General features: G+C 36.3%; 4 protein-coding genes across 7 annotated transcripts; 3 read left to right on the forward strand and 1 right to left on the reverse strand.

Annotated features, from left to right (window-relative positions):
• Nucleotides 1-20780: 20780 nt before the first annotated feature.
• On the reverse strand, nt 20781-22178 carry LOC131432007 (adipose-secreted signaling protein). 4 transcript variants are annotated; one of them, XM_058598021.1, is made up of 2 exons: nt 21870-22178; nt 20781-21468 (listed from the first exon to the last, which is right to left on the reverse strand). In XM_058598021.1, exon 2 carries the CDS (start codon nt 21443-21445, stop codon nt 20891-20893), a length of 555 nt encoding a protein of 184 aa, XP_058454004.1. In that variant the 5' UTR covers nt 21446-21468; nt 21870-22178; the 3' UTR covers nt 20781-20890. The 4 variants fall into 4 exon arrangements, with proteins under 4 accessions (XP_058454004.1, XP_058454003.1, XP_058454002.1 ...); XM_058598020.1 differs by having other exon boundaries at nt 21647-22178; XM_058598019.1 differs by having other exon boundaries at nt 21842-22177.
• Nucleotides 22179-24973: 2795 nt separating this feature from the next.
• LOC131428102 (girdin) lies at nt 24974-36336 on the forward strand. Its single transcript, XM_058591763.1, has 8 exons — nt 24974-25282; nt 31749-32713; nt 32767-33058; nt 33186-34910; nt 34977-35215; nt 35278-35353; nt 35414-35694; nt 35748-36336. The coding sequence occupies exons 1-8, from the start codon at nt 25232-25234 to the stop codon at nt 36271-36273; spliced, it is 4155 nt and encodes a 1384-aa protein (XP_058447746.1). The 5' UTR covers nt 24974-25231; the 3' UTR covers nt 36274-36336.
• Nucleotides 36337-43311: 6975 nt separating this feature from the next.
• Nucleotides 43312-52282, forward strand: LOC131427837 (mediator of RNA polymerase II transcription subunit 12). The gene is made up of 8 exons (XM_058591379.1): nt 43312-43568; nt 43621-45378; nt 45435-47815; nt 48668-49463; nt 49523-49710; nt 49814-50096; nt 50152-52012; nt 52067-52282. The coding sequence occupies exons 2-8, from the start codon at nt 43630-43632 to the stop codon at nt 52225-52227; spliced, it is 7419 nt and encodes a 2472-aa protein (XP_058447362.1). The 5' UTR covers nt 43312-43568; nt 43621-43629; the 3' UTR covers nt 52228-52282.
• Nucleotides 52283-74421: 22139 nt separating this feature from the next.
• LOC131431192 (uncharacterized) lies at nt 74422-82575 on the forward strand. The gene is made up of 4 exons (XM_058596754.1): nt 74422-74913; nt 81821-81977; nt 82112-82212; nt 82418-82575. Exons 1-4 carry the CDS (start codon nt 74827-74829, stop codon nt 82535-82537), a joined length of 465 nt encoding a protein of 154 aa, XP_058452737.1. The 5' UTR covers nt 74422-74826; the 3' UTR covers nt 82538-82575.
• The last annotated feature ends 20573 nt before the right edge of the window (nt 82576-103148 follow it).

Below are 103148 nucleotides of genomic sequence, written 5' to 3' on the forward strand. Positions count from 1 at the left end.
TTTTCTGATGATGTCAAAATTTTGACACTGCGCAGAACGTTGATCGTACAAAAGGAATACACTAATCAGCCTGCCTATCCCAACAGCATGACTAATGTTCAACACAACGGTACGATGGCAAGAGTTATCGAATACTTCAGTCATAATTCAACACTCAAGTCATTCTATATCCACAATATATTCCGAACACACACTCTTCTATACGTATGTTCAGTTGCCGTTTTTGCGATCCGCTCCCATTCTGTAAATAGAACCATTAAAAAAATATTGAATATTTTACAATAATATTCCTAGTTCATGGTACATGATACTATGTAAGTCTTGTGATGTGACTTCGAATTATTAAACTACGTGTCGGAATGTTGATATAATTCAATGAATGTTTGTCATAATTTGATATTAAAACAATTTCAATTTTTTTTCTAGTTCTATTCCGTTTTCTACAATAGCTTCTGATAACCAGTGTTTGTTTAGCAAATTGAAATGAGTTTTCAAAACCAGATGAGTTTAAAAAAGCATGTAATGTAGCCTTATATTGAACAAAAATATATACTGTAAATTTATTTACGCTAGATTAATATAGTAGATCAACAACAAAGAAGAAGTACTCTCTAATTGCAAAATATGTTTGAAAAACTCAATACAGAGAAAATACAGCAAGTTAGAGCACAAGTTTGATAACTTTAGGAACGGATTGGAATAGTTTACAGTATAATCATACATTTTGAGAGAAAGATATGTGATAATTAAAAATTAACAATTTTAAAGAGTAAATGACATATATTGATCGTGCATTTTTATTGTATAAATGTAAATATATCAATAAATTTAACTTAAAAGTACGAACGTTAGAACATTGCAAGCATTGTAGTTTTAATTAAAAAACCCAACAATTCTACCGTGTCGGTAAAGAGAGAAACATGATCCCGATGGGTTTGGATTAAAATATAATGCGGATTCTGTTAAGGGACGAGTTAAAATTTGTCATTGTCGTTGGGATATTTCTACCTTTCTCATATAGAAAGGTTATGCAATCACTGTGAAAACCGACTTTTGAACCGAGACTCGGAGGACCGAGTGTCATATACCATTCGACTCAGTTCGTCGAGTACGCAAACGGTGTGTGTGTGTGTGTGTGTGTGTGTGTGTGTGTGTGTGTGTGTGTGTGTATGTGTGCATGTGTGTATGTAACGTTTTTTGCACTAACTTTTCTCAAAGATGGCGAAACCGATTTCAACAAACTTTGATTCAAATGAATAGTCTTATGGTTCCACACAAAACTTCTGAATATCTTTTGGATCCGACTTCTGGTTCCGGAATTATAAGGTAAAGTTTCTAAAAAATTTTATACCATCACATAGACGGGTGATACAAAACCTCTCCATTCGATAGTCATTGTCAGTAGACGGCCAAACAAACTGATTTCGGCTATCCTGGATCCCAGTTTACGATTCCGGAGGCCAAAAACTACTCCAATTGGTAGTCGTTATCAGTAAGCGGTCAATTAAACCGATTCCGGTTAATCTTTCAAGAATCGAATAATTATATTTTGAAGAATACCACAGTATTATATATGATAGTATGTTTGATATGAGAAAGGCATCATTACAACACTAGGAGGATTAAAACAGGTTTTGCATTTCTCTATAGAAAGGTATTAGAATTGCTGGAAAAACTAACTTTTGAACGGAGCATCGGGGACCCATAGTGTTATATACCATTCGACTCAGTTCGATGAGATCGGAAAATGTCTGTGTGTGCACTTTTGGAAGATATTTTCACGCGCTTCATTTTCTCAGAGATGGCTGAACCGATATTAACGAACTTATGCTTGTTTAAAAGCTACTGTCGGGCCATTGATCAAATTCTAAGATTAAACGGCTGGGACTTTTGGTTCCGGAGATATGGTGGTATAAGTGTCCTAACCAACAAAACGCGTTGTATTTTTATCCAATTTAATCAGATTTTAGATTTATATGTAAACGGAAAATAAATGTTCGTAGCGAAAGATACATTCAGATTCAAAGATTCCGTATTCGATACTCGTTAGCGTAATTCTGAATAGCCTTCGACTTTGCAGTCGACTTGTAAGTCTACGGGACTATTGCATGGCCAGTGCTGCAATACTACGGATACTAAGAATCCTTTCAAGTCAGGACTGAAACATACAAAACCTGGCTCGTTAAGTTCGTTGTATATTGAACCACCAATGGAATAAAATCCTTGAGTGCAAAATTTGGAGTCGGAATTTGCAAGGCAAAAATCATTTCGAAACATCTTATTTTCAGGTACCGTACAACAATGCAAAAACTGAATGAAAAATTTCGGTTCTTCAAAAAAACATGTTTCCAAGCGTGGAATGCAGGACGGTAACAGATTCGAATGTTTATTTCGTATTATTTAGAAAAAAAAATTTAATTCACCAATAAATCAATCCAATTTTGGAAATGTAGATGTTGCAATCACAGGCCGCACGCAGAAGAAGATGCGGTACCTTGAAATTTCAAACAGCACATCTAGTTTTTATGCGCTTGCTACAATTCTCGTACACATTTTTGGTTTTCTGTTTGAGTAAGCTCTAATGCCCTCACATTTCGATGCACATCGCTGCCGCAATTGTGCGCGCATGAGCATTCGGAAGGCCTGGTGTATTCAATACGAATTTGGTTCCGGTCATGGAATACAATTCGGAACTTCCAGGGCGAACATGCAATCGAAAAAGGAAACTTATTCGTGAATAGCAAAGCGAACTATTGAACTTAATTCGGATCCGACTTCCGCAGTTACAAGTCTAAGAATGTCGAAAATTTTCAACCGTCTAATTGGCTTAGTAGCTTGCGTCCGCATTTAAAAAAAATCAAACGTTTGGAACTATAAATATTGTAACTGAATAGTGGAACATTCTGAGAGCAGAGTTCATTACACATATTTAACAGTTTTCTTTCCGAAAAGAAATTATGTTCTGAACAATGTAAGTGTAATTCTCCGGTGAACGACCACAATTAAGTTTGAAACCGGGAATAAATAAAAGATATAATAAAAATAATAATAATAATAATAATAATAATAATAATAATAATAATAATAATAATAATAATAATAATAATAATAATAATAATGATAATAATAATAATAATAATAATAATAATGTAGCAGTCATTCATCGTTTTAGTTATCCTAGGAGGAACAGAGTATAAGATCAGTATCTGATACGAATTTGTCTTTCATTTATTTAAAGTTCAACAAACTATTTTTTTAAATTGTTTTAGTACTAAATGGCCACATAACCCAGATTTTGGGTAAGTCGGTCAATGTGTCCATACACACACAAGCATACTTATACCTGGGCTGCTTTAACAGAGGGATAGTGGGGGCCAGGCCCGTACCCAGGATTTCGTTTCGGGAGGGGCCCAAAGATAAAAAATAATGTTACTGAAGATTGCTTATGTACTTAATTTTCGGTGTGCCTTTTACGGGTGTTTTAAACAGACACTTTAATCTTTTCCACTGGAACTGTTACTGTATTACATTTCTTTACGTTTACTGTATTGTTATTTCTGTAACACATGTCTGAGATCTTCTAAATAATTACATAGGGTAAGGGCTCCCTATTTCATCTCATTTGTAAGGACGTCGCCTTCAAACCCCGATTTAGCCACTAAAATCACTGTAACTATTTCATATTACTGCTTCATTCGCCTTGCTCCACGTTGAAAATTGATTCACATTTCTTGAAAATTGAGCAAATATTTATAAAACAGCTAAAAACACTAATGATGTTTTCACTACTCTGCTCCTAATTTCATCTCAATGGATTTTTATTCATCCTATCGTTGATCTTTTATTCATCCTATAAATTAGCAATGGCGACAGCAATCAAAACAAAATATTCCACTATTACACTCTCACCCGCATTCGCATGGCTGCCAGATGGCTGATTAAACGCTGCCAGCTGGAAAAATATGGCTTGCAGACATTCTGGTGACCGACTGCCTTACCGCTGCCAGGGGCAATGACTTACGGAGATCTAAAGAACTATCTTTTAACATCATTTTATTAAAGAAAACAGATAGAACAGATATAGACTTTCTATGCAAAGTAATACATATTTTCTATGAAAATACCTGGCATCTCTGTACACAGCCGATGAAATACACACACACTTCACAGCGTTATGTTGGCGTATAGCGGAATGAAACCAGTGCTACTAGATTTGCCACAATGGTTATTTCATTAGTATTTAACACGCTCTTTCTGGTAATATTCGAAGCCAAAACAGTTTTATTTATATATTAATATCAATAATATAATTAAACTAATGTCACGGATACCAAAAACATACTTTTTGGTAATAATTTGAAGAAGAAAATCAATTTATTTTTTGTAACAATATGAGATAACTTGGCAACTTTGCGAAACCAAATGAGATGAAAACAAAGCGCAATCAAGTGAACTAAGTGAAAAACTTTCATCTCATATTTTTAAAGACTTTTATTGTTTGTCGGGTAATTCTTGAAGTTTTAAATCGTTAATTAAACAAGTGGCAAGTGAACATTACTAATTATGAAGTCATCCAGCATTCAATGGTAGTGTAATTGTGCGAAAAAGTGATCATGTTTTGAGACGAATCGATTAGTAGATAATCAGAAACATGACGAACTGTAAATCTTGAGACGAAAATGTGTCCTAAATTGAAAAATGAGTTTATTTTAAATGAAAAAAACGATACACGAAGAACTTAAAACCATTTCTTTCAAAAGGAAAGTGAGGCAACAGCTTTCATAATCATTTTAAAACATTTCACAGTTTGGTTCAGGTAGGTTTTAGAATATTATTCATGTTCAAAGTAATGAGGTGAAGGGATGAGATGGAAATAGGAGCTCAGATGAAATAGGGAGCCGTTGCCCTATCTGTTTTTGGTTTCGGGAGGGGCCAGGGCCACTCGGGCCCCCCCTTTGGGTACGTGACTGATGGGGGCATAGTGCCGCCGGGCCCACAATCTTAGGAGGTCCTTGACGGAACCCACCGAGTAAAACAATAGTAATTGAATTAATAGTTAGTTAGGGCGCACATATCAATCGTTCCCTCGTGCCCATTAATGCGTTAAAAGATCAATGAAGTGAGTCGAATGGTATATAATACATGTCTTTCGAGGCCTTCATTCAAAATTCGGTTTTCAGAGTGACTACATCAGTCTCATTTGAAATACATCATTATTCAGAGATTTTAATTAAATGATTTGCGATTTGGAAATTTCTTCTGAACTTTCCTTCTCAATCCATTCGCGAAACAAAAATTCTTAATGTGCACCACCAGGAGAAAGATACATAAACAACCATCTGTTTAACTACTGTTTTATCTGAGGGCTCCCCCAACCCCCAATGGTTGCGGACCTTGTATTTGTGTAGATGGTACTAAAAGATCTTCCACCTAAACGAAAAAGAGCTCAACTACAAGATCCGGGGAGTACATTAAAACTTTCAATGAGAGCAAGAGGAAAGTCAATTTAAGCCGCAATAAAGCTATATTAATAGACACTGAGTTCCATGAACAAAACTTAAAAACTTTTTTTTCTAGTTTTGTGATATTTATGAAAACAAGAGGTTTATTGAAGATCGGTTCTCAAAGGTAGTAACAAATTAATAACTCAACGTTTTCATATTCTAATTCCTTCAACTGCTAGCAAAACCTATGTGAATGTAAAATGAACAACTAAATTTAAGCTATTTTAAATAAATTTAAGCTATTAGTTGATTGATTCTTATGTGAAAAAGAACAATTGAGAATACTAAATTTGTAACAAAGTTTGGGGTAAACCAAAAAATATAAACATATTGTAAATGTCGCCTATTCAATTTTATGGTCGAAAACTAATCAAAGTGCACCAAACATCTTATTTTGGTTCAGAGTATCATATTCTATAATTTCAACGAAATCGGTGAGGAACGGGTACCAAAGTGTGCGGACAATTGGTGGAGTGACGTGAAATACACTAAATAATACTTGTGAAAAGTAGCTACACGGGCTAAATTCCGATTCTAGAAATGAGCAAAACGAGTCATGATTTGGGGAAAATAATATATTTTCATGTTATGATAATACACCATGATTAAAATTTCTCGGAGCATGATCCATTCGGACTGATTTCGCTGAAATTTAACCGTAAAGCACTTGACATGGTTGGGTATAACTTCAGGCGTGTTTCTGCTACAATGGTAATTTTGCAACATTAATTTCAGGCGTTATGTGTGATTTTTGCAACGATGGTCATTTTTGCAACATAAATTCAGTGAAAAGTACAACGAATTTCTTTTAAAATTAAAATATTCTGTTGTTGAAAAACGACGACGCAAGAGATAACGTGTTTACTTGCGTTCATTGTTTCAGTTTTGATTTTGTGTTTCAGAATTTAAACACTTAAACGAACTGCATGAACGAACACGAGTGAATCAAACCTCTTAAAAAGAAACTCTATGTCGAATTCTTGCAAAAAAATCGTCCTATTTATAATATTTGGGCGCATCAATACAGCTTGTGTTGTTATATCTATGAAACAAATTAATCAAAGTGGTTCAACAAAATATTATTCTGATTTTCGTTAGATGGTGTTCCAAATTCACAATCGAATTAAACGCTAGCTCTCGGAATATTATTCTAGCAACAACGGTCACATCAAATATGTAAGAATACATTCAAACAAAATGAAACATTGATGTTTGTCACATGAAAAGCGTAGCCGTGCTTAGTCTCTTATGATGTCATTTTTCGGTTCATTATCTTTATTTTTATGTTATGTTTAATTCTCTATCAGCCGGTGGGTAAATCAACACGATCAGTAAATGAACATGCTTCAGGACCAAGTAAACATTTTCAGTAGGTCTTGCTTTTCAATGTCTGCTTTTTGCTTTACCATTAATCTATTAATCTGTCGCATCATTTGAGCAAAGGGTTCAAAGTGATATCCGGTTAGAAAATCAGAGTTACGAGCTTTGAAAGAATGCATTCTTCAAGTAACGCATTTTCGAACCATTAATTAATTTTCATGGGAGAAGAGTTATTGCTCATGATTTCAAGATAAATTAAAATGATTGGTTTCATGATTTTCTAATCGTGACAGCAGTAACGGATTTCTTTCCGTGTACGATTCGATCGAAAAATCAAAAGGTCGTTGTTCAGAATAAGGGTGCATAAGACATTTTCGGAGTATTATTAATGAATGGTAGCGTATCTGTTTCTTTAGGAATAAGAAGGAAACACTTAGGATCAATACTTTAGAAATTCAGATATATGAGCCGTTACACAAAACTCAGTGTTTATCTTTTAATATTCGTTAGTTATTAAAATTCATTGCCTTCGCGGACAGTATATATAAATCTAAAACAATTTCTTTATTTCACAATGGTAATGTGTAATGAAACCCTAATGTTTCCTGCAAAGGTAATCCCAACAACGCAATCGTATGTACCGTTTCATTGAGGCAACCGAAATAGTGCGAGCGCACTATGAACCACAGCTCGTCTCCAGAAACAGCTGGTTTATTGCTTCAAGAGACAATGATGATACAGCCGGCTCTCGTGGCGGATGTCATTGAAAAGCAGTACTGCTGGGAAGCCTGGCCAAGACACTTTCAAAAGAAGACGAAATACTGCTCTTTCTTTAATGCAGGACATCAAACTTGGTTCACTATTCTGCGTAGTGTTACCAGATAACCCTCCTAATTTTAATTATACCAAAACATCAACTGGAATTGCAAGTAATAAAAACATTAAAAATCAGAAAAAGGAAAAGGATTCGTATGTATTTTCCATTGAAGATGTTTCAATGGAAGGCGTCAATTAAAAACGCGAGGAAAAGTTTTACGAAAATAAAGCAATAAACGATATACAATATTATTATTGTCTTCAAGATTATGTTAATCTATATATAATATTTGGTAGTTCTAAGGATTTATTTCAACTATCGGTCAATGATTTAAAAACATTTGAAGCATATCACTGGTTGTCAGATGCGGCTTTGGAAATTACATGTGGGATATTGGTGTAATTTCGTCGGCTATAAAACAAACAATGTTCGGTGTTGGTTCCTAATCAAGATAAATCTAGGCAGACTCTCATGCAATAGCGGATTCAAAAGTGTAACGATTGATTGAACTGTTTCATTGTAGGTCATTAGAAATGTTGGTTGCCTTGTTCCACATCAATGGCTCGAACAACCACATGGGGCTGAATCCTTGTAGTTTTTCAATTATTTATGGTTATATCACGCTGTTGGAAATTTAATCACATATTCCTGATCACATTTCCGAAAGCGTGTAGGAAAAATTATGCCATTGGGTTAAGTACATCAAGAGATATTCGCGATAAAGTTCTGCCCATTCCTGTACAGGGTATATTTTGAAAAGGGGCCCCATAGTTAAGTAAGTCGTATTCACGACAAAAATATTGGAATATGTACATAACATAAGAATAAAATCCAAGCTCCAACAACCGTTCAGGAAGGACGTACGGAAGAAAGAAGAAAAATAAAAGAACAAATCGATGAATTACAGAAGCAATTAGATAAGTTGGTGAAAAAAGATGACGCATACAAACAAAAAGTTGATAAACACAACAATGAGCTACAAAATTAATTCCGGGGTACGAAACTATCGTAGGTACAATGATCAAACTATATTTCCCTGTAAATAAAAGAAATTAGTAATCTGATAATTATTTTTTCAAATTTTTCCTAGATAATTCGCATAGGAACGGGGAAAGTTTTTTACATTTTTATGCAGTTTTTTACATAGTGTTAAATATAAAGTTTTTTGAATATCGAATTTGAATATGAGAATCGCGTTGTCAAAAAATCAGTACTGAACTTTTCTGCAGTGCAAAAAGTTATTCTACGACGTTATCCGACCATAGCAACATCATCGCTAGAACCCACCATGTATTCTACGACGTTATCCGACCATACCAACGCCATGTAACACTAAGTTAATTAGAATTGTATTATGTTCTCTGTAGTATTGTGAAAAAATATACCTTCACTACGATGAAGTAGAAAAGATGAGGTTTTATGCCTATTAGAGAAGGAGCTTAATTGACGATCCACTCCAACGGACTTTTCCCTGCTCAAAAAAAAAAAAACTACAAGCTATTTGTTTATCTCTAACACAGTGTAACCGAATTTTCAAATGAGAATATCGAAAAATTCCAAATAATCAACAAATTTCCTTTGAATTACTGAATAAAGCAGTACTTATTGAACTAGAATACGATGAAGGTGAGTACAAGTGATTTCTATTGATACGAAACTTATTAGGGTCATTAACCAAATCCCCAAATGAAAAACATAAATTTAAACACTATGAAACGCTAGAAAAAGTGACAAATTTAAAGTTTTTATTGCACTGCAAAGGAAAGGTTTTTGAGTATTTGTAGACGTGAGTTTGCAAGTAAAAACAAATATTTTGTTTGATAAAAACATTTTCAAGTGTGTGAACCTCAAAATATAATTACTAGCCGCACTTTCTAAGATGATTCAAAAAATTTAGATGAACATTTTCTATTAAAGCCAGAATTATCAGAATTCGTAAAACGACAGAAAAAATTAATGATTTTATTTTTTGTTCAGGTGTTGATAGTTTGGTTCTGTTTGATAATTAAAACGACTTTCTGAAGAAAAACGTTTAAAACAATTTTTTTCTGAAAGTTATTGTAAATTGATATCATTTTCAAATTTTAAATAAAGCCAGCGCATCCTTTAACAAACAAACATATTTGAATGAAACTTTCACAAAACGTAGATTATCGATAGATCGATATACTGAAAGATATTGTATAAAAATCACAAACAATTTTATAAATTTTTTTGTCGTGAATACGACTTACTTTACTATGGGGTGCCTTTTCAAAATTAGCCATATGGAAGAATGGGCAGAACTTAATCGTGAATATCTCGACTTGTATCAATGGCAGCAACATAATTCACTATTTCAACAAAAATATGATCAGGAATTTAGGATAATATTTTGAACAGTGTGAGATAACCACAAACAACTCAAAAATTACGTTTTCTGAAAATTTTAAAACAACACGGAAAACTCTTTACCTTTGCTTGGGTTTTTTGCGCAAGGACGACGATTTTGTGGTAGTCAGGCACATAACATATCTTCAACTGAACGTTATACTATGTTCACACTGGCCAAATATAACATGTTTTAACGATAGTAATATAAAGTTAAAACCGCACTGTTCACACTAAGAAAAATGGTTGTACCTATCTGCGTTGCCAGGTCATTTTTCCAAAAATATGTAGTCGGCGCAAAAATCTATCTATATCATATCGGTATCAATATCTCTTCTACATAAGTAGTAGAAAAGGTGAGCGAAAAAAAGGTCCCACGACAACCTTTTCTCATGTCTATTCAAGCTAAAAACCAAAATCGCTACTTATCTGTATGATTCGTGAATTATCGGTATTTTGGAAGTACATATCTGTATTGCGGTATAGAGGTCAAAAATCTGTATAAATACCGAGAAATCGGTATACCTGGCAACTTTGGTACCAGTTTTCAGCTTTGTTTTATTATGATTACATGGCTACTTTGATGGAAAACTGCTGTTGTTGAACAGCTTGTCAATTGACATAGTCGAAAAGTGAAGGAAAATGCTAGCAGGGTTGTGCTTTACTGACAATTATATCATGTTATTTCGGGAAAACATGTTTTAATGTGACGTTTTTAAATATGAAATAACGCAAAAGTAAAACATGTTATTTCGCTTAAAACATGAAATCGGAGTTATAACATGTTTTAACTCATAGTGTGAACATAGTATTATAAAAGGGGAACCGTGGTCGAAAATCGATCATCATTCGTCATCTAACACTCGATGTGGATAGACGAATAACCTACTACGACTAATTTCTATTTTGTTTTATTTTTTATTCGCAGTTGTCTACCTACCCAAGCTATGGGTAAAAACCGCCATAGATCCGAGAAGGATCCAAAGGATGCTAAGCGTCTGAAGCCAAGTGATGTACAGGTAAACGACCGTTTGCTGAGTAAAAACCAATATGCTGATCTGCCAGTAGATGTCGAAGAGGAACTGCAGAAGAAGGAAAAAATGCCGCCTTTCTACCTGAAGGGCTTCCCACCAACTCTACGCTCGGATTTCAACACACTGATCAGCAAAGGACAACAGGCAACAATCTGCTCCCCCTTCTTTCGTCTTTTCACTATCTCGACGTGAACTAATAAGATCTTTTCGCTGAGCTAAGTAACTTCACTTTCTTATCCCTTGTTCCAACAAGATTTATTTCTCCCTGTTTCACTCCTTCCAGACGATGATCAACGTGCGGGCCACCCGCCGGGTTCTAACTGCCCGGGGGTGTTTCCCGCGGACCCACACGAAAGAATACGAAAAACCATCGATGCGTACCAACGTCACCAGGATAATTCAGCGTACAAGTTCCAACCGACCAGACGCTGCCGATGACTAGTTGGAGACTACATCCTTGGAATCTGATCTCCTCGAAATCACATCACGAAATTGAAGAAATTACTCTAATTTTAAGTGGTAAAATTAATGCCCTCGGCATCTTATAGCTTAACGCAGTGTGCCTTAATATATATTATTGAATAAAAAAAAAAAAAAAAAAAAAAAAACAGGCAACAATCCGTTTATGTACTGAAGGCTACAAAATAACTGTTCCGGCTTTGAACCACTACAAAGGAGTGGAATGTTATCTGAAGCAGACAAAAGCGGAATACTTCACACACGATATTGCCGCCAACAAACCTATGAAGGTTGTACTTCGAGGACTACCCGACATGATGGAAGCCGAACTAAAGCAGGCACTGTCGGAGGCTGGACTAAAGCCTTTGATGGTGTTCAAAATGAAGCGACATAATACGGACAAAAAGTTTAGAGATCAACTGTACCTGATTCATCTGGAGAAGGGCTCCATCACCATGAGTCAACTGAAAACGATTAAATCGTTATTTCACATAATCATCGAATGGCAAAAGTATAAACCGGTACATCGGGATGTCACACAGTGCATGAACTGTTTGAACTACGGCCATGGAGCGAGGAATTGCCACATGAAAAGTCGGTGCGGGAAATGTGCCGAATCACACAATACCAACGATTGCTTACTAGATGACATCGCTGTAAAATGTGTGAACTGTGATGGCGACCATCCATCTACTAGCAAATCGTGTCCCAAACGTGCTGAGTTCACAAAAATTCGACAACAGGCGTCCCGTAAACAATCAACGCGCAAGAATGTTCCACAGAAAGATGAAACTAATTTCCCACGGCTCCCACCGAAGAGGGATATTCCGAATTTGCCGCCACTTCCTCGCAGCAACCCAAAAGATTCAACCGCTGGATCACAAAAAGAATCTTCTTCAAAAATCCCTCCTGGATGGGGCAATAATCAACCACAAGCAAAGGATGACTCTAGTGATTTATTCTCTGCTGAACAACTGATCGTCATTTTTGAAACAATGACAACAAAACTTCGGAACTGCAGAACGCGGTTAGATCAAATCAACGCCTTAGGCAAATTCATCATCGAATATGCAATATAATGAGTTGGTTATAGTAAATTGGAATGCTTGCTCACTCAGGAGCAAAACTGCTGAATTGTCCGACTTTCTTCAAGAGAAGAATGCCGATATTGCTATTTTAACTGAAACTCATCTTAAACCTGATATTTCTATTTTTATTTCCAATTACAGGATTCACAGGCTCGACAGGACAACTACCAGAGGAGGGGGAGTTGCCATTGCCGTTAAACGATCCATTCAGCACAGGCTTCTGTCAGCCTTTAAATTGCAACTCATAGAAGCCATCGGAATTGAGATTACAACGACGATGGGACCCATCATCATCATTGCAGCGTACTGCCCCAAACAAACCAATCTTCGAGATGTTACGTGTGCATCATTGAAGCGAGATCTGGCTATGCTCACTCGACGACAGAACAAATTCATCATTGCTGGGGACCTGAACGCACGGCATGAGCTGTGGGGAAACAGAAGACAGAATCGAAACGGATTCGTACTTGCCGAAGATTACGAAGCTGGACAGTACAACATCCTCGCTCCGGATCAACCAACGCGACTTTCCAGATCGGGAGTTCATTCCATTTTGGATATATTTATCAGCAACATCGCCGTAGACAGCTCTCCGGTTGTCTTCAACGAGCTATCTTCCGACCACTTTCCAGTAATATTGACGTTGGGATCTTCACCAGAAACAGTGCCTATTCAACCTCGGAGGAACTATTATCGCACCGATTGGGTCCAATTTCAACAAATCGCCGACCAACTTATTAATATCGATCTGTCACTTGATTCCGCGATGGAAATCGATGCGGCCCTATCTTCCTTCCAGCATTCAATCACAGTCGCTCGTGATAGGACGGTTCCAGTACAACATATGCCGAGTTCCTCTCTTAAATTGACAGTGTCACAAAGAAACTCATCCGAATTCGAAATATCTACCGGAGGCAGTATCAACGAACTGGCATCCTAGATAGGAAGACTTCTTATAACAACTTAACTAGGATAATCCAGGAAAGGATGTCTGAGCTTCGCAACAGGAACTTCCAGCAAAAGCTTCGAGAAATTCTCCCACATTCAAAGCCCTTCTGGTCCTTAACGAAGGTGCTTAAGAAAAAACCGAAGCCTATTCCTCCTCTGATGCCACCCCAGAACGCAGCTGAAGGAATACCTTTAATCACACCAGTAGAAAAGGCAAATGCGCTAGGCAATCAGTTTGTGTGTTTTCACAATTTAGGACTCAACATTGTTAGTCCACATGAAAGAGCCGTTGCTGATAGCGTAGCTGAGGTTGACCAATCAGACAGCTTAGTTCCTGAGGAAAGTAGAGTCACTGCGAATGAGCTGATGGCTATTGTGAAAAAATCCAAAAATATGAAGGCCCCCGGTTTCGACAACACATTCAACATTGAGCTGAAACATTTGAGTATTCGTTCATTTGTCTTCTTAGCTAAAATTTTTAACAGGTGCTGGGAGCTTGGTTACTTCCCTTCAAAGTGGAAGTTAGCTAAAGTTATCCCAGTTTTGAAACCGGGGAAAGATCCTTCCTTTTCCAAGAGCTATCGGCCCATCAGCTTACTCTCTGCCCTATCCAAGCTGTTTGAAAAGTCAATACAAAGGCGAATTCTTGCTTTCGCGGATGAACAGGATATATTTCTGGAAGAACAGTTTGGGTTCCGGAAAGGAAGATCCACCATCCACCAACTCACAAGGGTTAACGTCATCCAGCAAAACAAATCAGTGTCCAAAACGACTGCCATGGCAATATTGGATATTGAAAAGGCATTCGATAATGTGTGGCACGATGGCCTGGTGTTTAAACTGCATAGGTATAATTTTCCCATGTATCTTATTAAAATTATCAAAAATTATCTTGCAGATAGAGCATTCCAGGTTTCTCTGAATAATGCACTTTCAGAAAGATTTACTATTCCTGCTGGTGTACCCCAGGGAAGTATCCTAGGTCCCATTCTATACAACATTTTTACATCAGACATCCCACCTCTTCCGGGTGGTGGTGTTCTGTCACAATTTGCTGATGATACTGCCATTCTTTACAAAGGTCGTGTCATTAATGCTCTGAAGAATAAACTACAGACAGGTCTGGACGCTTTAACGGAATATTTTACAAGCTGGAAAATTGTGATCAATGCAGCAAAAACTCAGGTCATCTTGTTTCCACATTCAAGATCTCCAAAACTTGTTCCATCAGACGAATGCCGAATACGATTCGGTGATGAGGTCATCCAATGGTCCGACGAAGTTATCTATCTAGGACTCACTTTTGACAGACATCTGATATTCAGGTCACATGTTGACAAAATCGTTCAAAAATGCAGCATACTCATTAGGTCTCTGTATCCGCTGATTTGTAGAACATCTAAACTGTGCCTGAAGAATCAGATGGCTGTCTATAAACAAATCATCTACCCCGCAATTGAATACGCAGTCCCTGTTTGGCGGGGCTGCGCACGAACACGCAAACTTAGGCTTCAGCGCATTCAAAGTAAGATCTTAAAGATGATTCTTAATCTACCCCCTTGGACAAGGACTAGTGAAGTACATGAGATGGCCTCACTGGATATACTAGAACAAAAATTCGAACAATACTGCACGAAATTTGAAGAGAGGTGCTCAATCTCTGAAATACAAATAATTCAACATTTGTACATATTAGGTTAGGGATTGTTATAAGTAGGTAGATATTTTATTAATAATTAAAATAAATATTATGATTAAACATTAGTATGTAAAACAAGAGTAACTAAAACACCTATTATTAATAACGAATCGTATGAACAACAAAGATGAAAGGCCAAAGGGTCAAAACACTTGTACTGTAAAATGTTGATGTAATACACAAAAATAAGATTAATAAACAGATATTTATGCAAATGCGAAAATCGATCATTTCTTCTTGTGCGTTGGATGGAAGCAGACGTCGGGGCGAAAAGACGTATTCAAACAGCGGCATCGGAGAGCGCACCTTCTGCGTGGTTAAAAACCTCAAACGCTAAGGTCGTAGTTCTCATTTACTTTCCGGTCGTCAAGGCGAGAAGACGCATTAAACCAGTTTCGCATCATTTGACAATGCCAGCGGATGTGTAGGTTTGTACGCAAAGCTAGTTTCAATTCAAGCAAGAACGATTGCATCAGCTGCTGATGGTTTGCATTGGAGAGAAAGAAAACAAGAAACGAAAAGTGGACAACATTATATAAAATCAGCCGTTCTAATGACTCTAAATGTTATCTAAAAAACTATTAAGATTACTTCTTTGCAAATCGAAGGTAGAAATCATCAGTTTAGTGAATCTCCAAAATAATTTGATTTGCTTCGTGCACTTTTCTCTGTGCGAAAATCGTTCAAGAAAAATGTTCCGAACTGTGCTAAATATTGTAGAGAATTCCACAATTTGGTCCTTCTAAAAGGCAGAAATGAATCCTGTACTGCATCTTGATAGCTTCTTTCAATGAAATATGCAAATCCGAAATGTGATAATCGACGTCAAAAATCGTTGAAAATTTTAGTAGTGAAAAGGGAGAAAGTTTCGAAATTCACACAATCGATCAACTATCAATTCGAATTCGAAAGTGTAAAGAAATCGTGTCAGTTTTATTCGTATTCACGACATCCAGTTATGTCTCTGACATTACACACCCGTACTTTTTTTATATAAATTTTTGAAAGCAATTGATTTTTTGATATTCTGCACTTTCAAAGAATATATCCTAATACAAGAAAACATCGTAAAATCTAAATCCGTTGGAAAATTTATGGGCAAGCAATTAATTCAAAACCTATAACAAAAAGTGTGACTCTCGGGATGGTGTTTTCATACGCGTCGGGTGTCAACGACCATGAAGTTTTCCAAAGCTAATTTCGCAATTCTAATATACACCAAGGTCTCTTTTTACATGTTTTTATTTTCGCACGGTTTCTTTCTACACGCCTTTTTTTACACAGATTCCGGAATTAACACGGTTTTTGTTTACACGGTTTTCACAACTAACACGGTTTCTGATGAGAGTTTAAAAAGCACTGTCATTTGTTTTTTGAGAAAAATTTTAAAAAGGGGAACAGGTTGTCTGTAAGAAAACGATTATGAGAGTTAATTTAAAGTTTGAAAGTTAACTAAAATCATTCATTTAACATTTCACGGGAGTGTTGACTGTCGTTCCATAAAATGATTAATGAGTTTCAGATCTTGAACCCCTGTCGTAAAAAACTTAGATTTCCCACTGTACGGTGACACTAACAGCACCTATAGTGAGAAACGGTTGTACTTTTTTCCATTAGATACTGTGGTTGTGTTAAATGCGCAGGCAACTTTATGCATGCATTTTAGGAGCATTTACGCACCCATTCTCAACCATACGGCGCTTTTGGTGTCACGGGTTGCTCAACTACGTTACTATTACACTGGGAAATCTATGTTTATTTGATTTATGATGACACATAGTAATACTTTTTCTAATTTGATCCATATTCATCTCTATGCATTCTTCCGCTTTGATTCTGTCGCTGCGTGCATAGATTTTCATCCAATACCAATGTCTTCCCACTCAGTTTAGTTGAGAATGACTGTTAAGGTAGCGCTTCGCCGTGGTCAGGTCGAAGCAAGACAACTCACTGCTTCCTCTTGCTTTGTCGCCGAAATTTCACCCTAAATTGCAAATTTCTAAAATACTAACCCGATTCACGAAAAATCAAAAACATACGATTGTAGGTAAATGATTTTACTATGCATTTGGCGAAAAATATCAGTTAGAAAGCTTTTCTTTCGCGAGATTTCGTGCGAGTTTTGTTAAAATTTGGTTTTCTTTTTTTTCTTTTCTCGCTATAAACAACTCACATATGTAGGGATGTGTTACGTTTTCAACAAAGCGTCAAAGCTAGTAGCGATGAAAATCATTACTGATTTCTGGTTCTACTGAAACATGAATAGAAATTATTTTACAAAGTAGTAACACTTACTTACATTTTCTTCTCATCTATATTCAACGTTTACGCAGAGAGAACGGACAACGAAAACAAAAGAAATGTTGTTAGCGTCTACCGCATGTAGCATTTTGCACACCCCAATGCATGCGTTGACATTGTGTGCGTGCGAAAGAATAAGGAAAAACTCATTTATTTTTATAACTCGCACGAAATCTTTCGATAAATATGTTTATCAGGCACAATTTATATACGAATCGATAGAAAAATTAATTATCTAGAATCGTATGTTCTTGGAATTTCCGTTTTCTTCCCCGTTTTCTCACAATTTTGGGTAAAGTGCTTGAAACCCCGGGATAGGCAGCGAACTCCTGTGACCACGGCGAAGCGCTACCTTAAGATCGTTAGTATTTACTACACATCGTGCCTTCGGAATCGAAAAAAACTTATTCTCAAGCTTTTTTTTAGTGAAAGTGTTTATGGGCTTGTACGTATTATCGTTCTTTTGAAAACTGAATGCATGAGCCATTTAGAATAATTTGCTTATCGTACAACGCGTTTCCTAAGTGCACTAATTTTAATTTGTCATCCAATACGTTTTATCAAATATCACTGGACCCTTCTCGTAACCTCTGACTGTTTTTTAGATTTCCGTTTTTATTGTGAAACAACAGTTACATTTTCATAGTTATGTGCACCTTGTATAAATTTGGGGGTTAAAAAAAAGCTTTTTCCCCCTCAAACTATCAACAGTTACATTTTATACAAAACAAAACAAACAAATAATCAAATCTACGGTTTTTGGAATTAATACGTCAAATTTTCCACGAGGTTTTTTTTGCACGGTTTCCGCAACTAACACGGTTTTCTTTTACACGGATTTTTTTAACACGGTACATTACGCCCGTGTAAAAAGAGACCTTAGTGTATTTTCAATTCACTACGGGTTTTGCAAGGTATACGTGCATGATAAAATCCCCAGATTAATGTACTCAATTGGGTAGAATTGAAAAATAAAGCAAATGGGTCTAAACTTTAGACCGGTAGTGTAATAATAAAAAAAAATTAGAAAATTGATATCGATGCTCTACTCTCCGCACATGATAATAATTATCTCCGTTCTTTTATACTCGTATTTTCAATTCACTACGGGTTTTGCAAGGTATACGTGCATGATAAAATCCCCAGATTAATGTACTCAATTGGGTAGAATTGAAAAATAAAGCAAATGGGTCTAAACTTTAGACCGGTAGTGTAATAATAAAAAAAAATTAGAAAATTGATATCGATGCTCTACTCTCCGCACATGATAATAATTATCTCCGTTCTTTTATACTCGCCTACCTATTCGGTCGCCGACGAACTTCGTGAGTAGTACCGAATTAAGTTTTCATGCCCACAAACTAACAAACTCTGCAAACTAGAAGTATTTATCACAGTTTTATGGGATTTGTACCTGTTTTTAACCATCGTTCGTGGAAAAATACTAATAAATTTTCCACTTATCACGCCTTAGTTCCGAAACCGTAAGTCGGATCCAGATAAAATGTTCTGCAAATTTTCAGTTTGCGAAAATCGGTTGAGTTGTTCGAGAGATAATTGAGTGTAAACTTTTCTCAAATTTTCACATATTACCATATAACTCCGAAACCGGAAATCACATTCAAACGAAATTCAATAGCAAACTATGGGACCATAATACCTTTCATTTGAATCTTTGTTTGTGAAAATCGGTTCAGCCATCTCCGAGTTCATATTTTTGTAACACACACACACACACACACACACACACACACACACACACACACACACACACACACACACACACACACACACACACACACACACACACACACACACACACACACACACACACACACACACACACACACACACACACACACACACACACACACACACACACACACACACACACATACATACATACATACATACATACACACACACACACACTAGCCGAAAATTCTGATTACGTAGATTGTTACGGGTCGCGGGACTAGTTTCTTCCCTGACTGAGTTTGCTTACGCGCCAAGCAACCGGAACGGATCACACCCGCATGCAAACTATACAAACGGGTGGCTATGCCCAACGGGTCTAGTATCTAAACATTATCGATTTTTTTTTAAAGCGATGATCAATCCTTTTCTTCTCACCACACGTGATGTTCATTCTCGGTAACTCTTGGCTCATATATATTTCCTCAACACTTCTTTATCGACATGTCTATATTTAACTTACAAGCGCTTGTTTACTACTATTTCCACCATGCAAGGTGAAATCACTACACCTGCGTGAATTCCCGGACCAAACCGTTCACCGACCAATTCTCTATCGACTGCAGCGCCGCTGGATGTGAGATAATGAACTAATATAAAATAAGCAAATAATCATAATTTCCTATCTAATACTACCAAAAAAAGATAGAAACAACACAAACATGCATGGAACAGTCTAAATAAAGCAACATCTTATTCCATGGTAGCACATATTAATATAAAACACGAAAAAAGAACATGTAAGAGAATACTCAATTTAGTGCGCACTGGCACTTGGTTGGCGAGTTTCGGCCAACAGATATTAACAAACCAAGTACCAGAGGTTTTAGTTAAGACCCCAGTACCGAGTACCTCCGTGAAACGCCCCACTCTCTGGCTGAGCCACCAGTCCGAGACAAGAACCTTTTCAGGAGAATAAGTACTAAACAAATACCGCAGCGCCACCTACTCGTGAAAAATAAAAGCTGGGAAAGTAGAAAATAAATAACAATTGCTAGCGTGTACATACTAGAGATGGGCAATTCGTTCGCGAACGGTTCAAAAGAACTAGTTCTTTTGAAGGAATGAATGAGCAGTAGTTCTTTTTTCGTGAACGGTAGTTTCTCAGTTCAAAGTCGTGGGACCTTTTTTATGTTCGCTTAACCTTTTTTCAAGAACGGTAGCTCTGTAATAAGAAAACTGCATCACGAAAGCTCAGTTCCAATTCGTGGAGCATTTTCTTTGCTCGCAAAACCTAACACTAAGTTCTCGTTTAGTCTTTAAACAAACAAACCAACTATGAAAAGAACGAACGAACTGCTCTGGAGAACTAGTTCTTTTAATAGAAATTTGCATCACCGAACGGTTCTTTGAAATGAACTGTTTTGCCCATCTCTAGTACATACCTTGTCTGAAGATATTTTAATTTTTTACCTGGCATCTCTGATTTCGTATCATAAAGGGAAACTTGAAGATCGCGCTCTTCGTAAAAGTAAACGAAATATGTACCGACACGGGGTAGAAGCCATTTTATTGAAAAAATGTGATACATTTCCTGTATTAGAACGAATATGTATAATTGGCAGCATTTGAACAAGTAGAATTGATGGTTTTGCCTATTTTTCCTTTTTCGGAAAACCTTGCCAGTCGGAGAGCTCAGACTCATCATTTTCTACATCAATTAAATGAATTCCGTCTCGTAACATAGGCGTACCTTTACCTCGTCCCAAGACACGTGCTAAAAACACTAGTTGTAGTTTTAACGAAATATCGTTTTTATCATTCACAAAGATACGTTCTTTCAGAAGCTTTTCCTTATGCGCGAAAAATACAATTTTGGCACTATAGTAACGCTTTCCATCGTTTCCAATTGTTGGTGCTGATGAAAATTCTAATAATTTACAATTAATGTTTAGCGGCAAGGACTCGTCAAGTTCAAAGTTTGAATTGGTTCCAACCTTCAGGCCGGCCTCTACAAAGGCATACTCAGGAATGCACAGCTCAATGCGATATCTATGATTTATTTGCAGGAATCCCAAATGAACCATGATTGAATTTCTATCTTGTACATCTGGTACTACTTGATAGACGATGGTATTATCGTGCAGTTCGTCATTCATCACAGTCGTGTCGAAATGAACATGATGTAGATCATGATGACTTTCATCCATTTTACGCGCGTTCTTCACAATTCCTAAAAATATATTAATGCTATGAATTTAATGCCATTCAAAGGTCATTTAAACATTTTTCTTCTCTATAATTCATGCCACAGTATATATCAATAAATTTATCAATGAGAAGTCACGAACCGCTATCAACTCCCCGCATGAGTACCAGAGAATGCATCTATTTAAAGAAAACTGCGTCACCTGTTTCAAATTTTACTAACTTTATTCTCAAGGGGTTGATTATTAATTCAATTCCGTATAATTTTTCTAACGTATGTCCAAGAGAAATTCAGACAATACACAACATACGAATTTGATAAATTCTCGTTTGATTTTTCAAAATGCCGTAAGAGCAAGTAACAGTTTCCTTCGTTTACTTTCTATTCCATTAATTACCAAGCTGTTTTCACGTTTATCACTCAACTCTTTGTATAAAACAATACTGGAACTTTCAATTTTCAAGCAGAAATGTAAAATTCAAGAAAAACTATAATCACGTCACAATAATCAAATGAGAAAAAATTGAAAAATCAACGAAGAATATATGATTCCTTCATCGATGTAAAAATCTCGGTTGATTTTTCATTAGGGCGTATAAGCAAGTGACAGTTTCTATTTAATCACACTCTCTTTCGATTATTGTGATGTAATTAAAAAGATTTTCTTTGATTTCACTATTCTGTTTGAAAGTCGAAAGTTTCGGGTATCATTTCATGCAAAGAGTTGAGTGATAAACTTGGAAACCGCTTGGTAATTAATAGAAGAGAAAGTAAACAAAGAGAAACTGTCACTTGCTTATACGCCCTTTTGAAAAATTAACCGAGAATTTTCATTTCCTACACTGAGCTAAATTCTCATTTCCACATTATATGATATTCTAATATATTTGCACTATTGGAAATTCCAATGAAAGTTACATGGTGTATCAATATGATGTCAAACATGTAAGATAATCATATAAAACATAAAACTCTTCTTAAAGTTATTTTCATAAGATTTTCATATAGCGAATGGAATTTACAGACTCAATAAAATTTATTAGCACCCTCTATAACTATTATATAATCACACAACATACATTGGGACAATTTACAAAGTGCATATTGTATTCAAACATATGGCTTGTTGTATAACATTTATAAATAGCCCTTATTGCAGGCCATTATAGTTCCTTATACCAGTAATATATAGATCAAATGAATACTATTGACTTAAACAAGTGATGCAAATATGCTACATTGTTAAAATCAATGGGCATATTACATTAAACGAAATCAAAAGCTGCAATAAAAGATAGTTGGATTATCATCAAAACTTTGTTATTTATTTTTATCATTTCATGATAATTTCGTTTTTACACTTACGTCTATCGGTGATTTTCTGTTATCGCGCTGTTCTTTCAGGATTCTATCTATACTATTGGTGAATCCCTGGAAGCACTTTCTGATATTAACGGTAAAGAAGTGTGACCCCAAAGCTATTAAATAAAAAATAAATCATACTAGTCAGTAATGAAAAAAAAAATGAAACATGCCTTATTATTTCATGATTTGTAGATGTATCCTTACTGGGAGTTAAAAGAGCTGACGTGTCTGCGATTATAAATTGTTTTATGATGGAAGATCTATAATAGAGCAGAAACTGGAACAAACGTATCCCCAGCAAGCCGTTCTAGTTTTATTTATTCGACCAGTTCTTCTGTCAAATTTAAAACTGGTCTATTATGCCGTTCTATTTTTTGTATATTTGAAACACGATTAAAACACTGCTTGGGTTGCCAGTTTTCGTGTTATAAAATTCAGATTTAAATTTTGTAACTGGCATAAATTATGCATCTAGAACTAGAACACTGCTGAATATGCCCTAAGGTTATGTTTCTATGAAATACAATCTGCATGCGGCCCTAATGACAAATCTAATCAATACTAAAATTATATTGGAATAAGTTTCATTGACTTTTCACCTAACATGTATATAATATTCTTATTAATTTGAAGATGGTTATGAAGATTCAAAACTTATTGGACAACATTCAGTTTTTACGAGCACCTTCATTAAAGGTTATAAGTTTTCGGGAGCGGGTCATATCGCCGAAAGTCGTTTCGCCGAATGCTATTTCGCCGAAACTCGTTTCGCCGAATAGGTCATTTCGCCGAAAGGGTCATTTCGCCGAAAGGGTCATTTTGCCGAAAGGGTAATTTTGCCGTAAGGGTCATATCTCCTGCATGTTATGTCTCCTGTATAACTGATGTGGCGCAGCCACATAACCGAAGCCAAGATTGCTCGGCGGCACAAAGCCGCCGAGCCGACGCCAGCTGAGTCGGCCGCCGACCCGCCGTCGGAAGCGGCGGCCTCTTGCATACAAACCTGTAACCGCCTCGTTTGCCCGGTCTACTCAAAGCTAGGTTTCTTTGCTTTAGTTAGGTCTGAACGAGCGGTAGCGAGGTCGGACAGCACATGAACTAAAACGATGTGGCGTAGCCGCATTAGTATTTTATCATTTTCACTTAACAAACGGAAAATACCACCTACCTTTGCCTGGTAGATACACCTATGCAATTGCTTTGATGCTTACTAGCTAATAGTCAACAAGTTTTCTTGGAAACTACTTTCTGAGGTTCATGAATCAATCTTTATTCAAGAGTACAACAATCAATCATTATTCAAGAAGTACAATGGTAAGTTAACAAAACGGGCGTTAACGCTATCATCTTTCGTTTGTCTTTAATTTAAATCAATTCTAATTAAGATTTCAAGACGATTTCAGGATTCGGCGAAATGACCCTTTCGGCGAAATGGCTTTCGGCGAAATGGCATTCGGCGAAGTGACCCATTCGGCGAAATAACCCTTTCGGCGAAATGACTTTCGGCGAAACGACTTTCGGCGAAATGGCTTTCGGCAAAATGACCCTGATCCTAAGTTTTCATATGTATTTTATAAGATATCATCTGCATACGATCCAAATGACACATTCAATGAATATACATTATGTAACGGGATAAGTTTTATCGAGTTTTCATACAAATTGTATGTGATATTCTTATCAAGTCATTATTGTTACACTAATTTAGACTTCATGTACATTCTTAATAAAAAAAATATAAGTTTCCATATGGCTTCAATGAGTTATACGATGCATACGATTCATATGACGAATCTAATGAATATAAAAAAGATTTTTATTTCAGTGTATTCAAGACATTTAGCCCAATAACAGGTAGTTTTTATTTTCCGTGTAGTGCATTTAAAATGTTGCCTTTAGGCTTATCGTGCAAATGAGATGTCTTACTAACAAAGTTGCCATACCAAAATCAGTGTTTCATTTTGAAAAATCTGTGTTTCGTATTCTCTATCATAATCTGTGAGAATCAACGAAAAACATTATGAAAATCTATCATTTTGATGAAATATTTATTAAAATTTACGAATTTTGATAAAATCTGTGATCTGGAACACAGAATCTGTGTAGCAAAATAGGAATAAAAACTGTGGTTTTACAGAAAAATCTGTGAATATGGTAACTCTGCTTACCAGTTCTTAAAACATTAGTTAAAACATATCACTTCAAAGTGTTTGAAAATAAATTTTCTCTCATCATGGAGTCAATATTTTATGAATTGTATACCAATTGATTGATAGTGTCGTGCCTTTGGTTTATTTGGGAATGATCTACAATTGAGTGTTGTTTTGTATGATACGTATGTTGAGTGTTGTCTTGTATGATATATGAAACGGCGAAACAGATTAGTGAAGGTTGTGTGTAAAGGTTGGAGAAACAAAGAAAAATGTCGACCAGCGAAATTGAAGATTTCGTAAATGGATCACTTATTTCGTGGGTGAGTTTGGTTTTTTAATTTGGTACTTGGTTTCTTGCAGTGTAATCTCATTGTTTTATAATGTTACGATATTCATATTTAACGAACCATATGAATAATAAATTGAATATTTGTTTTGGAATTATCATACAGACGTATAAACATATATATATATATATATATATATATATATATATATATATATATATATATATATATATATATATATATATATATATATATATATATATATATATATATATATATATATATATATATATATATATATATATATATATACATATATATAATAGGATAGGATACTGATAGGACACGAATCTCTCAAAGAAATAATATTACTAGTAGCAACGAATTACAATTTCCTCGAGGAACAATCAAGGTGAAACGTAAGTACTCTGATAGAATGTCTCTACATCTGCACACGAAACGAAATTTATCAAAATTCCTACCAAGGTAAAAAGCGACTTTCTTTTAGAAAATAACTTGGAAGTTGACTCACACTTTACAATTCACTCAGTCTCAGACTCTCATGTTATAATGCCCATTATAAATCATTCTTCTGAAACATGTAGTGTCACAATAAGCAATCATATCATTAAACCAGAAATTAACTACTTTGAAGCCATTACGTTAGAGTCTCAAACAAATCCAACATTAGGCGAAAAAATTCTATATACGATCAGCTTAGGACATAGCATCTTAATGATGATGAAAAAAAAATTACCTAGTTTCTCAACACGAAAATATTTTCTTTTCGGGAGGCGCTCAAAACTTTCTTTCGCGAGCGCAATAAAACAATATTAAAACGAAGGATGAAGCACCAATACATACTGAGTCCTATAGGTACCCATATTATCACCGTGAAGAGGTTAAGAGATAAATTGAAAAACTACTCGATCAAGGAATTATTTGTCATTCGGATAGCCCTTGGACCTCCTCGGTATGGATAGTACCAGAAAAACAAAAATGGCGGCTAGTGATTGACTACCGCAAACTAAATGAGAAAACGGTTGATGATCGTTATCCAATACCGAACATCACCGACATCCTACACAAACTAGGAAGGAGTATGTATTTTTCCACGTTCGATCTCGCATCTGGGTTTCACCAAGTAGAGATAGAAGAAAAGGACATCCCAAAAACAGCATTTGGTGTTTGGGCTAAAGAACGCACCTTCAACTTTTCAATGTGTGATGGACAATGTTCTTCGCGAGCATATAGGTGTTATCTATCTAGTGTATATGGATAACATCATTGTCTTTTCCACAAGCCTAACAGAGCACATGGACAATTTAGTAAAAATGTTCAAGCCTTTGCCAAAGCACAATCTCAAAGTGCAAATGGACAAGAGTGAGTTCTCACGGAGAGAGGTTGCTTTCTTAGGCCACATTGTCACACCAAAAGGTTACGAAAAAAAATATTGAGAAGCCACTTACTAATGCTCTAAGAAAATCAGAAACCATTTCTCACTCAGAAGAATTTGTTAACGCCTTCGAACACTGTAAATCAATTCTATTAGGATAAGTAGTAACATTTTACAATTTTACAATCAATTTATTTTGATTACAGACGCCAACAATTTTTCAATTGGCGCTGTACTCTCTCAAGGGGCTCTCGGAAACGATATGCCAATAGCTTTCACTTTCCGAACCCTTAAATACTCGGCTATAGAGAAAGAGTTCTTAGCCGTAGTTAGGGTTTGCAAATATCCGTCCGTACCTCTAAGGAAAGAAATTCACTCTGTACACGGATCATAAGTCGCTCACATATGGTCTCAACTTGAAGGACACCAACAATAGACTTGTCCTTTGACGTCTTTCACTGAGCGAATTCGACAATGAAATAGGCTACCCCCCGCGCAAGCAAAACGTAGTCGCTGATAGCTTCTCTTGGATTCGAAATGAGCTTAATAATAATTAATGTGCATAATCAGGCGCGTAGCCAGAGAAAATTTTCGGGGGGGGGGTTTTAGAACATGGTGATAAATCAACACATGTACAATTTATATCACAATGTTTCCCATGGGTTATAATTTTTTGTTTCGGGGGGGTTTGAACCCCTAAAACCCCCCCCTGTGTACGCGCCTGTGCATAATCCAATATGATCGTTCACTCAGCTGACACGGATCATTCCGAGTTTATAAATTGTACAAAACAACCGCTAAATGCTTTCAGTAACCAAATATTTCTGAAATTAGGACCCGATAAACCCAATCATTACGAAGAAATCTTTCCAAGAGTCTACCGAAGAACCATAACGTTATGTGTCTGGGTTACCAATAATGTATAACATGTTTAGGGATTATATGGATTTAAAACGGACAAATTTTATTTATTGCCCTGAGAACCTCATGAACCTTGTTCAGACCGTGTATAAAAATAATTTTAATAGAGTGAATCGATTCAAAGTATATATAACACAAAAGTTGCTAATAGACTTAAGAACCCTAGAAGAAGAAAATCTCATTATAAAGCAATCATCACGCCACAGAAAATTGTTTTTGACAACGAACCATCCTTAAGATCAATTGAAATTAGAGGACTACTTCACGACCTAGAATATTTAAGTATTCTTCACCCCTACTAACCACAGTGAGAGTAACGTTACTGTTGAGAGATTTTACTCGACCATTGCAGAAATATTTCGTTGTATCAAAGCAACATTTAAAGAACTAGACTTTAAAAAACCTTCTATATCGCTTGCATCGAATATAACAACACCATCCATTCCGCTAATAAAATGAAGCCTAGAGAAGGTTATTGTGGGCAGAAAAACTCCCAGGAAAGGCCTCTATATGCGGTAATGCTAATAGAAAATAGAAACAAAGTGTACGATGAGATCATTTTGGCCCATGAAAAATCAGAACAAGAAAATTTGCGCTATAATAATAAAAGCAAAGAAGACATTCCTCAATTTGAACAAAATTCAACCAATGTTGCAAATATTCTTCGTGCAACTAATTCATTCACGCATCCTTGCTGTGATTATACTGCCTTCGAATATGCCAGTCTCGAACAACGTTGAACTATTCACTGCTCGAAAGAGAGAAGGGTGCAAAAGGAATAAGCAATAATCGTAGAGAACCCGAATATACTAATCCATTCTTCGCTGCTGGTATACATCGTGCATGTTCGTTTTATACATTCGTTTGTCATTCGTTCATTTATTTTATTCTTCGAATTGGTTCGAATAGCGTCACGGCGAAGATCGTTGGTTTCCATTCTTCGCGAAGCATTTTTCATCTAATAAAATCATCATATCTCGTTCGGTAGCAGTAATGGGAGAATGCTGGAATATGGTTCATCACATACACATAAGACTATGGTAATAGTGCGGGGGGAAACATCTTAATTTGCATGTTTCAAAGACAGCACGAACGATCATCGCGAATTAGGTTTGGCGATGATCGCTGTATGAATATTCGTTCGATATTCGCGTTAAGTCATTCGGGGGTATGTCCAATGCGAATAACAACTGCAAGGAATAGATATTCGTGCAAGTAACGAAGCAGCGTCGGCTTCGTTCGCGCCTGAATATACGAACAAGTCCGAATACCAGAACGATTATCGAACAAAGGCGAAGGAAAGCGAGCGATGATCATAGACATTCGTTGTATTTTTGATATTCGAGCAACATTGAATTCAACTAGATACAAGAAAGTGCAAGGAATAAAGAAAAAACAATTTTTAATCCACCTAGTGGTGTAATGATGCCTTTCTCATATCACTCATAACATCATAAATGTTACTGTAAAAATAACTTCATTGAATAGAAAAGTTTGTTAATCTAACAAAATCTACAAATTCTGTTAACCCTGTAGTTCCGGAACCGGAAGTAGTATCCACAACAAATTTAAGAATTCCGTATGAAACTGTAAGGTCCTCTTAGGAGGACAATAGAGCTTCGCATGCATTGTTGCTGATGTCCACTAGTTGACTCCTTTCACAGATCGTGATTTGTTTGACTTCTCGATATTGGGATGATAGCTAGTATCTGTAGTGAATTTATCAAAACTGTGTTATGTGTCATGTAACGGGATAACGGTTCGATAATAACTACTCGTAGGATATCGGTTGTGGTTACTGACGATAAATAATGTTGATAACATTATTTGCATATTCTATTGCTTATAGATTTTTGCCTTTCTGATATAGAAAGGCTATGCAATCACTGTGAAAAATAACTCTTTACCCGTGGCCCGGCCGAATGTGATTTTCCCAAACTTAGATTCAAATGAAAGGTCTTACGGCCTCATGTAATTTTCCTGAGTTTGATTTGGATACGACTACCAGGATACGAGTACCAGAATATTATTTGGATCCGACTTCCGGTTCGGTAGTTATGGGGTAAAATGTGCAAAAAAATTGAGAAAATATGTTTTCTAACTTTTCTCATAGATGGCGCGCCCGATTTTCACAAGCTTAGGTAATGTGATAAGGAGCTATAGTCAGATGGGTTAATAGTTCTTCCTGGAATGAATGAATCATTTCTGTATTGACCTTAAATAGGGTTTAGCAGATTGTTTGGCATTCTGTATAGGGTGCCGAATTTACTTCTGTTCGTACATACTGCGAATCGCTGCTGAATTTTGCTGCTTTTGTAAAATCTCTATATCCTCTCGGAGGTTGGAGGTTTTATTAACTGTGCATTTTGGTACCTGCAGATCATTCAACATCCTTTCGGGGATACAGAACGATTGTTTCTTTATATTTTGTGCTGTTTTTCAATTTCATCCAATTCACAACTCACTTCCATGTTCCTTTTATTCTTCCCTTTCCATCCAGAAATTGATGAGAAGCTACGGCAAGGTACAAATCTCCAAATAACTGAGGGAACGTGCCACTTGAGCCAATTAGTTCTGATACCTGATTCGTGTTGAGAAACTAATTTAAGTAATTTCTTTTTTTCATCATCATTAAGATGCTCTGTCCTAAGTTGATCGTATATAGATTTTTTTCGCTTAATATTGGATTTGTTTGACTCTAACGTATTGGCTTTAAAGTTGTTAATTTCTGGTTCAAGGATATCGTTATTTATTGTGACACTACATGTTTTAGAAGAATGATTCATAATGGGCATTATAACATGAGAGTCTACGGCTGAGTATAATCCAGAGTGAATTGTAAAGTGTGTAGTAATATGATTTGCCTTGAAATTTTTAAGTGATTCGTATCCTATCAGCCCATCAAAAAAATGGGGGAAAATCGAAAATAAGGAATATTTGTTTTTTTGTATCAGGAATGGTATGTAACGGGTTCAGTTCTATGAATTGGTTAACTGTATGTGTGCCTTCTTACATTTCTTATGGTAGTGGGTGTTCTGTACCTGTAATTTTGTAAATTCACATGTTTTGCCTTACTCGTAGAGAAAGGCTATGCAATCGCAATGCAAACTGACCTTACAACCGAGGCCCGGGGGGCCGAGTGTCATATATTATTCGATTCAGTTCGTCGAGATCACAAAATGTCTGTGTGTATGTGACAAATAATGTCAATCGATTTTCTCAGAGATGACTGAACCGATTTTCACAAACTTAGATTTAAATGAAAAGTCTTGTGGCCTCATTTATTTTTCCTGAGTTTGATTTGGATACGACTACCAGCTCCGGAAAATGAAGAAATATATACAAATTTATGAAAAAATGCGCACTCAATTTTTTCGGCAATTTCTTAACCGATTTCCATAAACTAAGAAGCAAATAAAAGGTCTCAAACTCCGAAAAGTTCAACCTAATTCGACTTGTTGTTCCGGTATTACAGTGCGATTAGTGAAATGCATGGTTGGCACATTTGAAACTATTTTTTAGGTGAAAAATATGTGAATTTGTAAATCTCTTTTCAATTTGTACCTACTTGTTAGTGTTATCACAAAATCATGATAACTATACTTTTCTATAATTTCTTTGTCTTTGTCATGTAGAAAGTTTATGCAATTACTTGATAAATTGACTAGTGAAAATTGGCCCGAAGGGCGTTCTATATCATTCGACACAGTGTGCGGGTATGTATGAGTATGAGTATGTGTCAAATAATGTCACTAAGAAAATTTTAAAAAATCCATAGTCCCATAAATTGGATTGCTATGCTATTGAATTTAATCATGTGTGTGTTTTAAATTGCACACCATAATTTAGAGTGAGTGCAAAAAAGGGAAAAATTCTTTTAGATTTGGCTCAAAACTTAGGTTCAAATTAAAGTTTCTTATACGTTGCTGTTTAATTTCATCCGGGTTCGACTTCCGGTTCTAGAACTATAGGGAAAAGTGTGTTTAATCATTTAGTTCGACGATGATGACATAATGTTAACAAGATTCATTACCAGAGATAGTTTCTTATTTTATTCAAGTTTGAAAAAAAAATTCTTGGCAGAATCTTATTCTGATATTTTCGGAAATATTAATAATATAAGAAAGGCATCATTATACCACTAGGTGAATTCAAAACGATTTTATTTATTTTTATTCCTAGATTGAATCATGCCTTCCTCGACATGAGATAATTGCCGGATACGTATCTTTGTTGGATGGTACAATTTTACACGCTGTTTATCTTCAAATTGATCCTGAACCACAGTACCATCCAGTCAAGTTAAAAAATGTGGAAGGTCTTTCATTGACAATTAGCCGATCTCGGAACTTTGATGCTATTGTACGAAACCTCCGAAACCTCTACGATGAAGAATTAGGTCAGACAATACTTGCTTTACCGGACTGTTCAATCCTTGGTCAAGCCCCAGAATCACGAGCCGGATTGGACCAAATGAAACTTTTAATAACCCTTTTATTAGGTGCTGCTGTTCAATGTCCAAACAAAGAAATATTTATAGCCCGCATTAAAGAGCTTGATTTAGACACGCAACATGCGATTGTAGAAGTTATAAAGCAGGTTACAGACAGTCAAACATTAGTTCTGACGCAAGAAGCGTTAGATCAGCTTCCATCTGAAACCATGTGTAAACACATTGTCAGGCTTGCAAAAGAACGTGATCAATACCATAGCAAATGGATGTCGACTGTGATTTCCGAGAGTCTACACAGTTCTTGCTCCGCAACCACTAGTTCAGCCAACACTCCATCTGCATCTACGGAAAATAACCATCTAGCGGTGGAGTTAGCCGACTATAAGTCCAGGCTGCGGAAGTTACGTCAGGAACTGGAAGAAAAATCAGAATTGTTGATTGAAGTCAAGGAAGAACTTGATCATAAAATTAATCAATACGAAAAGTTACGCGTTGAGAGCCAAGATTGGTATTCTGAAGCCAGGCGATCTGCTGCTTACCGGGATGAAGTGGATGTGTTACGCGAACGTGGCGAAAGAGCAGATCGTCTCGAAATTGAAGTTCAAAAACTAAGAGAAAAACTGTCAGATGCTGAATTCTATCGAACCAGAGTGGAGGAACTTAGAGAAGACAATCGAATGCTCTTGGAAACAAAGTAAATAAATTTCTACTGTTCCTTACAATCTTGTTGAATGCTTTTCTTTACAGAGAAATGCTGGAGGAGCAGTTGCTTCGTTCTCGAAAGCGAAGTGACCAGGTTATGATATTAGAAACAGAAATTATTAAGTTTAAACAATTGCTAAACGACATGTCATTGGAACGTGATGTGGACAAAAGCAAACTTCAAGACTTGCTAGAGGAAAATGTGCAGCTACAGTTAGCTACCAAAAATTTGATGGCTGGATCTGATGCAGTGATTAATCAAAGCCAGTCAGATACAGAGGAAGATTTACCGTCGAATGATAACAGCTTGTCCGAACAATTAACCACTAACGCTCAGGTAACGAACCCAAACCATTTTTTTATGTAGGAGATTATTCATACTTCATACAGTTTTATCACAACAAAACTGAGTTTATTTTTATTTCGATACTTTTAACATTCAATAGATTTGGTTTATATTTTAGTCTCGTGCTCTTAAGTTGGAGTTGGAAAACAGACGTCTTCTTGCAGCTTTGGACAGTCTTAAAGAGTCATCTTTTCATGAGTCTTCGAATAAAATCCTGGAACTGGAGAAGGATAAAAAGAAGCTCTCGCTTCGACTTGATCAGGTGCAGGAGAGTTGTAACCGACATATGCAACAAAACTTAGAACTTGAGAATGTTTTCAAGAATGCATTGGAGGAAAATAAGAAACTTCAAGATGCTTTGGATATCAAGCAGCAGATTCTGGACAAACAAAGTCACGACCGGGACCTTGATCGAATACGTCAAATTGATTTGGAAAAACAAATTGAAAATCTGACTAAGGAGAAACAACGAGTACAAAATTTATGTGAAAGTATTCAACGAAGAACAACAGATCTAGAACGCTCGATAGAAAGTAAAACGAAAGAAGTTCAACAACTGAATGAGCGTTGTCATGAACTAGGTAATGTTAAAAAAAAGAGTTATGAACTCAATGTGAAAATGACAGCATTAGAAAAAGAAAATTGTAGTCAAGCGAAAGATTTGTTGAAGTATAAGGAAATATTGGAGCAAAAGGATGTTAAGTTAGATGAGGCTATCATTAAGTTACATCAAAACGAGAAAGATATTGCACTATTATTGAAGCAGTTGGAAGAGAGTGCTGCCATCGAGAAAAAGCTCCAAGAGATTGAGAAAACGAACAAAGAACTCCTTACTCAGCAAAAAATTCAAAGTGAAACTATTTTAACATTGCAAACAGATTTATATAATGGAACATTGGCTACTAAAAAAGTGAGACAGAATCTAGAGCGGTTGGGATTTAATGAAAACGACATTGAGAAAACTGATTTGAATGTAGAACTCTTCGTTGAAAAACTTTGTAAAAATCCAGAATCATTCAAAACAGTCAGAGAAATAGTTTTGAACGTCGGCAAAGAAATTACCAAATCTGTTGACATATGTGTCCTTTGTCATAAACAAGAAATTTACACAGTCGAGAAAGACATTGAATTTTGTAACTATAACGAAACAGTTTTGCCAAATGATTTGGAAATAAAAATAGAACAATTGAAGATTGAAAATTCCGGCCTTCAATTGACGAACGAATCTCTTCAAGCTGAAAATGTCCGCCAAAAAGTAGAAGTATCGACATTGGGATCCCAAATAACCTCTTTAAATACACAACATGTTGCTTTACAATTGGCAAATTCACAATTAGCTGCTGAGAAAGATATGCTGGTTAAACAGGTGGAGGTTAAAAAGCAAGCTTGTGAATCACTTCAGCATGATCAAGTCACGCTGCAGTGTCTTCATGAACAACTGAGTAGCGAGTATGATTCACTTAACCACGAAAGAGAAATATTAAAAAACTCCGCTCGTGACCTTAAGACGGAAAACCGCGATTTGAAAGAGCATGTATTAATTCTCGAAAAACAATTGGATGATTATAAACTGGAAATTGCGTCGATGAAAGATGGTATTACCAATCTTGCAAATCTAAGAGCAGAACATTCAAAGCTCAAAGATGATTTTAGATGCTTGTTTACGAATAGTGAACGACTTAAACACGAATTCAAGAGTAGACAAGAACAGTATCGGGCTTGTAGGACAGAAAACAGTCGGCTAAAGTTACAAAATACTGAACTTAGTGGTGAATTGAATAACAAAATAGAACAAATCACGAATCTGGAAATTGAATACACGAAAATGCATCAACGATGCGAGGTTAATATCATGCTTTTAAATTTTACAGTTTGTGTAAGATATAAGCGCTTTATTTCGTATTTATAGATTCTTCTACAGATGAACTCTAGTTTAGACATAGACAGACGTACGCTTATGGATCATGTATCTCAGATTTTGGCTCAGTATCACGAGCTTTTAGCTCATTCACTGGAAGATAAGCAGCATTATCATGATGAAGAAAAGAGTTTTACGGATCGTGTAAACAATCTACATCGACAAAAAGAAAAATTAGAAGAGAAGATCATGGAGCACTATCGAAAGTTAGACAGTTGTTCACCGAAAAAGTTAGATACTAAAATTTATTGCATGATACAGTATATGCTAATGGATGCTTTTTATGATGTAGGAAACCTTTTGGTCTAAATTTCGTCAAAAAAGTACGCAAAGCTGGCTCAGAACTCATAAGTCGTGTTCCTAATCGGGTAAATGAAACTTCCGGTACATCATGTTCATTATTTATGATTATTTTACAACAATTCTAGAATCGGCGTTCCTGGGTTGACGAACCAAGACTAACACAATCTCAATTTACACTTGGATCTGAATCTGGTGGTAACGAGTCAGATAATAGTATAGAAGAACCCAACTCGGTAGCATCCGATACCAATCTGCTTCAAAGACACTCGGTTCTACGGCAAAGCTTACAGCGGAAACCCAACAATGAGGTTTTGAATAAGACTCTTCTAAGAGGTGGCATTAGAAGTAGCTTACAAGCATCCCGAAGAGACGAAGTTAGCCAGGCACACAGAAATAGCTTCCCAGGGTAAGTAAGTAGGTATAATAACTGATAATTTTAATGATTGTTCAAATATTTAGATTTGATACTGGAAATGACGCTTTAAACCTTGGAAATCCTGGAACGCGTCGCACGGTTTATTTAATGGAAGAAAAACCGATAGACAAAACTAACGCTGGCTCTAGCACTACAGCAGGTGTAGTTGGTTTAACAGACTCATCACCTTCAGTGTCATTGACATCACCACCACCAGCGACGTCTGTTGTGGATACTGAACAATCTCAGTTAGCATCGATGAATAATACTGTAAATAGTTCGAGCACAACTTCAACTGTCAGTGGAATCAATCCTGTAACAACAAGCAATGATACGCTTCTTCTGCTCAATCGAATTACCACGACGACAACTCTTAAAACATTAGATTCAAGTTTGCAACCTAAGACAACATCGGAGTGTTCAAATCCATCTGAATGTTCCGGAACAACCAACATGGATACGACGGTTGTTGTTTCAGATGATGCTAATAAAAAAGATTCTGTTCCAAAATCTAAAAATGATACAAAAAATCGCGAAAGCACGATATGGTATGAATACGGGTGTGTATGAAAATAATTATCAGAATACCTTGAATTTTAAAGGTATTTTGAGAATAAACAATAAATCGTTAAACTTGTGCTTTTTTATCTACGAAAAATTGTTAAAAATTATTAAAACATATTTTTACCACGAATAAGCATTTCACCATGGCATATACAACAAATAAGACATAAATGCAGTGTACAAGTAATATCTAAACACAGCCTTGCAGAAGTCAACATACTACAGTGGGCAAAAAGTAGTAAGACTTTTGAATTATATTTCGCGCGGAAACATCCGCGAAAATTTTTTTTGTCTAGGCTGGTATGACTGTCAGTGACATCTGTGTCAAGTGTCATGTCAAAATATTCATTAGTAGTTAGTATACGTCTGTCGTTCTGAAGTATTAAAAGTGCAATCGGCGAATTTTACAAGAAAAAAATTATTCAACAAAGAAGTTCCATTAAATTTAATGCGCGGAATCAAACTTCCGGTGCCGAAACGTTCAGAATGTTGCAAAAGGCTTTGAGTGATAATTGTATGTCGCGAGCAAGAGTTTTTGATTGGTACAAGTTGTTTAAAGAGGGTCGACGCATTTACGATGAACCAGGACAGCCATTAACATCAATTGATAATGGACACGTGTTGGTTGGTGGTTCCAAAATCACGATAATGCACCGTCGCATACTGCATTGATTCTTCGTGATTTTTTCGCCAAAACTCAACCATCGTTCAGTAACCACCGTATTTGCCTGATTTAGCTCCGTCTGACTTCTGGCTATTCAGTAAACTCAAACGACCGCTCCGAGGAAACCGGTTTGAGTCAATTGAAGACATCAAACGTGAATCGCTACGCGCGGGCTATTTCGGAATTTGAATTTAACAACTGTTTCGAGGATTGAAAAAAAAAGTTGGAACAAGTGTATTGTGGCCGAGCGGGTTTAGTTTTAAGGGGACGAAATAGATTTGAATGAATAAATAAAGAATTTTAAAAGAAAGCTGCACTGAGCAAAATACCATAGTAACCGTAGCCTGTTTTCCATCGTCATTTCAACTATATGCTTAAATAGTAGCAACAATCATGATATATGACTATTCACCATCTGTATTGTATAAATTACTAGACAACCAAGACTACGACTTGACTAAACTATTTGTATTAATGACTTTTCTGGCATAGTCATCCTGACAATGGTAGTCATCTCAAATATAAGAACAAATAGTTAAAATCACAATTTCTAGTAAGGTGAAATTGCTCTCGAGCCTTGATATATGAGGAGCTAAATAGTTATCGCTACCATGTAAATATGTTCACAATATAATAATGTTACCATAAATAGATACATGGTTTAAAAGACGATTATGTAGTTTGAAAACACTATTCATGTAGTCCATATCAACAGAATTTATGTAGGAAGCACATTATCGTATAGTGTTTTTCAACCTACTAAGTATTACATTTGTGCTGACTATACAAATTGTCAATGAACGGGTGTACTGTTATTGTCACATACAGTTACAATTTAGCAGAAAATTTCGAACATGGGTAACAAATCAGTGATGGATTTGAACAAAATATTCTATATTGTGACTGTGTACTTTGGTAGGTCTTACAGGTAGGTAAAGTTTGTAGCCTTACTAGTTTCCGTCGTTGAAATTTAATTTTTCAACAATTTTCCGGCAACGGTTATGTTTTCCAGTGAAATCAACATCTCGTATACGGTTTATTATTCATTATCGGTCGCTGTAGAAACAACATCAAGCGATTGATGAAAAGGAAGATTATCATTTGATTCCCGGATTCAATTCGCTCGAATCCGACGGAAAATCGCAGGTGGGCATCGAGGTTTGCATCTGGACTTGGCTAATAATTTCTTTCCTGCTGCCAATTCCTGCTTTACAAAAAACTCCACCGGACAGAGCCTTGGATCAACTGATGCTATCAAGCAATGCTAAGCAATATTTCACCAGGTATATTATCATTTGATTTGATGCGAAAATAAAATAGAGTTTAATGAAATTATTTTGTTGTTCTTATTTTAGAATTTAAATTCATAAAACTTTTCAACATTAGCTCATGTTTTGCTGATCTTCAGCATTGTTGAATCAACCACTGCTTTTAGTTTCAAAATAACTAGAAGTGAAATGTCAAAAATACCATGACTCTGGTTATAGCAAAAACTACAATGTAAAAAAAATATTCGGTCATGGTTAGGCTAACCATCTCAATCGTATTAGTTATTTATACAATACACTGTTCAATATTACTATTCTAGAGCCGATACCATTCATAGTAAACATGAACTTGACTATTGTTGAAATCATCTAAATTCATAGTCGGCTGAAAACCACTATACGCTCATGGTCAAGTTGGCCCTCTATATAGTAACAGTTACCATACTATTTTTCTGAGTGTGGTATGATTTTTGATAACGGAGTGCCATGCCAAACCGAACGTCATAGATCAACACTCCACTTCCCAGTAAATCCGAACATCGGACGCATCGTGCAAGAAAGCTTTTGATTGCGTTTCGAGCTTGCATAGTGTATCGGTAGAACAAAAGAGTGAAGATATACCAAAGCAGAGAGCGGATGTCTGATTACTCAGGTGATGAGATATATCGGGGTTGGATTTCCAACCTCGAACCTAGGGTCAGAGTTTTTCTGGCCCTAAGAGGCGAATGACCTAAAGGTTAAAGCCTCTATGATCGAAACAAAAGAATGTTTAACACTCTTTCACACCCTATCGGGAAGATGTCGGCTCGAAAATGCCTTGTTTGATATTCCTTCGCTCTGTTTCTCTAGCGATGCATAATGTAAACATAAAGCTTTTTTTATGTCGACGCGGTTGATGTAAATGGTGCAGAATTGTCCGATGACGGGCCGATTGAAGCGCTACGATCGGCCCTATATCGTGCTCAATCGGTCCGATAATCGGACCGATGATCGGACTTATGCGGGTCTACAAATTTCACTGGGTTTCGACAACCACGAAAGATGAATAAGTGTGTAAATGTTCTGGACTGGACACACAGTATGACAGTAGACCTTCTTAGGACCCACGATGTAAAATACCCTGGTGATCACGTTTTTCTGTGTTAGTGCGGTTGTCACTTTATTTTGGAATAACAGAGAGACGTGAAGAAGAAAAAACATTAACAAATGCCGTTCCGGGAGTTGCTTTTATGAAAATATTTAGAGTTGGCTCTGTTTGCGAAAATATTGACAGTGAAATGCGGTGTTTTGTTCCGGGATGTTTCAATCGTTTTCATCACCTGCATTTGAAATGCCACCCACAGCACAATCACTCCATTATCCATAATAACTGTAATAGATACTACAGTGCGATCCGCAAAATCCTTCCTCCAACGAAATGAACAGAATCGGATGTGTGTAAAATTTTCTATATTTCGATGTTACCTTGCAAACCCTTGAAGAAAAAATGTCCAGATGTTCAATTAGTGCCAAAGATTCGCCAGGCTGCGCGTCAACTGGAGTAACTTAGAAGTGTAATCCCGAATTGAAATGGTCGTTTGTTTATGTTTTCATGCTTGAATCCCGGCGCGGCATATTTAATTTCGTGAGAAAATTACCAACATAACCAAAAATTTCTTATCACGCCACCAGTGTATTTTACTTCGTGCAGTGATGGTCTGTATCAAGCAGAGATGCCAGGTAAAAATTTCAAATATCTGCAGACAGGGTTTCAAAAGTCTGTAAATGTGATAAAATCTGCAGTCAGCTAGCATGCCTTACTGGCAGCAATTTCTCTATTAAGTATGACACCAGCGCTGCCAACTATACCGATTTCTCGGTATTTATACCGATTTTGGGATTCGATACAGGAATACAGTTATGCTCTCTCAAAATCTCAAAATAACGATATTTCAATTTTCATACAGATAAATACCGATTCAGTTTTTGTGTGTTGGATTCCATAGGGGTAAACCAGGTCGAGCGAACTTTTTTTGTAGCAAAATCAGTTTCCGCACTAGATCGATGTTTGATTTTTCCACAGGCCCGTGCGCAGGAATCATCCATGGGAGGGGGGGGGGGGGTTTTTCAAGGGGAGAGGGGGTGTCCAAAAGGCGAAAAGGCGCCTCATCCACTATATTGACAATGTAAAACGAATTCTGACAGGCTCGTGCGCAGGAATCATTAAAGCGGGGTAGGGGGGGAGTTTAAATTATGTTAGTTTATAAATTGATAAAAAATATGAATTGTCAAGTTATTTGCACTTTAATATAATAAGTACTCCATTGTTCATGAAACTTAATTTAAAAAAAATCTTCATGGGGGGGGGGGGGTTAAAACCCCCAAAACCCCCCATGCGCACGGGCCTGTTTTTCCAGAAAGATATTGTACAGATAGATACGCCAAATACAGATTTTTGGAAAAAAACAGTTGACAGCACTGTATGACACGTAAAACTGATTTGGCGAGCAAAAAAAAGGTCGCGTCAATTTCAAAAGTCTGGTAAATCATGACGAAAGTTCCGAAAAACTCGATTTTCAAAAGTCTCCACAACTAATGTACGACTGAAACGATCCGGCTTTTTTAATCACCGTCACCGGAACGTCAGCCTCCGTCCAAATTAGTCAAATGAATTTTCCCTTTGCGCATTCACGTCCGTCAACGGCAAGCTCCGTCAACATTTCTCCGAAAGAATATTTGACGGACTGTGATTATCGCACACATGCACAATTCATATGATTACGGTATTGAGATGACGTTTGTTATGTATACACGCTTAGAAAAAGTTACTCCGAGTTTGAGTACTAGTTACTCATTTTCAAATGATACATAGAAACGTCAAAAATTGAGTAGTTATCATCAATGATATTGAGTAACTCCTACTCTAAATTTGAGTTTTACGCAATAACTCGTTTTTTTTGTTACTATTCGCAAGATCAATCTAAAAGTTGTAATAACCATTTGTAGCAACAGGTTGTATATTTTGTTAGTGAGATCGCGTATTTCGAGGGTGAGTCGCTCAACACAAACGGTGTTGTGTCTGCAAAAACCGGAATGATAAACTCCGTGTTGTGCTTTAGAATGGAACCGAATATGCTCAAATGTCATTTATGAGGTATAAGTGTATGATTGGTGCTTGAGCATAACTGACATCTATGTTAATTTGCGATTGACACACTACTCCAAGCGACCACTACTTGATATAGTATTGAGTTCAATTAATTATAATTTTAATACAATACATTTAGAAAAGGAGCAATTTTTTTGCAAATTTGGTATATGTGAAATAAAATTTCACGCAAAATTTGAGTGATAGTTACTCTATTTTTGGTACATATACAAATAAAGTATTACTTAGTAAATGAGTAGATTTTACCCAAAATCGTTTCCAGTGGAAGAACTCAAATTTGAGTAACTTCGGAGTTATTCAAAATTAGAGTTGTTCCACTTTTTCTGTAGATGAGTGAGATCTTACTCATTTTTGAGTAACTATTTTCAAGCGTGTAGAAAAACGTGATCACCAGGGTATTTTACATCGTGCCATCGCTGGTTGTATCCCGGGATGCCAGGCTCACAGATTAATCTACACAGATTTTCAATTTTCTGCACAGATTTTAAAAATGACACAGATTTCTGAAAATGATCACACACGCTCTTTAAACATAATTCATGGTTTGAGTTGCGATTACTCAAATTCACAAACTGGAACAATATGTCAAAATTTGAGTATGGATTTGAGTAAAATAAACTTGTTTCCCAGTAAATCCGAACATCGGACGCATCGTGCAAGAAAGCTTTTGATTGCGTTTCGAGCTTGCATAGTGTATCGGTAGAACAAAAGAGTGAAGATATACCAAAGCAGAGAGCGGATGTCTGATTACTCAGGTGATGAGATATATCAGGGTTGGATTTCCAACCTCGAACATAGGGTCAGAGTTTTCCTGCCCTAAGAGGCGAATGACCTAAAGGTTAAAGCCTCTATGATCGATACAAATGTTTAACAATCTTTCTCACCCTATCGGGAAGACGTCGGCTCGAAAATGTCTTGTTTGATATTCCTTCGCTCTGTTTCTCTAGCGATACATAATGTAAACATAAAGCTTTTTAGGTCAGCGCGGTTGATGCTAATGGTGCAGAATTGTCCGATGACGGGCCGATCGAAGCGCTACAATCGGCCCTATATCGTGCTCAATCGGTCCGATAATCGGCCCGATGATCGGGCCGATGCGGGTCGACAACATCCACCGGGTTGCAATGAGTTCTCTCGCATTTATTAATACATTAGAGTAAGTGTTGAGTTTTTAAACATTTGAGTGAAAAAAATACTTGCAGTTCAGTGCGTTTTCATTCTCGGAATATTCTAACTGAAATAAAGAATGCAAAAATACGTCGTTTTCCATTGCCGGTTCTAAATCCTGTTTCGAAAACATGAATCAACGTCATTCGAAGATGTTTGTGGTTTCAATTGTATTTAGTGAAAAGCGCAACATAAGAATATCAAAATAATTCAATTTTGACTCCGAACCGTTCAAAAGGAAACAATTTTGAATCACTATTTTGCGCATTCAAATAAAGGAAGAATAACTTTGTATATGAAAATTAACGAAGAAAAATTTCTTCATTTTGAGAGCATGGAACTCAAATTTGGAGTTGAACTTACTCAAATTTTGAACAAAATATTTTTTTCTTATTTTGAGTAAAAATTACTCAAGTTTTGACAATTTCGTCCCTTAACGCAAAAATGAGTAGATAGGTGGTAACTCAAGTTTAGAGTAGAGTGCCTATAACCAGAGTGACGACAGCTGTTCGTTTGGAATGACAGCTTTGTTCCAAACGAGCAAACGAACTGTCAAGTACAATGGAAATCTAACGAAACTGCCAACATTTCGGATAAAATGTTTTGATTTGTTGCCAACATTACGGATGAGACGTCGTCACTCTGGTTATAGGCACTCTAGTTTAGAGTACGTGCACTTTTTATGAATTTGAGTGATGTGTCACTCAATTTTGAGTTATGTTCAATGAGGGTGCAGGTGTTTGGCTTGTTCACAATTTTTTGAAAAAATGACCTGGCATCCCTGGTTGTATCTTGTATTGTACTGAAGTTTACTGAAAAAGTGTTGAGTTTGAGCTATATTTTTAAATAAGTATAATTCAAGCACTGTTCGCTGTTGTAAATGCTAGTAGCATGAAAAAGGTTTAGTAAAAAAACATCGGTGATACGAGTGATTCGGCCAAGATAGAGTATGATGATTAATTGATCTTTTAAATAACATAGCTGGCAGACATATTTGTTTTCACAAACCCATAGAAAATCAACTAAAAACTACGAGCGTCTAGTGCAACAAACAGTAAGTTTCGATAATTAGTAGAAACAATGTATCCAAAAAAGTTCATTTATAGTTATATTCAATGTGGGAAAACATGAATATGAGACCACTCAAGAGGCCACGCTTAGGGCCTCCGGATGTTTATCCACAAGAAGCCAAACAACGGGAAGATGAACTTACATCGACACATGTGAAACATGGATTTGCCACCGAACATAAACTGTCGGAAGAATTTGGTACGGCTCGAAACTGCAATGTAACAGCTAGCAAAGTGGGTGCCTACTTTAATGCAATTATGGCAAGGAAGGATGAGCTGATGACATTACCGGATTCTGGCAGGAAAAAGCAGCAGATAAATCCAAAGGACAATTTTTGGCCGGTAACGGCACGAAATAAAACAACTTTGGATACTTGGTTTAAAGATTTGGCAGGAACAAAACCATTGAGCAGTTTGGCTAAAAAGGCACCAAGTTTTAATAAGAAAGAGGAAATTTTCGCTATGTTGTGCGAAAATCAAGTTACAATGCAAAGAGCAGCGTGGTTCATAAAATTAAGTTCGGCATACACTGTCGCTGTTTCTGAGGCCAAAATTAAAAAACGTCAAATGCCGGATCCGGCAACGGAATGGACAGGAACATTAATCAAATTTATGAAAGATCTGACACCCAAACTACTCGAGCATTATTATCAGGGCTCAATTCCGGAGAAATCTGGTACTTCAGGACCAACGGGAGCAATGACACCCAATTCCAGTTTAAATTCTAATTCAGTAACAATACCTCCTCCTTTGTCTAGTCCTGCTGGTAGTCTTCATAGTCCAGTTAGCTCAACTGTAGGAATTGGTGCATCTCAGATACAAAATCAGGCACCTGCTTCACCGCAAGATGAACAGAAAACAGCTCTGAAACAGTGGAATTATTGCACACAGTTGTGTAAATATATGTACGAAGAAGGACTTCTTGATAGAGCTGAATTTCTGAACTGGGTACTGGACTTGTTGGACAAAATGAAGTTGTCTCCATCGACTGATGATGGGATTTTAAAAATATATCTTCCGTTAGCAATGCAGTATTTGTCGGACATTGTACAATCAGAACGTTTTTCTCGTCGATTGGCCTACGCAGTTTGTAAGAAACTTGCCCATTTGATTAATACAATGGCCGATTGTCATAATATAAGTTTACTTAACCATGAGCATCATGCAGGCAAGCAGGACATTACTGAAAGAAAGGAAAAAAATTCCGATAAGCTTTTGAAAGATATGGAACAGAAACCCGAATTAACACCAACGCATATAAATCCGATCGATACAATAATTTCAGAATATATGAGCTGCTCTCATCATCATGATTTGTTACTGCAGTTGTCGTCAATTATACAAGTTATTACTTTGGAATGCTCTACAGCACTAGTTTGGTGTGGAGTTGGAGAAACACGTTCCTCTTCTGTTTTGGCGGGAAGTCCTTTGGATCATTTACCCGTTGCTCCATCGGCACTACCAATGCCATCGCGGTGTAAAAAATCCAACGAGGAAGTTCGAAAAATATTGCTGAAAACAGAAGAAAGCATTAAACTGCGATCTCGTCATGCCGAGTCCCGTTGGTGTGTAGATAAACTACAAACCGTAACAGGAAATGCTAGCTTGAAGATTTTGGCCGTATTAGATGCCCTCGACGGACATTGTTTTGATCGGATGGATACGAACAATTCACTGGATACGTTGTATCAAAAAATCTTCCCCCCATTACAATCACAAAAGGATCTGTCATCCGGAAACTGTTCCACTGGAGCAACAGATGGGAAAGATTCGCACAATACACAACTGGAATATGTGAGTTACAGACTACTAAATATTATTATAATTAAAAATATTGTAATCTTTTTCAGTGTGCAGAGCAAGACGCATCTATAATTAATATATTATGCGAGTGGACGGTTTCCTGGCAACGGTGGGGTGAACATCGAGCTATGGCTGTTGCATGTTTATTGGATAAGAGACAGAATGAAGTCTTTACCACGTACGATAATGAAAGTGCTAATAACGGAAACTCAAATGACGATAAGGATTCCGTTATATCTGTAGGAGGACCGGGTGGCGGACTACCAATTTTTCAAAATATTTTAATGAAATTTCTCGACGAAGATGCGCCTGTTCTGGCAGAGCAAGGCACCCAACAGAATAGAAGTCAATTTACAAATTTGATACATTTATTCAGCGAGTTGATACGTCATGATGTTTTCTCGCACGATGCTTACATGTGCACGCTAATTTCTAGAGGCGATTTGTTAACCGGTACTGGAATGTCTTTGTTAGATTCTCAATCTAGCTGCAATACTGGTTTAGGCACTGGTCCTATATCGAATAAACCGACATCGTCACCACCAAACATCAACCAAGGTATTGAAGATGATGTCGTTCAGAATGATTTTAAAGCCAAACTGGAAGATTTAGATGATTCGAATGTGGATGATGATTTAGATAAACTGTTGCAGCATATAAAGGAAGATCAGCAAAACTCGATGGATGCACCGGATAGCCCTAAGGATCCAGAACATGCCGCGCAACAGGTTGACCATTCAGCTAACAAAACAGAATCATCCAGCAGACACTTTCTCTATACTGAACATTTCCCTTTGTGTCAGGATGATCCAATTGCCCAGCACGATTGTAATCAGAGATACATTTTGCTATACGGCGTTGGAAAGGAGCGTGACGATAAAAAACATGCGGTGAAAAAAATGACTAAAGAGATTTGCAAGTTATTTTCGAAAAAATTCAGCATTGATGTTGCGGAAGGTGGAAAAGTGAAAAAACATTCCAGAAATGAGTTTAATTTCGAAGCAACGTCCAATAAATCTCAATCAATGTCATACTTTGATCAGCATATGGTAACATGGCAGTGCGCCGTTCAGGTACAAGAAATGTTGAACAGTTTTGCTCTTGGCAATAGTAATTATCTACCGGTACAAGAACATGTTGCTTTCTTGTTTGATTTGATGGAATCTGCTTTTAATATTTACGGTCTTATTGATACGTGCATTCAAATTTTGAAAGAACTTCCAGAAGTGGAGCTACAGTTAATGAGTAAAAACTCATCGTTGATCAAAAATTACACCACTTCCCTAAGTTTGTATGTTGTTGGAGTGTTAAGACGTTATCACTGCTGTCTCCTTCTGTCAGCAGAGCAAACAACAGCAATATTCGAAGGACTTTGCCGGATCGTTAAGCATGTAACAAATCCCAGCGATTGTAGTTCTGCAGAACGTTGTATTTTAGCATATCTCTACGATCTGTATTCGGCCTGTTCTTCGCTGAAGTCACGTTCGCAACAGGAACCATTCCACAATGCGTATCCCAAAATCAAGCAAGCACTCTATACGCCCCTTCAACCGACGCCATCAGTACATACTTACAATCCTCAGTTCATGATTGATGTCATTGCGAATCCGCGACGTGGTGGTAAAATCGAGCTCGCTTGGGCTCGACAACTAAACGAGTCTGCTTCTAATAGATACAGCTTTGTTTGTAATGCAGTCATTGCTGTTACAAGAGATATCGATAATGATGTACTAAATGATATTGCAGCCATGTGTGCAGAATTGACTGCATGCTGTAATGCTCTCAGTACTGAATGGTTGGGCGTTCTTATTGCTTTGTGCGGTTCTAGTAAAGATGCTGGTTACTACGTTGATGTTATCACGCAGGTTGACATTCTGAACACAAATATCCACAACGCCCTATCAGTTTTCACTAGTATTTTAGTGGCCCGGCACTGCTTTTCATTGGAAAATTTTGTTGCTCACGTTGCACTTCCAGCACTGGTTCAGGCATGTAAAGGGCGCAGTGAAACTACACCAGAAATCGAAGCTGGTGCGCGCCTCTCTTGTCACCTACTGTTGAGACTGTTCAAAACAATTGAGTGCCCTCAACCTGGATTATATTCTGTCAGTACATCTCCCAATCCAATCACAACCATAGGACAGGTACATAACATCAAGTTGAGCTGTGATCGTCATTTACTAGCGGCGGCACATAAAAATATCGGCGTTGCACCGGTTCTTGCTGTGCTAAAAGGAATTCTAGTAGTTGGAGACGCCACTGCTCAAAAGGTTCAAACATCCATATTTGGAAGTGGGAAACGCAGTGGTTTGAACACTCCAGTTCATCCGGGTAGTACTCCGAAGCATGCTGGAGACTTGAGTCACATTCTGGGCACCAGTGACCTTTCAATACTAGGGAATACGGATGAATCGATGCTCGATCTAACGTAAGTATATTCTTCAATTACTACTGGGACGCTTATTGGTTCCGATTCAGAATGTTGTTATCTTTTGTAGGCAGAGTGATATTGGGCAGCATTCACCGACCATCTGCTCTCGATTGGTTTTGGCAGACAGGTGTGAAAAAATATACGCAAAATTTATCTATTTGTGTGTTTTGTAACGTTTAATTTGGGAAACGTTTTATTGTCTTTACTTCAACTTTAACTATTGAGCCGTTAAGAAATGAAAGCTTGGGTTAAACAAATATTACGTTATTTGAGATTCTACAGTTTGTGAAAATTGGACGTTGGATTAATCATGAATGTTTTAAAATTTTTGAAATTAAGACGATTAATGCGAAATCAATCAGTGGTTCAGGCTAAACATTTTTGTACACATTACCAATATCATCACTGATCCAGGTCATTGGGGGCTTTCTCTGTTTGAACATAGTGTCATTTTTCCATCAAAATTTTCAGTGATATCCTAAAACAGGATACAACGCGCACTATACCAGTTGTGCGTGCTTCATGAAGCTCATGAGAATACCAATTCTAATATGAAACAAACGAGCTTGCGGAGAACACGAACACGAAGTTTGAGGCAAAAGCTCGTGTGCGTTTTCCTACTAGATCTAGGGACGTACGCTTCGTAAAACAAACTCGCGAGCCGGCTCGTTGCTGACTCGAGTACCTGTTCTTGTACTAGTGCATAGTACAGCAAACGAGCTCTTAGAAAAGGGTCGTGTGCTAGAGCGTGTTCTGGGACATCATTGAAAACTTTGATAAAAATGATATAGTTATAAGAATTGAATTAATAATATAACCCGTGTAATATATTTTTTTACCCTAAATTAGCCAAACTAATGTTAACCAGGACAGCACCACCAATCTTTCCGATTTTGCTCAGCACGTTCTACGACAGATTTGTTCTCAAGAATGGGTTCTTGAACGGTGTCTTCAAAACGCTGAAGAATTGTGTCAACAGGGTATGCTAATAGACAATATGTTGACGGCGAAACAAGCCCAACGCCTTCTCCACATGATATGCTATCCTGAAAACGAATCGAATCTTATTGCCGATATGGATCAGAAAGCTATTATTGTGCGGATCTTAGAAAATTTGGAGCAATGGTCACTGCGAATTTCTTGGTTAGATCTGCAGCTTATGTTTAAACAGACCAATTGCAGTTCTCCAGAGCTATCCAATTGGTTGGATATGGTGGCTCGTGCGGCAATAGATGTTTTCCAAGTGCATGAGTGCAATACCATAGATAATTTTGGAGGTAATGGTAAAAACGAAAAAATTAAGCCTTCGATTTGGTTGGTGGCACCGTTAGTTGCGAAGTTACCCAGTGCAGTACAAGGACGAATTCTGAAAGTAGCAGGACAGGTTCTAGAGAGTACTAATATGTTTAACAAATCTAAAGATACTGGCGGAGGCAACAATAGCAGCATTGGCAGTCAAGGTGGAAATAGCAACAGCTCAATTAGTTCAAACGGTAGTGTGATGACCGGTAAACAAAGTGCACAGTTAAACCATCCGCCGTTTTTGGGATTGGTACTAACATGTTTAAAAGGGCAGGATGAACAGAAGGAGGGATTACTACAGAGCCTCTACTCGCAACTATCACAGTTTCTTCAGAATCGCGATGCAAGTTAAAGTATTTGTGATATCGAAATATCGTATTTACCTTTCATTTATACTTGTAGTTAGAGACTGTCGGTGGTATAGAAGACCCGCATGGATTTGAAAAAATGTTGGATGCATTACAATTGCGTTATTCCTTGGTTGGTGGATTATTTGATGCAATACAAAAAAACTCCACTTCTACCAGTGATTGGGCTATATTATTCGCACAGCTAATCAGTCAAGGTGTAATAGATCTGAGCAACAATTCGTAAGTTACATTATTCTTTATATAAACAAAATAAAAATAAGTAGTATTTATTATGCTGTATGATTCTGGAATACAGTTATGACAATTGATTAAAATATTGTAGCGAATTATTCACCACTACGCTGGACATGCTGGCAACGTTGATTCACTCGACACTGGTTTCGGATAGTCAAACGGAACGAGATGAAACTAAAAAGCAGTATACTAACTTGATGAAGAAACTTCGTAAAGAATTGGGTGAACGATACAACTCATCGATCAAATATGTTCGGCAGTTGCTACCGCTTGCGAAACAAACCTGTGAAGTCATTGCCTGTGAACCAGCTGGGAGTTCCACTGATGCTAAGGGGAACAAAATCAACATTGACAGTATTGAGAAAAAGCATGTAAGTTTTTTAAGAGCCAGATCAGACAGAAAGTGATTCAGATTCTCATCGGCAGGGTCTTCGTTTGGCAGACAAACAGCGAGTTAGTGTATGGGATTTACTTGAAGGTCACAAGAATCCAGCACCATTATCGTGGGCATGGTTTGGAGCAGTTAAAATTGAACGTAAACCGCTGGCTTACGAAGAAACTCATCGGTTATTAAAGTTCCATACTCACAGCCTGGTGAAACCAAGCATCTACTATTATGAACCATTACCACTGCCACCGGAAGATTTGGAACCTTTGTCAGATAAACTGAAGGATGATATGAAAGCAGATACTCCAACATCAGACCAATCGCCAGCACCGGCTGGTAAAAAAGGTAAATCTCAAGCAAGAAAGCGTAAACCTAAAGGAACAACTCAACCACAAAATCAGCAATCTGCTGGTCCAGTACAAAATATGCCCGGTCAACAGCATGTGGCAGGTCAACAAGGTCTGCAGTCTAATCAGCAACAACCTAATCAACTAATTGGTCAACCACAGCAACAGCAAGTCACAATGACACCACAACAAACGATGCAGCAGCTGCAGAATGCCAACCTCGGACAGATGACCATAGGAGGACAAATGGGTCAGTTAAATTTACAACACATTCAGCAACAGTACCAACAGCAAAATCAAGGTCAAATGATTGCACAACAGTTAGCTCAACAGCAAGGGATTGGTCAACAGCAAAGCATGGTACAAAATCACACTGGTGTCATTGGCACAGTAATGGGTGGCCCCCAACAACAGCAACCGGGTTCCAATCAGATGGGATTCGTCGGTGCAGGTTCGGGTGGGGTAGTAAACCCAATGGCTGCTCAAATGGCTGGTCAAGGAGCTGGTCCTGGTGCCAATCAACAATGGGGGGGCTATAATCCTATGCAACAGCAACAGCAACAGCAACAACAACAACAACAAATGTTCTACAATCAAGGCATGGGACAGTCTGGAATGAATAGATTTGATCGACCACAATTGAACACAAATCCAAAACAGGTTTTATCTAATATGCTACGTGCTCGTATTCCAATGGGAAGCACTAATCCAGGAACTGCAAGTTTTATACCACAACCGGTACGTGCTCAACAATCATTCATGCGAGGCCCTTCCCGACCAGGAATATCTAATCCAATGGTAGGCTCCGGAATGAATACAGGAACAGGAAGCAGTTTAATGGCACAATCCGGAGGAAGTATTATTCAGGCTAATTTGTTGAATCAACAAAATGCAGGTTTAGGACAAGGAATGAATTCTGGAATGGGCAGTAACTCATTGATGACACAGGCTAGCGCAAATTCCAGTACTGGTGGCATGGGTAATCCTGGAATGATGGGGATGCAGAGTATGCAACAAGGTGGTAATATGAGTGCTGGTATGAGTAATCAAGGTATGAATGCGACAATGGGTGGCACTGGCATTGTTAATAGTGGTATAATTGGTCAGAATGGAGGAAACACAAACGTTGCATCAATGGGAAATCCGGGAATGATGAGTATGCAGAACATACAACAAGGCGGAATGCAATCAGGAATGTTCCAAGGACAAGGCGGACCCTATCAGAGCATGAATCAGAACTACCCAAACTATGGCAATCAAGGTATGGGACAGCAAGGTGGCCAAGGTATGATTGGAAACTTCAATCAACTAGGACAACAGCAGAGGAATACACAAGCTGAGTATATAGCCCAACAAAGAGCACTTGCTGTTCGGGGTGGTCAATATAGCCAGCATGCTCCCAATGTAACAATGAACAATATGGTCAATCAGGGCGCTGTACCGCCTTATCCAAGACAAGGATGCAAACCTGGAGTAGCTTCTGCTCAGACGCACCAATTTCAGCAACAACAGCGACTCCGACAACAAATGATGATACAACAGCAGCAGCAAGGTCAGTAGCCAACCTCTTGAATCTAACAAATAATGCATCTTTTATTCGTTACAGGAATGGCACAACAAGGTAATAACCAAAGTATGGTACAAAACCAGGGTCAGGGCATTAGTCAACAACAAACGCCCAACCTGGTAGCCCAACTACAACGACAGATGCCAACTCAAGGTAACATGATGGGCCAACAATACTCACATCAGCCTCCGCCTTACTGATAAACTTGTTGATATACTTATAAAAATAGATTCATTCATAAGTATTATAATATAATATGATATATATATATATATATATATATATATATATATATATATATATATATATATATATATATATATATATATATATATATATATATATATATATATATATATATATATATATATATATATATATATATATATATATATATAAGCATAGCGCCTCCGTATATTCATGAATTTTATGAATATATATTGCTTGACAGACTCTATAATCGTGCTAATAAAATATGTAATCTTTGAATGTGAAGCTGCGGTGTTTTAGTTTCTATACACAAATATTTTTTATTTTATAAAAAAAGTCCTTTAAAATCGATCTAACCGATTAACGAGGATTAGACACTACTACTATATCTCAACCATGCGTACTTGCTGTTCACCGAACCGCGTCGTCATTTCCTGTCAAAATAAATAAGATCATCGCGCATTTTTACAGAATTCGTCAAAGAAATGGAAACTCAATTCTCCGAGCTTTTAATATTATACCGTTTATTTATACCCGTCTTTTACTTGCACACACAGAACTAGAATATATTATACTCGACTATACTGAGTCTTTAGGTCAACTTCAAACATTTGTTTGAATTCAATCGCCACGATCGTACGCAACGATGCCTCTATCGATTCGTCGCCCGTACCCTCGCTCCCCAGTGATGCACCAACAAATGCCGTTGCGTTATCAAACACAACAAAGTTAGACTTCAGTTTAGAAATTTTTTATCAAAACATCAGAGGAACGAATAGCACTCTTGATCAATATCGTCTCTCTTGCGCAGATAGTGTATACGATTTATACATATTTACCAAAACTTGGCTGAATGACAATACTCTATCGAAACAAATATTTGGAGGTGCTTATTCGGTTTGCAGGCAAGATCGAAACGAACAGAATAGCATTAAAAAAGCAGTGGTGGCGTTATGATAGCCTGCCGCTCAAACTTCCATTCTCGCTTGCTACCTGTTCCAAACTGTGCTAATGTTGAACAGTTATGGATAGCCCTTTCGCACTTTATATCTGCGTCATTTATATACCACCTGATCGCGTCGGCGACATGGGATTAATTGAACATCATTTGAATTCTCTTTCTTCAATTTAAAACCAAATGACACTGAATGATAAAATTGTTATACTGGGAGACTTTAATCTATCCAGTATTAAATGGGTTCGCTCTGCCGCTAATCCTCTGTTTCCCCACGCTGAGTCTTTGAACAATGAATTTTGTCACAGGCTACTGGATGAATATAACATTGCTGGACTAGTGCAATTGAATGAGCAGTACAATAGCAAAAATCGCCTTCTCGATCTCTGCTTCACCAGTCAGGAGCTTTCGAAATTTTGCCTAGTCGCTGCAGCACCTGAAATATTCGTTAAAAATTTGCCGTCATCATCCGCCTCTCCATATCTCTATAACGAAATCTTCACCGCTAATTTTTAAGCGTAATTCGGATTTAATATTCTACGATTACAAAAATAGAAACTTCGAAGCAATGAACAGATTTTTATCATCATTAGATTGGAGCTTGCTACTATCTGACGATTGCAATACCGCTGCTTCGGTTTGGACAAACATTGTTTTGTACTCAATCGACCAGTTTGTTTCAAAGAAAACTTGTCGTCAGCCAGCTCATCCTCCTTGGTCGAATCCGCTTCTGAAACGATATAAACGTGTAAAAAGATCAGCCTTAAAAAAAACTTACTAAGCATCCGTCAATTCAATTAAGATCGCATTACGTATTCGTGAATAATATATATAAACAGCTAAATAAGGCGCTCTATTATGATTATCAACACAGCATCCAGAACAATCTTAAAACTAATCCTAAACGTTTCTGGAATCATGTCAACGACCAGAGAAAGGAATCTGGATTACCAACTCACATGTCCTCTGGTGAACTGAATGCATCGACCTCTGCTGGTATTAGCAATTTATTCCGTATTCAATTCAATAGTGTTTATTTCCGATGAAACTTTAACTACACAACAAATTTTAAGGGCTACCAGTAACACTCCACGTTGCACGTTTTGTTCCGGGATGTTTCAATAGTCGAATTAGAGGAAATGATCTGTCTATTTCATACCATCGAGCATGGCAGAACCCGGTTATTGGAAAAAAAAAATTTTTTTGCGGACTGGAGTACAATAGTGTAAAGAACTGTACAACTGCTGAATTTTGACATCCATCGTCGTAATTTGCGATTCAATCCTTTTCTCCGAGTTCCTCGCGCTAGAACTAACTACGGTTTCAATGAACTAGTCTCCAGTATGTGCCGCTTATTCAACAGTTGTTCTAACGAGTTCGATCTTAATATACCTCGAAATACTGTCAAAACCTATTTACTGGGTTTTTTTTCCTGCTAACTTTATTAGTTTTACTATTCGAATACCGTTTAAACATACATGACTAACGTTAGCGTTGAAGTTTTAGATTAGGTTAGTGATAGGATAAGATAAGATAAGATGATTGTTATGTATCATTTGCATGTATGTAATCTGTTGATACAATAGATGAGAAGGTTTTATGGAGAAGGAGAATGACAGAATCTCAGCTCCAGTGGGCTTTTCCCTTACTCCTAAGTAAATAAATAAATAAATAAAAAATCAAATAAAACTATTTTTGAATTAAAATTTGATTCGAAAAAAAACTCCTCTTGAATTAATTTTAGTGTGGTAATGCATATTAGATTTAAATTCATTACATACATTTAAAAAATTTATTGAATTTAATAAAAAAATTTGTTTGATTCGAACGCTTGCTACATTACATTAAATGTATTTGAAATTTGAATCAAATATGTAGTGGTATAGATTCAAATTAAAAATCATGTTTCAATAAATGTTTTTTTTTATTCAGAAGTATATATAAAGTAATAAGATGTATTGGAATTAAATATTTATACTCTTGAATTCAACTGAATTTTGTGGGCCGTGTAGAGTAGAGCTGGATCATTGAATTTGTACGAAGCGGTGATGTTTTGATTGAAGATACCGGAGCCGGTGGACCCATTGATGTTAGATCCCTCGAAATTTTGAACCATGTTATCATAATACAAGGACATAAAACGGGTCTGAAAATTAAGCTCAACTAACCTTTCGAAGGTTTCAATCACCAGAGGGTTTAAAATGTCGCATTGAATGAGCAAACGATATGAGAGAACCCCAGAACCGGGTTTTCAATGGAAGAACGCCTGCCAGCACTTCGATACTCATATGCCATTTTTCATTGAAAATTACTGATGACTTGGAATGCTCTGGTTTTGCACTTTCGAGCAGAAATGGCAATGAAACACCGCAAAATGTTGCATTTCTGTTCTAAAGTGCAAAACCAAAGCAATCCACGCCACCAGTATTTTCCAATGAAAAACGCAAATAGTATGACTCGATTGCATGCAACCCAAGACAATACGCAAACAACGATACTGAATTCTTTGCAGCTTGATGAAACGGGTGTTCGCCGCGAATCAGAAGCAAAAGCATTCGTATGCGATCACGAACAATATCGTTGTTTGGTACAGCCTGATCAAGTCTCAAGTCATTAATCTCGACCCAATTGTCTAGACGAAATTAAATAATTTTTTCGAACGATTTCCGGATACAGGAAAGCAGTGCAATCGGCCAATACGAATTGTAATCGGAGGTTGCTTTCCCGGGTTTTTGAATGGCAATTACCCTCACTTGTATCCAGTCATGTGGGACAATATGAGGGGTTTATTGAATAAATTCAGTAAGCGTCTTGTGGCAGAGTCAGGCAAATTTTCCAACAAGTTGAATGTAATTTTGGCTGGCCCCGGGGCTTTATTGTTACATGACAATAGTGCAAATGAAAATACCTCCGAAAACGGCGTTTCATTCTTGTTTAATGTCGTGACGCGGGTGATTTTATGTTCCGTTTTATGTTTTGATGTTTCTCTCGATAATTCGTCTACGAATCGACGCCAGTAACCGCGTTTCTTAGCATTAAAAAGACTTCATCTTACAGTCTAACGATACATAATTTCGATAACTATCAGGTTGTTTCGAAACGCGATAAAGGCTGAGATTTTTTCAGCTTTTAGTTCGGAGCACTCTTTTTCCCATCACGGGTTTGGACGACGGATGTTAGTTTTCGCGCCTGGTGCACGTTTCGTCTGAGCATGAATCACAGTATCGAGAACCAAACCAACCAAAACGTGTACTCTTCCAAAGGTGCAGGAATTTTTGTCATCTCTCCCGTATTCAAGATTGTCATATTGAAGTTATCGCAAATATCATGGATCATAACTGATATATTATCATCATGAAGGCAGCCCCATCCTGAACCGTGACAGCTGAAGTCTCCTATAACTAACGTTGGTGCAGGAAGAAGTTCTATGATATCAGTCGGTGTTGATCAGTCGTTCGCATCGCACGCGTATAGCTCTTGGCTCCTGGAAATGTTTTCTGGCTACCTAGAGTTTCATTGATTCAATTAGTCAGCCTTTCTCAAGGCTATACAAAAAGTGATATTTGAGTGACTAAGTTATACATAGAGTGATATTAGAGTGACTAAGAAATTAATCAGCCTTTTTTAAGGCTAGCTAGGAGTCTAATCGAAGACTAGTTTAGCCTAGTTAATTTAATTTTCATTTCATTTATTTCAAAAATGCCTGCGTCCAACCGGAAAGGCAACAAGCCTAAGGCTAAAAATAATTCAATACGGAATAAATCACAATCCGTTATTCAAAATTTTTCTAATAACATTCACGATCTTGTAGAATCTATCTATAGAAATGTCAAATTGAAAAGTAATCCACATTATGTGGTTCATCGATTTGACAGGTTTACTGGAATGGGTGGTGGAGTTGCCATTTTTGTCCAACAGCAAATTAAACATCGAATTTTACCTTCTTTCAATACTAAAGTTATTGAAAGCTTGGGAATCGAAGTTGAAACCATTCATGGAATTTATTTCATCGCTGGAGCATATTTGCCATTCCAATGCACCGGCGAACAACTAAATTTCTTTAAAGGCGATTTGCAAAAACTTACAAGATATCGATCGAAATTTTTCGTAATAGGGGACTTAAATGCTAAGCATGTCCAGTGGAATTGTAGGCAAAATAACAGTAATGGTAAAATACTTCATAATCAACTGGTTACTTCACAGTTCTTCATCCCAGTAATCCGACTTGTTTCTCTTCCGTGAAAAACCCGTCTACAATTGATCTGGTTCTAACAGATCAAAGTCACATTTGTAGTGAACCGATTACACATGCTGACTTTGACTCAGATAATCTTCCTGTAACATTCAGACTTTCCAACGAAGCTATAATTAATCCAATTAGTTCTATTTTCAACTATCATAGAGCTAATTGGTTGGATTACAGATCTCACATTGAAAATCATGTGGATCATGAAACTATTTTAGAAAATTCTGCGGACATCGACACAGCAATTGATAATTTAAATCATTACATTATCGAAGCTAGAAATCTTTCAGTTCCCAAAGCTCAAACTAAATTAAATTCTCCTATCATCGATGACAATCTTCAACTGCTCATTCGGTTGAAGAATGTTCGTCGACGACAATATCAACGTTCTCGTGATCCTGCTATGAAAAACATAGTTAAGGATTTACAAAAAGAAATTAAACATAGATTTACTCTTTTGCGAAATGAAAATTTCGCTAAAGAAGTTGAACAAATTAAACCACATTCCAAATCTTTTTGAAAACTTTCTAAGGTTCTTAAGAAACCTCAGAAACCAATTCCTGCTCTCAAGGAAGGAAATCAAATACTTGCTCAGCAGTTCGAGAGTGTCCACAATTTTAATTTGAACGTTGTGAGTTCTATTGAAAATGAAGTCTCACTGAAATATGAGCATATTTCAACCCAAGTGTTATCACACGATGACATTATTGAGACTAATTTTGATAAAATTTAATCAATTATTAGGAAACTATATATATATAAATATGAATATAAACATGAAGGCTCCTGGTAATGATGGAATTTTTAATATTTTTATTAAAAATCTTCACGATGCTGCCTTGAGACTCCTGGTTAAAATTTTCAACAAGTGTTTTTCATTAGCTTACTTCCCAAAAAGATGGAAAAACGCTGAAGTAATTCCTATCCTGAAACCTGATAAAAACCCAGCAGAAACATCAAGTTATCGACCAATTAGCTTACTTTCTTCTATCAGTAAACTTTTTGAAAAAATTATCTTGTTGAGAATGATGTCTCATATAAATGAGAATTCAATTTTTTTACCAGAGCAGTTTGGATTTCGTCATGAACATTCAACTACTCATCAACTTGTCAGAGTAACGAACATGATAAAAGCAAATAAATCTTCTGGATTGTCCACTGGAGTTGCTCTTCTAGACATAGAAAAAGTATTCAACAGTGTTTGGCACAAAGGTTTGATAGAAAAAATGTCTGATTTCCAGTTTCCTATTTATTCGATCAAAATGATTCAAAATTATTTAACTGATCGTACTCTTCAGGTTAGCTATCAGAATTGTAAATCTGAATTGCTACCCGTACGAGCCGGTGTTCCGCAGGGTTCGAGCGTAGCTCCAATCTTGTATAATATTTTCACTTCTGATCTTCCAAATCTACCCGTTGGTTGTCAGAAATCGCTATTCTGTGACGACACAAGTCTGTTAGCCACAGGTAGAAATCTAAGAGTGATCTGCAGTCGCCTACAAAGAAGTTTAAATATTTTCAGTGATTATCTGTCAAAATGGAAAATTAAGTCAAATGCAACAAAAACGCAATTAATGATTTTTCCTCATAAGCCAAGAGCTTCTTTTCCTCAACCAAACAATTATCACATTCTCAAATTGAATGGCTTGGAATTGACATGGTCTGATCAAGCTAAATACTTAGGTTTAACGTATGACAAAAAACTCACTTTCAAGGATCACATTGAAGGAATCCAGGCAAAGTGTAATAAATTATTAAATGTTTATATCCTCTTATAAACAGAAATTCTAAGCTTTGTCTGAAAAATAAATTGTTAATTTATAAACAAATTTTCAGACCAGCCATGCTTTATGCAGTACCAATTTGGTCAAGTTGTTGTTCCAACAGGAAGAAAACGCTTCAAAGGATTCAGAATAAAATTCTGAAAATGATTTTGAAGCGTCCTCCCTGGTTTTGTACAAATGAGTTACACAGACTCACAAATATAGAACCATTAGATGTAATGTCACATAATATTATAAGCAAATTCCGACAAAAATCGATGCAATCTTCAATTGAATCGAATCGCTCTCTGTATTAGTTAGTAAGTTAGTATATAAGTTCCTTTTCCCCATTACACAATACAAGTAGGTTTAAAATTTTCCCTACACAAAAATCTCATAATGTAATAAATGATATGGAAGTAAATGATGTCCTCATGGTAACAACCAAATCATATATATATATATATATATATATATATATATATATATATATATATATATATATATATATATATGTATATATATATATATATATATATATATATATATATATATATATATATATATATATATATATATATATATATATATATATATATATATATATATATATATATATATATATATATATGATTTGTTACCATGAGGACATCATTTACTTCCGCAATTATGAGATTTTTGTGTAGGGAAAATTTTAAACCTACTTGTATTGTGTAATGGGGAAAAGGAACTTATATACTAACTTACTAACTAATACAGAGAGCGATTCGATATAACAGTAATGGTAAAATACTTATATATATATATATATATATATATATATATATATATATATATATATATATATATATATATATATATATATATATATATATATATATATATATATATATATATATATATATATATATATATATACATATAATAAGGCTGAAAAGTCACCACTTGTGGTTGAACACCCAATTTAAATGTTAATAATTTAATTTTAACTCATATTCCAATAAATAGTTATTTAAAAAAAAGTTCTATGATATTACTGAGCCGCCGATGTGAGTATACATTTTGATGATAGTGTAAATTGAAATAAGCTAACTTGGTAGCGTTGCATATATCAAATACAACCGTTTCCTGTAAGAGACAAATAAAACCCTGTTTTAATTTACCTAGTGGTGCATTGATGCCTTTCTTAGTGTACAGAATCATTGCATGGCTAGTAGGGGAAAGTGTTATAAAGCGTCCCTTCTGGCCAAAACGCCCCCCTTACTTTTTTAAGTATTCAAGACTTTTCTAAACAAAATTTTTATCTCCAATGTTATCTTTTCGTAAGATCCTCTGGTATGCAAGTTTGGCAGTTGTGGTTTGCTGGAAAATATGAAAAAACTGAAAATATCATTAGCTTTTCGATGTAAGGTTTTGCTTCGACTAAACAAGCATAATAAGGACTATTCACACATATCCGGTCCGGTTCAGTGCCGGCACGACACCGTGCACGGATACTGATATTATTTCATTCGTTTTCTATGCGCGCATTTACACCTATCCGGCACCGTGCCGTTTCAGTGCAGCTCGCCGTCAGTGTAGCGTCCGTCCGGCAAACTCAAATTCGTCGTCACCGATATTTTTTATTTTCACTGAAGTCGGTATGTAATTCCATTGGCTGTGCCGAAACGGAAACAGCACGGAAACGGAACGGAAGGGTTGCGATAAAAAAAGAACACTGACGGCGCACTGAAGGCACTTTCACTGAACCGTCACGGAACTGAAATGTGTGAATAGTCCTTTAATCGTGTAGAACGTCTAATGGTCGGTTGCAACTTAGTAATTAACTTTCAGCAGTGCTAATGTCTTACAGTATAAATATCTGGAGAAACAAAGCCATTTCTTTGATATACGAATTTTCTCATAATAATCACTTTATGGACATTATGCCCCACCTTCGATTCAACAGTATGCTTCGAGTTAAAATATTGTTATAAAGATTTATAACGGTTATTAAAACAAAAGCGTTTGTTTGGCCGTCTACTGACAATGACTATCGTTTGGAATAGTTTTGAGGCAAGTTTAGAAATTAGTTTACGTGTTTTACGTGTTCAACATGAGACCTTTCAGTTGAACCTATATCAAATCATCGCTGAGAAAAGTGAGTGAGATCCATTTCAAAATATATTACCACTATTTTCGATGCTTCCGGAATCAGATACCGGGAATCAGGGTAGCCAGAGTCGGTTTATTTTATTTTCCCACTGATAATTGCTACCGATTGGAATAGTCAGGTCAGTTTAGATTTATTTTTATGTTTTTTGTTTCGTCACTGTAAGTGAGGGTATCAAATTTTCAACACACTTTACCCTATAATTCCAGAACTGGATGTCGCATCCGGATGAAACTTTGGAGTTTTGTAATAGATTATTAGACCTTTCATTTGAACTTAATTTTGGTATAATTGGTCACGCCATCTCTGAGCAAAGTGATGAAATAATTTGAAATTGAATTTTTACACTAATCATCATGTAATTCCGGAACCAAAAATCGGATCAAAATTATACTCAGAAACTTTGTATAAGACACTTTGTACACTGAGGTCTTTTTTTATGCGGTCTTTTTTCATGCGGTTTTTTTTTTACGCGACTTTTTTTATGCGAATTTTCAGAGTTATGCGGTTTTTTTCTATGCGAAGTTTCAGAGTTACGCGGTTTTTTTTTATGCGAATTTTCAGAGTTATGCGGTTTGCCCTTCTGCGGTCTTTTTTTATGCGAAGTTTCAGAGTTATGCGGTTTTTTTATGCGAATTTTCAGAGTTATGCGGTTTTTTTATGCGAATTTTCAGAGTTATGCGGTTTTTTTTATGCGGTTTTTTTATGCGGTACGTAAATTCGCATAAAAAAAGACTTCAGTGTATTTATACCTTTCATTTGAATCTAAGTTTGTGAGAATCGGTTCAGCCATCTCTGAGAAAACTTAGTGCACTTAATTTCTTTTTTTTGCACATATCCTGTAATTCCGGAACAAGAAGTCGGATTCGAATGAAATTCAGGAACTTTGTATGGGGTTGCAAGACCTTTCATTTGCCAAAAATATAACCTTATATAGTTTAAAATATATGGATGATGCTATTTCATGCAAACAAAAAAAAATTTACATGAATTTTGTGTAGTTTGTGTAGTAAGTTTTGGAACATAGCTTTTCACATAAAAAGAATCCTAATACTAAACTCAGAAGCTATTGGCACAATGTCAAATCGGTAGGAAAATTTTTACCTTTTTAAAGATTTCCCATAAAAACGGGCAAATTCGTTTGAAAAATCATAGTAGAAAAGGAAGAAATTTGCCCGCCGCATACAAGTGGAATTCCGACCACCCCGGTGGTGCGATTGTCATCTGCATACAATTGGCTTGAAGCCGAAATTTTTGGTTCTTTTGGTTCTAGTTCGCTGTCAAATGCTGTGTTTGAGCAGTGTTCACATCTTTCTTCATGCGGTTGCACCAACATAAGAAAATGATTTCGATGGAATATAATCAAACTATAACAAACCACTTTTTTATCTTATTCAAAAAAGGTCAAATTACTTGTTTTGCAGAGAATACTTGAAGAAATTAACTTTTGACACCAGTGTGGTTTGATTGTATGGTATGAACGTAGCTTAAAATATTGGTGACAACAACGCCACCAAAACAAAATGCGTCGGTTTCAGGAACTAGCTTCCATAGCAGGGGGGTGATTTCGAATGATTTCCGAATCAACCGGTCGTAGGCGAAATTCATTCGGAATCGGTTGTTGCACTGGAGTTGGAATTGGATCGGAATTCCACATGATTTCCACATGGAATTCCGAATGAAAATTTCTCGCCGATTCGGAATTGATTCGGAATCCATTCGGATCTGATAATGTGGGATCTCGCTTGCATGTGTCTGGCGAATTTCCCCCCAGACGCCTGGCCTGAACATTTAACCGGAATGCTGGCAGAATTGTCAGCACAGATCAGTTGCTTGCAGGGATGCCTGATTTCATCAGGCTTGGTAAAATATTTGAAAATGAATCGTCACACCGGGTCGATGTAAAATGAACTTGTAGTCATCTAGGCTATTTTTGATGGTGTTGGTAATTTTCAGCCGAAATTAATGGTTATTGTGAAAATTGTGTGTTCAATCGGGTTGCCGTTTAAGTTGTATTCTGAGTATTTCAATGGGCAAGACAATGTCTAGAATTGTTTGCGGCCTTGCCTTCACGAAACAGCCCCGAGCAACACCGGGTAATTTGCCTATAAAATGTTCCTGTATCTGATTAGTCATTGGACAACTCGGACTACGTCACCACGGCGGCCTAGAGATCAATATAGGTAAGGCGCCTTACACAGACAATTATATTCTTCCATATGTAATCAACGCCTGGATTTATAGTTGTCCGCTTTAGTTATGATATGAAACAATAAAAATATGTATGCGTGAACACGTATGCAATGATATCAGCGTCCATGCATAGTACCGTTTCGGCATTGATTCAGATTTGATAGGTGAGAGTTGACATCAACATTTTTCTTTGGGTATCGTTGCTAATATGTGCTAATTGGACGTGGTTAAACCGGACAGCTAAAATATCTTATAAACCTGCCATTATTTCGATTCATGGATTGACTTTGTAAACGCATTTAGAGGGTAAAAACCCACTTTTCATGATGTTTTTTTCTCAATTTCTGCACAGTGTCTGACTTAGACCCGGTCTCCCCTATATTATGAAAAAACTCCCGAAATTTTTTTCTCGGTATGCGCCTGCTATTATTGCTGACTTTTCCGTAGGAGATCAGAACATATGCGAGAAATATTCTGTATAGTTTATATTACAATAAAATTACTACTACACAAATGACATTTTCTTCACAAATGACATTAGTTGACATACTCTGAGTGACACGATCAAACATCAGTCAATTCAATCCAATTTATTTAAAAGTACTTATTATAAACAACAAGTTATTTGATCCGCTGAACGACCAAAATGGTTAAAGCCGGGGTAAAATAAATGATATGAAAAAAAAACAAGTTTATTGGCTATGCTTCTTTGAGTTAAATGTTTTCGAACCTACAGATTGTTAAATTTACTTAACTTTTATTCACCTTCTCTTTCAAATATTACGAAATATTCCTGTACAATTCTATATTTCCTTCAGTGCAGATTAAAAGATGATAGTTTTAGATACTATTCTCTGCAAAAAGTTAGAGAGAAGGATTGCTAAGAGTACCATGACAAATGAAAGAGAATCAGTCATTTGAACTTAGAACCTAATCTTATGTTCATCGAAAAATAATATAAATCCATCTTAAAATCATCTAGAAAAATTAGTCATTAAAACTTACGATAATTATTAGCCTACTCTTTAAGAAAAATGTGTTTGACGTCTCTGTTACGCACACCGATGCAGTGTATATGGGCGTTGCGGGGTTTAATACACTGAGGAAAAAACATTCAAGAATTTCAAAGTCATACACGCGGAAAAAGTACTTAGATTTTTGTAAGCTATGACTTATAAACCAAGTAAAAATCAGTTATAGATTTTCATAAACAGTTTGATGATTTTCTCAACTATTCTCTTGGCATTGCAATATTTTTCATTGCACATATGTCTTAAATAATTGGCACGATGCGGCTCGACAAATTTCACTGGGTATTTGCGACATACTCACACTAGCATTACCCTCTCAGCAGGCCGTTCAATTTTGTTGATTTTTGAGCGCTTGTTGAACGATATATTGCACGAAATACTTGTTCAATTTGCTGGAACGGTTTGTTGTTGTTTTTTCTCTTGTAAAAATAGTGTGAAAATTAAGTGTTACCGTTCCATAGAAAGAAAATTTGTTGTTATTCTACGTGAAGAAGAAGTATTGTGCAGGTATGTATTGTTAGTTTAAACAAATAAGTTGAAAAAACTTCAGAAATTCTGCAGTAAAACTAGTCCAACGGGGCTCCAACTCCTCATGTTAAAAATGGCTCAACAATGGACCTCTGTCTGCCGGGTTTGTTGAACGAAAAAAATGGCATTCGGTTCAACGGTCTGTTTCAAAATCGGCAAACGAAGGTCCCGTGCTGGCCTCCCGTTGAACGATTGATTGGACTTTCATTGGACCAATGATCCAACGTATTGGACCAATGAAGGACCACCGTTGAACGTTTTTTTCTAAGTGGGTAACCATACAACCACTGAGAATTGAGGTTTCTATGTCCGGTGAAAAATGAACGGCGGCCCTGCTGAAAAATGGGTGGCCAACACGTTTCCTGATGAAAACAAAACAATATGTAAAAGCGATTCACACGCAGCATCAAGTGACTATCAGCTGCATGGAACGATTACGGAACAACAACATTAATTGTAAGCAATTCATATGAAAGGACACTACGTCAAGTTCACGGAACATTTTAACGTCGGATACGTGAGCAATATTCGGCTAAAAAAATTAATAAAAATAATCTGGACGTCGACGGAAGTTGATTGATCGTCTGAACCGTGTTTAATGCATGCGTTTCCTGATGAAAACAAACCAATCTCATTTGCATTTGTGGTTGTAAGTGAGCTGTCAGAGAGCCTAATAGCCACACCAACACATTCAAGCATGGATTAAACAACAGCTAACTGCAGTGCTTTTTAGAATTTCAACCATTTGCTCCGATAGCTGGCACCGACTGAGCTGGAAAATATGACAGAGAATATTTATAGATTCAGTTTTTTCCGTGCATGAGAAATCAAAAAATAAAATTCTAATAGAATTTTATATATTGTGTTATAGAAATGCTAAAACGACGTTCAATACGTGTTTAAGTTAAAGTTTCCGAATCGCCCAAAAATCATTTGTTCGAATTTATGTTTTCGGACAGCAGAATTGTTAACGTTTCAACGGAATTCGACATACATTCGCTTTAGCTCAAAAAGAAATATCACCAAAATTAATATGAAAATGTGAAATACTTCTGTTAGGCAAAAATTGAGCAAATGTACAGATTGTCATCTCATCTTTTGAGTCAATGCACTGAACAGAGATCCCTCTCTAATGGCTTCGACATAAAGGATATAAGGTGCCACGTTTTCTCTTCCAGATGTGATTCTTGCTTTTGGTTACTCACGACAACCCGTAATTGCTAAAAGTTTTCCATCTGATAATGATTATTTTATAACGAAAGGCTGTTTGACATCATAACTACATTCGTACTATAGAATAACTTTTTTATATCATTTATTTTACCCAGGCTATAACCTTTTTTTTTCATTCACCGGGGAGGAAAACCTATAGAAAAACGATTCAGTTAATAAAAATGTTGTTGTAAACTTATTCCTTCACCTTGAGTCGACAGTTTTCTCAATGTACATAAAAAAATGCACATTGATTGTATGATTTCGTCAATTCAGATCAATGTGGAGAATACTTACTCCCCCTCCCTCTTGTGAATACAATGTTGCAAATATTCTTCGTGTAACTAATTCATTCACGCATCCTTGCTGTGATTATACTGCCTTCGAATATGCCAGTCTCGAACAACGTTGAACTATTCACTGCTCGAAAGAGAGAAGGGTGCAAAAGGAATAAGCAATAATCGTAGAGAACCCGAATATACTAATCCATTCTTCGCTGCTGGTATACATCGTGCATGTTCGTTTTATACATTCGTTTGTCATTCGTTCATTTATTTTATTCTTCGAATTGGTTCGAATAGCGTCACGGCGAAGATCGTTGGTTTCCATTCTTCGCGAAGCATTTTTTTCTAATAAATTCTTCATATCTCGTTCGATAGCAGTAATGGGAGAATGCTGGAATATGGTTCATCACATACACATAAGACTGTGGTAAAAGTGCGGGGGGAAACATCTTAATTTGCATGTTTCAAAGACAGCACGAACGATCATCGCGAATTAGGTTTGGCGATGTTCGCTGTATGAATATTCGTTCGATATTCGCGTTAAGTCATTCGGGGGTATGTCCAATGCGAATAACAACTGCAAGGAATAGATATTCGTGCAAGTAACGAAGCAGCGTCGGCTTCGTTCGCGCCCGAATATACGAACAAGTTCGAATACCAGAACGATTATCGAACGAAGGCGAAGGAAAGCGAGCGATGATCATAGACATTCGTTGTATTTTTGATATTCGAGCAACATTGTGTGAATATTTTTGTGAATCTCACTTAGTTGTTAAAAATATGCTGTACTCGTGAAGAAGTACCAATTTTTCGTATATCCCGATCAATTTTCCCTTCCACTTTCCATGTTCGGGGCACTTGCTTCCTCATCCTCAAAATAACTTTGTAATCTATTTTGATTTAACTTCTTTTTTGTGTGATGTAGTGATCTTACTACAGATCTACTCCATGATTACCCTGAGAAGTGTAGAAAGTATCTGTGCTTTTTAAAAAATATCGATTCCCATTTTTGGTACATGTGCCAAACTTGGCACACTCGCGTTAATAGGCACACAAAGATTAGTTTCCCTTAGTTCTTTGAATTCCCCGGTGAAATGGAATCAGATCTTTTGAAATTATTTAAAGAAAATTGTGTTGTATTCAAATTAATAACAGCAATACTATCTACTACGACCTTGAAATTCTTGCCACTCTCTTGTTTTACAAAAAATGGGAGATGAAAATTTATTTTCAGAAACTCCTCCTTCTAGTCTAAATATCGATACTCTTCAAATTATATAAATTTCGTCATTGACTCCCTCCCCTATGTTAAGGGCACTTATTACACACTCTTTCCCCTGAAAATGTCCTAATGATCATCTCTGAAGAGCAATAAGTATCTGTGCCAAATTTGAAAGGAATCCGTTCAGTAATTCCGAAGTTATGCCTTTACAAACATTATACCCCCTTTTCAAAGACACTTGCTACATCCACCCCCCGTATAGTCGTATATAAGGTATGCTAAATATTTCAATGGTCTTCAAAACGTGTCGATTCTCGCCAAATTATATGAATTTTTTCATAACCCCCCTTTTTCTGACACTTGCTACGCTCCCTCCTCCCATAAAAATATTCTTATAACCATCTCTTAATACCAAGAAGATTCGATAGCAATCCGTTCAGTAGTTCCGGATTTATGCAATTACAACCCTCTCAGCAAGTGGTTCTTTTTAATTGGTCGTTGAGCGCTTGTTGAACGACATGCTACACAAAATATTCATTCAGTTTGCTGGATTGGTTTGTTGTTGTTTTTTCTCTTGCAAAAATAGTGTAAAAATTAAATGTTCCCTTCATATAGAAAGAAAATTTGTTGTTATTATACGTGAAGTAGAAGTATTGTGCAGGTATGTAGGGCTACTTTGAAAAAAAGTGGAAAAAACTTCGGAAATTCTTCAGTAAAACTAGTCCAACGAGGCTCCAACTTCTTATATTAAAAGGTCCCGTGTTGGCCTCCCGTTGAAAGATTGATTGGACTTTCATTGGACCAACGATTCAACGTATTGGACCAACGATGGACCACCGTTGAGCGTTTTTTTCCAAGAGGGAAACATTACACCCCTCTTTTTAGACATTCTCGTTAAATAAGACAATTTTTTTCATAACCCCCCTGTTAAGAATTCTTAATACGCTCCCTTCCCCATTAAAATACCCTTATGATCATCTCAAAAGAGCATAAAGTATCTGTGTCAAGTTTAGTGGCAATCCGCCCAGTAGTTTCGGAATTATAACATTACATCCCTTTGTTAAAGGCACTTGCTACATCCACCCTTGCTGGTTTTCGGTCAACCGTTACATTCCAATAAAAAAAACTGCACTCACTATTAGATTATTAGGCTTTCTGACAACTCATTTATAACCAAAAATGCTGTCGCCATTTTGAAATGTATTTGTTTTCATCACGAACAATCTGCCTCAAACAGTTTTAAGTACGATTAGACGATCAGTCAACTTCGGTCAACGTTAACGGGACTTCGCCGGTAGTATAGATTAGTTCAAGGCTCTTACCCACATTATTCATTCGGAATTCCATGTGGAAATCATGTGGAATTCCGAATCAAATCCAGCTCCAACAACCGATTCCGAATGAATTTCGCCTACAACCGGTTGTTTCGGAAATCTGTAGGAATTGGGTGAGAAGATGCGGACTGAATTGTCAATTCGTCTTCTTCTTTTCCGATTTTTCACGTTTTCGTGTTGATTTTCAGTTTATTTTTAAATGAAAACATTACATAACTGAATATACAAATTTAAATCTTCATGTTTTTCGGATATAAAGAACTAGTAAATAACCAGTTCTTCTTAGAATTCCAACATATACTGTTGAAATTCGCTGAAAATTATCAAAACGGCCTACCTTAGTCAGTATCATCCATTCTTCTAGCTAGAGTGTAGTGGAATGGCATAAGGCGCCTAAATTTTACTCTAACACATTCGTAAAATAAGCGAAAATTCAATGACATTTATAAAGTCACTGTCAATCGGGTTGATTGAGCAGCCAACTCAGGCGAAATTCTAGCACTGAACCGATGGAGCACTGAAAAATCATGCAGTCGAGTAAGAATTCATTACGCATTCCGTCATTTCGATAATGTGGGTATTATTGAAACGTATAAACATTCCGAAGTGAGTGCACGGAACCACCCGCGATCTCATTTCAACCAGAATATTAGTTGATTTTCTGAATTCGATTGGTTAAAATTTGGTACAACTAATCGATTGTTGTTTTAACTATACTGTCATGTTTGTTTTTCGATTAGCAGGAACGATGGTTGAAACAACTAATTTAACTGTTTGAACAAAAAATGCTGTCAATTAGTGAGGACACATACCTTTCAATTTCAACAAATATTTTAGTTGAAATAACTGGTGTTGTTATTGAAACAAAATTCTGTTAGTTGAAAAATAAATCGATTTTATTTGTTTTAGACATTGCAAATAGTTGAATCAACTCGAACAATGTTATTGATTTGCGAAAATAATCAAAATATACTTACTGATACACGTCATGATCTATTTGAAATAAGTTCGGTATGTTGAGATTCATGAAATAAATATCGTTGTTAAAATATAAACAGTATTTTATATTGACATGTTATATCATTAGGGCTGGTAAAACCACCGATCACTGCTGATTTCAAGTGATCTTAACCAAGGATCTACTTTTGCCCCATTGCATTGCTTTTTACTATACCGGAGAAACCAGTTAATATCACAAGCTAATAAATTATCAAGAGTAAAGGTATAATAATAAGATTGATAATAATAATAATAATTACAATAATAATAATAATAAAAATAATAATAAAAGTAACTGTAAAAATAGTATTGCACTCACCTTTTTCTTCCAGCATCACACACCTTACCAAAAGTTAGGATATAACATAAAATACTCATCCTGCAACACTATCCTGGGGCATTCTAGGGTTCCTCACATCTTCTTGGCCTTGAAGACAATCATGACAATCCTTTACTTGAATAGTCTCATTTAATTTAGTTTTTTATCATGAAAATAAAATAAAATAAAATCAGATGTGAGTGATTTCGTAAAATTATATAATGTAAGGGTGCGCTGCTTTTGATCAATTTAGGTCTATACTAAGTTTTGGGCTTTCTAGTGTTGAGCACGCATCCAGGAAACAAGAACTACACACTTAATTTTTTTAGCTGAGTCTCGGCAAAAAAATGCCGAGATTCGCACAGCCGAGTAATCAGCAATCATCTCGGCAAAAATAAAATTACTGAGCGTCTCGGCACCCTAAAATTTGACAAACGTTAAATATTGCCGAAATCGTCAGCATAAGATTTACTGTTTGCTCAGTGAAACGTTCACTGAATATTCGGCAATCCAATAAAACGAAAAAATGAAAAAAATAAATTACCGAATCATCAGTAATTAAAAATCTAGTCAATTAATTTTGTATTTTCTCAACATTATAAACACGCCATTCAGGATAAAAAATTCATTTTATTAACACTTAAAGGAGGCTTACAAATTGGTTGCCAGTAGTGCTTAAAGCCTACCTGAAAACATGTAGCATAAATAAAAAGCGGCGTTTCCAGATGCGGCCACCTTGAGTCGAGCTGGAAATATGAAAATAAAAATATGCATTGATTTTCGGCTTACGAAAATGTTCAATATTTAATGATGCATATACGGATTGTTCAAAGAATAAACTTACTTTGATCTATTGAATTATTCCATGCATTGGGTTATTTTTTCGCATATCCCCCAAAGTTTTGTCTCGAGGACGCTTTCCACACGGTTCCACGCTTCTTCGAAGATTATCCATTTTCTCACTCGAAAAAATTCAATAGAAAATAATCGCACAATGCGAAGCGAAAATGTAACGCGGCAATAAATGACAGCTGTCGTGCTGAATCTCGGCAACAGCTAGCGCATATTCCGAAATCTCGGCAAACGTCTCTGCTGATGTCGGCATATCTGTTGTTTACTGATAAATTCAGCAAGCAATTATGCCAAATTTCGGCAAAGTGAAGCATTTTACCGAAATATCAGTGAATGCATTTAACGAAGTTCAGAAACATGCGTATTGATTGATGAGCAATCAGCAAATTTACGTGTTGCTGATCAGTTTCGGCATTTTATTATGCCGAGCTCAAGAAATGGTTTTAAGTGTGTACATGTATTTCGTGAAGAAATACTAGGTGTGATTGTATGAAATGGTCCACGTGAACCGTTCTCTTCCAGAAACACACATCTCACACTCTTAGTTAGAAGGTGACATCTGTGTCCAAGTTGGAGAAATCTAAGTACATTCAAACCTTTCCCGATTTGAGAGTGTATTTACACCTGATCAATCAGTTTCGCCGCCATTGCAATTTGTAAACATTACCGATACCGAACCGGATCGGAAAGGTTTGAAAGTTCCTAAACGGTTCATAAGATATCAATTTACTCCTATTCCTGATAACACTAGTCTTACCTAAAATTGAAAGATGATGCCTTCAAACGGTTGAACTAAAGTAATGCATTGATAATTTTAGTCAATTTATATGAGTATGGGTGCATCAACCACTGGAAATTGTAATTTTGCGACGGCAATTCAAACGCGCCATTCAATCGCAGCGCATTCTGTGTGTTTGAAACCCTTCGCTCCTGTTACTTTTATAAATTAAATTCATGTCAAAAAGCGTTTTATCGCTAATGCATGAACATCATCATCGGTATCAAACAGCTGGAAGTAAAACAGTCTGCTGGAAGTAAATCAATGATCGAATTTGAAGCATAAAATTTCTGCGCATACCTGAAAGATTACGAGATGATCATTCATTAACATTTTCTAATTTGTCATCAAATCTTTTTCATCTTAAACAAGGTTAACTTTATCACAACACCGCTGTTAGATAAACACTTGTTATGGAATCACAAATTTCTCAAATCGAATGGACACAATTTCATCAAACGCTTTAATCATCGATGTTGTTTTCACTGACATTTTGAAGCGACGCGAACAGATTTCAACTAAAAAAGTTGTTGATTTTGCATTGCGATTATTGTTTTGCTTTCAACTGTCTCCGGCATTTGACAGCATTCGAAACAACATATTTTTCAACTACTTGAATATATGCAAATCAAAAACTATATTGGTTGAATCAAAAAGAAATTAGTTAAATCAACTATCGCAAAAATCAAAAACTGCGATATCGCAATTTTATGATCGAAGGGTTCTCCGTAAAAAATCTAACTTTTACACTATTTTTGCAAGAGAAAAAACAACAACAAACCGTTCCAGCAAACTGAATGAATATTTCGTGCAGTATGTCGTTCAACAAGCGCTCAATGACTAACAAAATAGAACGGCCCTGCTGAGAGGGATTAGTTAATCTCGATGTTTAGTTTCCTTGAGAGCCATTCAAATTTGGGTTAAAACTGATTTGGTATAAATGAGTAACGATGAGTAAGCGTGTATCGCGTTGCAAATGTTTGTAAACAAAGATAGATGCAAGGATGCCAGGTTCACAGAACTTTCTGCACAAATTTTAAAAATGACACAGATTTAAACAGATTGCTGAAAATGATCACAAATCTCGATGAACATTAGAAAATGTCCCAAGTGCAACTGACAGATTCTCTTTGTTTAATTGCTCTTTCAGTTATTACGGCATATCCCTGTATTTCCAACAATTTCTTAACTACAGATCGAAAGTCGATGGGATCAGTGGTTATTCTATGTAAAGAGTTAGAGAGAAGGATTATCTATAGTATCGTAATAATCGAAAGAGAAAGTAAACAAAGAGAAACTCTCATTTGCACTTAAGACCTTTTCTCGTGTTTGTCTTCAAATTTTCATAGATTCTGCAATCGATCACTGATTTTTGAAATCGATCACAGTTTAGCACCAAAAAGTACAGAGCGGTTGGAAATAGTAAGCCCTTTTTTGCTCACCAAAATGATTCCGAGTAGCTATTGTGCTCGGGAAACGTGCACAGATTTTGCACAGACAGGTTTTTGGCTTAATCACAAATTTTTGAAAAAATGACCTGGCATCCCTGGATAGATGAATATTCTTGTGCTTGTTAAAACACTTCCAGTCAGGGTTGCCACATATACAGATTAATCTGCATTTTACAGATTTTTCAGATACATTTGTGACCAAGATTCTGTATATGCAGATTACAGATTTTTGGCAAAAAATGCAGATTTGTACAGATTTTTGATAGCGCGGAATAAAAATTGAAAAGATCAAGTTAAAATATATTAATTCATGGTATTGATTATTTTTTCAAAGTAAAAACATTATCCTGATTGTGTGTTAATTTGAAAAACATGATAAAATTAAATATAAAAGAGTATGTCAAGGACAGTAAACACAGATGTTCTATCTGCTAATAAAGATTTGTTTATGCTTACTTTTATTTACAACTAGTGTAGCGTAATTGCTTATGCTTTTAAAAATTGATACTGATAAGATGAAAAGATGATGGCCTCGGCCATAACGTAAGGTAGTAAAGAAGAAAGATTGTCAATTGATCAATCAGATTAAGTTTCACTTTCAGATTGGATTTTCGTCAAATCATTATTTCGAGAGGCTCCAACGCAAAAACAATTTCCATCGTTTTTTCAACTACAAAATCATAAAATTCAGACTAAGAAAAGTTTTGGTATCTTTAAATTTGGGTTCTAAAGACTTTTTCATTCCGTTGTGCTTCGATTTCTTATCACTTCTATATACAGATTTTCAATACAGGTTTTTTAACTCCCGATACAGATTTACAGATTTTTCTTCTGAAAAATGCAGATTTAAATGTGGCAACCCTGCTTCCAGTCTCAAAACAGGCGAGCACGCTGTATCATGTTAGTCCGGAGAAAACTCGAGTATTTCGTAAGAAAGAAAGGATTTTACCCATACTTTGACGACTCGACGCAGCCACACAGCGAGATTTTCGTTTTTAGTCCAGTGAAAAGAAAATCCATTGAAATATTAACGAAAATTAACTGGCAATATAGCCTAAGTTACTGAGCCATCAATTCGGTGTCATCTCAAGTGAGGTGACGCCAGCAAAAAAAAAAGAAGAATACGAAGAAACTGAACGAGCAGGCAAACTTTTGTGAAGTGAGATTTTATACACCTCTAGTCTAATAAATTTAAAAAAACTAATTGATAACGAAGATTAAGAAGCTAATTGAATTGAAGTCAGGTTAATTATATGATTGGTTTTGTCGCATGAAATTTAAAATGGATCTCTGCTCGCCTCACATCGTCCCCGGAGAAGCATCAGAAACGGATGAAGACGATATCGATTACGGACAGGTAAGCATAAACGTAAACTAAAACCTAAGCTAATCTATTTGGTACCTTCCTCATGCGTAAATATTACTCTGAGATTTTTCATAATGTTACTTTTATTGCGGTGTGCGATTTTTTATACACAACCCTGTAATTTTGGAACCGGGGTATTAAAATTTCATAGCAATCTAAAAGACCGTAAAACCCTTCAACGAAATGTGTTATGGAAATTGATTGAGCTATCTGTGAGCAATCAATGTGAGTTTCATTTCGCCCACTTACGACTTAGCAACTAATTGCCAATTGTTGATTACTGCTATTAAATAATATTAGAATAATTAAAAAGGAAGCTTAATGTATATTGCCTGTCGAAATAAATGATGTTTTAATATTTTTGGTAATGTGATGATTTCCAATCATTAACCAAGCTCTTCAAAATGTTAATGGTTTAATTAGAAGTAGTTCTTATTCTTCCAATCAATCAGTAGCGGAGAAAAATGCTTTTGATTATGATCAGAATCTTAATTCTTGCTAATGCTAATCTCAGCTTAAGAAGACTGGTAGAATGTTGCGATCGTTGTGTAGCAAGTGGATCCAGTAGAGACAAAAGTATCGGTGAGTGATGACAGCATAAATTCGGAACAATCAAATTGCTACATCCCCGAAAAAAATATCAAAAATTTATCTAATAATTAATTTACGGTTATTAAAAGTCAAATTTTGAAAAGGCGCCCCGTAGTAAAGTAAGTCTACTTACGGTTCTGGAATTACAGGGTGATGAATTTTTAAAATTAAATCGTCATTGAAGATGAGGGTACCAAAAACTACAAGAATCAGCCCCATGGGGTTGTTTGAGCTGGTGTTGTGGAATAAGACATCAAAATTTCAAATGATCTGTATTTTCAATCAAACAGTTCAATCAATCGTCATACTATTTCATTTTCTATGACCGATTGAACTAGAGTGTTATTACATCGATTTTTATTAGTAACACAAAGCTTTTAGTTCTTTTGTGAAAATTCGAAGAACATCGTATACGCGCATCAAGAAAATAGGCAAATATTTGCAATTATATTTATGTGCGTACTAGTGTTACGGATTTTGATATTTAAACTTCTCTTTGCCAAGTTATATTTGAATGAAGTTATTGTATAGCGATAAGTTTCTCTTGCGAATGTGTAACGTTGCGCTTCGTGGTCGCTTTATGGTTCTACCAGACTGCGATTTCGGTTAAAGCTATAAAGTTTTTCTCACTATAAACCGAGTATTTCATTTTTTTAAATAAGATATTAATCATTAATAGCGCTTTGTGTCACGGGTCATGCATTGCGAGGCGCTCTCACGGGTCATGCATTGCGAGGCAGCGAGTTCTTGTGCCATCATCTACCAGATTGACGATGTTGTATACAATGTAGAGAAATATCGAACCGTTCTTTGCCAAATTATCGGCTATCGCCAACACTGCTTCTCAGAATATGAAATAGTCTCAATCTATCTTGAATGTTGATATCTAATTGCCACTTATTATGTGCGCTTCGTGTAATCTAAATCATTTGAAAGCAAAATGCAAGAAAATTCTCTTAGTTTGACCTGAGCGCTTCTACAGCACAATCTTTTCATTGATTCACAATGACCAATATTATTCATTTGACTCCATTACACACAATCCATCAACTGGTGAACGATATCAGAACTTTTTCTTCTGCCTACAGGACATATGGATTCTGCCAGTCATTTATGTCGTTTTCGCTTGATGCCTAACCTAACCCAGTTTCCACGCTAATTGCTGTCAACGTTTCAACGTAGTTGAACTAAAATTGAGTGAGTTTCGATAATGATTTTAATATCGGGTTTGCATACAACCCCGTTTTTAATTACGAACCCAACTTATGGCGTTTTCGTTTTTAATTTGCACTACACCGGTGCAGTGCTACACTGAGGCATGCATAAACGAACAAAACTGACGAAAACATAAACAGTAACCATTGACTACAATAAACGATTCCATTGCACAGAGCTACACCAAACTTTTGATGAGTGCTACACCAGTGGTATCGATGCAGAAAAAGTGTAGCACTGGTGTAGTGCAATTGGCAAAAACGAACGGTTTAGGTGCAGCTTTCGCTACACCGGTGTAGTGCAATTTAAAAACGAAAACGACATTAGTTTCATGAAAAGTGTTTACATGATGAAAATACCCAGAGTTTGTTTTAGTTTTACCAAGCAAAAACGACATTAGTAAGCAATAATTTTGATATCGAACAAAGCAGGTGGCTCAAAATGACGCATCACACAAATCAAGCATGCATGTGAAATCTCCACCCAAAACTACTCGTTGCGCGCCAAAAGATTCTTTCAACGATCTAGTATTCCTTTCTTCGACGGCCAAACACTTATGCAACTTGTTATGCGCCAAACACCTATCGATGATCTAGCAATCATTGACGACTTTTTCAGTGGAAAATTCCATTGTCCATACAAAACCACTTTATGGATTTTTCCCACTTTTCCGGCAAGTTTTTCTAATTTTTCTGATGTACGAACCCGGTGGGAGTAAAAACTGATCAAACAAAAAAGAATCATGTAAATCCGTCCATCCGTTCTTACGTGATGCGATTACAAAGAATGATCTCTGCATTTTTATATATATATATAGATAGAATACCGAACGCGTTTCAGCACCCAAGATGAGATTAAGGAAAAATCGCAGATGGCTCCGATGGTCTTACCGAAAACTGAATATAAAAAATATTTCGATGATTGGATCAAGCGCTGGCACAAGTTTGTTCTCTTCCTTGAACCAATTCTGAATATCGAACTCTGTAACATTGTTGTTGACCATCAGTCACCTTACACAATATCAAAAAACTTAAGGCGAGAACGCAATTTTTCTTAAAATATGGAAGCTATTTTGGACATGGCGCAATTGTTAATTAAACAAGATTATTTTGCTTCTATTTTCATAGTCCTTACTTCAAATAGCTCGCATTTATTGGCCTATTTATTGGTCGTTTTTGAGATGTAATATCTTTTGAAAAATGATTGCGAAAATTCAACCACCTCTAATTTCGTTTTCGCTTTCGTTGCCTGACTTAACCCAGTTTTCACCCTAACTGCTGTCAAACCGTTTGTTTGAAGCTAGTTTCGAACATAGTTTCAACGTTGTTGAACAGAAAATCAAGTCAGTTTTGAACCTGGTTTTTAGTTCAGGTTTGCTCAAACCCCCGTTGCTAAGTGCAAAATCAACACAATATCGTGAAAAATGTTTGTTCGATGAAACTACCCTGGGTCAGTTTCAGCTTTCTCAATCGTAAACTACATTAATTTTTCGTCATCCGTAGCTTCAAATTGATGCAACATAGGTTACTTAACAAATCCATAAAGGTTGTTAGGTGGGGCAAAATATATGAAGTGGCCAAAATACCTCTGTTACCCTATGTTTAGGATTCAATGGGTTTGAGACTGAATGTTACAAGGAGTTAGATTTCTTATAATTATGAGTGATTATTATATCGCATGGCATTTTACATAACATTGGTGTACAGTGAACTTCGCTGGACGAACATAATCCTGGTGAGAGAGATGTCGCTTCTGTTTTTTTTCTGTATGCACATTATCTATAAGAAATGACAGTAATTTCGACCAGACAAAGTAGAAGACCCCCGTTCATATTTTTGAATGCAAAAACCGGACTTGAATTGTGAAATGCAAAAATCGTTTAAAAACATCTATTTTGCTCTACAACCGATCAGAAATATTAAAAAGCAAACTCGGGTTTTCCGAAGTAAATGTTTTTATCCTGTTTTTGCATACTATGTTTTTGCTTTTCTTATGTAGAAAGGCTATGCAATCACTGTGAAAACCGACTGTGTGTATGTGTGTATGTATGTATGTATGTTTGTGAGTATGTGAGGGCTATTGAATTTCATTCTGATCCGACTTCTGGTTCTGGAGTTACAGAGTGATATGCACCAAAAAAAAATAGAAAAAATAATCACTCACTTTGCTCAGAGCTGGCTGAACCGAGGATGCAGAACCGGTACGCATCGTTATGTGCTGGTATGGGAGAAGAAAACACGACCGCTTTTGCGAACAAAGCACACATTTATACCTATATTTTTCTTGCCACATTTATACCTATATTTTTCAGGAGAAAAATCTGTAAATCTGTTTCGAGGAATGAACATTCTGTATTGAAAATCTGTATATGAAAATGATAAGAAATTAAAATGCAACGAAATGAAAAAGTCATTAAATCGAATTTCAAAATGAATACTACGTTTTGTTTAAAGGTAACGTTTATTGCAATGTGATTGGCAATCAATTCATTTTACAATCTTGCATTATGACCAAGGCCAAAATCTTTCCATCTTATCAGAGAAAAAATTTAGAAAACAAAGAATTACACTAAAATAATGCATTTGTAGTGTTTAACATCCTTGATATTTAATTTGTATCCATTTGTTGGTATTACCACGAAAACATGATTATGCAATTTTGTGATATTTTTTTAGTATTGGACATTGATACCATTACAACTCAAATTTAACATTTTAACTGCATGATAGCCACCATTGCCGGCCTCCTTGATGCTTTATCTACTTCCCAGATGGACCACGATTCATAGGGGACGTGGAATTGAGTTTAAGTATATAATAACATTTAAAGACACAAGCACATAAAAATAGTACTACATATCATTAAATTTTACAATATATAAAACATTTTTATAAAGGGAACGAAGAGGTTAGAGCAAATAAAAAGCAACCAAATAAGCAAATTTAGTTTCTCTTCCGAATGATGTGACACGATCACAAACATTTTCCTTATTATTCAAGTAATAACAATTATTCGAAAGTGGTAAAGTATAGCACATTTCACATTGTAGTAAATTAGTCTAAAAATTTTAGTAACTTTGCTAAGAAATATGAACGATTACAGAGACGAGTTACGGGGATAACAGAATAAAGTTCTATATCATAAGATATTTCTAGCAAATTTTCAAGTAGTGTTCGGTTTCCCCACCGTAACTGTTGACAGAAAGCAGATAGCGCCATTTCGACAAATGTCGTGTGTGTAATAGCAGCACGTTCTTTTTATGCCAAATACCAAAGCAAACACACGCTTTTACTTTTTGCTGCGCTCAAAACAAGTTTTAATTGCGTGAAAATCAAAACAAAAGTTTTCTATCACATTTTTTATAGCATCATACATTGAAAAGCATCAATCAAATAGGTGGGTGGATTGAATAATCATGAGGTGAATCGATCTATTTCGTGATTTAATATCAGATGCTATCAAAATTTTCGCAACCAAAATTTTTCTTCGTTATTTTCAAAATGTCTAACGATTTCGGTTACCGGCACCCCTAGTTGTTCACTTACCGGTACCCCATTTTTTTCGACAAATCGCGAAAAATTGTCAGTGATATGCAGAGATGCCAAGTCTGCAAATTTGTCTGTAAATTATCAAATTTCTTAATTAACAATTGGCGCGATCTTTTTTGTTTTTGCTAGCTAAACTTATTTTATTACCTGGCATCTCGTAAGTAAAAACTTTGGTTCTCTGGTTCTGTTAGCCATGGCCTTTTTAAAACAAATCGTCCAAGTCAAGGAAAATAAACTTTATGCACTGTTTAATACCATTAAACATTGCTTAGTGGATAAAAAGCCAAAAAATTCGACTGAAGCAATGTATTCATTCTCGCGAAGCCGGTGGAAGACCGACCAAATCAACACCAAAGACGTCACATTCCAAATCATCGGCGAAGAGAATCAATGCGAAGTTATTATCAGACAATGAAGACTTTGGTCCAAAAAACCTCCTAAAGGAACAAATTCCGTTTTTTCTTTAAATAATTGCAGTCTTTACTATTATTTTTTAATTTTTAGTTAGATTTCTTGGGGTGCCGGTAACCGGACACCTTTCTCGAAATGGCCAAAACTTATCACTTTACTAAATTGATAATAACATTTTTTTAATTGATTGAATCAACTTAGTTTCTCATTCAGTTGTTAGCTAAGGACTTTAGCTTTTCATTGATGTATATATGTCCGCATAATGTGGCCTTAATCGGAAGTTATAAGCTTGAAAGAAAAGCGTGCCGGTAATAGAGCACTCTCCCCTATTTTTTCCAGTTGCCAAAATATTAGGAAGGCATGGCCACTTCAATAAATCTTTTGGAGGGGCAAAAAGTGCCCACACTTATCTTTAACGAAATAAATTTGACGGGAGCAAAAATTCTCCACTCTCGCACACTCGCTTACTACGATTCTTCTACCAAGAACCGGGTAAAAACATTTGTTTCGGAAGAACTGGTTAAATTTTAATCCGGTTTTTGCATTCAATTTTTTTTTGTCTGGTACTTGTCAACAAGACGATAACAAACAATTTTTGCTTTTCAAAATCCGTGTCCGGTTTTTACATACAATGTTTTTATACGGGTTTCACATTCAAAACTATTCAAATGGGTTTTCCAAACTAAGTTGAACTTATCCGATTTTTTCATACAGCCATTCATGCAAGGACATCATATTCCCAAGATATTAGGCTCTCACATTTTACGAATAAATCATAAACGACATACTTTTTTGCGAGCATGGCGCCCCCAGTCGAGTCTACATCGAACTGTGTGAAGATACCAGCACAGCACACCTATACATTCGACATATGTTGAATGTGATACCGTACGATGGCGTTGCGGAACTGAAGACTGTTTCGCCCTAAGCTGACAGGCTCTGCGTTCATGTAAGCTTTGTGGATATCTTTGCGCGGGAAGAATTTGCTTCTGACTGCCGGCAAATCTAACACATCATTGGCCATTTTTATTTGGTTTCTATTTGTAAAAGCCAAAACTATATTAGATGAGATGTACCGAACAATGTGTTACCCAGACTAAATCGTTTGCTTGTATTTATCTGATCATATGCAGATCGTACGGATCGAAACCGGCCCCGATGGTCCCCCTCCAATTACCATCAGCACTTCTCAGCGACAATCGGCGTTTGCATATGGCGAAGAAGCAGTGGACCAATTCCACACCCTCTCCGAAGTGGATTTCCAACAGTTGCAGTTCCAAAGACTAATCAGTAAGTATGATGAGTTTACCGCTGCGCCCACGAGTAATTCGCTTCTGATCAATGGGTAAAGACATATACGAAGCGAAGTTATTTTTGTATATAATGTCAAAAAAAACTTACAAAATACGAAACTGTAATTGCAGACGAACGGTGCGTTTCTCTTTTAAACGAGTTCATCCACACGACGGCCGTTTCCGTTTCGAGGCAACTGACCGAAACTGACAATTTGCTGATGAAATCACAGGTAAAGAGACGCACATCTCGTTTCATTACAGATCGCGAAAACAACGGAACATTGGAAAACGAACGGCATAATGATAGTGTGTGTCATTTGCTGACGCCTTTCTTCAATGTTTTATTCATATGTTTTTTTTCATTCTCGTGGATTTTGATCAACCAACTTGAAATGCGCCGCTAATATTTGATCGTTCCTCTTCGCTCATCCACAGATAATACTGCAAAATACAACAATAGCTGTAAAAAAGATCAATGAATCAACAGAACAAGTGGCGTCTAAACTACAGGATACGCTATCGTCAAGCTTTATTCCTAGCATCAGAGTTGAATGATAATATTGAGTTGCAATAAAATATTGTGTTTATAACAACAGCGATTTTTTTATTGAAGCAAAAATAATTGTAATAAAACAACAGAATCAAATATAAAAATTTAACAAAAATTGGACTTCATCAAAAATGGAACTGTGTACTTTTCATTCAATGAAGATTATTAAGATTTTTATTTATTTTAAAATTTTAGAAAGAATATTTCATATAAATGAACATCTGATTTGTCGTTCTACCCCTCGTTTTGCTTTTATCATATAGAAAGATTATGCAATTACTGTAAGAACTAAATTATGAACCGAGGCCCGGAGGGCCGATTGTCTTATACCATTCGACTCAGTGCGTCACGAGTACTAAATGTATGTGTGTGTATGTAACGTTTTTTTTTTGCCCTAAATTTTCTAGGAGATGGCTGAACCTATTTTCAAAAACTTAGATTCAAATGGAGTTCTTGAATTGTGTTTGGATCTGACTTACGGTTCCGGAATTAAAGTACAAAAAAATGAAAATATGTGTTCTAACTTTTCTCGGAGATGGGTGGATTGATTTTCACAAAATTAGATTCAAATGAAAGGTCTTATGGTCCCATAAAACATTCCTCTTGAGTAGTCTTCCGGTTCTGGAATTACAGGATGATTAGTGTAAAAATTATTGCAACTACGGAAGAAGAAGACACAACACCGCCTATGCGAACGAAGTACGCCGTTCAATTTCGTACACGCAGTAAAGAAAACGAAACCCAACACCGAAGCTCGGTTTCGAAAACACAAGCGAGTCCATCAGCACCGAGCATACTTGGGCCCGAATATAAAATAATGAACGATTTTGTCCACAGCACAGTATGCACAAATTTTTCCTAAGCTACTTCCGCTTGTTGGTCAATAACAGCCAAACGATTTTTCCTTATCGCATTGCCGTAGCCAACACGTGGCGCTCTGAAATCGAGCACTTTGCCTTGTGCACCGAAATTGCGTATATTTACAAATATCATAATATCATATAAATTCAACTTTAAATTTCAAGTATCTCTTGTCGCTGTGTTAGTGTCTTTTCTGTGCACACGAGTAGGGGAAAGTGTTCCAATATGCGCCCCTTAAGAAAACATTGAGACATTGCGCCTTGGACATAATACCCCAGCAGCCGAAAAATGTGCCTCACAACGAATCAGTGGTATGCCACACAATAATCAGACATTTTGCCTTAAAACAATGATACATTATGTCTCTTTAAATGCACGTAAAGGGACTGTTTTGAGGAAATTAGTACATCAATGCAATGGCGGATTAAATGACAATCTAGCCGAAGCAAAAATTTACATCGAAAAGCTACCAAATGATATTTTCAGTTTTTGTTATATTTTCCAGCCAACGATAACTTCTAAACTTGCATATCAAAAAGATCCTACGAAAAAATAGTGTTAGTGATAAAACTTTTGTTTGGAAAAGCCACGAATGCTTAAAAAAGGAATGGGGCGTTTAGACCAATAGCGACGATTTACAATACTTTACTCTAACTGTAAAGATTCACGACGAAAAGGCATCACTCAGTTCAGCTCTAAGATTTGTTGTTCTCTCTGTCTCGTTTGGCTGTGTGAGAATTTGTATGTACACCTTCAGGAAAGGCTTATGCTTATGGCAGTTGAAAACGAAATGCCTTCTCAGTTGCATTGCCGAAGCAATATATTGACGAGCTATTGACAGAGATGTTACGAAATAAGGTTATAAAAAAAATTCCATCGTTTTTTAATTGTATTGAAAAACACAAGCGAATATCCATTCTTCAATCTTTAGTTTTTACTTAGAACTGATGAAGTTTATTGCACTTTGAGTAAAGATGGAAGAGTAATAGATGAAAAGGTTAGCATTTTTATTTGCGAAAAAGTCATTTTTCAGAAAATGTTCAACATACATATTTTAAGTTGTTCCACTCGATTTTATGACCAAATAACATCGGTTTGAATAATACCGATTTATTTTGACAAAAGTGGATTTTTATTATGTTAAAATATCTTATTAAACTATATAAAATGAAACGGAAGGAAAAAAACGCAAAGCAAACAAGCAGAAAGTGTTTTTGCTATATAAATATGAAAATTCTGATATGGAAGACAAGGAATGTCTCAAAAGTTGTAAAAGTTTATTTGTCAACGCTACAATGCTATGCCTCCCACGCCATACTCACCATACACTGCTCCATCCGATTACTCCAATCCATGGCGTATGACTCATCAGAGCTGTTTCAAAAACTATGAAACCACCAGAATATATAAAAAATCAAATTTCCCGAATATTTAGTACATTCTAGATAAAACTTTGTTTATTAAGGACTAAAATTAACTACTTTTTGAAACGGAATTTTATTGATAAAAATATATTAAAATAATGAAATAAAAATGAAAAATAGTAAAATTTCTACATCGCAGAAAAATCTAGCACTTATTTTTGTAATTTTTACTGTCGACCCGAAAACTATTGAAAATAACTTTGAAGGCGCAGGATCGTATAGTGATATTTAGAATGTAGACGAAAAATGCTCTAAAATCAAATACTATTGAAAAGTGACAGATCTTTCCTATCCGTTTGATACTCTAGTCGCAAAACATCATCATTCCGATATTAGATTTTGCATGGAAGTATGAAAAGAAATTTTACAATACCCTATCTTTTAAAAAAATATGGAGAGACATTGCGCGGTCGAACGTTAATTCAATTAAATGTCTTATTATCCTATTGAATGAGGATGAAGTTTATTCGGAAACCGATTTCCAGTATAATGAAAAATAACAAAAATTTTCGAAGCAAATAGTAAAACTATTAGGCCTGACAGCAATTAAATAATGGGTCGTAAAACTTACTGCAACTGCGACAGTCTCCAGATTTCGGGTCCGGAAATGTTAATGTTAATGTTATTTCAATGGTATTGCTATTATTAACTCAAATTAAATACTAATTGAAAAAAACCATCCATTACAACTAGGTTTTTACCCAAGTATCTCTTCGCTTTTATTCCTTCAGCTGTAGTAAAGTAAGCAGTATGAATAATGATCTCAAAAAGAAAGTTGTGAGTTTAAATGTACACCCGAATCTCTAAGAACTGACACTTTCAAAAGATTTACCAGATATAGCGTAACTCCAAAGTAGTAGGTGTTTTTTGCGGACAAATGTGATAACAACATTTAGACACACTCAGAGTTAACCAATTGCGACTACACCAATTACAGAACGCGTTACAGTATAATTTCAAGCAGTTGATGAAATCGATCGAAGCACCAAGTTTATCTATTTTCGCCAGCAGAAGGGAATGATCCACACGATCGAATGCAGCTTTAAGGTCTATGTGAACTGTGTCTACAAACGAACCATCTTCCATGTTTGTATACAAAACGTAGTGAAATGGGCTAAATCGGTAGTTGTTGATATGCCCAATGTTGATCTCTTGATATGTAAGCTTTTGTTGCACGGAACAGTACGTCGCCTACTAGGATCTCGAACAGCTTCGATCGAACACAAATGGCGTTTTTCATTGAAAAACACTGGTGGCGTTGGTTGCTCTGGTTTAGCACTTTCGAGCAGAAATCGCAATGAAACACCGTCAGAATGTTGCATTTCTGCTCGCAAGTGCAAAACCAGAGCAATCCACGTCATACCAGTGTTTTTCAATGAAGAACGGCATAAACCATGATAGTTGACATTTCGCTTATCTCCTTTTTTGTGGACGGGAAACATAACTGATTTTTTCCAGTATGCATAAATAAAAAATAAATTGAAAAATCGATTGGCTGAAAATTCTTTTCAAGGGTATGCGCAATATGTACATCCGCACACTGTTTAAATACAACAGAAGGGATACCGCATCTGGTCCAGCCGACGTTGAGGACTTTATCTTTCAGAATATCTATCTTAGAAAAAACGTATGTTTCCCAAAAAGATAACACGCGAGAAACTTTTCGCAATCCATTTTCAATCTGTGTTAGATCAGCCAAGTTAGTTCTAAATACACTCAAGAAGTATTTCACAAACAAATGGCAGATTCCATTATTATTGTTACTGGTTTGTGTGAACTCCCATTTTGTGATTGGATTCCGCTGGTTAAAGAAGTGTCTAAGAGCAGCTGCTTTTTAGGTCACGTAGACGTCGATTAAATCATGGTGGATTCGGCCGAGGTCGAGGAACCGGAACATGTAATTTAAACAGTTGATTCAAAACAAACTGTAGTTTTTCAACCACAAAATTGATTCAGTATTGCTGTCCAGTCCAATGACTGCAGTGAATTGTAGAGCTCAGAAAAATCGGTCTTCGAGAAATTGTTCCAAAATCTACAAATGTAGCGAACACTCACACGCTCGAGTTCCCAAATTCCTTAACCCAACTTAGATCACTACCGTTATCGTGTGAGTGATAGCCTTCCACGTCCATTGTTATGTTTCAGACGGATGGGTCACTCACCCCGGAAAGTGTTGCACGTACTCAACCAGGATCACAACGGATTGCGTGATATGCTCCCTATGGCTGTTGGAGCTAGGAAAAAGGCTACCAATATTTGATAACGTAACTGTCAGTTCGGTTGGTATCGAGATTATGGTGACATTTGTCTCAATGCTACCTGAACTTAGTTGACTCGGCAAAGGGCCTTCTCAGACGCCATTACTATATCTGGCGCCATTGTCACCATTGACGCTATTACGCTCTATGACGTTAACGTATCCAGATTGCGAGTTAAGCCGAAGACAACCTACTACCACTCGGGAATCATCACCGGCTAGATCGGCAGCATCAGACCTACACCAACAAAAAACCCATCAAAAGCGCAAGTAGTTAAATCAATAAGTGACGTCATTAGCCATAAGTTAAATGCACAGGGAAGGGTGCCGAATAAATTATAAAAATGTTGAATGTGAAAAATTACCCTAGTTTCTATAACATGAACATATTTAGACGGACATATACTGTCCATGGCCGGTGAAAGAGGTGAGTTCGGTGAGTGACAAAATATGGCATAGAACATAGCCTTCTGGAGTGGCTTAACGAATCGTACTTAACGAATCGTGTACAAGTAGTTTGCTTCCAAAACATAATCAGGAATCAGAACAAATTGGAACAAATGGCGCGTTCCCCTGAACTCTGAACCAATGAATTTAACATCTGGCGTACCTCAGGACTCTCACATAGGACCTCTTCTTTTCATTTTAAATATAAACGACATTTCCTTAATACTCCAAAATCTAAAAGTGCTTATATATGCAGACGACATGAAACTCTTCATGGAAATTATAAATATCAACGACGCTGCACGGAACGACCGAAATCAGCATTTTCGCGAAAAATTTAGTTGATTTGCTGATTTTAGTTAGTTATTTTTTGAGACAACTAAAAAAATCTTACTTTTGCTGATTTAGATTTTTTATTCTCATTCCCTTAATAATAATAAAATATTTGTTGAAATGACTATTTTTTTTAGTTGAATTCACAAATTAAACGTACTGTCATTTCTTAGCTAAGGCACACTTCATATCCAGTCAACTAATTTTTTAGTTGAATTAAAGAAATATAATGTTGTTTTCAACCAATATGAATGGTTGAATTGGCTTCTGCAATCTGCAGCTATATGGCGCCCTGTCACCGAAACGGTAACACCGTATGACTACTAGCCACTAGATGGCACACTACTGCCGAAAAAAATTCAGACGCGGTTGTCTTTTCTATATTGGCAGGTATAAATACGATGTTGTGTTGGAGAAAAAGACATAAACGAAACGTAAACATCTTTTTGAATTTTTTTTCTTCTAAATCACTGTTTCTTCATTCTCAGTGAAAACTTTGAGCACTCGGAAAACAAAAACCGAATACAAGTAGTACACCGGACGGCGCAGCTCGGAAGGTTTGAAGATACAAAAAACCTTCATCACAATTAGAGTGAAACATTCGAAATTCACATCACTGTTCCGCGTAAAAACATTATTACTCACAATCGCTTCAAGTGCGCACAAATTCTGAATAAATACACTTTCTACTAACAGTTTACGTCATTTTTACATATCGGTTTAGAAAATTATATAGGGATATATCGTAACACATGCGAAAAACATCTAAACAATTTGCGAGCAGTTTCAACAAGACTGTCCCTTTTAGTTTTTTAATGGATTGTTTTGCTTTGACACTGCTGTCCTTCAGTAATGACGGTGATAGATAAATAGAATCAAAGTTTCTGATTTTAATAACGAAATTAGTTGTCAATGAGAATTTCGTGTTGGATTGAATTATTGCTGGTTTGTGTCCAGAATATTCGCCAACTAAACACATTCTCTAAAAATAAGAGTTTTTTTCAGCACAGTAAATTCTACATTTTAACTAATTTTATAGTTATTTTGGAAATTTTGTTGTTAGAATCAACTAATTCAAAAACAGTAATACGAATTAGGCGCAGAGCTAATTTCGGTCGTTCCGTGTGTAATATTCCAGAACGATATCAATCTATTCCACATTTGGTGCTGCAAAAGTCTACTTCAACTCAATGTAAAAAAATGCAACTCAATAACTTTCAGTAGGAAAAAAGAAACCCATTCTGTACAGATATTTTTATAAATCAAAAAGTAGAAAAAAGTAAAATTTTATGAGATTTAAGTGTAATCATGGACTCCAAACTAACATTTGTGGAACATTAATCAATAATCAACAATCAACAATAATCAATAACTACAAAATTGCTATACAGTACATATGTCAGACCCATTTTGGAATATTGCAGCCTAGTATGGAATCCATATAACATTATTCACGAAGAATTCTTTTATATGCACTTTGTAAATTAAACTGGACAGCATTTCCTCTACCATCGTATGAAGCACGCTGTATGCTCATCAATATACAAACACTTAAAGAACGCCGCGACTTCGAAATGCTTTATCTTATCAGCGACATTATTTCTCAACGCATTCAATCAGCTCCATTAAAATCGCAATTAATTTTTTATATACCTAGCCGTCAACAACGTTCCAGGAAATTATTTTTAGGAAAACATGCTAGAACAAATTATGCAAAATACAGTCCAGTCAATCGAATACTGCGCCATTACAATTAATACTGCGAACATCTTGACCTTACTATGTCAAAAAATCAAATAAAATCTCAGCTTTGTCGTAGAAATAATGCGTAGTATGTAAGTGAAGATTGTAAACAATGTTATGTAGTCTACATTTGCTTGACGAAATAAATAAATAAATAAAAAAATCACCCGAAAATTTCGAGGAAAAAAACAGGAAATTTAGCGATAAAAAACAGATACTATTAATACTTATTAGTCCGTACGAGCTTTCGCACGAACATCCCCGGTGAACCTACCGACGGATGGCCTACGGTCAATTCAGGTGGTGGGAGCTTCACTGGCTGAGTTGAGTGGAAAACGTTGCAAGATGCGTTTTATGGACAGAAGGATCCACTCGGTGGAACTAGGTGATGCTGTGCAGTGTGCAATGGGTCGCGAAAAACAGATGACAATCTCCAAGTCAATTGGATTGACGGTATTGACAATACTTTGGATTGATAATAATATTGTCACGTGTAAGGGCCGCTTTATATTCTAGACACTCGTTCGCGGCCTTTGACTCAAAGCATGCCACCGTTATTCCGCACTCTCACCCACTGCTACACGCTAACCCAATCATAGTCAATGTGGATATCAAATAATTCAGGATACCACACTTACCAACTCAATGAACTTAGCAACGTGTAAAATTTTAGGAGTAAAATCTTATATTTACCTCAAAATCTCAAAAACTCTACATTTTCGTGGAAGTTTTCGATTTTAATATATTAGAAAATGTAAAACAAACATCTATGATCTTTTATGTAGATTGAATTTGGTATTAGCTAAAATTTGCAGAAAAAATAATCTAATAATCTACATCTAATCATCTACATTTAAAACTTGTTTAATGATAAACAAATTTAAAAAATCGGACTTCTAACAGCTGAGATATGTCCAGCCAAAGTAAGCGTTCCCACTTTTTTCAACAGACCATAAATGGAACAGTAAGCAAAATTTCTTAGATGTGCACTTACGTCAAATCCACGTAAGTGCCTACAACTTCTTCAATTTTAAAAAATTCTGTGAAAATATCGATTCTTTTAGATTGTTGGTAAATATAAAATATAAATTCTTGAAATTTGAGCTGAAAGTAAATGTACTCGGTTGGTATAGGAACATTCTTGAATGCGTGCTTAGCTAAGTCACAAAAAACTCTAAGATTCAAAAATATCTGTGTCATTCGTACCGCATCTCTCCGATCGATCGGACGTTATTTCGTGCTCTTAAGCAGTGCCGTGTGTGTTTTTCCTTGCTAAAGGTTTTTTTTCTCACATATTCGATAGTTTACTAGACTAGTATAATAGTGATCAGACGGTGCCTATCATCAAAAACTGCCGTTATTCTATTGTGTATCCAAGAGGGTTTGCTCTTTGTTTGCGGTGCTTGTGATTGTTCCCGTGCGAAGGTTCCGCACACTAGCAGCAGAGACAATCATCTTGCTGACCTTGAACTGGATTAGTGGTGTCTAGCTGGTATACTTCCGGTCCAAAAAAGAACAATCACTCAATTTGATGCAAATATCAAGTGAGCTGGCTAAGTACTACTCGGACATTATCCAGATAGCAAAAGTTCGAGCGAAAAAGTTGAAAGTTGTCGTGAAAACCCTCGAGCAAGCAAATCAGATCGTTCGCCATGATGCCTTTACGAGGAATTACCGCGTTTACATACCAGCTCGGGAAGTGGAGATTGACGGCGTGGTTAGTGAGGCGAGTTTGACCTGCGAATACCTTCTGAAGAGTGGGGTTGGCTGTTTCAGAGATCCTGCTCTTCAGAATGTTAAAATACTGGACTGCAAGCAATTGCGTTCAGTAAAAATTGCAGAAGATAAGACAAAAACTACTTTCCGACATACCAGAGACTTGGGTGATTCGCATTGTTCAGATGCCTAAGCCCAACTCCTCTGGTAGAAGGTAAAAGTTAAGTTACTAGAAGATTTCTGCTTGCTTAAATGACCCTCTGTCACGTCTCACTTTTCCGTTCTATATTTTCACATCCTTGCTCTCCCTTGAGTACTATCATTCTATAATTTTCATTGTCTGTTCCTACAAAATAAAAGATCTCTGGTTAGGAGAATATCGCAAAAAGAAAAAAGAAATATTGACTACTAAACTTAGTCGTTAAAAAAGAAAAAGAGTAAGACAAAAACTTATTCTTCATCAGACTCATTTCGGGTAACTTTCGCTGGATTTGCTCTTCCCAATTACGTCCTTCTGGGCAAGCTTCGCTTACCTGTACGCTTATTTGTCCCGCGGGTAATGAATTGTACCAATTGCAAGCAGCTGGGTCACACAGCCACCTACTGCGGCAATTAGCAAAGATGCATTAAATGTGGAGGGGAACATGCAGACGAATCATGTGGCAAAAAAGCTTCAAAGTGTCTTTACTGTAGGGAAAACCCACATGAATTGAATTCATGTCCCGCGTACAAACTGCGCGGAGAAAAATTGAAGCAATCTCTTAAAGAACGTTCCAAACGAACTTTCGCAGAGATGCTGAAGAACGCCATGCCACCTGTCGAATCGATGAATCTCTTTGATTGTTTGCCTACCGACGAGAATGATTCCGATGACCCTCAAGAGGGATCATCCTTTACTATGCCTAGCGGTTCTAGGAAAAGAAGGACGATCTCGTCTCCTAAACTGCCTTGTAAAGGCCCAAGGATATCCGTTGCGGGGACCAAAAAAATTACAAATAGTCGAAGTGCTTCCCAAAAACCGAAGCAAACGGCTCCTGGTCTAGCGAACTTAGCATCAGACCAAGAGTTTCCTGCACTTCCCGGTACACCAAAAACCCCGAGTACCCCTAAAATACAAACTGAGAATCAATCAAGTGCTGGAATACTGAAATTGTATAACATTGCGGACTGGATTCTTGCACGGAACGACCGAAATTAGCTCTGTGCCTAATTCGAATTACTGTTTTTGAATTAGTTGATTTTAACAACAAAATTTCCAAAATAACTATAAAATTAGTTAAAATTGAGAATTTACTTTGCTGGAAAAAACTCTTATTTTCAGAGAACTTGTTTAGTTGGCGAATATTCTGGACAAAAACCAGCAATATTTCAATCCAACACGAAATTCTCATTGGCAACTAATTTGTTATTGAAATCAGAAATTTTGTTTCTATTTATCTATCACCATCATTACTGAAGGACAGCACAAAGAACACAAAATGAAATTGGTTTAATTAACAAGTTTATTAGCCAAAAACCCATGAGAAGTGTCAAAGCAAAACAATCCATTAAAAAGCTAAAAAGGACAGTCTTGTTGAAACTGCTTGCAAGTTGTTTTGATGTTTTTCGCATGTGTTACGATATATCCATACATAAATTTCTGATTCGATTTGTAAACATGACGTAAACTCTTAGTGGAAAGTGTATTTATTCAGAATTTGTGCGCACTTGAAGCGATTGTGCGTAATAATGTTTTTACTCGGAACAGTGAAGTGAATTTCGAATGTTTCACTCTAATTGTGATGAAGTTTTTTTGTATCTTCAAACCTTCCGAGCTGCGCCGTCCGGTGTACTACTTGTATTCGGTTTTTGTTTTCCGAGTGCTCGAAGTTTTCAGTGAGAATGAAGAAAACAGTGATTTAGAAGAAAAAAAATTCAAAAAGATGTTTATGTTTCGTTTATGTCTTTTTCTCCAATGCAACATCGTATTTATACCTGCCAATATGGAAAAGACAACCGCGTCTGAAATTTTTTCGGCAGTAGTGTGCCATCTAGTGGCTAGTAGTCATTACGGTGTTACCGTTTCGGTGACAGGGCGCCATATAGCTGCAGATTGCAGAAGCATTTCAACCATTTATGTTGGTTGAAAACAACATTTTATTTCTTTGATTCAACTAAAAAATTAGTTGAATGGAAATGAAATGTGCCTTAGCTAAGAAATGACAGCACATTTAATTTGTGAATTCAACTAAAAAAAATAGTCATTTCAACAAATATTTTATTATTATTAAGGGAATGAGAATAAAAAATCTAAATTAGCAAAAGTAAGAATTTTTTAGTTGTCTCAAAAAATAACTAACTAAAATCAGCAAATCAACTAAATTTTTCGCGAAAATGCTGATTTCGGTCGTTCCGTGTGAAACCTTCAATGTCACTGATCCTCTCAAGAGTCTGTTGATACCATTTATGCCCACAATTAAAACATTTTTGAAGCAGTTGACTGCAAAATGGCCCCTCCTTTCAGAGATTGTGTCCTTTGATGGCTAATACATCGAACGAGGTTAAGGATGCAATCACTGTACTACAGTGGAATAGCAGAAGTATCCTCCCGAAAATTGATTCCTTCCAAGTTCTTTTGAATAGTTTGAAATGCGACGCATTTGCTTTGTGTGAAACCTGACTGATCTCAAATGTAACCCTCAACTTCCACGATTTTAACATAATTCGCCTGGATCGAGATGATCCCTACGGAGTACTTTTGGGGATCAAAAAGTGCTATTCCTTCTTCTGAATTAACCTCCCATCGATACCAGGTATTGAAGTTGTCGCATGTCAGGTCAGAATTAAAGGCGAAGATCAGGAATCAGAACGAATTGGTTCAAATGGCACGTTCCCCTCAAATGTTTACAACTATTGAATAATTTTTGCCATTATTTATTTATCTACACCAGAACTAAAATTCTGGTTCAGGGTTGAGGAATCGAAACTTAGTTCAAGAACTAAAAACGAAATATGGAACAGGCTCCGAATCCAGTTGCATAATTTTGGTTCGGAATCCAGATAAAGAGTTCAGTTCATGAGTTTAGTTCTAGAATTATGAAACTGAATTCTGAGCCTGGATGAAGGAACTGAATTAAGTTCCAAAATCTGGTATCAGAATCCGGCTTCCGAATTTAGTGTCAGTATACTTACAGCTGAAACATAATTCAGGAACTTGGTTATGAAAATGAGTTCAGGAATGAAATTCTGGTTCAGAAGTCACGGTTCCAAAATACGAGTTCGAAGTTCAAATCTAACATTTAGTTCCGGAATCCAGATTTTGAATTTACATCCTGAATTTTGTTTCATAATTCTGAAGTTGAAATCTTAAATCAGTATTCCAATTCCGATCATAAATTCAGTTCCAAAGTCTAGTCAAGAAAATAGTTCCAGAATTAGGATTCAGTTCCAGAGTCATAGTAATGATTTCTGAATCTGTAATCTGAAACTAAGTTCTGATACAGAATTCTGAAACAAAGTCCTATATCTGAAATTAAGTTTAGAATTTAGGTTGACTAGTATCCAGGTTTTGAAATTCAGTTTTAGGGTTGTGTTTCAGAATCCAATCCAAAATTTAGTTCTCAAATCCAGATGCAGTATTCAGAGGTTAAATGCGATTACTGATAATCTATTGTTGCTGCTGTTGGTGGAAGATCCACACCACGACGTTCAGTTCCGTATGAAGCTCAAGAAAACATGATCGAATTTCGGCCTAGACTTTCGTTTTATACACTTCCATTTGAATATCGGGACTGATATTTGTCTGGCCACCTCAAAACCGTCGTCGCGAGTTCGGTAAACGCAAATAAGCGTGATGAGTATTCCTCATTGTTTTCAATAGTTTGAGAAAAGTCAATTTTTGATTATTTAAGGCTATCCCATATTATTAATAATTTGATCATAGATTGCGTTTAGTACAACTCGAAATCTTCACGAGTAAGTTCTACCCATTCTTCCACAGGGCGAATTTTGCAAAGAGAGTTCAGGTGATGATAATAAAAATAATGTTTTTCTACCTACCATATATTACTCTTTTAAAAAACTATTATGTGGTATTTAAATAATTAGCATTGAGGAATACTTCGAAATAATGAGTTAACATCCGGTGTGCAAAATTACCCGCCTGGGCTTAAAATGTTTTACCGGCCCTGATACGGTCCATTGTTTTACCGAACAAGGTGGAATCGCTCTAATCATAAATGAACGAAGTTTTGCAAGAACCAAGTGTAGGTTGATGCCGCAGCTGTATGATTTACTTCTGAAAGTCGGAAACATTTCTGAGCACGGGTGCAGTAACTTTCCCAGCTTCGATAGAACATATACTATTCTTAAATTTACCTCAAAAACAGATGATTCCACTATAGAGTGGCTATATTCTGGAATCACATGTGATGAGACTGGTTGCTATATGGAAAAATCAATCCGTTGTCGGGCTTATTCTAAGCGTCTTTGATACAGTGGGATACAGAATGATTGACCTTCAGTTTTTCAATCTTTTAAAGATTTGAAGTTACACAGTTACATTTACACATTTTTTAGATCTGAATGACATTCTCGAACTACGTGCTCTTCTGCGCATTTTGAACAGTATCGTGTGATTTTACATATCTCGGTTGATTTTTCATTAGGGCGTATAAGAAAGTGACAGTTTCTCTTTGTTTACTTTCTCTTCTATTAATTACCAAGCGGTTTCTACGTTTATCACTCAACTCTTTGCATGAAATGATACCCGAAACTTTCGACTTTCAAACAGAATAGTGATATCAAAGAAAATCTTTTTAATCACATCACAATAATCGAAAGAGAGTGATTAAAGAGAAACTGTCACTTGCTTATACGCCCTGATGAAAAATCAACCGAGATATAGACGCTTCGTGTCCGTACTCGGAGCAGTTGAAACAGCGTAAAACATCAATGGCTCCGATGATTTTGCATCTATCCCAGCCAATGTTCACTCGCTCTAGCTTGATGAGTGTCTCTCACGTAGTAGGGTCAGCTTCCATTACAGCACACATCGGATTATTTAACTTCGTGTCCGGTCTAGCCCTGGTCTCCTTTATTTATTTTTCGAATTTCGAAAAGTGGACCCCCCTCCCGGTTTAAAGTGGACAGGGCTGTGTTCTCTGTGAGATTGATAGTGGTTATAGCCACTAGGTTTTTGCATCCATGTCGTAAAAGGCCACAATTGCAGAAGTTTTTTCTTTTCATATTTTCCAGAAATTTGCAATGTTTCGAATTTATTTTTTCTTATTTTACTAAATTATTCCTTTGTTCAACATACACATTTGAAAATGTTTATACTCAATTTTAAGAGTACCACACCATTTTCTCGAAGATAGTTGGACCGATTTTCACAAACATATGCCGTTTTAGTATTTAGCGCTGCACTTCTTATTGATTAACAGACTGTTTATTTTTAAACTATTTACTATGTCGTCTTAAAATGTGATATTGTTTTAATTTAAGTTTGAACGATTTTCTCCACGAATCTAATTACAAGTGGTTTTAATATTGTTGCAACCTCCAGTACAGTTTTTTTAAGTTGATTTTGAATTTCCGACTGTAAACTACTGAAACTAATTTACGTCCAAATAACGCAATACACTAGCGCGAAAGTAATGTTCAAAAATACGTGAGCAGTGTACGAATTTCATATTCATACCTACGCGTCAACCTTGATTATACTATGCTTCACAGTGTGCGGCCGCATTCCTTTTCACTATCATCGTCGATCGAGTGTTAATTAGTGCCTTCACCGGAAGTAGTCTATCGCAATCCAACTAACACAAAAGAAGATTGGTTAACCGGATGAAGACTTGGCATGGTTTCTGCTTATTCCACAATTCTGTTCAATATTATAGATAGATGATAGCAAACAGCATCAATTTTTGAGCCATCTACACGAATAGTACCTGGTGTACTAATCAAAACCAATTGGTTTAAGTGGCACGTTTGACTCAAAAGAGCTTTTGATGTTTTCGTTTATCAACATATCGCTAGCTTTGATCGTATGATACTGTACCCGATCAGATGGTAGTAACAGAATTATAACAACTGAAGTAATTTATTTCAGATATATTTTGTAACAAATTTTGAAATAGTTTTGGCTGGTAAGCTGTTAAAATAACAAAAATCATAACCAAAAAGACTCCAGCGGGAACAAAATCGTAACAGATTTTGAATCGATTTTATCACAATCAATCTTTGAAATTCTGATCATTATATTTCGATATGAAGCAACGGAAGAACTCATTTTTTCAATTAATGAACTTTATCATGAGTCATTTGAAAATAAAACATCATAACTGATTTTATTATTATATTGTTATCATAAGTTTTAACTTTGAACTGTTTTCATTTGTTAAATATCTCAAAATAACACAATTTGTTATACATATCAACTGTTGATATACTTCTGTTATGATTTTGTTATGTGCATCTGATCGGGTATGTATGTACAAATATCACATTAAGAGAAAAAAGGAAATATTGACTCGATCAAACTAGACTGAAAGAAATCTGGGGAAATTTTTGAATATCCGTTTTGCTATTGTCCGCTTTTGTGTGCTTCAAAACACGGTGAACCGCTTACAACGAGCGGGAAATAACATAAATTGTTCCTCTCGGGAAGTGATATTTTATGATTGCACAAATTCTTAATAATACGAGAAAAACTCGGGCGAAAATCGAAAATTGTAAATTTCATCTCTTTTCTACCGTTCTATTCGACGTCTACATCTTATTTTGCCGAACTAGTGAGCTCAAAAAAACACGCATATTCAAAGAAATTCCATTGGAAATAAATTCAATATACACAGAAAAATTCTGAATTTTATAAGTGATCTGATTCCACATACTAGGCAATTAATGAAAACTTAACTTATCAAATGACGGAAAATTTCATTCGTTATGACTTTTCGGCGTATATGATTGAATGAAAGTATTGAATTTTGTGCACTGCACGATAAAGTTCTTACACTAAGCTTACACGGTTTTTATTCCCGGCTTTTTTACACTCTTTCATTGTAAAAAAAAAACAATTAACAAAATTAGAAATGCAACAGGTTGTCTGTAAGAGACCCATTACGAGAGTTAATTGATTAAAACGTTTGAAAGTTAAGAAATAATCATTAATTCAACGATTCACGAGAGTATTGACTGTCGTTTCAAAAAATGATGATTCTGTCTTCAGAACTTTAATCCCTATCGTAAATAAAGCTTACTTAATTTAGAATTGGAATTAGAATTGCTCATATTGTGGCGCTCCTGGTGGACGGATTTAGAAGTTCTTGGCGCCTTTGTAAAAAATCAACATGGAAGCCGAAAGAAGGGAACAAATTGTGCACAGTTATTTGGAAAATCCATTGTGGTCTGCATCTAGGCTAGCTAAACAGCTGAAATTTCCCAGAAATACCGTATGGCGCGTTATTAAACGGTATAAGGAAACATTGACGACGAATCGGAAGCCTCAAGCCAATCGTCGGAGTGAAACTGTCGACCGGAAACTGCGTGGTGAGATTTTAAAGAGGATCCTAATCTGTCGGACCGTGATTTGGCCAGAAAATTCGGTGCTGCCCATAATACCGTGAGAAGAACTCGACTCCGGGAAGAAATCGAGTCGTATCGAGCTAGCAAATATCCAAATTGGACCATAAAACAAAATAGTGTGGTCAAAATTCGTGCCAGTTGCTGACCAAGTTCGACGGGTGTCTTCTGATGGACGATAAAACCTATGTCAAGACTGACTTCGGGCAAATCCCAGGTCAAAAATTTTACTTGGCAACGGCTCGGGGGGATGTTCCAGCCAAATTTAAATTTGTTTTTGTCGACAAATTTGCAAAAAAAAATTATGATTTGGCAGGGCATTTGCAGCTGTGGCAAAAAAACGAAAGTTTTCGTTACAAATAAGACAATGCCATTGGAACTATACCAAAAAGAGTGTGTCCAAAAACGAATTTTGCCGTTAATTCGATCTCACGACCATGCCGTAATGTTTTGGTAAGCTGTCATTACAGCAAAGTCGTTCAAGAATGGTATGCAGAGAAAGGGGTCCAGTTTGTTCCGAAAAACCTTAACCCACCCAACTGCCTCCAGTTCCGCCCTATTGAGAAATACTGGGCAATCATGAAGAGGAGACTCAAGGCAAAGGAAAAGGTTGTCAAAGACATCAATCAGATGACGACCTGGTGGAACGATGGACGAAGAAGGTGTGCGCCGCCTAATGAGCCGTGTTACAGGAAAAATTCGAGAATTCCTTCGAAACCGGGACGAATAATTTTATCCGTATTTTTTCTTGAAAGTATGAAGAAAACGCTACATTTGTATAAAACAAGAACTTGAATTCAATAATAAATAACTGAAATGCAGGCAATTGTCTTTGTTCCAATTCTATCTGAAGCAAGCTTTAACGCGACAAAGTCTCCTTCGCTCAGTTATGGCCAGAATTAACCTCTGGAGCAGTCAGATTTACTAATCTCTTCAACGCTTCATCATAATCGAAAGAATGCAAAAACCGGTCAAAAATATTTCAAAAAAAATTAAAGAGACTTTTTTAAATTTTAGTTTTTTTTTATTAATTTTCTTATTATTGATAATTAATTATTGATTATTAAACTTATTTTTCCGAAAAGAAAAAAAAACTTATTTTTCCAGTGAATATATTCCTTAGAGTTACCAATCGATTTCCTACAACTTCATCTTTGATACCTGTTTTTGTACAATGGACAGTTTCCAAGTTACTATGATTTGAAAAAAAGCGCATTCAAAAGTATATCCGCTCTTTTCAAATATCACCTTCGAGCCGAATTGGTCATTTCATCCCAGGAAAACAAATGGTTTGTCATACTGGAGACGTGTGCTAAGTTTCATTCGATTCGGAGTATGTGAAGTCTGTTGACTTGTCAGCCATCTTTGAAATTGATTGTAGCAACACGCGGACGATTGACCCGCGTTAGGTCGATCCGATTCCGATTTTTTCCTCCTTCGGCAATGACCGGGCTGCATATGCTCACAGCTGCATCTGTGACTCAGCTACGACCAAAACCAGAAAAAAATGGAATCGGATCGGTTTAATGGGGATCAATCTAATCTAGGCGCATACAATCTGATATTGTAGCCTGGAAGAAATCCGTAATCATCACACACTATCACATCTCATGTGATGTGATGCTCAATGCTAATCATTAACCTCGGAGAAAGTGTTTCATACGTAAGTTAAATACAACCATTGTGAAATATATGCCCGTCAGTATTGCCATTGTTGGTTCCACGCAATACTGAAGTGGCCGTTGACTAGATTGGGCTATGATGAGGATGAGACTTTGTTTATTTTATCGTTGACTTCCTGCTGTTGGGTTAAAAAACATATTCCAGGTAGATGGATTATGATCTTTGTATATGATATGTAATACACTCAATTCATAAGATGTGTTGTGTAATAATAGTACTAGACATAGCCGTAAGCATAAAAACTGATGAGAAAAACACTTTCGGTGATAGTTCCGGTTTCAAAATATGTTTTTTTATTACTTTCGATTTAGCCAACCCTGCAACAGCTCGCACTTGGTTCATTCGATTGACAGTGGCCAAAGCTATTGTATTCGTAGTTGACGTCGTCTTCCGATTGAAAATTTCACTTTCTTTAATCGACGGTATGTTGATGAATATTTTCGCTTTTAAAGAGGCAAGAAGTTGGTCAGACCGTTCGCTTTTTTTTCGTTTGCTTTGCAGATTTGCAGACGTTGACGGCATGTGAGTAGAATGTGAAATACCGCAATCACTGATGAACACTGTTGAACAAAATTACAAAATTGTTTTATTGTCTGTCTACAAGTTCGAAACAAATGGGATCCTAAACAACGAAAAGTTTTTTTAAATAAAAGATTCTTAATGTCACTTCTGATTTGACAGAAACTTAGTTTTATCCTTCCGCTGAACGAAAATGGTTTGGTATACGCTTGAGGAACACGTGAAAATAGTGCAGTTTTACTTGGAAAATCATGCTAATGTTGCGGAATGTGTTTGCCAAAAAATCATCTTCTCGGATGAGGTACATTTTCATCTCGGCAGGTATGTTAATGAGCGAAATTGTCACATCTGGGGGACGGAAACCCCGGAGAAGCCGATGCATCCTCAGAGAGTGATGGTTTGGTGCGGATTCAGGTCTGGCGGCATCATAAGGCCATTTTTCTTCAAAAATGAGGCAGGAGCCGCCACCACGGTCAATGGCGAGCGCTACCGCGCCATGATTAGCGATTGGTTCTTCACGTTACTTGAAGAGGAAGACTTGGACACCATTCAGTTCCAACAAGAAGGCGCTCCGTGCCACACAGCCAACGCTACGATCGATCCTCTGCGCACAGTCTTCGAAGATCGAATTATCAGTCGAAATTCGGATGTCGTGTGGCCGCCTCGGAGCTGTGATTTGACGCCGTTAGACTATTATCTTTGGGGGGCTATCAAAGATAAGTGTTATGTGGACAAGCCAGAGACAATTCAAGCCTTAAATGACAACATTCGTGCAGCCATAGGTGAAATAAAGCTGCATACAATCGAAAATGTACTAAAAAACTGGACCGACCGTATGGCGTACTGCAAGGCCAACCGAGGCAGCCATTTGAATGAAATTATATTCCACAATTAACCGGAAGGATTGTACTTTAATATGAAAAAATAAAGTTTGAAATCGGATGAACCGTTTGTGTTTTATTGCATGTTTAAAAAAAAGTTACATGGCGGACCCTTTAGTTGATGAACTAGTTCATCAGTGAATTAAAAAAATTAAAACTCATATCCCTCACAAAAAAAGACAAAATAAATGACAAATTTTCCTAGAACATAGAGATGGAATGATCTTCAACAATGGGTACAAAGGTATCAAAAGAACGGGACAGGACGCACGAAAATAATGTGACGAGAGGAAAATGGTGAATGGAAAATGGTAATGCCAGAAATCGGAAATACTTGACACGATTACTCCAGAACTTTTTTTTTATAAATAATGTTGAATACCAGAATTTGATTAATCTGATGAATGTCAACGATAATAATTGACGAATGCAATGCCAAGTAAGGTATTGAAATTGCCCTTTCGACCAGATAGGGGCAACCAGCAGCTCACAAGTTACCCAATTCACTGATTTATGAAGAAACGAGAAAACATACATCAATTCGAATGGATTATTGATTCAGAACGCTTTCTAATACAGAAAAAAACGTACGAGCGAACTTTCGTTTGCTCTTCAATACTACCTTTCTTTATCAGCTTTCTTGATACACTATCAAAATCATTCAGTGCGCTGGACTACACAGTACGAAAATTTTTTGTGATTTTACATCTTATAAGATGCACATGAATAAAGCGTCGTATTTCACACAAATTTATATTCAAGAACATTTAAAATTGTGTGATTTGAAAATTATATGGCTTGAAATCGATTGAAATAAACAAAAGATCGATTGCAAAAGCGCGATTTGAATCGAGAACTTTTGCTAATAATTAACAATCGCTGCACCATAGTTTGGTTCTGAAAAGAACCAATTAAAGATATTTCTCCGTTACTGATGAGATGAGTGCTTTTTTTAATTCAATTGTGCAATATTAGTCGTCTTAAAACTAATTACAGTTACTCCAGCCATTAGGGTCTGTGCAAAGTTCCCTTAATCCGATTTAGCTGCTTTTATTCAAGATTTTCAAAAATTTTAACCTTTTTAATAAATATGAAAAATAGGCATAGAATTTGCTCAAACTTTAGGAAACTATTTCGAGGCTCGCCGAGCCGAGTGTCATATACCAATCGATTCAGCTCGACGAACTGG

This window comes from Malaya genurostris, chromosome 2 (genome assembly GCF_030247185.1).
Source record: "Malaya genurostris strain Urasoe2022 chromosome 2, Malgen_1.1, whole genome shotgun sequence".
In the NCBI taxonomy this organism is placed as follows: domain Eukaryota; kingdom Metazoa; phylum Arthropoda; class Insecta; order Diptera; family Culicidae; genus Malaya; species Malaya genurostris.

Bases quoted from the DNA above. Each gene is read 5' to 3' on its own strand.
- LOC131432007 (XM_058598018.1), bottom strand. From the start codon at position 21,623: ATGCATTCTCTGGTACTCATGCGGGGAGTTGATAGCG. The intron at 21,469-21,586 runs GTTCGTGACTTC...ATATATTTTTAG, and splicing joins CATGCGGGGAGTTGATAGCG to GAATTGTGAAGAACGCGCGT.
- LOC131428102 (XM_058591763.1), top strand. From the start codon at position 25,232: ATGTCGACCAGCGAAATTGAAGATTTCGTAAATGGATCACTTATTTCG. The intron at 34,911-34,976 runs GTTAATATCATG...TCGTATTTATAG, and splicing joins AAATGCATCAACGATGCGAG to ATTCTTCTACAGATGAACTC. The intron at 35,216-35,277 runs GTTAGATACTAA...TTTATGATGTAG, and splicing joins GACAGTTGTTCACCGAAAAA to GAAACCTTTTGGTCTAAATT.
- LOC131427837 (XM_058591379.1), top strand. From the start codon at position 43,630: ATGTGGGAAAACATGAATATGAGACCACTCAAGAGGCCACGCTTAGGG. The intron at 49,464-49,522 runs GCAAGTTAAAGT...TTATACTTGTAG, and splicing joins AGTTTCTTCAGAATCGCGAT to TTAGAGACTGTCGGTGGTAT. The intron at 52,013-52,066 runs GTCAGTAGCCAA...TATTCGTTACAG, and splicing joins GATACAACAGCAGCAGCAAG to GAATGGCACAACAAGGTAAT.
- LOC131431192 (XM_058596754.1), top strand. From the start codon at position 74,827: ATGAAATTTAAAATGGATCTCTGCTCGCCTCACATCGTCCCCGGAGAA. The intron at 74,914-81,820 runs GTAAGCATAAAC...GATCATATGCAG, and splicing joins ACGATATCGATTACGGACAG to ATCGTACGGATCGAAACCGG. The intron at 82,213-82,417 runs GTAAAGAGACGC...GCTCATCCACAG, and splicing joins ATTTGCTGATGAAATCACAG to ATAATACTGCAAAATACAAC.